Below are 144,179 nucleotides of genomic sequence, written 5' to 3'. Positions count from 1 at the left end.
GTACACTGGATTAAACACTTTTCTCACAATCTAACATTAGATCCTGTTTTAGGTCAATTAGGTTTAACAAAATTATTCATGATATTTTATGTGATAGACTTTTTTTTCCCCCAGATTCAGAACTGTACAAACGTCTTCTTAGATTGTTTTGGGAATCCTTCCAAAAGTTAGGTTTGCATGCTGCCTCGATCGCAGTTCCTCCTGTATAAGTTCAGCCTCACTGCATGATGCTGCCACCAATTTACTTCACTGTTGAGATGATGTTCAGAGGGTTGCAAGCTCCCCGTCCCAAAAATCCAACTGAGGCAATTATGGTCAGTTTAATTGTATCAGACCACAGATCATGTCTCCAGAAAAAAGGATCTTTCTCTCTGAATGTGATGACAAACTGTAATGTGATTTTTATTTTGGATTTGGAGTAATGGCTAATCCCTCTCTAAATGGTACAATGGTAAACAAACAGTCCATGTTGGTACATGTCAGAATCATCACATCTCTGCAGATAACAGATTCTCTCTTACAAGCTTTAGTTTGTCTATTCACACAGTCTTTTGCTTTTTTTCTGGGGTTGATAGACACAATTTGCAACAAAACATGGTAATTACTAGAACAGAGAACCCATCTACTTTCTGAATGGTGTGATGACTGGGCTTATCCAAGGTGTTATGTTTGTGTATAACTGAGCTGCCAAACATGGCATGTTTAGAAAGATTCTCTACGGAAATCAACAGGTCCACAATCATCTTGATTTTTTTTTAGAGCTTTCCATAGTTTCACAATGTTTGACATGTACCTTATAACACATCCACAGGTGAGGCCCTCTTTAACTCAAATTTGGTGAATTTATCAGAACCTTCCAAAACCACAACATCGTCATCTGAGTTTTCCCAAATAGTCTTCCTAAATGTTAGAAAAAAAGTCATACTATGATAATTATGCATTGTGTTTCAAGATCCCATTTCAACTCTGTTTGAGTTTGCCATATTTATATAGACCCTGTGTGGATAATAAATAATGTACAACTGCTAATTGTTCGCCCAATTGTTGTTGTTTTGACTCATTTTGGTTGGATATTGTATATTCTTTTTACCCTGGAACAAGAACAGTCCATAGATCGGTAAAAGACAGACGGCAGTGTGTATCAAGCCCACGATAAGTGTATGTAAACTTCTGAACACAGCTAGACATAAGATCTTAAAACTGAATGAAGAGGAAAAAAACAATCCATGAGATTTTCTCTTTGGAAATTGATCTTGAATTCCTCCACCAGGTTAACTCAAAACAGCGTTGACTCAGTCTCGTTCTCCTCCCTCTCTCTTTCACAGATGGATGCTCTGATAACCGCAGTGCCATCAGCGACTCACCTGTCTACCCCCGACCTCTAAATCCCATCACTCCAAGCCACACCACTCCTCACAGTCACACGCACGTAGGTTGTTGTCATCTCACCGTCTACCAGCACTACAAATCGCCTTTTGAGACTGAAGAGAATCCAAGAAAACTAAATTATGTGTATCATAGCGGACAGCGCTCCTCTTGTCTGTGAGACAGACCATCAGAGGGACGAATTTTATACATAAGGGACATTTTGGCCAGCAGGACCACTTGACCTTTAAACTGGAGACAGTAAATTCTTGCAACAGGAGGATTAACAGGCCCCCCACCACCGCTGCTCCTCGTGTTATTTAAAGATTCATTCTGTACTGCCCCCTATCAACACAAGCACTATATGTATTTTTCTTTTCTTACTATGGAGCTTTCTGTGATATTCAGAAGTCAAAGTGGAAAGCTTTGAAGCAAGATGACGCTACAACCAAGGTACTAAATGTTTGCCCATGTATTTTATTATTTTGGTCCTTTCTAAATGCATACCATATTTTTTGAATGATACAGATGACTCAAAATTGGAAAAAAAAGCACAAGAACAGTTCATGCAGTGCTAAATTGATTGTTTAACCTGAGCGGTCAAAGCTGCCCTTAATTATTTACATTTATTTAGCTGTTTTGACAAAAAGATTGTTTAATAAAATGGCTACGATAGAAATAATTAGCTTCAAATCAGGAAATTACCACCAGTTACTTTAGCTATTTATTCCTCCCCACATTTTATTAAATAGCAAATGATTAGCTAATAATGACTTAATTGTCAGTTTAAAATGAGCAAAAAACAGGCAAAGAGCTAACCTCTAATAATAATGGGAGATAAGTAATCTTTACCCATTTTTTCCCCTGTCTCATTTCTAACTATTAGATTTACTATATAATTAGCTGTTTGAAAATGTAATGGCCAAGTATCCTTTAATAATCATTTGGAATCTACATAATTTCTCTGGAAAATGCATCAGTAGCTAAATGCTAATTGTTCAGTTACGAGTTTTCACTTTTTTTCACCCATTTGAAAATAATCATTAACTTATCTTTACCAAATCAGTGGTTGTCTAACAAGACGTCAAGTTCGCACTTCAGTGGTCGTATACTGACTGTAAATTAATCATTATATGTTCAACCGCTATTACACCAAATTTGACCATGAATTCATCCGTAGCTAATTGCTAATGATTCAGTGGTAATTAGCATCAGTAGCTAATGCCTAGTGGTTAATTAGCCACTGATGCTAACTGCCTGAGGTTCATTAATGATTTGCCACAATTTTCTTACTTATTTCAAACAAAGACCAAAAGTATACTCCATTCTCTACTTCATCATTAAACAATTGACAAAAATCCTTCAATTGTCCAATACTAATAACAAATAAGGTATTTTTTTTTATCTTTCCTGCCTCTCCCATGTGAAAATGACCATTAATTAGCCTCTAACATATCAGTAGCTGAATGTCAACTTCACAGCTGGGTGTCAGTAAATTCACTAGTAATAACTTATTAATAGTGAGTGATTAAATTATTATTAAATAAAACAATTAACCCTAATATGAACCATTAATTAAACAAAAATAAGGAGCTAGTTGCTAATGTGTAACTAGCAATGTGCAGGCTTGTTCATTTCTCACTGATATTATTTGGTTCAGTTTCATTCTGGATAGATTTGCTAAAAAATATTAGCAATAAAGCCATAATTTGCTGGATAATATAACTGAGGCTTAATCATTACAAAATCTTTAGTTGTAAAATATATTTAGATTACAGCTAACAAACCAATAATTGCCAAGAAATTGGCTGATTAGGGCTTTGTCATTACGTTAATTTATTCTTTATTGGCCCGTGTAAATGTCCTAATAAGATTAAGATCTATTCAAATTACAGACCTACTCTACAAGGGAGCAAGGCTTAGAATAAAATCTATATCAATATAACAGTAATTGCTAAATATCTAAAACAAAAGAAACCCATCTAATGTTAAGAATAAACAAATGAACAGGTCTGGCTAACTAACAAACCTGACTAGTAACTCGTGAGTTCCCATGTGACAAAACAACATTTTAGATCCTGCTTGAAAAGTGGTTCCTCAACTGTCCACAAACTCTTCTAAATGACCTAGATTTTTGTTTGAACTTAAAGTGTTGTCCTTTGGCAATGTTGTCCGTTGTGTGTTCAGAACTGCCATCTATTCAGTTTGACTTGTATCCCGGTCAAACAAACCCAGTATTAGTTTACATTTCATTGGCGAGATGCACTGTACCAGTTTGTGAAATATGCTAAAGTCCTCTGGTGTTTGGAGACGAAACATGGAGCCAACTTTTTTATCGTTAAAGTCAGCTTTGTAAGACAAGATTAGAGCAGATAACGAATGGTTGCCTTGAAAAAATACTTATCCCAAGAAGGAGGACTTAAGAATGATTTAAAATACAGTATTCCTCTTAAAACGCAATTTTTAAACAACAAAGACCCTAAAAAAACTGATAATGCGAAAAAGTGCACTAACTTTGCAATCATGCATAGTTTTTCAGTTTATCCTGTAGCCAGCGTTTTAATTCACTCTTGACCTGAAAGGGGTCAACATATACTCTTAGCTCAGTCACACACAAAAAGCATGCAAGATCACGTCTAACAGGCTCCATAAATGTAACCATGTACAAGTTTGTTGTGAGGCAGCTGTAAGCAGAAGCTCCAGCTGAGATTACACTGCATGTAACTGTATCTGTGAGCAGCAAGTTGGGCGTTTAGGACTAGCCTCGTGTCAGCCTCAGTTTGGCAATCTTTGCAGTGTTCCTACTCTACTCTTTCTGCAAGAAACAAAAGGGTAAGAAATACAGTGTTAGAAATGTGTATTTTTTCCTTTGGATTGAAATCTAAAAAGTGATGTCAGAAGAATATGTTATTCTTTTGACTGGAACTGAATAATCAGCTAAAATCAGTTCTTATTCCCACAGTGTGAAAGATCCCGGCACATCAGATGTGTGCAAACGATGCACAGTTTCAGTTACTACAAAAGGTCACATTGACATTAAACGGTATAAAATTTCAGTTTGAAGTCTTTTCAAACAAATGACATTATTTGCACAAAGCGATTGGAGGAAAGTTGCGAGAAGTGAAACTTGCAGTGGTATCACAGATGCGCAGTCAGATGAATGAGGTCTCTAAACTAAGTTCCCGGAGTTTAATTGACTAGAATAATATAGGAATGTTAGGAAACTCATATATTTTTTACTGAATATGGTGACTCTTAAATGAGGCTATGTTTAGATACTATCCACTCATCCAGTGAAAGGTCCATTTCAGTGTATCAGCAGCAGGTTTATGGATTAGACCAGTGGGGTCCAAAGAGCTTCAAGACCCGGTGTCCTACATATTTAATTACCAGGCCTCTGGAGAGTTTGAAGACACATAGAGGAGGTCATTAGGCAATTAAATCAGCCGTGTAGAAACAAGGACACATTCAAAACCTGAGGGACACCGGTGCTGAAGAACTGGACAGAACAACTAAAAAAATATTATTGATTATTTTAATAACATTTTACTAGTAAATCGTTAAATTCTATGTGGATTTAAGATACAGGTAAGAAAAAAAAAATCTAGTGAAAAATAATCCCTATGTGGTGCTATAATCTACAGAGTGAAGGACAGGTTCTGGGGTCTACAGTGGAGGAGAAATACATTTGTATGCACTTTGCACTGACAAGTGAAGCAAAAAAAATAAATTAGTTATAACATAAGTCAAACTATTTATCAAACTGTTATCTAACTGCGACTTAAGTTTGCCAATATGTCAGCCCATTCAAAGTGAATTCAAGGCTAGACTATAAAAACATGAAGACAGAAGCTTGTCAAACATCTCTGTGTGAAATCTTTATGACAAAATGTTTTGTTAATGTCAGCTAATGTGTGGCCAATTTTTTTTTTTTTTTATTCTCTCTTCTTACTTAATTTCCAGCAGCAAATAGGTGATTCTGCATTCTGGTGCCACAAATTTAAACATCAAGTCTAACTTGTGTTTTTTCCTCTCTCTCTGTCTCTCTCTCTCTCTCCGACTAACCTAAATGTCTTGGTTCTGATTATGTCCTAAACACAGATCTTTATTATGGTTGCTCTCAACTTCTGATTGACACCTTTTAGACTCCCAGACTGTGACAAAATGCCAAGTTCTGTCTGTTTCTATGCTCTGTTGGCGGCATGAGGGGCATATCCTCTGTGCTTTAGGCGGAAATTGAAGATCTTGGAAGTCTAAATTTGGAAAACTGAATCCGTCTTTCCCGATAGCTGCAAGAGTCGTGATGAATCTCCAGCATTCTTTTTTGATGACAAATTACAGGCCTAGTTCAGAAGCCTGGAATATGCAATGCAACCCACTCCAAGCTGAAAAAAAGAAAACAAGTGGTCAGCTGACAAAAATAAAATAAAACGGTGTACGATGCCCTTATGTCTCAAAAACAACAGAGAAGTTGCCTTAAATCTTGCTTGTATAATCTCCACAGCTAGACAATGATCTTTGCTTGTAAAGACGACTCTCTCTCCTTTGTACAAAATGAAATAACTTTGTTATCTTGCTAGTGTCAATGTATAGATGATCAGCTTTTTTCTGTAACTTGTATGAATTGTCACATTTTTTGCTAAGAAGAAAACCCTCCTGTTTCTCAGTTCCCCCTGTTCCTAAACATGCAATATGTGCAACGTTATGATCTCGTGGTGGACTGTTTTTTTTTTTTTCTTGTGTGCATTTTACAGTATTATTTATTGTCAACATGTTTTTGAATTTTCAAATAATAGGAAAGGGATGGTTGGACAATAACCGGACCTTACATTTTTAAACTGGAGTCGATGCTGACAAAAGGAGGACTTTTTATTAAGACTTTGTACATAACATGTGGCCAAACTTGCTTTGGAGAAGAAAAAAAAAAAATCAAATTTTGTGTTGTAACAGTTATTGTTTAATTAAAGTGGATTACTCATGAAGAGAAATAAATAAGAGGCACACACACTTCTATTTCACTCATTCTCTGTGTCCATGAGTGCACATAATGATCAGTGATTCAATATTTAATTCCCTTATTTTTCTATAATGAAATAGGAGACATAGAAAGGATGGGCAACTGGTGAATTTAAGAGGTAAGGAAAAGTGGGACATTTATCCCATTTCTTTTTGTTTGTCCTTTCTCTAGCAATGGCGCCACCAAGAGGTAGCCACGGGGTTTAAATTGGTTAGCCCTTGCACTTATTACCCACCAACATCCCCAAGATATGTTTGTCATGTTCTGTTTGTTTTAATGTGCCAATTGTGTTTGTTGTGAATGTCTCACTGCCACCTTCCTGACGGAGACAGCGGAATAAAACGATCAATGGTATTTGGTTTCACCAGGCGACCCCAACAGTAAAACTGGTGGTCTCATCTGGCAAAAATTTCATTTATTATTATTATTATTATTATTATTATTATTATTATTATTATTATTATTATTATTATTATTATTATTATTTGTTTGTTTATTTATTTATTTACAGTATTAAGAGGTTTTGTGTGCATAATTTATTCTATTAAATTATAGTTTACAGAACAAGCAATGAATAAAATAAGGTACTCCTGTCAAGTCCAATCATGCTAGCAAGTGTTGAGTCATTGCTGGTTTTGTTGTGCAATTTAAATATTCATACCCAGTGACAAGCGATTGAAAATGCACCCAAAACTTGCAAAATTTACTTTTAGTTATATTGAATCTAAACAAATAAAGAAAATCGACACTAACATTTTCTGAATTCTGTAAATTAACTAAAAAGTCAGCAGAAATTATTGGTCAAAATCTAACATTTGATATTAAAGTGGCTCTGCGGTTGAAAAGCGTGAATCATGTGGTCTGTATCACCATCTAGTGGTGATTTCAAAGAACAAGCTTCAAACAAATAACAAATACACTATAAAGTTCACACGTAACTATTTGAAAAACATATTTCTTGTCTTTTTTTGTTTCAGAACATGAGTCAGGCACTGTGCAGAGTCTGTTCTGCGAAATGTTACGACCCTTAGAAAATGTAAGATCAGAAAATGCTGCACTGTGTAAAAATAATATAGTTGCATTCATGAGTTTATATCCACTGATTGTGGACCTAAATACCACTCAATACTGAGTTTTTACAAACCAATTTGAGCAGCTTGAGAATGCGTGTCTAACACTCAGCTGCCATTTTTTCTAAAAACAATAATCGACTGCACAAGTTTGAATTGTTTCTCTAATCTACACAGGGTCAAAGTTATACATACAGGCTCAAAATATACATGCACACCCAACAATATTTGGATAAATGCATGAGAGAAAGGGTTTTGTCGCCACACGTTTTAGTTTATTTTAATTCTGAAGAAATGTTATCTTCATTTGACTCAATTTTAAAATGATGAGAATAAAGTCGTCATATTTTAAGAATAAAGTGTAAACAAAGTAATATCTTTATAAGAACCTTTACAATAAAGTGTAGCCTTCCTCCTACTTTAAAATTAGGAATGTTGAACATTTTGTAAAGTTATCCTTTGGTATCAGTTTTACAAATACAAAATCTTTTTATCTCATCAGTATCACATCAACTCGCAACCCCACGAGGGGTCCCTCCCCCCACTTTGGGAACTCCTGCTCTAGATAAATCTGTTCAAAAGATTGGGACTGCAAACACAGCCTGTTCATTTATGACAACCAACAGCCAAGAGGTCCTTGTTCCAGCGTTATGTCAATGAGGGGAAAAAAAAGGAGAATACAGAAAAAATATTTTAATACAACTTTTCACTCTAAAATGTTTAATTTTTAGATTTTAGCTGAAACAAGTTTGCATGAAGGCAACAACCTTGAATATGCCATGAATTGGAAAGTACCTTGAGATGACATGTTTCATGAATTGGCTCTATATAAATAAAATTGAATTGAATTGAATTGAACTGACAGGACATGTACTTCAGAATAGTATGAAGAACAATACAGCAGAGCAGAAACAGGTCTACCTAAAGCCCTGTTATTTTATTTACTTATAAACAAAATGTATAAAGTGGCTTTCTGGGTGTTCTGTCCTGGTGTAACCACATCTTGCCCACATCTTGCCCTGGGTGACTGTTTTTTAAGTGTTTTTTCAGAAAGGACTTCACATACGTCAAACCCAGAATTTTATCTTCATCTGAAGATACATCCATCCATCCATATTCTAACACATCTATCCCTTGTGGGATCGCGAGGGGTGCTGGTGCCTATCTCCAGCTGTCAATGGGCGAGAGGCGAGGTACACCCTGGACAGGTCGGCAGTTTATCGCAGAGCAACACAGAGACAAACAGGACAAACAACCATTCACGCACACACTCACACCTAAGGAGAATTTAGAGAAGCCAATCAACCTAACAGTCATGTTTTTTGGACTGTGGGAGGAAGCCAGAGTACTCAGAGAGAACCTTTGAAGATACAATTTTTAAGAATATTTGTATGCTGGTCTACTTCAGCAGTGGACAGACCAAAAATAAACATTCGAAGCAGTGATGTTCTCTGAATGCACATTTTTCCCTCACTGAAAACCAAAAAGTTTTGATACATTCTGCAGGAATGGGACAAGATCCCTCTCCACCTGCTTCTTGTGGATTCATTTTATTGCAGTATATTGCCAGTACTTTATAGTTAATGTGAAACCCTTAGCATACAATCAGTTTGATAGTATTATTCAGCAGCTTTACATGTAACAAGAAAACCTGAAAACAACATGACATCATCCACACTCTGGGGCCAGACTTTCGAGGGGCTTACAGGGGCTGAAACCCATGGCCCCACTTTTTCAGGAGTCCCAAAGATTAAAAAAAGCATGTTTTACAAACTTTAATTAGCACTCATAGGTCCACATCAGGTGAAGTGTTTTAACAGTGTTGTGTTTTTGTGAATAAATAATAAACAATTTGAAAATTAAGAAGTTGTAATACATCATTTCAGGAATAACAGAGAAGTCTGCTTGGTAAAATTGTTAGCCAACTATGCATGTTCAGGCCGGCCTATTAATCCAAGCTCAAGGTCACACATTTCCAACAACTTGTGCTGCACAAAGTGCTTTCCAAACAAAACAAATATAATTTGCAGAAGTAAACATTGTGTAGGTGAGGTACAAAAACCGATTCTGACCCAGAGGCTAACATCCTTTTACATCCAGCCCTGTAAAGAGCCACTGGAAAAGAAACATTATGGAACTTCAGCAACTGGTCTTCCATTTTGAAAGATATCCAATGACTGGAGTTTGTAATCCAATGTTTCAGGCAAGTCCCTCTGGGAGGTAACCAGAAATTTACTGGAGGGTGAACTATCCTTGTAAACATGAAAACCCCCTATGATCCCTTAAAATAAGTTGGGTATGGTCACTAGAGACAAATATGTCTGGGCTTCCCTAATAGACATTTTAATCTGTCAAAATAACCTTAATAACTGGTTCAATAAAGGTGATTGCACAACAAATAAATGGATGGATGGATAGATGGATGGATGGATGGATGGATGGATGGATGGATGGATGGATGGATGGATGGATGGATGGATGGATGGATGAATGAATGGATAGATGGATGGATGGATGGATGGATTGTTTTACTTTATTGCTCTTCTATTGTAATTTAATGTTAAATTAAACTGTGTGTAACTAGTAACAAAGGGACAATCGCTAGAAAAAAAATATTGGAATATTACGTTTATCTAATGTCTTGCTGTCTGAGTTACAAAAATTTCCAATGCATATGGCTCTTTTTATGAAAAAACAGCTTCAGAAAAGAAAAGAATTCCCTTTTCTAGAGAAAACTTTAACATTATGAAACAAACCTTTACAGAAATAATGATAAAGAATCCCTGGATGTAAATTGTGTCTGTCATTTCTCCTCTTTCTGCCATACAGGATGGCTAAAAGAAGAGAAAATTGTTATGGTCAATTAAGACCTTTTTAGCATTTAATCTCCACATATTTGTGTTGTTGCTTGAAGCTTTGTAGTGAGAATTGATGTTGTAAACCTACTGTTCTCTTTAATCAGGAAAATCTGACAAGGCAAAGACAATTAATGTATGAAAAACTTGCCTGGATTGAGATAACCACTGAGTATTTTTGGTTCTTTGAGAGGTGAACCCATTAAGAGTTGATAGTCTGCAGCTGTAGTACCTGAAGATAGGTCTACTTAAGCCTCAGATGTTGGCCACACCTTCAGCTGTGGCAGGAACGATGGGAAGTGTTTGGATTCTGATCGTATGCACAGTGGCTTTTTGGCAGCAAGGTTTGTCTGGTTTTTTCACCCCACTTTCTTTGAAAGTTTGTTGTTAAAGTTTGAGCTTCAGGCTGTACAAATATGTTGCACTAATTTACGTGATTACGTTACGTAATTTACGAGTTTCAGCGGTCTGTGTGGTTTAGAAGGCTTGAGTGCTTGTCTATGGAAAACAAACATGGTTTTTCTGTCCCTAGGCTCTTGCTTGCCTGTTGCTCAAAATGGAGGCATACACTATGAGGAACAAAGGACAAGCAAATGTAAGGCATTGAAATACGGGGTTTTTGCAAGTAGCTACCTTCTAAGGGGAACATCTGACACAAATGTATTATATTTTTCTTTCAATTGCAGTATTGTCACAAAATGAAGTTCTAAAGACACCAAGTGCTTCGCTGCTGTTGTCTTCCGGGTTGACTAGCACTTCTAAAGGTAACTGTGTGCCCTAAAGCTTCTATTCTTGTATTTTGGTTGAGCCATGTAATGTAGTCTGCAATGTTAAGAATGTGTCACCATTGACTTTTTTCTTTAAGCTCAACTGGAAATCTATGAAGAGACTGAAGATGTGTCAAGTGACGCCGCCCACAATGTGTCAAGTGACGCCGCCCACAATGTGTCAAGTGACGCCGCCCACAATGTGTCAAGTGACGCCGCCCACAATGTGTCAAGTGACGCCGCCCACAATGTGTCAAGTGACGCCGCCCACAATGTGTCAAGTGACGCCGCCCACAATGTGTCAAGTGACGCCGCCCACAATGTGTCAAGTGACGCCGCCCACAATGTGTCAAGTGACGCCGCCCACAATGTGTCAAGTGACGGCCGCCCACAATGTGTCAAGTGACGCCGCCCACAATGTGTCAAGTGACCGCCCACATTGCAGTGCGCGCCACAATGTGTCAAGTGACGCCGCCCACAATGTGTCAAGTGACGCCGCCCACAATGTGTCAAGTGACGCCGCCCACAATGTGTCAAGTGACGCCGCCCACAATGTGTCAAGTGACGCCGCCCACAATGTGTCAAGTGACGCCGCCCACAATGTGTCAAGTGACGCCGCCACAATGTGTCAAGTGACGCCGCCCACAATGTGTCAAGTGACGCCGCCCACAATGTGTCAAGTGACGCCGCCCACCTGTTTCAAGTCTTCCACAATGTGTCAAGTGACGCCGCCCACAAGGTGTCAAGTGACGCCGCCCACAATGTGTCAAGTGACGCCGCCCACAATGTGTCAAGTGACGCCGCCCACAATGTGTCAAGTGACGCCGCCCACAATGTGTCAAGTGACGCCGCCCACAATGTGTCAAGTGACGCCGCCCACAATGTGTCAAGTGACGCCGCCCACAATGTGTCAAGTGACGCCGCCCACATGTGTCAAGTGACGCCGCCCACAATGTGTCAAGTGACGCCGCCCACAATGTGTCAAGTGACGCCGCCCACAATGTGTCAAGTGACGCCGCCCACAATGTGTCAAGTGACGCCGCCCACAATGTGTCAAGTGACGCCGCCCACAATGTGTCAAGTGACGCCGCCCACAATGTGTCAAGTGACGCCGCCCACAATGTGTCAGTGACGCCGCCCACAATGTGTCAAGTGACGCCGCCCACAATGTGTCAAGTGACGCCGCCCACAATGTGTCAAGTGACGCCGCCCACAATGTGTCAAGTGACGCCGCCCACAATGTGTCAAGTGACGCCGCCCACAATGTGTCAAGTGACGCCGCCCACAATGTGTCAAGTGACGCCGCCCACAATGTGTCAAGTGACGCCGCCAACAATGTGTCAAGTGACGCCGCCCACAATGTGTCAAGTGACGCCGCCCACAATGTGTCAAGTGACGCCGCCCACAATGTGTCAAGTGACTCCGCCCACAATGTGTCAAGTGACCGCCGCCCACAATGTGTCAAGTGACGCCGCCCACAATGTGTCAAGTTGACGCCGCCCACAATGTGTCAAGTGACGCCCGCCCACAATGTGTCAAGGTGGACGCCGCCCACAATGTTGTCAAGTGACGCCCCCATGTGGGTCAAGACCCACAAGTGTCAGTGGACGCCGCCCACAATGTGTCAAGTGACGCCGCCCACAATTTGTCAAGTGACGCCGCCCACAATGGTCAAGTGACGCCGCCACAATGTGTCAAGTGACGCCCGCCCACAATGTGTCAAGTGACGCCGCCCACAATGTGTCAAGTGACGCCGCCCACAATGTGTCAAGTGACGCCCCCACAATGTGTCAAGTGACGCCGCCCACAATGTGTCAAGTGACGCCGCCCACAATGTGTCAAGTGACGCCGCCCACAATGTGTCAAGTGACGCCGCCCACATGTGTCAAGTGACGCCCGCCCACAATGTGTCAAGTGACGCCGCCCACAATGTGTCAAGTGACGCCGCCCCACAATGTGTCAAGTGACGCCGCCCACAATGTGTCAAGTGACGCCGCCCACAATGTGTCAAGTGACGCCGCCCACAATGTGTCAAGTGACGCCGCCCACAATGTGTCAAGTGACGCCGCCCACAATGTGTCAAGTGACGCCGCCCACAATGTGTCAAGTGACGCCGCCCACAATGTGTCAAGTGACGCCGCCCACAATGTGTCAAGTGACGCCGCCCACAATGTGTCAAGTGACGCCGCCCCCAACCCCCAATGTGTCAAGTGACGCCGCCCACCATTGTGTCAAGTGCACGCCGCCCACAATGTGGTAAAGTGACGCCCGCCCACAATGTGTCAAGTGACGCCGCCCACAATGTGTCAAGTGACGGCCGCCCCACAATGTGTCAAGTGACGCCGCCCACAATGTGTCAAGTGACGCCGCCCACAATGGTGTCAAGTGACGCCGCCCACAAATGTGTCAAGTGACGCCAGGCCCACAAATTGTGTGTCAAGTGACGCCGCCCACAAGGTGTCAGTGACGCCGCCCACAATGTGTCAAGTGACGCCGCCCACAATGTGTCAAGTGACGCCGCCCACAATGTGTCAAGTGACGCCGCCCACCAATGTGTCAAGTGACGCCGCCACAATGTGTCAAGGTGACGCCGCCACAATGTGTCAAGTGACGCCGCCCACAATGTGTCAAGTGACGCCGCCCACAATTGTGTCAAGTGACGCCGCCCACAATGTGTCAAGTGACGCCGCCCACAATGTGTCAACGTGCCCCACAATGTGTCAAGTGACGCCGCCCACAATGTGTCAAGTGACGCCGCCCACAATGTGTCAAGTGACGCCGCCCACAATGTGTCAAGTGACGCCGCCCACAATGTGTCAAGTGACGCCGCCCACAATGTGTCAAGTGACGCCGCCCACAATGTGTCAAGTGACGCCGCCCACAATGTGTCAAGTGACGCCGCCCACAATGTGTCAAGTGACGCCGCCCACAATGTGTCAAGTGACGCCGCCCACAATGTGTCAAGTGACGCCGCCCACAATGTGTCAAGTGACGCCGCCCACAATGTGTCAAGTGACGCGCCCACAATGTGTCAAGTGACGCCGCCCACAATGTGTCAAGTGACGCCGCCCACAATGTGTCAAGTGACGCCGCCCACAATGTGTCAAGTGACGCCGCCCACAATGTGTCAAGTGACGCCGCCCACAATGTGTCAAGTGACGCCGCCCACAATGTGTCAAGTGACGCCGCCCACAATGTGTCAAGTGACGCCGCCCACAATGTGTCAAGTGACGCCGCCCACAATGTGTCAAGTGACGCCGCCCACAATGTGTCAAGTGACGCCGCCCACAATGTGTCAAGTGACGCCGCCCCACAATGTGTCAAGTGACGCCGCCCACAATGTGTCAAGTGACGCCGCCCACAATGTGTCAAGTGACGCCGCCCACAATGTGTCAAGTGACGCCGCCCACAATGTGTCAAGTGACGCCGCCCACAATGTGTCAAGTGACGCCGCCCACAATGTGTCAAGTGACGCCGCCCACAATGTGTCAAGTGACGCCGCCACAATGTGTCAAGGTGACGCCGCCCACAATGTGTCAAGTGACGCCGCCCACAATGTGTCAAGTGACGCCGCCCACAATGTGTCAAGTGACGCCGCCCACAATGTGTCAAGTGACGCCGCCCACAATGTGTCAAGTGACGCCGCCCACAATGTGTCAAGTGACGCCGCCCACAATGTGTCAAGTGACGCCGCCCACAATGTGTCAAGTGACGCCGCCCACAATGTGTCAAGTGACGCCGCCCACAATGTGTCAAGTGACGCCGCCCACAATGTGTCAAGTGACGCCGCCCCACAATGTGTCAAAGTGACGCCGCCCACAATGTGTCAAGTGACGCCGCCCACAATGTGTCAAGTGACGCCGCCCACAATGTGTCAAGTGACGCCGCCCACAATGTGTCAAGTGACGCCGCCCACAATGTGTCAAGTGACGCCGCCCACAATGTGTCAAGTGACGCCGCCCACAATGTGTCAAGTGACGCCGCCCACAATGTGTCAAGTGACGCCGCCCACAATGTGTCAAGTGACGCCGCCCACAATGTGTCAAAGTGACGCCGCCCACAATGTGTCAAGTGACGCCGCCCACAATGTGTCAAGTGACGCCGCCCACAATGTGTCAAGTGACGCCGCCCACAATGTGTCAAGTGACGCCGCCCACAATGTGTCAAGTGACGCCGCCCACAATGTGTCAAGTGACGCCGCCCACAATGTGTCAAGTGACGCCGCCCACAATGTGTCAAGTGACGCCGCCCACAATGTGTCAAGTGACGCCGCCCACAATGTGTCAAGTGACGCCGCCCACAATGTGTCAAGTGACGCCGCCCACAATGTGTCAAGTGACGCCGCCCACAATGTGTCAAGTGACGCCGCCCACAATGTGTCAAGTGACGCCGCCCACAATGTGTCAAGTGACGCCGCCCACAATGTGTCAAGTTCTTTTAAATAAAGATTTTATTGGTGCAAACACTATTTTTGATTTTTGAGAACTTTGTTTACACCTGTCAAGGCACATAACCTAGTTTGCCTCTTGGCAGTGGTTAGAAGGCCCAATGTATAGTCTCTTTTGAATGCTGGTGTTTTTACTCTAGTGGTAGCATGAGACCAAGTCTACAAGTGGCTAAGGTAGTACAGCTCATCCAGGATGGCACATCAGGGAGTTGTGGCAAGGTTTGCTTTCTCTGCCTTTTTGCAACAAGGAGCAGGTGCATTGACCTCCAGCAGGCTGCAAATGTTCCTGTCTCAATCAGAGACTCCATGAGGGTGGAACAAGGGCCCGACGTCCACAGGTGGAGGTTTCTGCTTATAGCCCAGTACCGTTCAAGATGTCTGGCATTTGCCAGAGAACACCAAAATTGGCAATTTCCCCACCGGCGCCCTGTGCTCTTCAGATGAAAGCAGGTTCATACTGAGCACATGTGGAGAACGTTCTGCTGCCTGCAACATCCTCCAGTGGGTCAGTAATGGTGTGGGGTGGCATTTCTTTGGGTGTTTGCCAGAGGTAGCCTGACTGCCATTAGGTACAGAGATGAGATCCTGAGACCTTATGCTGTTGTGGTTGGCCCTGGGTTCCTCCTAATGCAAGAGTGCTAAACCTCACATGGCTTTAGAGTGTCAGTAGTTCCTGTTGGATGAAGGCACTGATAAAATGGACTGGCCCATCTGTTTCCCCAGACCTGAATCCTATTGAGCACATCTGGGACGTCATGTGCGTTCCATCCACCTACGTCATGTTGCACCACAGACTGTCCAGGAGTTGCCGGATACATTAGTCCAGGTCTGGGAGATCCCTCAGGAGACCATCCACTACCTCATCAAGAGCATGCCCAGGCATTGTAGGGAGGTCATACACACTGAGACTCATTTAGACTTGTTTCAAGGACATCACGTCAAAGTTGGATCCGCTTGTGTTTTTCCACTTTGAGTGTGGCTCCAAATCAGACCTCATTTCAAATCAAATACCTTTGATTTGAAATTATTTTTTTTGGGTGATTTTGTCAGCACATTAAACTTGTAAAGAGCAAAGTATTTAATAAGAATATTTAATTCATTCAAGATGTGTTATTTTAGTGTTCCCTAATAGGGCCCCTAAATCAACTAAAGCCCAGGGACCCATATCCTCCAAAGTTCGGCCTATCCACACTATTGTAATTGTTTTTTTTTTGGCTTGCAGTTAAACTGGCAAGCTCATGCTGTAGTCCAGCAAGGAATTAATAGTCCTCCTCATAATAGTTCTTCCGTTATACTATAAAAATATAACATGTAAGTTGGGGACACAACATAAAGCCTTTGAGCCATTATTTTAATTTTATTTTATTTGCATCTTTTACTTGATTTCATATGCAGAGTTTGGAAAGGATGAAAAGGATGTTGCCATACAAAGCTATCAGTCAGGAAAGGAGTATAAAAAATACCCAACATTATGCACCTCAAACAATTGAAAGAGATCTTTACATATCCTGCATAAAAACATGGAAGTTGCAACCCTTGTTTCTCGATGTCTGCAGGTAAATTAACTTTTCTTGCTTTCGGTTAGTTAGAACCACTTTTTTGTGCTAAACACAAAAGTAAGGTAACATTTTATTTACACTTTTATTTATTACATCTATTTTAAGACTCACCTCAAACACACTGCTCTCTTGTGGCGTATCATGGTGAAATTATAATTAACTATCATACTGCTAGACATGATTTCAGGAGGATAATTCTGGACTTTCTCTTGTCTGGTTCATCCTTAACTGTATAGGAAGGCGAGGTGTTCCAGAAATGTGAAGATCCTGGCTAAAACTGGTAAGAGACTTTCATTATCATAGTAAATGTGGTGGCGACCAACATGGGCTGAAAGACCACTCAACAAAGAAGATGCCATTATGCTAAAAGCATAAAACGCCAGCTTGCAGTTTGGAAATGCACTTGGCAACAACATCTTGGAAACATGTCTTCTAGTGGTACAATGAAAGATGCAAGAGTTTGGGTGTACTGATCACTGTGTTGATGATAATGGGGCAAGCTTTAAAGTCTCAGATCATAATCCCAACTGTGAAATACAGGGGAGGAAACATTATTCTCAAGTAAATATTACAGAATAAATGTAACCAGTTACTTGTGCAAAATGCTTATAAGAAAGACTGGCCGAGCGACAGATTTACATGATCCCTATCAAGAGGGGCCACACGGGAGCGATGTGATACTACGCAGCGCTATGATACACAAAACACACATCTATGCAATGCTACGTGAAGCCACAGAGGCAATTCTAGCAACGCAAAAAAATTAGATTTTGGCAATTAAAGAGCCAGAGCAACATAATACCTGCAATGGATGTGAAGCAACAGTTGTTGGAGTTGAAAAAGCTGTAGTTTTGTGTCTTATTGTGCTGCGACAACCAATCAGAAACTAGATGTGCTTGTGATGTGGGGTGAAGGACTGTGGCGGAGACGAAGCAGGTTTCATTCAACATGGGAGAAAAAACTGTTAGCGGCGGTCTGCAGTCGGTCTGAGTTGTATGACTCAACCAATTATTACTATGGAGACAAGTCGAGAAAGGAGCAAGCCTGGAGAGAAGTGAATGAGGAGGCTGGAGTGGCAGGAAAGTGAAAACGTCACTAGATGGCGCCATTGTACTGCTTTATTTCTGGCTTGTGGCCCGCTGTGCAATTGCTCTTGCCTGCTGTGGGAACAGCCAACCATCATGTCAGGCGGGTGACAGCAAGCAAAATGCCAACATTGTGGCGCCAATGTGAATGCACCTTTACAACTGAAAATGTTAGGTGCAAAAAAAAGCATTATTTTTTTAGTGACACTTTTTACATTCTCTTTAATTTTATATTAAATAGGACCACATCTATCCTAAGGATTTAACACAAATACCGACTTGTGCATTAAAATCTGCTTTGAATTATTATTTTATTAAAGCAGCACTATGTGAGTTTTGACCCAAGTATCAACTTAATTTGAGATTATATTAAATTATTTTTCAGGTCAATATACAAATCTTGGCAGGTATGGATGCTCAATGCAGACTGCCCTTCTCAAAATCCCGCCTATGTAACTTGATAGGTGCGGATCCGGCTCTGATTGGGTCATGTGACCTAGAGCACTGCTTTACGGCAGTCTGAGCTCCCCTTAAATACGAGAGCTAATCTTACACGCTTCTACTTTCCTCATCCTTGAGTCAAAGTTTGTCATGATCATGGTTATTATTACAAAATACAGTAAATATAGTTCACAAACCTGCATGTCGGCTCTTTCACTCTGTTGAAGTTCCTGCAGCCTTTCAAAATCAAATGACTGAGCCTGTTGTCTGTCCTTTCCTTCTCTTCTACGGCTCCTGGAGCTCCCCCTCCCTCTCCCTCTCCTCGTGGCTCTGCCTCGTCCCATCCCTCTTTGTTCCAATGGGAGATTCTTTTAGTATAATCTAGAGCACAGGTGTCAAACTCAAGGCCCGTGGGCCGAATCTGGCCCGTCAAGGTAAATTATCCGGCCCCACAGGAGCCAAAACAAGAGGCATATCATGTCATAAAGTACAGGCATATATCCTTTATAAGTGTATAGTGGCTAAAACTGTGCCTCCTTTAGTGAATGTTTACTTTTTTTTAACTGTGTAGTAACAGCATCCTGCCACAAGATGTCAGTTTCCCCACAACACATTAAAACAACCCAGAAATGTCCAAAAGGACAAAAAGTGATGCAGAATGATGAGTTTAAAGTGTAACTCACCCCAATATCAACTTTTTTTGCAGATGAACTGTATAAACTGGGCCTAAGATGCTACTTTTATGTTACTGTGCATTTTTTATACTTCTATGTGAACTGGAATGAAATTATGAAATGAAAAGTATCGTCTATACACATGCAACCGGGCCTTTTAATGACTTCATGACGCCAAAGTGGCCCTATATAGAAATGAGTTTGACACCCCTGATCTGGAGGATGGAATGTGGCCTTCTCTTTACAAGTAACTCTATGACCTCTCTACTGGTCCAAAGTGGTTAGAAGTCTAGTGCCCCCTATAGGCTAAAAGTTACATGGTGCTACTTTAATTTAACACTTAGCTGAATAGACTTAGACATAGACTTAGACAACTTTATTTGCCATTTTGTATGCACAGCAGGGACGTGCAGAGACCGTTGGAGGGGCAGGTGCTCAAAGTTAAAAGTGGGCACATGGGGCACGGATTTAAAACACGATACAGAAACATACCTTGCTATACATCCGGCTGAAATGTACCAACCCATACTATAAAGAATGTAACATGGAATCAAGGGCGTAGGTTTGATTTGAACTTTGATTTGAACTTTAACCCTAGGGACACTTCATTGCTCTGACATCATTGGTCCTACGCAGTATGCATGATCCTATTTCTTTATGCTTGACTTGAGCGTCAGGGCGCGTTTCTTCTGTCTAAAGAGAAAAGCAGTATTTCTTACTACATTTATACAAATTTTATAAGCACGACACACACTAGATGCTTTTTGTTAATCTGGTGGCCTAGTGGTTAGAGCATTGATCTTGGGTCCCAGAGGTTCTGAGTTCAACTCCCACAGACTACCATTCTGGGTCCCTGAGCAAGACACTTAACCCCGATTGCTCCCCAGGCCCCGCACAGTGGCAGCCCACTGCTCACCAAGGGGATGGGTAAAGATGCAGAAGTGAATTTCTCCATTGTGAGATCAATAAAGTTCTATTATTATTATAAATTATAAAGCAGCGCCCGATCTGATGAACGTTGAATTGAGACTTTTTTCCCACTTTGAAAAAGTTTGCATTTGAACTTACCAGCAACAGAGACCTATCAATTTTTACCATCTGCAACATTCCAAACACATTTCTTACATCATATATCTGAAGAGTAGATAACAGCTTCTTCTTACCTACATCTTCTCAGACGATTAAATTATTTCCCTAACAATAGTGAGTTGTCGATGTTTAAATGTGCAGTAAATCTTAATACATAAGGAGCATGGAGGACCCAATACTGTACTTTGAGTAAGATTGGTGACACCAAAACTGAATAGTTTCATGAGTGGTTGTCCATTTCATCACTCAAATGAGAACCACATACTATTGGTATATACTAGTAAGACTAATAAAGAACAGCAGATAAAACTTTAAGATATGTTAAGGCCTATATTAAATTAATTTTACGACCATATCAACAGATTAAATACTTTTTACTTTTTTGGTGTACCAAATTACCCTTGTAATGAAGTAATATTTTATGGATTAAGTCCCTGATGATAAGAATGTCTAGCTCCGCCCCTGGTTTGCACTAATTTACTAATAGACAGTGTGGAAATCTTTGTACAATAAAAGCAATGTAAATGGTGTTCCTCGGTTGTATTTGTCGTAATTCTAATTCTAGAAGTAGAAATAGTGAAATAAATAGCACTATCATTTTGTGAAATCCTAATTACGCTATTATAAATTAGTAAAAGTCTAAACAAAATATAGCAGTTGTTTAGGCAGCATATAGTGTTGTTGTGTTGTATATCATATAAAAGAAATATCACCTGCTATTTATACCTGAACTGCATCAGAGGGTCAACAAAAAAATTAAACAATAATAGCAACGAAATATTGGTAAAAGGGAAACCCTCACCTTTTCTTTTTCAGGCAGCTGTGGCTAAGAATCAGAATTTTTAATAGTCTACAGTCTTTGCTTTTCCATCTTTCCAGCCAGCTTCAGAACTCCAGCCTGGCACAAAATATTTAGTTTTATAAAACAGATTAGGTTTCTGTTGATAAATGCATTATACTTCAGAATCAGATGCTATTTTGAGATGCTAACGTTGGTTACTTACATTTCTCAAGTTCCATAAATCAAAACTCTCTTGCCTGCTTCTTTACAGAACTGCACTCAGCAGCTTTCACCTATTTTACTGCAGATAATTAGTTTCTTAACTGGGACTAGTTCCGTAGCCTAGTATTAATTGTGGTAACCACAGTATTCCTGTATGACTCAAAACTGAAATCTCCGCTCCAAGCAAGCACGCACACGGACAGACTAGAAAACAGCCAATCAGAAAGAGGGAAGGCGGGATTTAAAGCAGTATAACCAATGACAGTGGAGTTAAACAGCACAGAGCACAGTCAAGTGTGCTGCAGATTTAAGGGGGCAGGACCACTGAGCTATATAATACACTGGAGTGCTGATTTTGCCGAAAAACTGAAGTCACTGGCCGCCATCTTGCTACTCCCTCTCACAGAATCCCACAGGATTTGGTTGCAACAACAAGCAGTTTTCTGGCTGAGTGAAAATATTTCACAGGTAATTCTACAGTCAGTGGATGTACTAACACTATCAACTACTAGGAAATTAGGTGCTGAAATATTTTACATGTTATTCATATTATATATATATATATATATATATATATATATATATATATATATATATAAGTATGTGTATATGTATATATGTATACACATATGTAAATATATGTTTTTGTACATTGTTATTTATATATTTATAAATGTTAAACATATTATTTAAATGAATAAAATGCAAAATATTTCAGCACATGACTTTCTCAGTACTTGATATTTTTAGAACATAACATAAAAGTATATGGCATTTGACATTTTAAAAGTCTTAAGCCCCCCTGAACATGAGAAAATCCTCGTTATTCGATGCTGTAGCGCACATATTCCCTAGTTACTGGGGGGAAATAAGGAGTACCAATATGGCGGCTGGTGGCTTCAAAGCGACTCGTTCTAACAGCAGGCGATTAGCACTCCAGTGTATTATATAGCTCAGTGGGCAGGACAGATTGGCCAGCGTGAGGCAGCGGAGCTGGGAGCTGCGAGAGGAAAAGTAGGGCAGAGTGAGGGTACGTTATGTGGATCATGTAACCAGCCACGGTATATCTAAATTATTATTCTTTTGGACATGCACCATGCACACACACACCAACAAACACGCACATATAAAAAAAAAAAAAAAAAATAGAAAAAAAAAAAAAAAAAAAAAGGGCACTTTGGGCACCAAGGGGCAAAGGGGCAGGTGCTCAAGCACCCTCCGCCCCCCCCCCTCTGCACGTCCCTGATGCACAGAACGAAATTTCGTTGCATACAGCTTGTAAATTGCAGTAAAATTAAATTACAGTATAAGGTGCAGCAGTGATTTAAAAGTAAACAATTTAAATCCAGACAATGCTGGAGAAGTCACAGTGTACAGGTGACTATTTTTAAAAACCATTTGTATCTGCAGAATTGATTGTGCAAAGGGCATTTGTGCCAGAATACAGCTTGTAAATTACAGTAGATTTAAAATACAGTAGAAGGTGCGGCAGTGATTTAAAAGTAAAACAATTGAAATGTAAACAATGCAGGAGAAAATATGAGAATATGTTTAAGACTGAACCAAATGTTGTTCTTATATTGCTACACAAAAAATAATTCTGTTTTTTGTTTTTCAATCAAGCCCAATATTATTTGCAAACTGGAAGACCATCTTTTAATAAGGCAAATGAGGAAAACCCTTTTTTTCTTTTAACTTTGGATTGACAAAGATTCAGATATTCCTTTCCAACAGAAAATCTACGGAAGAGGATTAGGGCCACTCAAAAAATAAATAAAAAAATCTACTCAATTCTGACTTTTTTCTCAGAATTCTGAGAAAAAAGTCAGAATTCTGACTTTAATCTGACCCTAATCCTCTTCCGTAAAATTATTTTAAATTACCATATTCTGTAGACTCATATTTTGACACTCAAGTACTATTAACTTCACAATTTCGCAAAAGTTTGGACACTCCTGGTTTAAAATCTCAAAGTAGTCCGTTCATGTTGGCGGACCGGGCAGAGGGGCTTATGGGAAATGGAGTCCTGGTGCGTAGATGTCAGGGGGAGGAGAGAGAGACAGCGAGAGAGAGACGCTTCAGCAGCTTCAGTTGATGTGAAGTGTACTCAGAAGGAGGGGTTCTCCCTACGGTAAAGACTCCAAACTTTCCTCCCCTGTGTGTGTCCATCCTTGTAGCCGTGTTCCAGTGGAGGAGAGGAGGGGGGAGAGGTGGGAGGAGGAGGATAAACGAGAAAATGCTTGAAGAATTTCAGACGGGGAAGTGTTGTTTGCCAGAGAACGGACATTACGGACGCTTTTCTTTTTTTTTTTTGGGTGACTTGTGACGGCGGCGCGGACGGTCTGCTACTCGGACGGAGTTGAATGGCGGAATTTTCTCCTGAAGTCGGGATTTCCAAACGGTCGAAACCCACAGAGGGGGGAAAGAAGCAGGGGGGAGGCGCTGAGAAAACGCCCTGCTGCCTGTTGCTATCTCCAAATTCAAACTTTCAAACGCGAGTAAAGGGGAAAATGCATCTCTCGCTTAACGGGAGGTGAAAAACTCAACACCGACGTCGCGGTGGGAAAATAAAATAAAAAATACTCGCAACTAGCTCACTGCCTTGGAGGCTAGTTTTTGGGAAGCCTTTTTTGGGAATATTTTCACCCTATTTTTTTTCTTCTTCATTTTTTTAGCCAGTATTCCAGTTGTTGGGAGCTATTTGGGTGGGCTGCTCCTCCAGGCCTCCGGCCAGGAAACAAAAGAGGGGCTCCCATGTAAACCCCACACAGTTCAGGGGGGGGAAAACTTCTTCATAATTCCCAGAGAAACTTTGTTTCAGTCAGCCATGTCGCTGGGCGCCGAGAAGAGGGCGGAAAACCGGCTGAAGAGGCTGGAGGACATGATCAGAGACCCCCGATCGGCCATAAACCTGGAAAGTTTGCTGGTAAGTCAAGTCAGTCCTGGATGGTTTATTAATGACGGCGTCGGTAAGGTTATACGCATGCACGCTTTTGGCACGGAGCTCCTCTGGAGAAACCGGACACCTTAACGTGATGTTCACCTTTAATAAAGGGGAAGGGCTGGACGTGGATGCACCTCAGACAGGCCTGATTAATAGTTAAGACGCGATGCAGACAGAGCAGTTCGGGGCTCTTTGAAGCGTGTCTGCAGATTAGGATTAACTGCAGGAGAATGGCCCTGCTGCTGCTGCTGCTGGATTGCTCGCTGGGACCAATATTTCCGGCCGAAACTCCCGCCTGCCCTGCACCCCTGTTATGGTCTTGCACATGAGGTCGTTAGCCTGCTTGCACACTGAAAAAAACAAAAAAAAAAAAAACACTTTTTTGTAGAACAGGATGTCTGTTTATGAACACCATCAGGATTGTGGTGGTGAAGATTCTCAGTCATCCAGGTCATGGTCATTCCAAAAAAAAAAAAAAAGTTAAAAAAAAACAAAGCAACTGGAGTTGTTTTCAGCAGAAAACTACGGAAAACAAGTCCAGTTGCTTTGTTTTTTTACTTTTTTGAAATGATGATCAGGATTGGCATTGACATAATTAATTTTTTTAAAGACAGAAATGTACAAATTAACATTGTCTTTGAGTTCTGGTGTGTTATTCTTTTTGGTGTGCATATTAAAGCACCTGTAGCAGCAGTAACTTGAATTAGCCGATTTCTGGCTCATTTTTTTCTCAATTGCTTTTCTTTCCTATGTTGCTTCTGTCGAGGTTTGTAGACATTTTTTTTTACTGCGTCGCTTTCTTAACGTCCCGCCACAGCATTGCAATTAGCTTTAGGTCTGGACTTTGATTGGGCCGGTGATGGCCACGTGGTCAAGCCCAGATCAACACCCCTCCACCGCCGTGCTGGATAGTTGTTTTGAAATATTTGTGATATTCTTTACTGTCCCCCAGTAGGAGACATTTGTTATGGGCAGCAATCGTACAGATATGTGCGCAATCAGGCCCAGTGATCAACATGATATGTGATACAATTATCAAAAGCCATTAACTATAGCTGCATTGTTAGTGTGGTGTAAACACAATAACATAGGGATTTTTTTTTTTGTTTGGGATCAAGATTGCTTGACACGATGCATAATGCATGCAATTCATAGGATGCATCAAAGCTTTGCTTGGTGCAGTGCATTATGGGCAAACATCTCTACTTTGGTCTCATCTGTCCAGACCACGCTGTTGGAGGAGTCTTCATTCAGAGGCGGCAATGCAAACTTCCAGTTTTGCTGCCATGTTGTTGTTTTTAGGTTTTATCCTTTCAGCGTCTCTGAACAGGCCCTACTTGTTCTGTCTTTTTTTCTCTTGTCCCGTCATGAACTTTTAACATTTAACCTGCTCGCTGAGGGCAAGCGGAGTCCGAGGCGGAGCTTTTTTTTTTTGCCGTTTCTCTCGGCACTGCACACTCTGACCTTGGGGTGAATTTGCTGGGACTTCCTCTCCTGGGAAGATTGGCAAGTGGCAAATGTGTTCCTCTTTTGTGAGCGGGTTTTTTTTTTTTCTCCCTCTGCAGAATGATGGACTTCAAATGGTTTGTAAATTGGCCCTGCAGCCCTTCCCAGATTATTAAGTAGCGGCATTTGTTTCTCCACGGCAGCGCCCTCAAACCTCCGTCGTCCGGGGGCCGGCGTTCTGCAACTTTTACGCGTTTTTCCCCGGTCTGCTGAGTGGAGTCACGTTCTGCAGAGCCCTGCTGATTAAAAGCTAATTATTTGATTAAAAGTTGCAGGACATGAGCCCTGAAGGATAGGAGTTTGAGAGCCCTGTTCTAATGGTGCGTTCCTATTGGGTCTGAACTCACGAGGGTCGCAGATAACGTCACCTCCGCCTTTTTGCCTTCCAAAAACGGACTGAAAATAAGTAAAGTGTTCTCAAAGTTTATGTTTTTGTCCTAGATTTGAGCAGGTAAATAAGATGATCTGCCAATGCAATGAGTATTTTGACCCCTAAAATAAGATAACTAGACATCCTGCACTTGAAATAAGATGGTGGAGATGAGTTGCTGCTATTTTAAGTGCGTAAGACTTATTCCATTGGCAGATCATCTTATTTACCTGCTCAAATCAAGGACAGATACACTCATTTTAAGAAAATGTTACTTATTTTTAGTTCAGTTTTTGCAGTGCAGTTTCCCTCCGTCTGACAGTAGGAAAAAAACACTTTAGCAGCACCTGGCTGCTGTTTTCCATCTTAAATCCTATGAAAGCAAGAAGGGGGCTTTTTTTTTTTTTTTTTTTTTTTTTTTTTTTTTTTTTAACCATTTTGGCTTCTTGTTTGATGAATAGTTTTTTGTTGTTGTTGTACATTTAAGGTTAGATTGAAATCTTTTTTGGCACGTAGTAATGAGCGGATGATTTGTTCTCTACAAGGAGATGCGCTGGAAGCCCAGCAGCAGCTTCATGCAGCATAAAGGCCAAAGTTTGATCTGAGACCATTTTCAAGTTCCTACATGTAAAGCTTTAGGCTTGAACGAGGGCGCGCTTTCTTTTTATTATGACTGGAAGCGCTTTGAAATGAAATATTATCAGGCCCTTAGATGTGCGTAAACATTAGTCAGATTTTTTACATTTTTAGTAATGGTAATTGAGAGAGATTGTCAGAGTGGGTACATGTGAAATAATAGTAAATCTTTATTTAACAAATATAAGGTTTAATTTAACGTTTACATGTTTTTGGCCATTACGGTGAGAGTTGAAACGAGGTATTATTTTCGTTTTCCATAGCCTGGACAGTACTGGTGTTTAAACCAATGCTTAATTTTCACTTTTCTGTTTTCCTTATTTGGAGGCATTCCTCTAAAAGCTCGTCTAATTTACCTACATCTACAGAACGGCCTTCCCCTTGAAAAATGCAGCAGTTTTTAAAGTTTAGTTTTTCAGACTATACTATAGTTATTTGCTCAGACTTGTGTGATTTGAGGTGGAAAAACATATTTTTTTCCCCCCAATTTATTCTGCATCTGCATGTGATTGTGTCTTTAGTGGCATAAGTCATTTTCCTGGAGTAGGTAACAGCGCAATAGCATTCTATGAAGTTTCCACCTCTGATACGGTTTGATGCCTGCATTTGTTTGGGAGACACAATATTTGAAGGAGTAGCCGGAGTATTGTGTGCCTGTACAGTGATGCCGCTAAAGGGGGGGAAAAGGGAAACTCGTAACTTAGAGATGGAACCGGCTCTGTCTGAAGACGTGCAGCTGGACCTGCTGATTTCATGCTTGCATACAGTTGTGGAAAAAAAAAAATTATTTCCATTACTCAAGTGTGTGTCTGTGTGTGTATATAATAACTTTAGGCTTAAATGGGAAAGGAAGATATTCCCAAAACATTTTCTTGTTCCAGTTGGTTATGGACCATTTTTTCCTGGGGTATTTAACATCCAACGTTTTGGTTGTGCTCCTGCATCTGCCCGGTTTCAAACTGCGACGTGAGTCTAAAAAATCTGAGGCAACGTTTTGTGAATCTGCGTCTTCTTAAGCCTGATAGTGGTGACCTCAGTTGTCAGATTTTCATTGCTTTTTAGTAAAAAAAAGAAGAAAAAAAAAATGGCTACAAAATTGTTGGAAAACACCCAGAAAAAAGCTTGCTATAGTTTATTATTTGATATTTTCTTTAGAAGACTGGTTTGACATTTTCACTGTATTTTAAATATTGCCTGAAAATACCACAATATTATGGTCTTAATGGCAAAACGTATAGTGTAATCTAATTGCTTTTATTTAAAACAGAGAAGCAGCGTTATCCTGCTGCTAAAATATTATATTGTTAATATATTTGGTTTATTATTGTTATATCTACAGCATGTGTGGCTCTGGATTTCATCCAGTGACTTAAACAAATATTCAGCAGCAGTTTAGATGTTGTCATTTACATATTTTTTTCTCTCGTTTACTTTTTATATTGTATAAATTATAACTAGCTGGTATCAAGTAGTTAATTAGAGGGCAGGCATACTGCTCATCATCGCCTGCCATCAGTAGTTCTAAAACACGGTTATCTAAATAAAAGCAATGTGTGACATCTTTTTTTTTTAGTTGACATGACCTATTTAATATGATTGGTAGCATGGCTGAACGATATGGAATATCTTGATATTTTTAGGCTGAATGCCGATATGCAATATTTATCTTTTCATAAAGTATTTATAAAGAGGCATATCTCATAGAATTATCCCAAATACTGTGCTACTCCATGCCCGATACTTTGTCGGTCTCATTAAAAATAATTCAAAACTGTGAAAGCCGTGACAGAAAACTATCGAAACCGCTTGACACCAGCAGCCGACCCATACCTATATTCACATGTTTGGTTTTAGTTCAGACACCCAACAAAGGTTTGTTTCTTATTATTATTTGCAGAAGTAATATCCATTTATTATATAAATGATCATTTCACCCTGAACGCTGATGCTCACATTTAAAGCCAGACCCTGATTGGTTCCCGCTGCTCTGCGGCTGCTTGATGCCACCTGCCCCGTCGACAGCTGTGTGGAAAAAAACTTTCTGCAGCACAACATGCTGCTTTACAAGTTAGTTTATGTTCGCATGAGATTTTACTGAAACCGGCAGAAAAAGACCTGTTAGTATGTGCTCGACTATCGAGGCGTTATATCCCTGTCCTGAGATTATCAGAGAAAGCAAGCTACCTGTTGAGTGAATTTAAAGTTGTGCGTGCAGCACCAGAGAGCCCTTTAGACTTAAATGCAAGAGGCGCGTGTTTAAGGTGAAGTCGGGTTAGAAGACAGGTTTGGTTCTGTCTCAATTCAGAGGCTGCATCCTTCGAAGGCTGCAGCTGTAGGCTGATTACGTCCCAGGTTACGACTCCTTCAAAGGCTGTTTCTGACAAATGTGTCCTTTTCCTCAGTTTGAAGGATGGGTCCGGCGTTTCCTCCACACTATCCCATGATTCACTGTCAAACGCTGCGAATAAAGTTGGATATGTTACGCTTTCTGTGACATAACTTTTAGGTGAGAAGTTAGCTATGTAAACCTGATATCTAAACAAAAATGTAATTAAACTTTGCTCAGAAGGTTATAGGCACGGCAAGGCAAATTTATTTGTATAGCACAATTCAGTACAGAGACAATGCAAAGTGCTTTACATGATTAAAATACAGGAAAATAAAACAGAATATAAGCAAGTAGGAATAAAATGTAGAAACAAAATAGAACATCAATAAACAGTTGGACTAAAAAAGTTGAACTAATGCTGTTTCAGTATAACAGTTTAACTAGAACAGTCAAAAACAGTCCTAAAGAAATGTGTTTTTAATCTTGATTTTTTTTAAAACTCAGGTTTTCCACACTTTTACAGTTTTCTGGAAGTTTGTTCCAGATAAGTGGAGCGTAGGAACTAAATGGGTTTATAGGGCTTGTTTTACTAGCAAGCTACACAGAAAGTGTTTGTCAATAATACATTTTATTTAGTGCTGTAATTCTAATTTCAACATAAAATTATTTGGAACACTTTGCTGATTTAATGAATGAGAATAAAATTAAAAATTGCTAAAGCAACATTTTAGTCAAAAGCCGTGTACAGTTTTTTACAGCGGGGTTAACTTTCAGGCTCCATCTGTTTGGCTTCACAGCTGCTTCCCGCTGCCTCGCTGCTAGGCAACAGGAGTTACGCTGAGGTAAAGACGGAGGACAGTCGGTGGAGGCTGGACCGTCCCAATTCACAAGCCGATCTCTGCTGGTGTTCTTTTTTTTTTTTTTTTTTGTGGCCGACGAAGGACCCGGCCCATATAGACCAGGTCCTTCGAAGGACGAGACTCACCCAGTGGGTGAGAGGCGGTCCGCCCCCTGGACGGGTCACCAGTCCATCGCAGGTCAACACGGAGATGCACAGGAAAAACATGCACATGCACACAGTCATCCATAAAACTACGTTTTGTCTATTTTTTATCTTAGTTTGCTTTTTATAGGAAACGATAAATTGACCAAGATGCAAAAAAAAAGTAAAAAAAACTTCTTAAGGGGGGGGAAATCACTTTTCCACTACACTATAGCATGAATTTTGAGAAGTATTTAATGTACAAAAGGAGCTGTTTCTTTACTAATAACACACGTGTAAACAAGTTTCCTCGTTTTAATGAATAACAGGTAATTTAGAGCTTTAGAGACGCACTCGTCTATCGAATAAAACCGTTTGTGTTAAAAGTTATGAAAAGATAAGCTTATATGTTTTTTTTTGTCCTTTAAAAACATGTTATGAAGAGAAATAAGTAGGGAAAATGGGAATTTGGGGAAAAATAAAAGGGATTTGTTTTCTAAAATCCTTTTTTTTTTGTTTGCTTTGTTTCTGAAAGAAAATTCAACTTTTGTTTGGCTTTTATAAAATAAAAAACATCCTCTAAACCCCTTTTTAATGAGTATATTCTCGCTGAGGATCCCCTCCCCTGAACACCCCATCGCCATTCCCTCGCTTTGACCTCTCCCCGTCAAGCGTCCACCAAAGACCTTGCTTGAGCTCTGATGGTGTTTACTTCCTGGACACGGAGGTGTTGAGAGAGACGTTGGAGGAGGAAGGATGCGTAGGAGAGAACCGCCTGCACTTTTCCATTTTTAGCCGCTCCCGCCGCCGTCGCTGGGATCAAGTCGTTTTACCGTCCGGGGCGGGATTCAGACTCACGGAGAGCTCAGCCGTGAAGACGTGCAGGTCGAATAAAAAAAACAAACAACAAAAAACAAACATACTTGAAGTGCCTTGATAATTGTTCATAACCTCAGCCCCCACCCTTTGCTATTGTAGCTTAGCAACAGCCTAAAAAAAGCAACTCACTGGAAGAAGCTGAACGGATGGGTTTTAGTTGGTCTTCTCAGTTACTGCTAAGCAAAACAAAGTCGGTAATCTGCTTCAGGTTTCTGCTTAAAAGTCGGCGTGTAGGAGGACGTGTTTAAGGCCTCGCCGAGCAGCCGACTCCCCCCGAAGGAGCCGGACAGAAACCCACGTCAAGATTCCTTACACGCAGCTTATGCTAAACGTTTCTGCTCTGACAGACTCTGTCATCGGCAGAGAGAATCATTTCTCTCAGGAGGAACCTGAAGTCTGCGCTCCCTTCCCTCTTTGCGTTATTTAGCCGTCGGTCGTATTACGAGGCCGTCTGCGCATCCCTGTACACGGGACACGGGACAGAGAGGGATATGTCAAAAAAAATAAAATAATCTTTATTGCAAGTTGTGTTGCTTTCCTGGCGTCCTAAAGGAAATGACCTCACTGAGTAAATAGTTGGCAGCTGAGCACGGGGCTCAAAGTCCCCTACGAGCGGCCGCACTTTCCCTCTCTCTTTCTCTCTCTCTCGCTTTTCCACGTTATCTCCTTTTGCGTTTTGCCTCTCCTCTCTCGTCTCGTTTGGTAAACACGCTGCAGGTAGTTCGGCTGTAGCTCCGGCTCAGTGCTGCAAGACCTCGTGTGTCCGGATAACTTAATGCACATGTGGATGATGGGGAGGCCTTGGAGGAGGAGGTAGTGGGATGTCCTGCCTTTCTGCCTCCTATCCTTTCCCTGCTGTTCCCTATGCTCAGCATCTCACCACCGCAGGGCTTCTCTCCCCCCAATTTTCCCTTTTTTTTTTTTTTTATACATCGCTTCCCCTCCATGCTTTGAACCCTTAAGTGCGCAGCTCTATCTTTTAGGGGAGGACGGGGTCGCCCCGGCTTGTTCTCAGAGAGTCGACCTTAAAATCTGCTTCATCTCTGGAGTGCAGTCGACTTACTCTCAAGTCTGAGCTTTAGAGTGCCTGCTGGAAAGAAACGCTGCCTTATAAGGCGCTGGGGGACGGTGGCCCCAGTCAGGTTTTTTTTTTTTTTTTTCTCTTTTCTTGAAAACAAACCAGTCTCTCTGCTACACACCTCCTTTGGTGAGATCCTCGGGCTTTTGCATGGTCTTTTTTTAGGTTTTGTTCCACTGCAACCAAAAGACACGGCATCGTGAAATCCCGTATTATTAGGCCACTTCTGCTACCTTGGGATTTTTCCCTGTTATTTCTATAAATATAAATGCATGAAAGATTTGCATCAAGATGGGAAGTGCAGCCATTTTCATTTTTTTTTTTTTTGTTGTTTTTCCGAGGAGGGTTGCGGTTTCTACTCATTCCTGGAGAATGTGGAATTTTCATCTAATATTTCCCACATTTGGTTAAGTCTGAAGAAAGTGAGAAGGGAGTAGTAAGTTTCAGATAGTTTTATGTGTAAATGTCATGGTCACCATCAATTAACCTTCTGAATCTTCTACCAGGTCAATCCTGGAGCTTAAATTCACCCATTATGAAAGTCATGGTTAAGCGTGCCTCGGATGGTTATATGGTTTTATACAAAGTGCAGCATAGAGATGTTGCAGTTGGACGTTAAAGTTGCACTTTTCCTATCTCCAGCAGACAGCTTGACTCTGTGCTGGTGAAGATTCTCAGTCATCCAGGTCATGGTCATTCCAAAAAAAGTAAAAAACTACGGAAAACAAGTCCAGTTGCTTTGTTTTTTTAACTTTTTTTGGAATGACAGCTTGACTCATTCATATGAACTTTATCCCAATTCTCCAAACTGAGTTGACCTCTGACCGCATGGGTTGAATGGTTCAGAAAATCAGTGCAGGGTTTCCCCTACCGTTATCCACGATGGGGACGCTCCGCCCCTCAAACGAGACTGCCCTCCCCCAAGATTATTAAATGTCTGCACATGTTCACAGATCATTTTATTAACTTTATTAGCCTTTCTAAATACCGCCAGATCAAACCAGTCAGCCACGGAGATGCGCGCCGAGTCAGGTGCATTGAAACGCAGCAAACACACACTCCCACCAGGAGAGAGAGAGCGCCGGGACATATGTATGCCTGCTTTAACAAAAGTACCTGTGATTTTTTTAAACACACCCAACTTCTGAGGATGGGAACACTAAAGGTTCTCACAGCGTCTGGAGTACTGAGTGACTACTGTGAGCCTTTCTACATCAGGAGAACCCGTTCGGTCGAGTCATCACGTAAACTGTCAGATCTGCCAGAATTCAAGAAATGTACGCTTAATTGACAGATGTGCCAAAGTCGGCATCCCCAACAGACTTTGTATCCCCTGCGTCGGTAGCTAGCATTCAGAAGGAAGAGCGAATCTAATTTGGGTCTCGCTTCCAACCATCTAGACGTGGAAGATCACTGTCGCCACTTCATCGTTTAGTTAGCAGATCAAAACAGAGGAGACATTTATTCTCATGTTGTATCGCACCACTGGTGACCTGTCCAGGGTGTACCCCGCCTCTCACCCATTGACAGCTAGAGATAGGCACCATCACCCCTCACGACCCCACAAGAGATAGACGTGTTAGATGATGGACGGATGGATGTATCGCACCAGATTATTTAACCATACCGAGAATATGAGGATGATTACGTCTGTGTAATCTCAATTCATATAAATATTAAAGCTCAGCATACCATTTTCTCTTCAAGGAAATGGCTCTATGGTCATTTCCAGATGTCTGATGAAAAATGTTGTTTGCTCTGATTGTCGCACATCTCCAGAAGTTCTGTCTGCTGAAAACAAAAATAGACCTACCTGACCCCGTCACTGGAAACAGTTGGCTGCTTTATGTAAAACACATTGTTTTTGCTAATTAGACGGCACGAATGGATCGTATGAAACAGATCCTAAGTGTAATAAAACACTGAGTAAAGTTATGTCCCAAATTATTCTTAACTCTGGCAGATCTAGATTTAAATTGTCATTCAGTCAAGAAGTAGGTAGGCAGAGAGGCAGGTACCTTTTTTTAAAAATATAACAATGTATAAGGATTCATGATGGTTAGTGAATGAAAAAGATAAAATAATTAAAGATAAGGTGTAGAAACAGAAACAGATATAAAGAGAGACAGAAAGATGGATGTGCAACAAAGCATTAGTTGGGATTAGGGTTGGGCGATAAATTGATTTTAGCAATTCATTCGAATTTGCAATTCTTAAAGATTTCATTTTTGCAAAATTGTGATTTTTTTTTTTTGGCCCTCTTTTATATTTTTTGGACTCTCTCGGAAACTTTGCATTATATCTGTCCCGAAAGGTGAAATTGTTTCGATGATACCATGCAATGTTCAAAGTGTGTTTTGGAAAACATATTGTCAAAATACTCTAAAAAGGAAACTGTTTTACCCTAAGACGAGGCACTTTAATTTATTCATTTACTTATTTTTTTTTTAACTTAATTTGAAACTGTATAAGTGAAGTGCGGCCTGTTTTTTAGATGTGCAAAACCACTAGCAGCAAATATTTGGTGTTCTCTTTTCAGTGTTTACTATGGCGAGGCCTGCCATTTGGATTTGGCATGTTTCAAAGCTTATAATTAGTTGTACTTTGAATTCAGGTCAAACTCTAGATGAGATGTTTTTAGAAGTTATAAAAATAATTTCAGAAGTTGGCTTACATGAGATGAAGGGTAAAAATTAAAATCGCTTACAGTATTATAGAGTTGCTCAATAGATATTCGGAGGATTACGGTACACTGTGTCGCTACCTGATCAGACCCCTGAGCTGTCTACAATACTGCCTGACTGTAATGTCTAATCTAGAAGTGCATTCATGTAAGGCAGCCTGTGCCCGGAGTACGCGCTAACAACAATAAACCTAGTAAGTTAATTCAATATAAAAGTTCTGTTTATTTGGCCTTATGTTAGAAACAGTGTAGTCCAACTACTATGTCCTCCCAACAGAGACGGAAAGCTCTCCCTCTCAGGAGAGAGCGGTGTACGTGAAGGGGCGCACTGCAAAAAGGGAACTAAAAGTAAGTAGAATTTTCTTAAGATTAGTATATTGTTCCTTGATTTGAGCAGCTAAAAAAAAGACAATTTGCCAATGAAAGTAGTATTTTTACCCCTAAAATGAGATTATTAGATATCCTGCACTTGAAATAAGATGGATTTTTCTTATTTTAAGTGCAAAAATCTTATTAGCAAATGGTCTTCTGCTCAAATCAAGGAAAAATACACTAATTTTAATAAAATGTTGCTTTTAATTCCCTTTTGCAATGCGGAGTGATATTACACACCTGGGAAGAATATTTAATGCACCTTATAATCCGGTGCGCCTTATGTTTGGGCATAGACATACATAGACACGTTAATTCACAGTGCGCCCAATAATCCATTGCGCCTTATGCTCCGAAAAATACGGTAATCGGATTTGGTAAAATGAAATTAGAGATTTTATTTTTAAGCCTGATCACCCAACCCTGGTTGGGATGCGGGCTAAAGCTGGTATTGTGGGATCTTATACAAAAAAAAATAGCTTTTGTTTCTTTTATTTATCCGGACAGCCAGTCAGGTCTGATCAAGCCAGTTTTGAAATTTGTTTTTGTCCATGTTATCAAAAGACCTTGGTTCAAATTGACTTTGTGTAAATAATCTACAGAAATATTTCTTAAAACAATATTTTCTGTTGACCTGTTGCATACTACAGCTGTTAAGCGCTAAATGTTAAAACGTCCCCCGCCATCAACGCTAACTGACTGCGTTGTTCCCTGCCGCTGGATTTCTCCATGAGAGTTCTCACCTTCTGGTTTGATACCATCTTGAAGAGTTTGATACCCGAGTCTTATTTTTAGTTTAAAAGGGGGGAGCGAAGAGAGCAGAGGAGAACAGAAGCCTCCCACACATTCACACCACTTTATCCATCTGGCCTCTGTTTTATCTCTCCATCACAACCCAATGGTGAAACACAACCTCCTACACACACTCATGCACTGATTCAGGGACTTTTGCATTCATTTTCACTAACAGACACATTATTCAGTTGATCTTAGCGACAACAAGCCGCATTGTGCAGCCAGCAGCAGCGTTAGAACAATACCGTGCATTACCGAACAGCTTGGGATTGTCAGTGAGTTCCTACGGCTTTCGTTTCCTTTAAGGAACCCAAACAAGAACGTTTGTGTGAACTCTGTCGAGCTCCGGCTTGCACCGTGGAATCAGGCAGCCGTAACTCACACAGTCTGCGGCAATACTAATATTTATGTGAAAATTAGCCACGTTCATGTCTGACGACGGAAAGCGAAACCAAGCACAGTTTAATCGCTGTAGTTATCTCAGAGGTTTCTTTTTATTTACAAAAAAAGTAAAAAAAATTCTGGCTTTAATACAGTCACAAAACAGCTTAAAGGATGTGACCTAAATGCTTTGACATTGTTAATATAACAGTAGATTAAACTGACAACTGTAATCACGTTATTTCCTGAAGTTGGAAAGATTCTGCAGAATATTTGATCTGAGTTGATTTAGATCATGATGGGGATGAATCTCTGCATGCAAAAGCTTTTACAGTGAAATAAAATCACAGAATGAAAATGAAGAATTCTTTTCTTTTTACTGAGACTAGTTAGGACTGCAGAATATCGTTGCCACCCAGTGTTTTTTTTTTAATACACGTTCAATAATAGTGTTTTGGACGCTAGCTTTGGAATAAAAATGTCCACAAAGAAGTCACTCCTGTCCAGAAAATAACCATCAGGGGCCGACTGAAGTTCTGCAAAAGAAGGATGGACAGCAGAAGAGTTGTTTAAAGTCATTTTATATGACAGATCCACTTTCTGATTGCTCGAGACATTTTGTAAATCGTTGCTCAGGAGAAAAATAAAAAGATGAGATGCTACTATGGTTCCAGCAGTTCTGCACCCTGATACGGTCCATGTGCAGGGTTGCTTCTCATGCGAAGGCGTGGGCTTCCTCCCAGTTTTTGGTCTCCCCCATGAAGAAAGAGTTGGATCAAGGTCAACGTCTCTCAACAATCCAGGATCACGCTGGTGACGGTCGCTGTATGTTTCAGTTCAGTGCAGCACCGCGTCCAAAGGCAAAAGTGATTTAAGTGTCCGGTGAGATCATCAGATCTAAACCGTATTGAGAATCCGGGGCCAGTTCTCAACACGCAGGTGGATAAACGGGAGCAAACTGTGATCAACTCCAAGCAGAGCAATGTCCAGTAGTCTACACAATAATTATTAATAATTAGGAAGATGGACCAACAGTGGAAATATTAACTCCCGTATTGTGCTATTTAATGCCTTTTTATCTTTACATGGCAAAAAGGGAACTAAAAATAAGTAAAATTTTCTTGACATTAGAGTATTTTTCCTTGATTTGAGCAGCTAAATAAGACTATTTGTTAATAGAATAAGATTTTTGCACTTAAAATAATAACAATTCATCTCCACCACCTTAATTCAAGTGCAGAATAGCTAATAACCTTATTTTAGGAGTAAGAATACTCATTCCATTGGCAAATAGTCTTATTTAGCTGCTCAAATCAAGGATAAATACACTGATTTCAAGAAAATTTTACTTACTTTTAGTTCCCTTTTTGCAGTGTAAATCATTCAGTTGTGGAGCTGCAGTGCTTTGGTCTGAATTCCTGGTTATTGTTGCTCTTTTCCCCCCTTTTCTGAGGCGGCAAATAAGGCGTTTGAGTCACAAAGCGTTCCTCTCCGCCCTGTTCGGCTATTTTTGTAGTATGCTTAGGGACGGTGTAATAAATTATGTGGGTTAATACACGACAACAACCAAAAATCTTCACTTATACACTTGTAGCTTCGCCATCCTTCATCGGCAATAAAAAAAAAAATGGCAGATTCGCGAAATTGGTAAGCTGGAAGTCCATGACCTTGTTTGGCAGTTCTGCTGCAAATACTGTGACGTAATTGTTCAAAAAATGAAATATAAAACTGAACAGATTGGGAAAATATGACCCACACTGCAAAAACGGATCTAAAAATAAGTTAAATATTCTTAAAATGAGTTGATTTGTCCTTGATTTGAACAGGTAAATAAATTTTTTTGCCAATGGAATGAGAGTATTTTGACCCCTAAAATAATATAATTAGACATCCAGCACTCGAAATAAGATGATGGAGATGAGTTGTTCCCATTTTAAGTGCAGAAATCTTATTCCATTGGCAAATCTTCTTATTTACCTACTCAAATCAAGGACATATACACTCATTTTAAGAACATTTTACTTATCTTAAGTTCTGCTTTTGCAGTGCAGACAGAATGTAAGGTTATGTAGGCAGTTCCTGGACAGGCTAAATGAAACGTTTCTGCCCTCCTAGAGGCTCCAAGGACACAACATGTATCTAAGGACTACAAAAGTACATTTTTGCATGATATGTCCCCGTTAAGTTTGCTGTATTTAAATGTAGCTATAAAAAAAAAATGTGTGCCTGAATCATGTGGATTGCTGCTGCATGCGTCTCCTCCTCTGGTCGTGGTATCACCCACACATTTCAGGTTGCATAATGTATCGTTAGCATAGATTACTCTGGTCAGTGGAAGCAGTTTTGGGCACGCTGCAGGAACTTTCACATTGTCGCCGTCTCTCTGGCACCTTTCTCGGTATGTTTCATAATAATAAGGCCCGGGTGCCAAAAAAAAGTGAAGGGCACAGGAGCATGGGACGGAAATCTGTCAGAGGCATGAATAAGACATGCTCTTGTTATTCCCCACGGGGGACGTTAACTGCGCTATTTGCGAGGCCCAGGATTCCTGCTCTCGTGTCCGTGCCGGAGAGTTTATTGGCCCTGCCTGGCACCGTGCCCTGGCTCTGCACCGTCTGCCGTTTATCTGCGGGACTATTTTTAAGATTGCTGGAATTTAATCAAAACATTAACTTTCTCTTCGATCCTTTTAAAGCCCAGAGCAGGGGTTCTGCTTGTTTTCCCCCCATCGTTGTTCCACATGCCTGATGAGACGAGTACAAGGGGACGCGAAGCGGCTGTCATCCAATGCTGACGGTGCATGGTTGGGATGTTTGATTTTTTTCTCTTTTAGCTTTAATAACGTTGCATTCCCGACATGCATTATCTGCATTATTCTCTACAGGGTGGTGGAGAGCGGAAGCAGGCAATGTCAACGTTAATATTAAGACCAGAACGTGCAGAAAAAGGAGCTCCTATTAGATTCCTGCCTGCCTCTTCTTTGTAGTTTTCTTTTTTTTGTTGTTGTTTTGGAGCTGCTAAGCAACAGGCCATAACCAGCTAGCTGGATGGACGGTATAACAAAAGATAAGCACCCATCTGAAAGATGCACACACTCTCGCTCTGATAAGATATATATACTCCTCTATTAGCTCGGGGGAGATACTAAGGCCGGGTTGTTAACATGCCTTCCGTGAGATTTGCGACTCTGTGCTGAAAGAGCTTGCTGCCTACGTTTTAATTACCCGTATCAACAGTAATTTGTTCGGGACCTTGTGCTGTGGATAAGTAGATGGCTTTCCTGAGCACAGACTGGGGTTTTTGTGCTTGGCATTTTATTGCAGGATACGGACTGAAAAAGGTGGCGGATCATATGGCTTTAATTAGGATTTGAGATTTGCGGCCCGAGTTACTTCTCACCTCTCTTTTTTTTTTTCTTTTTTTTTTTTTTTCCCCAGACGTTAAGCTTGGAGCATACAGACCCAGACAGACTTGTTGGTACTATTCCACGATAAAAGAAAACAAACGCGACGATCACCCCAAAAAAACCCAAAAAACTACACGTCCCTTCAGGAGCACCCAGCTTCGATCTGGGGGAATACAAAGCTGCTTCTGGCCTTGAAGAGATGTGTGTCGTCTCTCCGGTCTCTCCTCCTAGTGGGGACGTCTCTGGAAGACGTCTACAGGAAGAGTCCTGGTCAGAGGCTCGAACCCGCTCAGCTGACTCCTTCCAATGCAGAGGAGCTTCACCTTTACCGAGGCGTCTCCTAGATCACTGAGCCGTTCTCCTTTTCTCTAATGCTTAGCTCAGCGGTGGTTCATTTGCGCTGCTCCATCCAGGATCTCCCTCTTTTGGTAATAAAGGCGTCGTAGGCAAGGGTTGGAACTAGTGTTGCGCCGATGCCATTTTTTTGGCCCCGATACCTGGCTGTGCAGTATTGGCCGATACGGATACCATCTGTTTGAAACTGATGTGTGTATGTATATATGAAGAACTGCATACTACTTAGGGTAGTAGAACTTTTTATTGCCTACCTGGAATGGGTGACAATAGTTGAATAAACGTTTAGGTCTCAAAGGCCAAAATGGTGCAACATTTGTAAAATTATAACATGTGTAATAGTAGTGCAACAGTAAGATAGTAAGATTACATTAATAATTGAATAATCTCTTTTAAACCCTGAGTTTTGGCTCTCAAATGCCCAATTAGTGCAACTTTCATGAACTTATATAACATGTATAACACTAGTCGGGAGAGAGAAGGCTGCGTTCAAGTGACATACAAACATCAAAATGGTATCGGTGCCCTATTTGATGGTACTCGCCGATACCACCACTTTAGTGCTGGATTAGGGCCCCATCCCATACTGGTATCGGTATCGGTGCAACACTAGTTGGAACGTAGCCGTGCCTGTAAATCAAGAGCTTTGCTTTGTTAGAAACTTCTGTTCTCTTGGATCCAGCGTCATGTGAGCTCATCTTCTCACTGTACTGTAGGCTGACTCCAAAAAGCTCGCGCCCAACAACTTCTGGAGCGTTATGTGTTGTTTTGGCTTTCTGTTCCACTAATATAAACCTTTTCCTTAAGATGCACAAGCTTGAATTTGGTCGATTTTAACAAATCATTCATAATTTTACCAATCTTTTTTGTTTTTTTTCTTCTTACTCTGGTCTCCAGCTGATCAATGATCTGAGTGGGATAAATCCAGATGCTGTCAGGGAGATTTATTAAAGTTTAAGTTGTTGAATCGGCTCCACTCCTCCCCAGACGCTAGCCAGTTATTTAATATTTATAAATAGACACGTTTGACTCCGAAGCGATGAAATGTTCCCCCCGGAGCCTCGTAGGTGTTTTCCAGCAGCGCAGATCAGAGGCGGCCGTGTGCGGTCGCTTTCAAGTGTCCCCCGCAGCAGATTAATTACAACCACTGACATCTTTGTTAATCCTGAGATTTTACAGAAAACGGTTGTCTCCTCTTCTCCCTCTTCTTGGATTAAACTCATTTGTAATGCATTTTTTTTATTTTCTCACTTTACTGGAACGGCAAACAACACGGCATCTATCAGTGCAACGGTGCGTAGAGCTAGATGTTATGTTTTATGCAGAAAACATGAGCATCATTTATTTTCTTCCCGTGCAGCAAACTGATTTGGACCTGCTCTCTAGAGCTGCTGAAGTTAGGTCTCCAAACAAAGATGTTTACAATTTATATTTTCCACAATGAAACTGGTTTCTTAAAGAGCTCGCGTGCATGCCGAATCAAAACTGTTTATATAAGCCGGATCCTAAGTGCTTCAGTAGAAGGGAACTGGACTTCTCATGTTTCGCCTGTCGTCCAAAAGGCTTTTTTCAGTTCTGAACATGGTTGGAAGTAACAGGCTTATAAATTGCAGTCAGAACAATCACACTAATAGGACCGTTCAAGTCGATAATGGGGCAATTAGGACACATGAGTCACCGATCCCATCCATTATTCAGCTCGGCGTTTGTGCCGTCGTTGCTCGACGATCCAAACACGTCCAGCCCGCATCGACTTGTTTTGATCACGTGTCCCAAGGTGTAAATTGCTCAAAAACCGCCAGGAAGGACAAGCCGAAGCTGCAGATTTCATCTTTCTAACACCTGCCTCCCCCGGTGTGGCAGCTACAGGCGGCAGCTGCTGCCTTTGTTTTACTGTGAGCTGAATTAGTTAGAGAAGTTTGTAGCTTGTGGATTATGGGCTGTTAATGGCTCATAAAAATCTTACATTAGCTGATGGGCAGCTAGTGACAGAGAACTCGCATGTACTTAAAATAAAAGCCGCTTCAAAGAGCTTTCGTTTTTAACCCTCTGTGCTTTTTGGTGGTTGCAATATCCCTGCTTCACAGAGCATCCGAGAGGCTTGCTTCTGAAACTTGGTGTTTTAAACACAGCCGATTTTAAAATGCTAATTTTGTTTTAAAACGGTACATAGCGTAAAACTCCATCCCAATACTCAATCTCGTTTAATCATGGTAAAGCGGCCCACTGAGCGCTAAAAGTCCAGCGATTAAATATAAATTGCACATCATGCAAACGTAAAGGTTGATTGAAGTTGAAGTTTCTCATGAATGCAGAAGCAATCCACTTTTAAAACCGTTCTGTAAATAGTTCATTTTGTTCTAAACAGCAGAAGTCTGGGGTCTAAATAAACTTCCTTGTGCCCGATTCACCAAAAGAAAGGGAGGCTTGTTACTTCTGAGAGCTCAACTTACCCCCGCAGCTGTCCGGTCGGGCAAAAAGTTGCACAATCCTGGATAAATAACGACTAAAAGTGTCCTCAGGTGGAGGTTCATAAAATAAAACATAAAAAAAAACCCACAGGCTGATAGATTCATCTGTTATTTTTGCTTTTTATACGCTGCAAAAACTAAGAGTAAACTTGAGCGAAGCAACCCCAAAGAAGTGCTTTGAAGGAACATTTTGTACTTGACCTTCAGATCAGATTGTTGCCGAACTCAGAAAGATGAAGAGCATCAAAGGAAAGCCGGCGGTTCCCTCGCAAACAGGAAGAGGAGGACTTTTTTTCCGCTCTCGGTTTTGACGTTTTTCGACGCGCGCCGCATCCGAGCTGCTCATCACCGCTCAGCTGATGGAGGGGAAGTTGGCCCGTTCACCCCATGACCTAAGAAAAACCATTTTCTTAGGCAGGCATTTTCACAAGACGCCACTTTATCCGTGGCTAATTTCTGTTGGCAAACGGGTCCAGATCATACACCCATAATACAGTTTTTTTCCCTCCTTTTTCCTTTTTTTTAGCTGCAGCCGAATTGTGCCGCTTCAGAGGAAATGACTTGCAGGCAGAGATCAGCTTCATGACACAGTGAGATTATCTGAGGGCCCCGGGGTGGGGTGGATCGTTTCCTGTATTGCCCACGCTCATTGGGAGATCCTCGCGCATGCATGCATGTTTGTGCGCGCCGACTCTTGGTAACTTCCCTGTGGTGCGCGCGCGTGTGTGTGTGTTTTTGTCCTTAAATAGCAGTTTAGTGTGAGGTAAGTCCTTTAATGGGGAAGTGATGCTGAGATGAGGAAACTGAGAGCGCAGCTTGGCTCACCGCTGGCCAACTCCAGCCGAGCAGAGAGCGAAGGAGAGAGCAGGAAGAGTGAGATAAGACGGGGAGAGAAAGATGAGGAAACTGTATCAAAGGAAGTTAGAGTTAAAGAGGGTTTGTCCTACAAAGCCAAAGCATTTCCAGCACGGGGGCAGATTTTTGGTCCCGGTCGACTCGAAGCCTCAAACTGGGCCATTCAGGAAGGCACGGCTGCCAGGAGTTGATAGATGGCTTCCTTATTATTACACAATGTGGCGATTAGAGACTAACATCACTCTTGTTTAATAGCGTCCTCAGATTACCCCCGGCTTCAGCGGCAGCACGGTTGCAAACCTCACTCTTGCATGAAGTGGCTGCACTAAATTACAGAAGTGACAATGCCGTCAATCCCAGAGATTTTTACCTGGAGACTGAACATTTTTAAGCCCTGCCTGCGTAGACACGCATCTTTCTCCTGCTCCTTCTCTGTTTTTACTCTGAAAATTCAAACTACAGCTGCTCCAGTTTGTGGACTTACTTACTGATCTCTGGTTGTCCGGCTGATAATGAACCTAAAACTCATGGGTAAAGATTTCAAGGTGTCTTTAAAATGTTGTTCTTTCTTTTATTTCCATCTAGCTAAGGATTAGCTTCCTCTGTCCTTCCCCGATCCTGCGAACAGGACAACCAGCTTGTTGTTTTCTCTCTTTTTATATAAACTCTTTTAAAAAGGCTTTTTAAGGTGAGATGAGGGGATGGATCTTGATGAACTGACAATCATCACGTTAAAGCACTGAGGAAATCAGACTCTTGCTGAAGCTGCTTTTAGACAAGAACTCACCAAAACACCAAGCCTTAAAAAATGGGTGATTTTAAAAATTAGATTTTTAATTAAATCAATGGTGCAATGCCATTTGCCACCGCTGGTGTTGATTCTTTAAACTCCCTTTTTGCCCGTAGTACTCCACTTAGTCTCCAGCAGCGTTCCCCAGTGTTGGGGCCAACACAGAGGAAGCGTTTCTGTTTTGATTTGACCACTTGTTTTTAATCACTATCCTGCTGAAACGGCCAGTGAAAGCCCGTTTTCATTTTTCTGGGAGAAGCTATCAGAGTTTTAAACAAAATGTACTGCCATTTTAAATGTTTCAGGTAAAACATTTGAAACGTTTTGTTTGAAAAATAAGTATTTATCATTTCTAAGTTAAAACCGGTCAAGAGGACTGAGACATCTTGACGTTTTAGGCCTATAACGAGTAAGAACGCTGTTAAAAGTATCAGTTTTTCTAATCAAATAATCAAAGCTCTGTGCTGCGCTGAGGGGACTCATCTCACCCAGATTGGACTGTTTTTCATAAAAGCTTATGACCAGACAAACGTGCTCATCAATCGAAGACGGGCCGAAGCAGACAGACGGAGGAATTAGTCACCTCCTCTCCCTCAGCCTTCGGCGAGGCGTTTTTTCTCTCTGCGTGCAGCTTCTGTTTGGGTGTGAGGCGCTTCGTGGTAGAAGCTGCTCACTTTTATACAGACCATCACTGGAGCTGAACTGTTTTGGTTTTTGCTCAGAGACGAGAACACAGAGAGTAAACTCTGCTCGGGGACGGCGGTCGCCGACGGGTGGCCCGAGCCGTTGCTCAGGATGTGGTGCGCTGCAGGTGTTATGAAGGTTCCCACACATTTAGGATGAAAAGAGCCCAGAAGTGATTGGTCATGTTTCGCACTTCGCAGCATGACGTTACTTCATGTTTTCTGGTTTTTGTTATGTAACCACTCAGCTGCTCACGTCTCCATCGAGGCTGGTGAGTCACCGGCTATTTGGTTTAAAACTGTCAGGAGGAGGAAAAATGGAGAAGAAACTCACTGTTAACTGTTTCAAAATATGTTCTGCCTTCTTTCTTTTTTTTTTTTTTACTTGTTGCTATTAGCTGCTGTGCTGCCAGGCTGATTGTTGCCAATATGTTTTTTCAGGACTCCATAAACGCGCTGGTCTTGGATCTGGACTACCCGGCACTACGCAAGAACAAGAACATCGAAACGTTCTTGAACAGATGTGAGTATTTATTTATTTTCTTTTTACATTTCCTTGGTGTAAATCTCCAACTGAACGTTCTAATTTGAAGATTTGATCTAAACCCTCTGTAAACTTTCAATTCAGATGAGAACGTTATCGGGGAGCTTCGAAATCTTCAGATGAAGTCTGAAGACTTTGAAAAGGTTAAAATCATCGGTCGAGGGGCGTTCGGTGAAGTACAGTTGGTGAGTATTGATCCGCTGAACACCTGGACTACAATAATCACAACATAAATAAAAGTCAGGCTTTAACCAGGTGGTGTCTACCACAAGGCTCAGGCTTCAGGATCCAGTGTCATGTACGGGAGTATTCTCTTTTTCCTCTGTACCTATTCTTCTGCCCTGGTCTATGCGGGCAGGCACAGAACAATAGAAACGTTTAAATATAGTTCCCACACGTCTAAACGGAAGTGATCCCCGACCATAAACCGCCATGTTGGTAGGCAAACGCGGCGCGAGGCAACCACAACCATCATGGCTTCCAGGCAAACCAGAAGAAAGTACATAGATACTCTTGACCAATGTGCAAGAGAACGATACAGCCACAAAATCGCCGCTGTCGGGATTGACCCGTATGAGGTAGATGTGGATAAATGTCAGATGTCTCAGACAAACTGGCTCCGGTATCTTACTATGACGAGCTAATTGTTTAGTGAACACTTTGAATGGCTACACTATGGGGGAGCATCATGGCCTGAAATCTTTGGACGACTACAGTCGGTATTTAACGACTTTGTAGTAGACGTCCTGAACCGTTGATGTGAATCACAAAGGTTCTGGTGACTGACACAGTAAGTAATTACAGTAACATACACGTACATATTTGCAGATACAGGCTACATTAGCTAAGCTAATATGGCTAATGCTGCAGTACATATCACTGATATTTCTCTAAGTATAGTAGACTCATTGTGTCTATATAAGCTCGGGGCTAGAACCCAGCACATTGTTGTGAGGTGACATTGTGAACCACTAAACCATCATGATGCCAGTAGCACATTATCAACACTGATGACTAGAACATTCTGAAGCGTGCCGATGCAACTAAAGCTCAATTTTACAATGAACAGTAGGGGAGTACGCAGGCAGAGCCAGTGTTTAGTACAGCGTACCAAAGTTAATCACAGCAGAGACGTATTAAATCCTGAACAGATATATTTACTCCAGATAGTTACTGGAGTAAAAGTGTTGGCAGCAGATTCTTGTTTTCTATGATTGATCCTTGTGTCCTTGGTATTTTCTGATTTTTGGATGTAGTGAAAACTGAGCTTTACCGAACCGTCTGCCTGTATGAAACATCCCTTTACCCAACATTAACTAACCGTTGCAAGCTTTAAAAACATAAAATAAACTACACAGCTGTTTTTAAAAGCGATTCTACCTAACAACATGGCCCGGATATCTGACGTCGCATGAGAACTATGAGTAGAAATGTCCTGAAGCATCGCAGCAATCCGGTTAGAAAAAAAAGAGAATTTGATCGTTTCTCTGGATAGGTTCTTCTTTGTTGAAATGTTTCCTCTCTTCTCCAAGAGACTCCTTCAGTCTGTAGAGTTGTAGTTAAACTCAGCCATGTAAGCAGGGCCTTTGCATGGTGGATTAACAAGTTTAAGTGTAACAATCAAAACTGGTCACAACACAGAAGAGCAACATGATCTTTCTGCGGTCTACGCTCATCTGGAGGCCAGTGGTCACTGTTTCAGGGTTAAAGATGTTCTCATCCTGGACAGAAAGGAACGTTGGTTTGAGAGGAATAAAGGAACGGTGTCTGTGAAGAGAAACCAGTTGTTAAACAAGGATGTAGGCCTCCAGGTCCAGATAATAAGGAAAATCCATAAACTATGAACAAAAAGTATGAGATTCAAACCAATGATTAGGATTGATATAAAACCATGTTTTTGTCTAAATTAAGGTGATTTTGCAGTTATTTTTTTCCAGATCATATAGCCAGTAGCACTTACAACTAATCAAAAAATGTACAACCAATCCATGTGGTCGGTATCTGTGATCGACACTCATGGTGAGTGGTCGGTATCAGAATTGGCAGCATTAAACCTGATCTGGGGACCACTAATTAGAATATTAAATCAGACTAATAAAAAAATTTTATTGCAGAAATGTGGAAACCTAATCCTTGCACTGTAGAATATGTGCACCGTATACAGGACTGTCTCAGAAAATTAGAATATTGTGATAAAGTTCTTTATTTTCTGTAATGCTATTAAAAAACATGAAATGTCATACATTCTGGATTCATTACAAATCAACTGAAATATCGCAAGCTTTTTATTGTTTTTCGAGTTAATTAGACGATTCAAGTGGTTAGCTGAATAGCCTACTAGTATACTTTTTCACGATATTCTAATATTTTGAGATAGGATATTTGGGTTTCTTAAGATGTAAGCCATAATCAGCGATATTAAAACAATAAAAGGCTTGCGATATTTCAGTTGATTTGTAATGAATCCAGAATGTATGACATTTCATGTTTTTTAATTGCATTACAGAAAATAAAGAACTTTATCACAATATTCTAATTTTTCTGAGACAGTCCTGTAGTTACAGACCAGAAGCAGCGTGGATTTGGTGTCTTTTCACTCAGAGGAGTTCCCAAATGAAATTCTGAATTTACATTCAAAAGGACTTTGGACCACAGAGCAACACTGTTGGGGGGGGGGCATTCACAGCCCTTTGAACTTCAGTTTCTGTTTGAACGAGGTCTGTAGCCCAAAAACATGTTTTCTTTCCTTTAGACATGAAATACACTTACCAGTGTTCACAAACTGTGCTTTAAAGAACCTGCAGACATTACAGGAGGCTCCAACTTTTATGCCTTTGAAATAGATCTGATCTAAGTTGGTCCACCTGTTGGCATAACAGTGTCACAACACCACACTCCTTGCAAACATTGCTTTGTGATTTTTTTTTTTTTACCCACCAAGCCTCAAGACGTCTACTCAAACAGGTCAACTTGAATGTTTTGTCCTCAGAAATTTACAATTATTATGCAGACATTTATTTCAAATGTGCAGAATGCCTAGTTTGAGGTTCTTCTAATTGTGACGGTTCAGGTCCGACACAAACCCTCACGGAAAGTCTACGCCATGAAGCTGCTGAGCAAGTTTGAGATGATCAAGCGCTCTGACTCTGCGTTCTTCTGGGAAGAAAGAGACATCATGGCCTTCGCCAACAGTCCCTGGGTTGTACAGGTGCGAAATGTTCACAATATTGACTCCGTAACAAAGATTTTTTTTAAAGCTCATAGGAGTTTTTGTTTTTTCTGGATCTGTTTGACCCTTTTGCTGTTTAGTTGTGCTGTGCCTTCCAAGATGAGCACTACCTCTACATGGTGATGGAGTACATGCCGGGAGGGGACCTGGTCAACCTCACCAGCACCTACGACATGCCGGAGAAATGGGCCAAGTTCTACGCGGCGGAGGTGGTGATGGCTCTGGACTCCATCCACTCCATGGGCTTCATCCACCGTGACGTCAAACCAGACAACATGCTGCTGGACAGGCTGGGACACCTGAAGCTGGCCGACTTCGGCACCTGCATGAAGATGGACTCTGTGAGTCAGACGGCTGCTTACAAAGCATGACGCCTCCTTCACCGACGCCTTTCTGTTCCTCAAGCCACACGAGTCAGAGATCCAGAGATACTGTTTAAGATGACTTTGCAATAAAATCAAAAGCAGGTCTCATTTGGCAACACTGCAAAAACAAAACTAAAAATAAGTAAAATTTTCTTGAAAAGAGTGTATTTGTCCTTGATTTCAACAGGAAAATAAGATTATCTGCCAATGGAAAGAGTAATTTTACCCCTAAAATCAGATCATTAGATATAATGCACTTCAAATAAGTTGATGGAGATGAGTTCTTCCTATTTTAAGTGCAAAAATCTTATTCAATTGGCAGATTATCTTATCTACCTACTGAAATAAAATACAAATACACTAATTTCAAGAAAATTTTAACTTATTTTTAGTTTAGTTTAGTCTGTTTTTGCAGTGAAGTAAACAGGCAGAAATTGGATTAGTGTTTTTATTTATGACATGTTCAATTCTTAAATGGCAAAAATCAATGGATCGCAAATAGAAAAGCTGAAACACTTCATAGTCATCTTTAAGAAAACTAGACAATTTGAAAGCTTTATTAAAGCCGCGAGGACAGAGAAAGGAACCTAGTGATCACTGATGTGGTCAAAACACAGGACCTCTATCAACTAATGTCTTCAATTGCATCTAAATGAATTGGTAAATCATTCAATTCAATTATGTATTTCAATCATTTAAAGAGTGCTCCTATAGATTCAAAACAGTTTTATTTTTCAAGCATTGATTTCTCCCAATTTTGATGACTATGGCTAACAACTAGTTATAATCCAAAATACAGTTTCTGAAACAAACACTTATACAAATATTTTTCAGTGGAGAAATGTCAGTCTGCTGGTGATGATCATGTTCGTGTACTGGCCAGGGATTGGCATTTGTCGTTTATTGTTGTCCTGAAAAACTATTTTGATTTATGGTGACAATGATAAATTTCTATTAATAATGTCTGACGACGCCAAAAACAGACGGTATTGTAGGGATTGTTTGTTTTACTATTTTCTCCGCAATTCGATCCACGAAAACATCAATAAATTCCAAAATATTATTGAGTGCTTTTACTGTGTGTTGTTTAGAGATTAAAAAAAACTCACGTCTCATTACTTACCGTGCCTTGCAAAAATATTCACCCCCTTGGCTTTAAACTATGCCGTTTCAATGTTTTAACCTGTTATTTAAAATAATAAGTGAGAAATTTACTGCAAAATCAACCTAAATCATTCTCATTTGTCACCCGGGATGGAAGTAACGTTCCCTATAAACAATCGGTCCTCTCCGTCAACGGCGTCTTTATCGAGGTTTTCTCCTGTCAAACCTAGAGGTACGGTCCAGAACGACTTTGGTTCAGAGCGTAGTCCCTGTTTACTTCCTTGTTCGTCAGCCAATCATATTAGAGTTCCCAGGGTTCCCAAAGCATTTGGTATTTTACTTAAAAGATGAAAATCCGAAGGTGTCGACAAATATCTGTCAGCTGTCTGATTTAGTTCCCATTCCCAGTTCTGTTTACGCTAACAGTTGTTTTTGGATGCGTGTTGCAGACGGGGATGGTCCACTGCGACACAGCTGTCGGCACCCCAGACTACATCTCTCCAGAGGTGCTGAAGTCTCAGGGCGGAGATGGGTATTACGGGAGGGAATGCGACTGGTGGTCCGTAGGCGTCTTCATTTTCGAAATGCTTGTGGGTGAGTAATCCTTTTCGTCAACTCATTCATATTTTATAAAGGAAGTCTGTTTCATTATCAATCACTCTGTTTCAGGCGACACGCCGTTCTATGCCGACTCTTTGGTGGGAACTTACAGTAAGATCATGGACCACAAGAACTCCCTTAACTTTCCTGATGATGTGGAGATCTCCAAAGATGCCAAGAGTATAATCTGTGCCTTCCTGACTGACAGGTAGGGAACTATCCGTCCTCTGTGCTTCATGATGTAAAATACGTACCAAGATTTAACGTCATGTTTTTGATGTTTTTTTTTTTTGTTTTTTTAGGGACGTGCGGTTGGGCAGAAACGGAGTGGAGGAAATCAAGCGCCACCCATTCTTCAAGAACGACCAGTGGACGTTTGACACCATCAGGGATAGTAAATGTTACAAGCCTTGTTCTGCTGCACACAGAAGTCCAATGGATAAATGTACTTTTCCAACAGTTTCATGTATTTTTTCCTCTCCCTTCTCTCTGATCAGCTGTCGCCCCTGTGGTCCCGGAGCTGAGCAGCGACATAGACACCAGTAATTTTGACGAGATCGAAGATGACAAAGGCGACGTCGAAACATTCCCCACACCTAAGGCTTTCGTCGGAAATCAGCTGCCATTTGTTGGCTTCACCTACTTCAAAGAGGACCAGTAAATCCTCCTCGTTCTCTCCCCGTTGTCTCTAATTGTTTTAGAAACCTGCCTCCAGTTTTGACCGCATGTGATTCTGGTTCTTTTCTCCTCTCAGGTTATTAAGCTCTGCCAACAATTCCTCAGTGGCTAATGATACTTCCAAAGGAGAGGTAAATACGTGCAAACACTCGGTGACTTTAACTTTGATAAAAAGGGTTTGAAATCGTATGTTTTTTAACAGGCCTTAAAACGAAAAGACAAATTATTAGTAGGCTTTTAGTTTTTAACATGTCCAGAAGCGGCCTAAAAATATTTTGGGTGCAACACTGATAGCCTGTTTATGATGCTTGGGGCTCCATTACCTCGTCAGCAGAGCCACAGGCTGTTTGCATCCATGTCACGCTGCATTGATGCAGTATTTTATGCAAAAAGAGGCCCAACCTAGTTCTGCTTGTATTCACTGTACAGTACATGGTTATACTCTTAACTAGACAGATATTTATGTATTAAAAATCCTTTAAATGATCTGAATTAGTATTTTAATTTAATGAGCAATGCATTTTTGGGTTTTCACTTGTCATAAACATTAATTGTTCAAGTCAACTGAAATTCACATTATGCTCTAATTAATCTGTAGGATGGGAGTTAAACTTTTTAGATTGAATTACGTAAATAAATCAAAGTTTTCATATTTGAATCAGATATACCTGTATAACAATTTCTACAGTGGTTTTTAGATTCATTGAATAAAACATTTAAATCACAATGAATCTCAGTAGGGGATTTCTTTCTATTATCCCATAATTTATTTGCACTTAGTTAGAATTTCAGTGTTATTTGTTGGGTTTGTTAAGTAAAGCTTAAGCGGCTTTCAGTCTGAGATAATCTCAGTCCTCTCAGTCCTGAGAAACTGCAGCAAAGCAGTTGGTTTAAGATCGGACTCATTTAATCACTAAGTTTATTAAAAACAGCTGAAAGAAGGTGATCGCAATAAAATCTAGTTTTATTTTACCATTAAGAGCAGTTTAAAGTACAACTGACTTTTTTGTGGCACTTTAATTAAACAGAACTTGCTGCAAAACAATGATTAGACAAGAGTAATAAAATACATCATTAGACAATTAAGCCACTTGGTGAAAAATCCATGGAATCAAATTAGACTAAGTGGTAAAATTAAGTTGTAAGATGTGGTAATAAATTAAATAATATATTTATATAAAAACATAAAAGGTAAAATTGTTTAGAAGCTTTGAGTGGGTCTTTATATCGGAAGATGAGCAATTTCACAAAGCAGAAGTAGTGACTGCAGAGGAATGGTCACTTGTTTCTGTTAGATCTTGAACATTTAAAACCATTTGGTTATTGGACCTCCATGGTTAATAAAATACGTGAGGTAGAAGGGTGAGCAGATAACACGTGGTCAGACCTTTCAGAACCTTAAAACCATAAAAATCAATCCTGTAACCGACAGGAAGCCAGCCAACGAAGGCTAATGCTCATTTACCCCTTACTGAGGTTGAATTAATGGGTAATTAATGATGATCAAAACTTTATTTCAGTAACATTAGGTTTAAAATAATCAAATTACTTTTTTGCACTTTATTATTTGACAAGTTGATTGCACCCAAAAGGAAAAGCATAATAAACATTGTCATGTTATTGACATAGAAATAGCATCTGTTTATGTTGCAACCCTTAATCCAGCTTTTAGGTCATATATATAAATGGTAATGGCCAATGAAAGTTTTCTGGGACTGTCTAGTGACACCAAATAATTTTTATTAGTATCTCACATACAGGTATGTGCCTTCGAGTCATGTGCGGTGGTTACTTCCTCATATTTCAGACATCAGAGTTCACCATTACCGGCACAGATCTCAGTCACTGCTGGTTTTAGTGATTACCTGTCTATACCCACCTATACAGCCCTAAACAGCAGGCAGGCCACCGGTCCTCTAGGGATCAAAGTGCAGCCTTTATCTTGCATGTCCAAATGCATATATCCATTTGGTGCCATAAAAACATTACATGGACTTTTAAAAGGAACCATGACCAGCAAAAATAAACAGTTTGTTAGAAAGTTTTATTGGTTTCCCCCTGCATGTAGTGTGACGGCTTTGACATTTTATTAACGTAGCCTTTTACATGAGATTAATAACATGAGAATGGAAAATCCACTCCCATTTATGGAGTTAATCTTCTGTAATTATTTGCTGCGTATATAAGAGTATCACAGGACACAATTCCAGTCAAAGCGTTTAGCAAACTTCCCCATTTGTTAGATTTGTGATGGTAAGACGGAACAAGCTTTTTCTCTGGCTAGCCTCCCAAACAACCAGTTGGCATGTAAATAACGTCTAATGGTTGTTATGGAGGTTTGATGAGCCACAGATGCAACTCTTTGCTTCTGCTCTCCAACTGTGAGTTTTACAGGTCTTGCCTTCATCACCATTCGCTTCATCGTGTGTGATGATGAGACGAATTATGGGTCCTTGCCCAGCCGTGTTTGTCACGTTTCCTGGTTTTTCTCCAACTTTTATGAATTGCCAATTGTAAAAATGAGCAAGAAGCTATTTTCTTTTAGGCCTTTTCTGGTTTATAAACATCAAGATGCATCGGCCTAATTTTAATGGCATGTTCCCCCGTCTTTTTCAGTTTTGAAGACTAGCACAGAGCAAGGGTCTTCCCTGTTATATTTATAAACCGTTAACAACTGAGGTAAACAGGAGGTATTGGATTATTAATCAGAATATCCTACAAACTCATCATCTTTAAAGATAATAGTATAGTAAAGTATTTATAGCCTGTAAGAATACTACATGTACACTGCAAAAACGGATCTAAAAATAAGTAATATGTTCTTAAAATTTTTGTTTTTGTCCTAGATTTAAACAGGTAAATAATATTATCTGCCAATGGAATGAGTATTTTGACCCCTGAAATAAGATAATTAGACATCCTGCACTTGAAATAAGATGGAGATGAGTTGTTCCTATTTTAAGTGCAAAAGTCTTATTCCATTGGCAGATCTTCTTATTAACCTGCTCAAATCAAGGACAGATTTAAAAAAAATATTACTAATTTTTAGTTCCGTTTTTGCAGTGTATAGATTAAAAAGGCATCAGTTTCTTATTTGTTTGGTGGAATTGCTACGAGTAGCAGTAGTGTGACATTATGCTTTAACAATAATAAGTATTTTTACTTGTAAGTATGGAGGATCAGATTGCTGGTTGTATGGAGGAGGACAAGCTTTTCCTTTTTCTGTAGGTAAAACTATGGTACGGCTCGTCTGTAAATGTTGATAATAAATCAAGTTATGGCTAATATTTTTGCAGATATTTTCACTTTGATGATCTATTTGGGCATTAACTTTGTAACATGCCATACTCTCTTAAGTCTTTTTTAAATTAATTGGGTTAGAGACGTCCTTACGAGGTGTTCTTTTTTTTTGTCCCGGTTCGTGTCAGAGTAGTTTAAAATTAAGTATATGCTGGGTTCAATGTCAGTTTTAAATTCCCCAATCAGATGGTTTTAGTTTTGGTTTTGCTGAGATCCAGGACGCTTATCTGTTACCGTGTTTCCACGTCTCTGAGGTAGTTTAACGAGACTGGAATAGACTCATAGCTGTTTGATGAAATAGGATTATATATCTGTAGATCATCAGCAAATTTGCAAAAGGAGCTGTTGTGCTTTATTTGGAATAAACAGCAAAGAAGATGAGAAAAGGATTAGACCTAAGACTGAGTGTTGAGGTACTCCACAATTACACAGTGGTGGAATACCTCTCTAGATTAAAGCTGAAACGACAAACTTTATGGATTTAATGGCCTTTTAGTGCTAACACATTTGTCTAAATGTAAGTTTTTAGTTTTAAATGTAAAAAAACAAACACCTGGGTGACCTCATTGTTTATGAGTGAGTTTGGTTTTTGGGTTATGCTGAAAAAAAAATAACAGAACTGACTGAGGTCTGGACAGTAGGTCAAATCATCGTTGCAAACTCCTAAATGTGATCTGCCGCCAACACCTGCAGACGTCTGTTCCAGCCGTGTGCGCAAATGAAACTCCAAAAGCATCTTCCAGAAATTCCTCGAGGATCACGTGTGATCTTCTGTTTTTCAGTCGGCAGCGCTTCAGAAGAAACTTCACCATCTAGAGCTCCAGATGACTAAGGACAAACAAGTCAAAGATGATCTGGAGAACAAATGCAGGTGCAAGAGCAGTTAGTTATGTTGCCGCTGTGGTGTGCAAACCGCTCAAACATTTACTCACGTTTTATCCGCATTTCTCTGCAGGGCTGCAACCGTCCGTTTAGAAAAAATTACCAAAGAACTTGAGGAAGAGGTAGGTTCCTCATCTGGAGTCGCATATTTTGATAATGTTTTAGATTAGAATAGCAGCCATCCCTGCTTTCTGACTGACCTTCAGGTGAGCAGCAGGAAGGGCCTGGAGTCAAATCTGAGGCAGCTGGAGCGAGAGAAAGCCCTGCTGCAGCACAAGAGCCTGGAGAGCCACCGGAAGGCCGAGAACGAGGCCGACAGGAAGCGCTGCCTGGAGAATGAAGGTACTGCACACCCTGCAGATGCTGGGATCTTTCAGGAGTCTTATTAAAATCATTCACATGCCAACGATTGCAGCTATCAATCCTTAATTCTGCTCCTTATTACAGCCGATTTAAAAATATAACGACCGTTCTCAGCAATGGATGTTATGAGATGATGTGTGCAACACTGCCACCACCTGGTCACACTGTAAAACCTTCAGATTTTATCAGGCTGGCTCCCCAACATGGTTTTAATAAGAACAAGCATAAAGACTCCTTCTGTCTTCCTTGTCTTTTGGTTTGCATATTTAAAGTTTCTGCCTAGAGGACTGTAACTTCATTTGTCTGTGCTCGACCTGTTTTTGTGCAGTGAACAGCCTTCGAGACCAGCTGGATGACATGAAGAAAAGAAATCAGAATTCACATATTTCCAACGAGAAGAACATCCACCTGCAGAAACAGGTCCTTTCACTTCATTAGTTTGCTTTTCTTAATATTCTTTCAGTCTGACGAGCTGGAAAAAACACTTGGCATACTGTAAATTTTTATTGCATGTATTTAGATTTACAATTGGTTTGTTTGACATTTTTCCAAATAGAAACACATTTAATGCTTAAAACTGTATTTTCAAGAACTCAAAAGTAGCTTTTTGCTTCTATCTGCTGAGTTTTTAGGTTTCTTTTACAGCAAAGACAAAATGGCCAAATTCACACTGCAGGTTTTGATGTTCAATTCCGTTTTTTTGTTTTTGTTGAAATCTGATTTTTTGAGGTTGCCATTCATACTACTATTAAATGTGACCGCCATCAGACTTCTGTCTGAACTGTTCAAGACCGCAAAGCCACCGGCATGCGCAGATGACAGAAGGAGACGCCACAGAGCAGCGCACTGTTTACAGAAGTAATGGTGAATGTAATTGTTTCTAGAACTGTTCAGTAAAGTTTAGTTTAAAAAAAAAAAAAACTTAAAAAAAAAAAAAAAAAAAGGACACCGGCCGAGATCTCACCTTGTTATTATTAGCAAGCTGTTGAGCAATGAGAGCCGATGACATTAAGACCACACCATAGCAAGACCTACTAAGGTAAGCAGCACAGGTTATAACGATGGTCCTCTATGGAGCGCTAACAGCTGCTACTCTGTGTGGATGTGTAGTGAGAGCCAGGAGAGTGACGTGAAAAATAAAATGCGACAGTCAATTCAATTTTATTTTTATAGCGCCAATTCATGAAACATGTCATCTCAAGGCACTTTACAAAGTCAAATTCAATCAGATTATACAGACAGGTCAGAGATTTCCTGTCTAAGGAAACCCAGCAGATTGCATCAAGTCTTGACAAGCAGCATTCACTCCTGAAAGAGCGTAGAGCCACAGGAAGAGTCGTCTGCATTGTTCATGGCTTTGCTGCAATCCCTCATACTGAGCATGCATGAAGCGACAGTGGAAAGGAAAACTCCCCATTAACGGGAAGGAAAACCTCCGGCAGAACCGGGCTCAGTATGAACGGTCATCTGCCTCGACCGACTGGGGGTTACAGAAGACAGAGCAGAGACACAACAAGAGAGACAAAAAAGCACAGAAGCACACATTGATCTAGTAATCTGTTCTACATTAGATGGTAATAGCGGGTGATCTGTCTTCTCTGGATGATGTCACAGCTCACAGAACGCAGTCTGAGAGCGAAGTGCTCTGTTAGGAACATACGGGGTAATCAGAGCTCTGATAAATGATGGAGCTTGATTATTAAGGGCTTTTTATGTTAGAAGAAGAATTTTAAATTCTATTCTTAGTATTGACATGACCGTTCAGATAGCGGACGCTTTGAAAAAAAAATCCAATACGTATCCAAATTAGTACCATATAGAAGTGTCCCAAATCAGATTTTTTTGGGGGGTGAAAAGATTGTAATTGGGTTGCATTTCCCTGCAGTGTGAATGTAGCCGATGTTTAGGGTGTTGACATTTTAAATTGCTTAAGTTGAAAGCTCAATAGGATGAAAAGAGCAGCTTTGCTTATTTCAGTATTCCTGTTCCCTGCTCCCAGAAATTACATTTTCCTCAGTGATTAAAGATAAAACCAGACGATTTCTTGGTGCATCTCCACTATGTTTTGGAACATGCTAAATAGTATTTTCCTCTTATTTTCTGTGTTTGTGAGCTGCTCATACCGCCTGCAATCATTTCAAAACCTCTTTGAGCAATAAACACGACTGTAATATGTCCTCCAGACATTTTTTTAGATACTGGTGCATACATTAGCTGCTCTGACTGCGTTAGCATATTGCATAGAATGAATGGAAAGCAAATTGAGACATTGCAACGATTTATAGGAGCTCATGCTTGCATCCTGTAGTTTACACTTCGTTTAGCTCTGAACCTAGTCAACTTCAAAATGGATCCTTTTGCAGCTGGAGGAAGCCAACACGCTGCTGCGGGCCGAGTCCGAAGCGGCGACGCGGCTCCGCAAAGCTCAGACGGAGAACAGCAAGCAGCTGCAGCAGCTGGAGGCCAACGTGCGCGAGCTGCAGGACAAATGCTGCCTGCTGGAGCGCGGCAAGCTGAGCCTGGAGAAGGAGTGCATCAGCCTGCAGGCGGCGCTGGAATCAGAGCGGAGGGAGCACAGCCAGGGCTCAGAGACCATCAGTGACCTGATGGGTAGGTCAAATACATGCGTCAGTGGCCAAAATGCTGGTTGTAGACAATGCTTTAGTACTTTTTTCAAGATATCATGCCTTTGGTTACACAATGCATCAGCATTCATTCATTCTTTTCATGGTGTCTGTTCTTTTCTTTGAAATAGCACTCTGACAGTTTTTGTTGCCCGTTGCAGGACGCATTTCTGGACTGGAGGAGGAGGCTCGGCAGCAGAGACAGGCTCTGTCCAAAGCTGAGACTGAGAAGAGGCAGCTTCAGGAGAAATACACTGATCAGGAGAAGGTAAACACACAAAAAAAAAAAAAAAAATAGCCCAGCTGTTGGGAATAAGCCTGTTGGATCCATGAGCTACAGTATTCTCAAACTCTTATTGCTCTAGGTATTTGTACACTAGGGCTGAACAATTAATCGCATTTTCAATATAATCACGATTTATAAAAACACAATTTCCAAATCGCAGAGTCTGCAATTTTTGGCTATGTAACAATTAGGGAATTAGACACGTCCATTAGGTGTTGGTAAAATGTTTGAAGTGGGTTTGCCTCCACATGAAAGGGAAGACAGTTGCAGCAGTGAGATAATCTAATTTTATTACTTATTTTAGAGTTTATATAATCATACAAAGCATTAAGTACTGGTCAATCAGTTTAATACATAGACTTGCTTGTTGGTTGCACTTTATGTTCAACAAGGATTGATGTCCAAATCAATTAAAAGCTGTTCTCTTGAACAATATTCTGATTAATAGATACATTAAAAGTTCTTGTTTTAAATAGTCCTTGTTTACAAACATCTTTATTTAGACGCCATTTTTGTTGCTTGTGGTTAACGCAGAGAAAAGTCAAAATTGCAATTTTGGTTGAAATATATTGTAGGCAGAATGCAATAATTTCTGCTCTGAGTTTAGATGCTGTGGGTCTTTTAGCACCTAATCTGCACAGCGAGGAAACAAAATGATTTGTTGTTTGTATATGTTTAAAAAGACATGATAAATTAAACTGGGGAAAAAAATCGTATTAAATCGCAATTTTAAGAAAAAGAATCGCAATTAGATTATTTTCCAAAATCGTTCAGCCCTATTGTACACTACATCCGTTTTTGGTGCAGTCGCCGTGTCTCCCTGCTTTGTATATATCAAATAAACGTATTTTCCTGCTTTTTCTTTTGGGGCTTAGTGCCATCTTTCAAATCCGAACGCCTTCTCCCTGTTTTTCCCCGCAGGAGATGAGCAACAAAGAGATCGAGCTGACCTACAAGCTGAAGGTTCTGCAGCAGGAGCTGGAGCAGGAGGAGGCCTCTCACAAGGCCACCAGAGCTCTGCTGGCGGACAAGAGCAAGATTAAAGTGACCATCGAGGGCGCCAAGTCCGAGTCCACCAAGGGTGAGGGCCGTCTTACGCAAGCAGCCGGCTCTGGAAGCACTAAATCAAGTTGTTTTTCCCTGGAAACCCAAATCAGAACAAGCCAAGATATTTAGGAAAAGACAGATTTTTTAATTCAAAAATACTTGAACTTTATTTGACTTTAAATTTATTTATTAAACATATTTATTTATTCAATTTATCCAAGAAATTTGTCCAAGAAAAAGAGAGGAAGGGGAAGTATTGTGGAAAAGCTAAGGGATACTAAATAAAAGATCCAAATTGCTATTCTGTGAAAGAATCCACAATGATGGAGAAATAATAAAATGACGTATTAAGAAGCAAAGGCCGACAGAGGAGCTACAGATCAATGGAAAGCAGGATAATTGTCACAATCTTCAAGAGCACCTGCTTCTTTTAATGACATAAAAGCATTTTTTCAGCCAGACGACAAAAGACCCAATTCTGAAAAAACGCAGCTCAGCTTCAGACTGAATATCTGCTATAAAGCTCTGCTATATTTCATTTTCCTCCCCGCTGTGTGAGCTTTACCTTATCGGTTACCCAGTTAACTGGAATATGATTACAGCCACGATTTAGTTTCTGGAAAACTGAGAAGTGTTCCTGGGCGTTTCCCCGCAGAACTGGAGCGTAAGCTGGCAGAGGAGCGAGCGGCCAAGCTGCGGCTGGAGAACCGAATCCTGGAGCTGGAGAAACACGGCAGCATGATGGACTGCGACTACAAGCAGGCTTTACAGAAGCTGGACGAGCTGCGCAGGCACAAGGACCGACTCACCGAGGAAGTGAGTGTTTGGGTCAAAAATTAAAACCATTTGTGAAATGGTAATAAAAGGAGACATTTAAAGAGGAATCTGTTCCTCCATTATTTTATTTTTTTTCAGGTGAAGAACTTGACGCTGAAGATCGAGCAGGAGACCCAGAAGCGTAACCTGACTGTGAACGACCTGAAGGCCCAGAACCAGCAGCTGAACATCCTGAGAAGCTCTGAGAAGCAGCTGAAGCAGGAAACCAACCACCTGCTGGACATCAAGCGCAGTCTGGAGAAGCAGAACCAGGAGCTGCGCAAGTCAGTGCTGCTGCTGTTTCTCCTTTTTGTCTCCGAGTCGTCACAATCTTCTCATGACGGTGATTAAATTAGATTTTTTTTTTCCCCACCTGCAGAGAAAGACAAGACACAGACGGACAAATGAAGGAGTTACAGGACCAGCTGGAGGCTGAGCAGTATTTTTCTGTGAGTGTCTGGGCAAAGTATGCAGTAAATAATGCACCTTGTTTCTAATGGGAGTCCTTTAGTGTCTCTGGTGTTTAAAACATGTTAAACAGAACATGTTCAATTAGGGGAAGGATTTCTCGTAGAGCAGAATTCAATTAAAAGGATCCTGGTGCTAAACAGGATTCCTGTGCTGTCTGGTATTTGATTTACACATTTTCCTGCTCTGAATTTTTCTTTCTTTCTTTCTTTCTTTTTTGAGGGAGGGAGGGAGCGAGGGGGGGGTGGAGGGAGGGGGAGGGGGGAGGAGGGAGGGAGAAGAGAGAGAGAGGGTAGTCCTTCTTTCCTCTCTCTCTCTCTTTCTTTCTTGCTTCCTTCCTTCCTTTCTCTCTCTCTTTCCTTCCTTCCTTCCTTCCTTCCTTTCTCCCCTCTCGTCTCTCTCTCGTCCTCCCATCTTTTCCTTTCCCTTCCTTCCTTTCTCTCTCTTTCCTTCCTTCCTCCCTTCCTTCCTTTCTCTCTCTCTCTCTCTCTCTCTTTCCTTCCTTCCTTCTTTCCTCTCTCTCTCTCTCTCTCTCTCTCTCTCTCTCTCTCTTTCCTTACTTCATTTCTCTCTTTCTCTCTTTCCTTCCTTCCTTCCTTGCTTCCTCTCTCTCTCTTTCCTTCCTTCCTTCCTTCCTTTCTCTCTCTCTTTCCTTCCTTCCTTCCTTCCTTGCTTCCTCTCTCTCTTCCTTCCTTCATTCCTTTCTCTCTCTCTTTCCTTCCTCTCTCTCTCTCTTTCTTTCTTTCTTTCTTTCTTTCTTTCTTTCTTTCTTTCTTCCTTCCTTCTAGAAACCTGGGTTAAAAGATCAGAGAACTTTTAAAATTTGAATTTGGAAAAGTAGGAAATTACGACATGAAGATGTTGGGAGCCAATATACTGATAAAAAAATCAATTTGATCTAAATCATCCTCTTCCTGCTAACTTATCTAGCAGCTGCTCCAAAGATGCCGCAGTACAAACTGAAAACTATAACATCCGACATTGAGCTTTTTGAGTCAAGGTTTGTTTCTCTTGTCTGTCTGGTGTGTAACTTGTGATCGGTTCACGCCGTCAAGTTTGAACTTAAATTGGTGTTGCAGCAGCTGGGATTCATACAGGTGCTGGAGATGCTTCCAAAGGGCAGAAGGTTTTAGACGACGTCGGCTAGTATCAGATTTCTCTCCTTTGGTTTTGTCATCTTCGTCCTTCTAAAACGCACACTGGCCTCTTCGGTGTGCTGAGGTCTAGACTGTTTGACGGTCTCTGCTGTGCTTTTGTATGGACGCAGGGTTTTTTTGTGTTGAACTGTGTTGGTATAACGAACCAGTCGGTCGCTTTGTATGAAAGCATGTTGTACCAGAATAAATGTGTCCAGGCAATTTATTGCAAAGCATAAAAACTTGATCCCAGCATGCGGATCATTGGACTTTGATTAATTGTGTCATGAATGATGATAACATTTGCCTAAAAATTTAGACTTTAGTCTAGACTTTAGTCCACTTTGATTTCAATTGAAGAACTATATCATGAATAGAGATAAGACTAGAACTGAAAACATATTTTCTGGCCTTGCTGTTATGAGCAGATTCATTAGCTGTCAAAGAAAAACAAAAAAAAAGTTCATGTAAAAAAATTTAATAAAATAAAAACTCTGTGGCTTAAGACTGATGTTATTCAGCAGAAGAGAGCGCAAAAATATCTCCTCAGATTGTAAAAATGTCTCCTCCTTACCTAGAGCAGCGGTATGTAGATCTTACCTCAGATCTTGGATTCCCCCCAAAAGCTCAAAAGGAAAAAGAGCAAATTAGCTGCTATCTGTTCAGCCTCCCTACGAGAACCATTCAGTTTCCTCATAAATAGCTCAAATTTCAGATTTTCCTCTGATTCCACTTTAAACACCTCAGTGACGGTGAATAATGTCCACACCATGGAGTGATGTGTTGTTGCTACTATGAGCTTGTATTGCTCAGTTTGTGGCTTTTTCTGGCAGGAAAATTCAGTAAAACTTCAGCTTCAGCTTCAATGGTAACACCAGACTATTTTTTTGAAGCATCTTTGGTCTAATTTTAATAACTTGTAGGACCTGTAGTTATATTGTAGTTATATAGTAGTTATGTCCCAGGGAGATACTTCTTCTGTGTGTGGCAGAATAAGGTGGTGTGAATCGTGTTGTGTGATGTTTTCATCATGCCATGTTTTGGACACTACGTCTCTTTTCCAGACACTTTACAAGACTCAGGTTCGGGAATTAAAGGAGGAATGCGAGGAAAAAAATAAACTCTACAAGGAGGTGCAGCAGTCTCTGCAGGAGCTGCAGGAGGAGAGGTGAGGCTGCTTTTTTTTTCTTTTCTTTTTAAGAATCTAAAATAAAACTCCACCTTCAACCTCAATGTTTATGGATTTTTGGCTCCTTCAGAGTCGAGTTAAATTTTTCCTGACCTCTTTCAGGGACTCCTTGGCCGCCCAGCTGGAGATCACTCTGACAAAGGCTGACTCGGAGCAACTGGCGCGCTCCATCGCTGAGGAGCAGTACTCCGACCTGGAGAAGGAGAAAATAATGAAGGAGCTGGAGCTGAAGGAGATGATGGCTCGGCACCGGCAGGAGCTGGCTGAGAAGGACATCACCATCAGCTCGGTGGGTTACAGAAACATAACCGCCTGGTTTAAATAAAAAAAAAAAAAGGTTCTGAGTGTGTTTTCTGCTGTGTGCAGCTGGAGGAGGCCAACAGGACGCTGACCAGTGATGTTGCCAATCTGGCCAACGAGAAGGAGGAACTGAACAACAAACTGAAGGAAGCACTTGAAGGTTGATGAACGTAAAACTTTTATTTAAGAAACTATGTATAACGCGCATCGCTGTTTTAAATGTTTCTGTCCGGTCGTCCCTTCAGAGTCTGATAAGTCGAAGGATTGGGAGCAGCAGATCAACCAGATGAAGCAGTCGTTTGAGAAGCAGCTACAGTCCGAGCGCACGCTGAAAACTCAGGTGGGTGTTTACTCATCACATCCGCTCCTTCACTTCTCTTTGCCTCTGTGAGGGCCTGAACCCGTGTCCCCCCCCCCCCCTGCCACAGGCCGTCAATAAGCTGGCAGAGATCATGAACAGGAAGGAAGTTCGCGGTGGAGGCAGCCGGCGCGGTAACGACACAGACATGCGGCGAAAGGAGAAGGAGAACAGGAAGCTGCAGCTGGAGCTGAGGTCAGAGAAGGAGAAGCTCAACAGCACCATGATAAAGTACCAGAAGGAGATCAACGAGATGCAAGCAGTAGGTGCCACTGTCCTCGTCTCATCGCTGCTGTTGCAAGCAGGCCGATTAGCTTCACGCTTCGTTCTTGTGTGCAGCAACTGGCAGAAGAGAGTCAGATGCGCATCGAGCTGCAGATGGCTCTGGACAGCAAGGACAGCGACATCGAGCAGCTGAGGAATCTGCTGCAGACGCTCACCGTTCAGTCCATGGACTCCGCCAGCCTCAGCAGCGGGCCCGAGTTTGATACTGATGATGCTTATGCGGGTAAGAACGTGACCAAAGCTGAGCTATTAGCTGAGGCTTTCGATTAGGGCTGGGCGATAAATCGATTTAATCGATTAATTTGAATTTACAATTCTTTAAGATTTCATTTTTGGAAAATCTGGATTTTATTTTGCCAATACACTCATTGGGTTTCCATGAAGAGAACAGCATGTGATGCTGAATATATGTTTAGGCAAATATATTGTCAAAATATTGTTAAGTAGAAACTTTTTTTAACCATAATACGAGGTACTTCATTTACTTATTTACTTATTAATACCTCTAGCAGCAAATGTTTTGTTATATTTTCATTGTTTATAATGCCACGGCTGCCATCTTGTTTTTCAAGCATGTTTCACAGCTTGTTTTTAGTTGCACTTTGAATTCAGGTCAACTCCCTGATGAAATGCTTGACATAAAAAGCAAGGTTTTAAAATAATTTCTTTAATTTCTTTTTATGAAACAAAAAGGAGGAAAAAATCGATTAATCGGATTTGTTATGATAAAATCGGAGATTTATTTTTTAATCCATATCGCCCAGCCCTACTTTCGATTTACTGCTCCGTTTATGTCTCGACCCTCCGCGGTGGTGGTGGGATGCAAAATAACATCATCATCCTGGATGCTAGCAGCTGAAATCAGCTTCCTCTGCCGGGTGTCTGGGCTCTCTGCCTTAAGTGAGGATTTCTATTATCCTGGGGAAAACGTGGAGAGGAGCTGTTGCACCTCCTCAAAGAGAGACAGCTGAGGTCATTCTTCTGATTCGCCTCCTTTGCACCTCCCTTCAGAGTCTTTTCTTTCCACGTCCCGCTGAGAAAGAGGACCTGTGGGAGACCTAAAACTCATCTAAGGGGACTTTGCATCCCTTCTGGTCTGAAAACACCTTGTGGTCCCTGTAGGCAGCAGGAGTGCTGCAGTAGCGAGGGCTGTCTGGGTTTCCCTCCTGAAAGCTCTGGGAACTGATCCTGGATCAGTGGAAGGAGCTTGCAGTGATTCGTCAGGCTTCATAGATGTAAACAAAGCATACCCGCCCCCAGAATGCTTCAATGCTTTTAAATATAAAACAGCGGTCGGTGTCATTTGGATGTTTTGTTCATTTTAGAACTGATTCTTTTCCAAATTCTTTGTCAAAAAAGGCAAATTATATTAAACATGATAGAATTCATAGAAAAAAAAAGGGTAAAACATCCAAGGGGAGGGAGTACTTTTTAAATTAAAAAAAGTACTGTTCATCATCAGCATAATGAGGCAAATCCATGTGATGGAGCAAATGTTCCTAATTGAGGCTTACGGTAAATAACATGTTTCCTGTGAAGCTCCACAACAAATTTAAGTCCATTAGGAGGGTTCATTATTTTTATTTTTTTTTAGATAAAACTAGATTTTCTTTGGCCATGTAAATGCCTTAATAATTAATTTAGCCACAAACCACCAAAGCTTTCCACACAAACACTGAAAAGCAAAATTACGTGGGCAAGGAAGCATCTACTAAAGTTCTGTTGTTCAGAATTGGGAATAAAGATAGGAAGTTTGCACTAAAAGGATAACTTTTAGAAAAATAATGGGATGTTTTTTCTGCTGAATATTAACATGTTCATATTCTTTCTCTCAGAAATGAGGCTTGAGGGCTGGCTCTCTCTTCCCGTTAGAAACAACACCAAGAAGTTCGGATGGGAGAAGAAGGTCAGAATGAACCGTTTCTGCACTTTCATCAAACTACTTCCTGGTTTGTCGCTTACATGTGTCGTCCTTGCAGTACGTTGTCGTGAGCAGCAAGAAGATCCTCTTCTACAACAGCGAACATGACAGAGAGCAGTCCATTCCCTGCATGGTGCTCGATATAGAGTGAGTTTTACCGCCTTACCTGAAACGCCAGGACACACGTTGAGCCTCTCAGCAAGCAACAAACATTCATGTCCTCGTTTCAGCAAACTTTTCCACGTGAGGCCCGTCACTCAGACAGACGTGTACCGCGCCGAAGCCAAGGAGATCCCCAGAATCTTCCAGGTGCGTTTCTCACGCTGCATTCATGAGCGTTTCAAAGGGTGGAAGTGAGCAAGCGGCATCTGTCCTTCCTCTAGATCAGGGGTGTCAAACATACGGCCTGCGGGCCGGATTCGGCCCGCCGAACAATTTAGTCCGGCCCTGTGGCTAAATGCATTATCATTATATATTAAAAAAAAAATTCTTTTTTTTTTTTTTTTTTTTTTTTTTTCCAGTGTCCTGTCTGGCAATGTGGCAATAAGATGCCACAAACAGCTAATCAGATTTGACTTTCACAAGTGGACAAGATAAAAGGAAGAGAATGATAAAACAATTATTGAAAAAAACATGTACTTCGTTTAATTGAAAATATGCAGTTCCTATATTGTCCACGAGGGGCGCTGTGTTTTAATTAGCAGATTAAGCTTCAGGTGTGGAAAAATTCAAATCATTTCTTAATTTTTATCTGTTTGATGTATTTTGTCATGTAGGACAGTGTTTTTAAGTTCCAAAAAATGTGAATAAATGTTTTTCAACATTGTATAATCACTGTGATCAGTTCTTATGCATAATGCACAAGTAAATGTTTAACTGAGTAAAAGTATTGTTGAAATTGCACATACTTTTCTTAAAAACGCTGAGGTTATTCATAATATATTATGTAAAAGTGAAATTAACTTAATATAAAAATCAACAACAAGTCCACATTTATTAGTTCTATTTAATCTTGCAATGAGTTTACTCGTGTGGCCCTCTTTAGATCAGATTAAGCTGAATGCGGCCCCTAAACCAAAATGTGTTTGACACCCCTGCTCTAGATCCTTTACGCCAATGAAGGCGAGAGCAAGAAGGAGCCAGAGTTCCCCGTGGAGCCGCTCCCCATCGGGGAGAAGTCCAGCTACATCTGCCACAAAGGCCACGAGTTCATCCCCACGCTCTACCACTTCCCCACCAACTGCGAGGCGTGCACCAAGCCGCTGTGGAACATGTTCAAGCCGCCGCCTGCTCTGGAGTGCCGGCGCTGCCACATCAAGTGCCACAAGGACCACATGGACAAGAAGGAGGAGATCATCGCTCCCTGCAAAGGTACCGAGCGTGTCCTCGTAGTCCGACAAAAACAGCTGTTTGTGCCGAGGTTTACCCGAACGCGATGTTTCCTCTTCCGCCCTCAGTGAACTACGACGTGTCTACAGCCAAGAACCTGCTGCTGCTGGCCTCCTCCCAGGAGGAGCAGCAGAAGTGGGTGAGCCGGCTGGTCAAGAAGATTCCCAAGAAGCCGCCACCCGCGGAGCACTTTGGTCGCTGCTCGCCACGCACCTCCATGAGAGTTCAGTCCAGCCAGTCCATGAGGAGGCCGAGCCGACCGCTCCCCGCCAGCAAAAGCAGGTACCACAGAAAACCAAAAAGAGAGATATTGGGTTTATTTTAAAGGCAATTCTTTCTTTTTTTTTATTGCTTCCACGATAACTTACTGAAAAAACATTTAAAGCTTCTGTGCAACCTGCTCTGGATAGCTGCGACGGCGGCTGCTATTTCACTACATCCTCACACTCATCATCATCATCATCATCATCATCATCGTAAAAGTAAAACTGATGTCCCCCTTTCAGACTGGAGGAGTTTAGCCTTCAGGACTGGCTCTGGGTGTTGGATGATATTGATGAGGATTGTTCCTCCATACATTTCTGATGATGGTAACACACGTGTGTGTGTGTGTGTGTGTGTGTGTGTGTGTGTGTGTGTGTGTGTGTGTGTGTGTGTGTGTGTGTGTGTCGTGTTTGCTGTGGCGTGGCTGCATTTAAAGACCAGAGTTGCACCTTTCTGGTGGTTATGGATGATAACATGAAAATGGCTTTGATCTGCAAAACACCCGCAGTGTTTTAAGAACCCTGATGAGATGAGCAGCATTATTAGAGTCCAATCTCTAATCGGCCAGAATCCGCTCATGTGCGCTCATCTCTTTATTTCCCTCTTCATTTCTACTAATCTGGTTTAGAGAGTTGAGATTGTTTTGTGTCTGTTGAGCTTTTCTGTGCCGTTGACCAGTTTTATTTTACTGGCAGAAGGTGTTGTGGGAAATCCCCTTTTCTATTGCCACTCAAAAGCCTGATGCTTTTGAGACGCCTGGGGCTTTGCAAATCACGGTTAGCGTATCCATACACATTTACCCGACTAATTTCATTTACCTGCGCTTTACTTACCCGGGGACCGACCCAGTACTTCTCTGCTGTCTCGGGGCTCGTTGAGTGCAGTAAGAAAAACTGTCCACCTCAATAATAATAATTGAATTTTATTGATCTCACAATGGAGAAATTCACTTCTGCATCTTAACCCATCCCCTTGGGGAGCAGTGGGCTGCCACTGTGCGGCGCCTGGGGAGCAATTGGGGGTTAAGGGTCTTGCTCAGGGACCCAGAATGGCAGCTTATGGGAGTTGAACTCAGAACCTCTGGGACCGAAGCTCTGTGCTCTAACCACTAGGGTACCACTCAAGGGTGGAGTAAGGAGATTAATTTACAAACCTAGTAATTTTATAACCTTAATTTATCACAGAAAGTTGTTTTAACTAGGGCTGGGCGCTAAATCAATTTTATCAATTCATTTCGAATTTACAGTTTATGAAGATTTAACTTTTGGAAAATTTTGATTATTTTTTTCTTTTTTTTTCTTTTTTGCCAATGCATCCCTTGGGCCTCCATGTAACTATATATCAGTCCTGGAAAGGGAAATTGTTTTCGTAAAAACTTGCAATGTTGAATCTGTGTTTAGGAAAATGTGAAAATGTGAAAATAAGAAACTTTCTTTTACCCTAAGCAATGAGGCGCACCGCCACACCAAAATAAAAGCTGCCACACCTTCAGAATCAATAAAAATATGTTAAAACAATGTATAGCATATGCTATAGCATAGCTACTGTATATTAGCACCCTTATTCTACTCATAATCAGAGTTTAAAATTAATTTAAATATCATGAAGTGTTTCATACCCAGTGGACAACTTTGAATTGCAAAAGTGCGTGGCGTGCACACGCTGAAAAGGAAAGCACTTGGTCCAGAATAGAGTTTCATCAGAGATGGTGAACTAGAGATCCTGTTCCCAACCTGTTTTGATGGTACTAAGAGAACATGACAAATTAGAAATACAGTTCTAAAGTTTCCACAACGTACCTGTAGCAGAAACAAATCAAGAGGATTAACCGGAGGTATATAAGGAAATGTCATATTTGCACATGATGCCTGACCTGCAAATACCTGAAGAAATGTGTGGATGCGATTCCAACACTTTTTGTAAGTTGAAGAAAACTGAGTATAAATCAGCAAAGCACTTAACCCCTTTTTTCATGCCGTTCTCTAAAGCCAGCTGATGGAGAAAACAGGAGATTTTCAGCAATAGCGCTTAAAAGTGAAACGGCTTAAAAAAATGGCCTCTGACTGCATGGATAATATCGCTACTTTGATTTCTTTGATTCTCAAGATTTGTTCTTAAGTCAGGGGAGAGTACACCACAAGTGTGGTGTACACGAGAGAAAAAAAGTCCCTAATATTGGATACATAAAATGGCATGGGTCAGTGACACTAAAATGGAAAAAATCATCAAAATTAGGAGCATAAACATTAGCCAGCGTCACAGGCTTATTTACCCAACGCAATAATAAACCGTCAGGAATAATATCAGAGGCAAAGAAAGGCATATTTTGATTAATTAGAATAGCAGCACCCCTAGCTTTTGCACTAAATTAGAATGAAAAATCTGCCCAGACCAAGATCTCCTCATCCACCAGTGATCCTGATCTTTCAGGTGGGTTTCCTGCAAAAAGACCTGAGCTGCTTCAAAAATGCAAAGACCTTTTTACGTTTTACTGGATGGTTAAGCCCCTTTACATTCCAACTAATGAAAGTAAGATTACTGTCCATCCAATACTAATTGCACAGAGGAAGTGCCAAATATGACAATGAGTAAGCGTTGGGGGGGGGGGGGAGCTGAAGCAGCAACCATTTAGGCTCCATTACTCCAAAATGTCATTCAATAACATGGCTCCCTTGCTAAAGCTCTTGCAACAATAACACTTAACCCCTACATAGCTTAAAGGTCAAATGCAAACGATTGTTAATGCAAAGCATTAATGCATTCTCACTGAACATGCAGCACAAATTACAGAAACAAAAAAGGAACACTGAATTAAATGTTAAGCAGCAGCATGCAACAAGCGGTGCATAACCCTAACCCTGATGCGTTGTCCCTGGCCCAGAACAGTCAGTTGAATTGTGTCTAACTTTGCATCTAGGGTTGTAATAGAGGACTTGAAGTCAGCCACCAGATTTTCCCGAAGTTCTTCAAGTAAATCTGCTACATGTGTAGCCATCAATGTTCCTCTAGGTTCCCTCAGCCGTCTGGTCCTTTCTGCTGCCTTTGGTGGATTTCCACATATTTACCGAGCCTCAGAGCTTCCTTAAGTGTGAGAATGTTGTAAAAGAAGTAGAGGCGTGTTATAAAACGGCGTGTCAACAGTTAGCGAGAGCCCGGGACCTGCTGCCTACTCAATCGCTCATCACTGGAAGTCTCCTATTTTGCTTTTGATAAGGTGTGACTTATACTTTTTTTTTTTTTTTCCAAATTTGACTGGCTAGCATTTATTATTCATAAAGAAAATAATGTTTCACCTGCTGCATCCTCTGACTTGAACCATCTGCAATCAAATGGCTTAAAAACAAAGCTTGACGGCTCCAGCAGCATTTGGTACGACTGACGACTCCTCGGGTCTTGTTCTTCATCTAGAAACCACTGAGCACCTGGATGCCTTTGTGTACATGTCTGCTTTGTTGTCACTCAGCGATGGCGCCGGGTCTCACGCAGGGGGTGGAAACACACGGTTATGGCAAGCCGTTTTAACATAAATTCGGTTTTACCACCCTTACGTTCGAGATATCTCAAATTGTTTTATGACTAGACGTTTTAGCAATTTAAGATATCTCTAATTGTATTTTGACTAGTCGAAATGACATCGGATTTTCCATTGAGTTGTATGGAGACGTCAATTCAAGATATCTCGAATGAATTACTGACTATCTGAAATACCCATTTCAGATATCTACAATTAAATTACGACTAGTCAAAATTACAATTCAAGATATCTTAAATTGAGTTTTGACTAGTCATAATTCTAATTAAAGATATCTCAAATGCCACCATAATTCAAGATATCTTAAATGTATTTTTGGATAGGCGAAATGCAGTTTTGACTAGTAAAAAATAAATTTAAGATATCTTGAATTGTAATTTTGACTAGTCAAAATTCCTTTTAAGATATCTTGAATTGTAATTTTGACTAGTCAAAATTCCTTTTAAGATATCTCTAAATGAATTAGAGATATCTTGAATTATTCAGCTTTTCCATTTAAGATATCTTAAATTGACATTCTGACTAGTCAAAATGACGTTACTGATATCTTGAATTACGAAACGGCTTGCCATATGTCATCACACAGGAACCGGAGGCGTGCGCTTTTGTTTTCAGAGAAGCTAAAGGAGGGTGCTGTAATGCTTTGTGCCGTCTCGCATGTGAAAATCAAGAGCTAGCTGGCTTTACCATAATTCCCAAGAGGCAGATGCTTTACCACAGTATAAAAACTACATCTGGTTATTAACAGAACTGGTCCGGGCTGAGGAATATTCCTTATTTCCAGCTTGGACATGAGTCGACAGTAGCGCTTTCAGCTAGCCGTTTTTCAGTGCATTGTGTGCGTCGGCAGCAAGTAAATCCGAAATTCTTTGCAAATTTCTTAAGCATTCTTCAAGTATACTATTTTCGCCCTCTCTGCATATCCCATACTTAAAAAGCTCTTTCTATATTGTGGCATTTTCTTACAATTTTGTCGAAAACAGCCAGCGCCATTGAATGTTTGGGCAGCTTTGGGCAGTTTACAGCCAATAAGGGGCTTACACGCAATGTCTTATTTCAGATATCTTAAATTGTAATTCTGACTAGTCATAATTACGTTCGAGATATCTTAAATTACATCTACGGATGTGTGACGCTTTCAATGACGAATCCGGTGACGTAATTTGAGATATCTTGAAAGGAATTTTGACTAGTCAAAATGTAATTGAAGATATCTTGAATTATTATTCTTCCTAGTCAGAATGTAAATAAAGATATCTTAAATTACCATTCCGGATAGTCAAAATGTAGTTTTGTCTAGTCAAAATGCATTTTAAGATATCTGGAATGTTATTACGGATAGTCAGACGAAACCGAATTTATGTTAAAACGGCTTGCCATACACGGTTCAATCCACACTGCGTGCTCTGGAAATGTATTTTTCTTTTCCACTGGGTGTCTGAGACAGAAGCAGGAGCCTTTTGCAACCTTCCATCCTCTAATATGTGTAGAATCAGAGTATTAGGTAAAGAGTTTATTCCTTAAAGTAAATACTTTCATTGTGTTACGCTCAAGTTTCAGCCAAACATCAGAGGAACACAGATAGACGCTTACCTGCCCATTAAACGGTGGAGTAATCTTACATTTTTCCAGTTTGGAGTGATTTTTACAAAAAAAATTAAGAATTAAGTGCACAAATATGAATTTATTGTGGACGTAAGAATTTACACCTGGACTCAAATATATATATATATATATATATATATACATTCGTCCAAATGTTTTAGTAACGTTAAACTCCTGTACAGGCATCTCCAACGACTCTGTGCCAGGACTAGTCTGAATGAATTGTGCCAAGAAGAAGTACCGTATTTTCTGGACTATAAGTCGCACTGGAGTATAAGTCGCATTTTTGGGGGAAATTTATTTGATAATATCCAACATCAAGAACAGACATGTCGTCTTGAAAGGCAATTTTAAATAAAAATAGAACAACAGGTTGAATAATTGTACGGTTAGCTAACGCTACATGACACAACTGAGAACGTGCCTGGTATGTTAACATAACATATTAAAAGCTATTCAGATAACTATAGCATAAATAACATGCAAAGAAGTTAACCAAAGCGCCCATGTCAATCCAAATAACTAAAATCCAGTGAAATCTTCATCCTCGATGTCACTTTCAAATAACTCCATTAACTACGGAGATAGAAGCTGCGGCACTTCCGCTTCTGCGTCGCTTACGTCTGATTCAACACAGGCCTAGAGCGCCCTCTTGTGGTTTGGTGTGAAAATAACAGGTGTAATGATATACCAGTAAAAACGTGTAATAATTTCACACATAAGTCGCTCCAGAGTATAAGTCGCACCCCCGGCCAAACTATGAAAAAAAACTGCGACTTATAGTCCGGAAAATACGGTAATCGAGGTGGAACATGCAGAATTCGTGTTGTTTGGATTTAAAAAAAAATGCACAATAAGCTCAAACCCGTGCACTCAATTCTTCCCTTTAAAAGTAACAATAGTTGAAGCATGTGTATTTGTACGGCTCACCTTCCCACCTGTCTCTCTTTTCTTCTTTTTTTTTTTAGTTAACCCTGCTTGATGCATCTCCGAGGTGGTGCGGCCCGTTTCCTTCGAACGCTCCCATCTGCAGGCCAGGAACTCCACGTCAATTCGCCTCAATCCGTCTCCTGCTGCATCCGGCGAGGAGAAGCTCTCCACTCTCTCTGTGCCGCTCGGCTCCTTCCAGCCACCTCACAACTAACCGAGCCAGACTGGGCTCTATTCTGTGACCTGGATGGCTTGTTAACAAAGCCCGCCGTGCTTGTGGAGCAGCTCCTTCTGCTCCCACAGAAAACAGGAGAGCTCTTTGGAGAGGCTGGGTGGATGGATGGGGATTCACTTTAGCCCCAATGATTCTCACCAGGAAACCAGGAAGCAGCCTGATGGAGGGGAGCCTGCAGGGGAAAAAGCCCTGCACATCACCTTTGGAGGTTCTAGTGGCCAAAAAGAAGACGTTCTGCTTAAAAAACTGTGAACAGTTTGAAGGGTTTAAAGGGGAACATGACACTTAAAAAGGATTTTTTTTTTTTTTTTTACCCTCCCAAATGTATTTGTCCTCTCAACATGATGATTGTAGCTTTTTCGCTTTCCACAGCTCTGGTTTCAGGTGAGTCACAAGATCCGAATTAAGGTACAAGAAGCTGTTACTTCACAGAGAGTCGTCAAGTGAGGGAGGACAGGGTGTCTGAATACTTCTACTTCGGAGTAAATACTTCTCTGGGTGCCTGTTGTTATGATTTCTGTCACTGAAACACTTGTTTCGTCTGCAGTAGCGGTTGCAAGGTGAGCGGCGTCCCGCTCCGACGGCATTAAACGGAGGAATCCCTCACGTCACAAACCCGCACTGTCAGATGATGTTTACTTAAAAGCACCGTTCATGTTTATCTTTTTCTCTTTGTTCTGTTTGAATGTAGATCTGGTGTTCTACCAGAAGCGGCACCCAGGCATCGTATTACCAAAATATACTTGACTGAGGCTTTTATTTTGACATCAGCTGCTTCGAGTGAACTTGCATGCTTTCCACACGGCGTCACCCTGCCACAGGTTGTTTTTTGAAAGCGGCAGTGACGATGGAGGTATGCAAACGTCGTCCTGAGCAGCACTAAGTCCACTGACGGTTTTGTCCTGGTATTTTTTTTTTTTTTTTTTGTATTAAAAGTCATCGAACTTCCAAGTTCAAACATTTTGTCGTGTGTCTGCGGCTCATACAAGCACCTGGAGAGTGAACCGTGTGTTTTTTTTTTTTTTTTTGTGTAACGACAGCTCTCCTTTAACCAAGAAGCATGTTTTATACATATAAATATCCACAGTATATATTTTACATGCCGTACTGTGCACATTATATTATTTATACAGCCTTGTCCACTTTGTATTTAAGGGCCTTTACATCCAGATTGCATGTTTGCTACCAAACAGCTCTATAATGATGATAATGATATTAACCACTTATCAAAATAAAGAAATGGATGTGCCTTCTGGTTTCAGATGTTTATTAAATCTCAAAAATGCTTTATTTTTTTTTAAAGAATTCCAGTCAGATCACATTGTAAAAAGGTAGAATATTTTGGCTTCTTTAGGTACTATGTAAAAAAAAAAAGAATACTTCACATATATAGTATAAAAGTTATTAAAAATACAGTAGTTATCCTGAGTTGGAAGATCTTGGATATTATTAAACTGGCATGTCTTTTACAGACGATTCTAACTAACCATTAATCGGATTAGCTTTTGAAATTAAACGTGTAAATTCAGAAATATTAAAAAAAATTACAGGATAAAGCATAAGTGCTGGAATGTTTGTTCAAATCTATTGGAAAAAGAAAGTACACCCTCTTTTAATTCTTGGTACATATAAAAAATGGATCTGTGCTTTACCAGGTTGTAAAAGTATTCAAATCTATCACCAGATGTACAAATGGCTCCAGGGCAAATCGGCTGTTTCGCAGAACCGTTTCTGACCCCAGCACATAAACGTAAGTATAAAATGAGCTAAAAAATGAGCTAATATGAGCTAGTATAAAATGCTACTAATAAAAGAGGTTCCTAACTAGAGCCAGGCTCCATCACCACATCCACCAGTTTGATGTCTGGACTTTGCTTTGGTCATTGCAGCCCGTTGATTCTTTTCTTCTTCAGCCATTCTGCTGTAGATCGGCTGCTCTGTTTGGGATCATCGTCCCATTAATGACAGTTTGTGGCAAGCTTTGGTACTTTAGTGAACGATGAGTTCATAGTCGGCTCGGACACTACAAAATTAAATCCCATATCATCCCCCAGCTGGTATAAAGTGTCTGTGCTGATATGTTTTTTTTTTTTCCTTCACCAAAAAAAGATGCTGGGAAATATGACCAAACTGGTCATACTCGTTTGGTCATAATTAAGACATTTAAGATGCTGACAAAGACTAGTATTCATTTCATTGGTGCCTTCCTGTTATCTAATGAAGGTCTCGGTCTCTTGCAGATTGAAGAGTTTGCAGATGTCTTTCAACGTTTTGTGGGAAATGTTTTTCTTTCAAATCTCGCTTGGTACCTCACTGTGGGCGCCCAGTCCTCACACTGTTTTCAGAAAACCGGGAATAACCTGGTAACAAAACCTTTCCCATGAAGTTTCTTTTATCTCTGTACTTCCTCTGATGTCGTTTAAAAAAACCTTACTGATACTGAAAATAATTGACCCTTAATTAGTCTTTTGATTAAAATATAACTTAGTTTTTATGACAGAATAGTCATCTGTAGTCATTTTAGTTTTGTCAATAAACCCACTGATACTTTTGTTTTTTTTAAAGAAAATTATGAGATCTGAGGAATGCATTTTTAAGGTGCTGCATCCTTAATGAAAATAATTTTTTTATTAAAAATATTTATCCAGGGATGGAACTGAATTCAGTTTAGATGTTGCAGTAGACCAACAATAATGACCTTTTTTAAAATCTGAAATAACTATTTGGATTCGCCTTTTGAATACCTAAATTATGTGTTGCAGATGTAAAAGCAAAGATTACATTATTTGCTGTTTTCTTTCCATTCATCTTGCCTTTTCACATGCCAAAAGTTTATCTCATAGAATTTCATCTCCCTCAACTATTTTTGAGTTCTTATTAGTTGCCTAAAAATTATTTTGCATAACAGTTTGCCTTTCCGTATGAGATGTTTAGTTTTTGTCTTGTACCAAAAAAAAAGGTTGGCAGATGTAAACTGTAATTAAACCTTTTTGGTACCAAAAGGGACCGACGTTCACTTCTAGGAAGAGTGGCAGTCGATTTAAGGCTTGTGAATAATTTCTTTGTAGAATGGCAGGATAAAAATGGGTTTTGAAAATATATTTTTCCTTTTTAATACTATTGGGCAGCAATGACTGTTTCGCTAAAGCCTCTTTCTCATTGGTGCATCAGGGTCGTAGTCACAGCTTTTCATTTTTGGCCTCGTCTTTGTTTAATGAATACTGAAAGAGTGCAGCCGGAGATTTAAACCATTTTAGAAACTGGTAAAGTCCAGAACATTTTTTTTTTCTGAATTAAAAACCCTATAAGTGAAAGAGGGTGTACTCTCTTTTCATCAGGAATCTAACCGTTACCCTGAACATTGTTTGTGCCTAAGCTGATGCAGCGAGCTCTGCAGCAGAAACCATCCAGGTTGCTCCAGGACTCCATTAGTCATATTTCTTTGAGCTTCTGCCGCTTCTTCTTTGTTGGTAATAGACGACGGTGAGCAGCACCCACAGGTTGAGCAGAGTCATTGCCACAAACCGGACCAGAACTGCAGTAAAACAGGAGATGAATGAAAGTCAGGATTACACGTGATTCAAATAGATTTGCAATTATAAACTGGTTACTGGAAGCTCTAGTAAAAGCGTGCGCTGCATGTCCGATAAGGAGACGCACACTTTATTCTTTTGCCGACGCTTGCAGTTTCAGAAGCTGTTCGAACATCTTGCACAAACGTGACATTTTGCAGATATTGGCCACCCATTTAAATAATTTATTTTAGTGCAGTTTTATTACTCTTTAACACCTTGGCAGCATGTTTTGGTGTTGAGGGAGACACTTGCAAGGAACTACGGCCTTTTCCCCCAGATACTAGCACTGCGCTGCTCTTGAGTTCTGCTACAGCCAAATATAGGTTCATGTTTTGTGTAATATACACTATATGGATGATGTTTTACTCATCCATATCATGGATTTTAGCTTCATAGACTTCTCTAAAGACTTCTTTTGGTCAGATATCTTAAGACAATAAGTGAATATATCTGTCATCCTCTTCCAAGAAGACGGCATTGCTGAGCATCTTCTTAGGCCTCGTCTGTTCCTTTTGTATTTGCTTCCTTAGTTGATTATACAAATTTCTATACTCATACAAATGCATAATGGGTTTTGTCTTAATTTTTTTTGCCTGGAATGGGAGACAATGCTAAGCAAGGCAGGATGTTAATAGATTTTTAATTTAAAAAGTCTACACATTTGATGGAAATTTCCCAATATCTCATTTGGACATTTATAATGTCCAAATAGAAAAGCACAATATAAATCTACAAATGCTATTAAACAGACTGGTAAAAGAAAATAAAAATATTAAGTGAAATTCCCAATTAATAGCGATGCACTGTTCAGATCTTTCTGGACAATTTCTACTCTCCAGTGGTGGTAAATATTTGACCTTCTGATACTGATTTTGCAGTTTCATATATCTCTTTATGAGCTATGACATCAAGAAAAATAAATACAACATTCAGATTCCTAACTTTTTTTTTTTTTTTTACTTTTTTGTGTGACCTTTTTATTTTAGAGGAAGTGTGGGAGAACCGTTGCTCCAAAAATCATTAATTTTGCAGTTTAGCTTCCTGTATTAGCTATTAGCACGGCTATCATTACAAAAAATAGGTTTACAGAATGTGGAGCCATAGCTTGACTTTATAATTTCCTGAACGCTGACAATATTTCCAAATTCAGCAAGGTCAACAAAGATTAAAAGCTCAAATTCATAAAACAGCATGTTTGGTGTACTCTGTTCAGCCTTTCTGTTACTTGCTGAAAGGCTTGTTGACTCTCGCTGCTGGAATAATTTGCAGATGTTTTGCAACATGGTGTAGAAAGAAAAAAATAAATTAAAAATTCCTTTTTAAATAGTTACATTCATCTCTACTTTCTGTCTTGATTTAAAATATCTCACTGATACAGGACAATTACTAACATTTGAGTATTTCCTCCATAATAGCATCCAATAGCATGTTAACAATAGCATTGTTAGCAGAACCTGGTGATGCTTGCTATGAATACCAGGAAAAAGATCAGATGTTGTATTTTCCACTAACTGGTTGCGCTTCTCAGCCAACTTCGCGCTGCAGCTCTAGTAGTGGGTGTAGCTTTTATCTAAAGTGCTAAAGGACTAAAAAATTAGACGAGTTTAATCTATTGCAGGTAAGCTATTAATGTTTACGACTCTCCAACAAACCTCCAGAGAAAATCTAACCAACTTTAAGCTCAACGTAACATGATTATGTTCATCTTTTAAAGTATCTGTGTGACTTATTTAAATTTTTTTTATATATACAGCATAACCAAATATCTTTTTAGATAACAATTTTCAGAGAGAAAATGAATAAAAACTTTTTTTGTTAATATAAATCCATACCTAACAGCACTTTAACTTGGTGATGAACATTTAAGAAATGTCAGAAAATGTAAAAAAAATAAAAATAATAATCCTTCAAAAACACAGGCTCATGTGTGAAATCCAAGAGTTCAGGGACTAATGAACTGATTCTCATAATCCACTCTCGTCTCCATTAAACACCGAGGCATCCAGAACAGCCTTTTTATGAGATTCCCCTCTCTCAGAGCGCGCCACGTTCCACATCACTACAGCGATGGAAGACATTTAGAGCAGAAAATGAACGGTTCCTGCCGTGTGTCGTTCTGCGCCGACTTACCCTGCATGTCTCCGGTCGTCACTGTGGTGGTGTAAATCCGCGCTGGAACAAAGGGGAAGCTGAGTTAATGACATGCACATTATCCAACACGCTCGCTCATATTTAATTAATGAAGTGTTGAATTGCAGATTTACTAAAACGTGTAGCAAATTGAAGAGGGATTAGTATCCATATTCATGACCTGAAAGTGATTTAAGTGGAAGAATCAGTTGAAACTGATGAGCTATTTAAGATAATTACATTTATTGAGTTAGAAATTACGCAACTGTAATTTAAAAAGTGGAAATCGGATGTCGGTTCATTTATTGTATCTTGTAATTTTGTTGTTTGGGTTAACGGCTACTATTTTAGTTATTTTAACTCATTCCACCAGTTTATTATATCCCAATATAAATAGGAGACAGGGGGATTGTGCCCTCGGATCTTGTTTGCAATTTAGGCAGAGGTGTCTGTATTCAACTGGACAAAAAAAAGCTGCTGTATGCAAGTAGAGAAATGATGAGTGGAAGGGAACAGTGTGGGTAAAAATAAGGTACGCAAGCAACAGCGATAACCGCAAGTATACGAGGAAGTAACCTAAAGCTCATTTGGGAGTATGGGAGAGATTCACAAGGTGAGGACTGCTTCTAGAGCCATCACACTGGTTTATCCAGGAAATAAATACCCCATATTACTGGGAATGCACCTTTTAAATTTGAGCCCTCGCTTGGAAATAATCTTGGATCTGTAACAGATTTGAATTCTATATCAAAAGATTAAGGATTGTGTTATCCTCTTACATATTCCACCAGCAGAAGGCCCCACAGAATATTATAAATGTGGTTGATTAGTAGAAAGAGCTTGCATAGTCTTTGTCCTACACTTGTTTGAAACAGTCATACGATTATAGAAAGGTGTTCGGAAGAATTTCCAGAGACTTTGACCAAGTAAGGACTGCCCTAGTAAGGAAAATTCTTTGTGCTTACTGTAATGTGGGGTAAAAATATTGATTATTTTCCACTTTAATGCTTCCCTTTTACACTGTTATAGATGTGTAATTAAAAATATGATCAGTAATGTATTGGTCTCCCAACTAAGTCATATTATTGCTTAAATTTACACAATTCTTGGTTATTTTATTGACTCAAGAAACTTTGACAGCAAAAGTGAAACTGATTGGATCTTAGTGGCTGGTTTACAAATTTCTCAACAACCTGAAAGAGCTGAATGCCCCTTTAGCATATACTAAGCTATATTAATTTTCATACTGCAGGGAGTTTCAGAATATCTTACCACAACTTATTTAGAATCAACACGGAAACTAGCATTTCATCTGAAGATTGTAAGGAGAGTCAACAGTTCAGATTCAGATTCCATCTACTCATATCCTGAGATCCCAATCAGAAGTGGACTTGGAGTAACATTACAAATGTCACCTTAATTAGCCAGTGAATGATGGATTCTGTTTGCTTTAAACACTTTCTTTAGATGTCAGACTTTTTTTTTTTACATTCCCAAAATACTGTAATAGGGTAATTTCATTTTCCACTAATCGCTCCAATAAAGAAAGATTCAAAGTTTGACAATACCAATAAGTATCTCAACTTACAGCTAATTGTGGAATATTTTAAAGCCTTCTGAATATCTTAATGTTAAATTATTACAAAACAAAATGATTCATATAAGAAAGACTGACATGAACTAAAATGTGCTCAGACAGAACTTGTGCTTTTTTTATTTATAGTGCAGTCCTACTTAATATTGGTTAAAAGCTAATTTTGAGGAAGGCAGGCTTCTCTATACGCCAAAGCCGCTGCAAAAGAGGTTCCCTCAGACACTCACCTATACACGTGTAGGTACCCATGGCCCAGGTGAGGGCGCTAACTTGTCCAGCATCCTTGGAGCTCCACATGCACTGCAGCTGGGCGAGCTTACTGGCCGCACTAATAAACGTGCACAGGCTCTGAGGACATTGAAGGTCACATTACACTGTTATACCGTGACGGATTGAACACTGCAGGTGAGCTGGATTACAAACAGTAAAAAGTTACTTTCTGTGCTAACATCTCAAACTAAGTGGCAGGGCTGCTGCTGCTTCACCTATCTAAATGCAAAAATGCCTACAGACATGTTCATCCCATTAAGCAAGCGGGTCTGGATGTGTTTCAGCGAGAGAGAAATGAGCTCTGGGTGAGTTTCTTCTCAAGCCTCCACATCATTACTCCTGACTGATGACATGCCAACTCTTTACCGTGGGACAATGTGTGGCTTATTTGAAACTGATGCATTACCATGGCCAGATCTATGATCCACCTCTCCACAGTGAGGAGCCTCCAGCCTCCGACCAACCTGAGCACGCACCGTTAAGGCAAAGCACAAGACGCTGCCAGGGGATCATTGATTTCCTTCAGCACCAAATGAGCAGTTTCACAGCTATTACCGCCACAGAGGCAAAGGATACAGCAAGGCGTAGACGAGGCTCAGCCGCAGGCTGCCGTTGTAGTGAAGAATCAGGAGCAGAAGAATGACATCTGATGACACACAGAGCAGGTTATAAACATGCACCACTTCAGGCTGGGTTAGAACTTCATTTCAAGGCCCACTGACGTACAGCTGATTCAGGAGCTATTCAGACTTTTCTCCATTTTATATTTTTCAAAAGTTTGAGCTTCCTGCAAGTTTTCTCTAATCCGCACAGGTTCAGCATTTTAAATTCATGCTCAAACATTCATTCACATACACACCAGCAAAGATTTGAAACAAAAATGTTACCACATAGCATTTGTAGCTCTTAATTCTGAGTGGATTTCTGACCACTGTTCTTGGCACAATCGGTAGAGTTCATTTAATTTTTGCGCTTTACTGACACGGACCTGAATTTTAAACATATTCTGTAAATCTCTTATTGCAGTGCATTCAGGATCAGCTTTAACCAACCCGAAACCAGTTTGGATGCATTATGTCAGTTTTAACTAGTTGAAAAATTTGGAAGTAGGATTCCTCCCTCATCATTAATATATACTATATGCATTATTATTCTATGCACATAGATCAGGCCCACAGTATGATGCTGCCACCATGCTTTGACAGTTTGTAGTTTATTCTTTTTGAATCTTTCAAAAAATACATACTTACATTGTGGTCAATCTGTATCTGACCATTAAACCTTTCTACTGAAGGCATCTGTCTGGTCCATGTGGACAGCTGCAAATTTCAGTAGATGTGATTTAAAACTTCTTTCTTTGCACCCTCTTGGGTCATTGTGATTTACAACCCTGATCCCCCGACGGTTGTTCCTGGACACCCTGATCAGTTTCCTTTCATTTTAAGGATACAGTGGACACATCTGGCACATCTACAGTACCTACGTCACACTGGCAAAGAGGAACTACCAGCTACGTTCAATCATGATCATGAATCAGACGTTCATGAGTTAGTTATATTCAGCACCACCTTTGAAACACCTTGTGTGAATCAATGTCTATATTGTAGTGGGTCTCATCTCCAACGAGTCCCACTACAGGGATGAGGTCAGAAATGTCACACAGTGGTGCTCCAGGAACAACCTGATCCTGAAGGAGGAAATAATAGACCACAGGAGGTCCAGGAGGACTGAACACGCTCCTCTCTACATACAGGGGGAGGTGGTGGAGCGCGTGGACAGCATTACATTCCTGGGCATTCGCATCTCCAGCGACCTCTCCTGGACTCTGGTGAGGAAGGCCCAACAATGGCTCTTCTTCCTCAGGAAACTGAAAAGGTCTGGACTTTCCACTAAACTGCTAAAGAACTTCTATAGAGCTACCATAGAGAGCGTTTTATGTATCAGCATGACCGGATGGTATGGGAGCTGCACAGTCCAGGAGAGGAAGGACCTAGCACGGGTGGTGAGAACAGCGCAGGGGATTGTGGGATGCTGTGTGCAGCTTCTTCCCCAGAGCTGTGAGGGCAATCGCCCCCTGATGGGAGACTGCAGTTCAACACTTTAAAATCACCCCCACTGTTACAAGCCCACCATACGTTACAATCACCTTAATGTTACTGCCTACTTGCAAACTATAATCTCAGAATATCTAAATGCACATTTCTGTAAATGGTTAAAGGTCTCAATTAATTATGGCATTGATGCAAAGTTGAATTTGTGAGTTATTGTCGCTCACTTATGTACAGTAATTACTTCACTTTCTTTTGCTCAGATTTTATTTAATACACTAGATTTTCTGCTTGAGCTGGTAAGGTTTTATTACCATATATCTACATTTAAAAAATTGTCAGTTAACAAAAAATTCCCAGAAACTTAACCATGTTAATACTGTGACACTTTAGGTTTTTTAATATGGACAGTCATAATCATGATAAATAATAAAATAATGAGAATATTCAATACTCCTTTATTCAATAACTTACTTGTTATGCGATATTATTTGTTAACTAACCTTGAGCAATGAGGATTGGATATTCCAGGTATGTCGGGGGTGGGTAGTCGTAGTACATCTGGTAAGTTACAAAAATGATGAATCTAAAAAGAATAAAATGTCAGGTTATTAAATTTTATCAATTGAGATTTATTTTTTTAAACTGTCCAAACAGGAACCCCATCACCAGATCAACTGTTTACATGTACAGGTGCAAGATGTAGAGTATTTAGATGCATAATAATTTGGGTGGTTTGTGACAGAACTGGATTCAGACTGGAAGATGAATCTGAAAGGTTGAGTTGAGGAAAAAAAAAAACAACAGCAGTAACTTCCATTTAAAGCCCCTGCCCACATCAGGTACTTCCCTATAGCATCAATGACAAAAAATATGTTTAAAACACTGTTACTGGAAACATTTCTATATTTTAAAAGGACCATCAAAAAGTGATTTTCTTTCAAACCGCTCGTTAGACTGTATACAAACCTTCTTTTTTAAAGCATTACATTTTTTTTTTCCTGAGACGTTTTCTTTTTTCAGTGATGCAATCTTGATTTTACTGTTGATAGCTTGAAATACCCATATGTCGTGCACAATGATCCACATCCGTTGAACCTTTCTCACATTTTGTCATGTTACAGCTACAGACTTCAATGTATCTTATGTGGAATTACTGTGACAGACCAACACAGGGAAGGAAAATGGTGGTTTTGAATCAACTCTAATATATATGAAAAGTGTGGCATGCGTTTGTATTCAGCCTTGCTGAGTTGATAAGCCGCAATTACAGCTGAAAGTGTTTTGGGGAGTGTCTGTGCTAGAGCTGGGTAAATATAACATTGTTGCAGTATAACTGCAATATTCGTGTTGCAAACGACTGCTTAGCATGCTAAATATTTTTAATACTATATTCCAAGTGTGACACATTCAGATCTTTTGCATGGCAATGGTATATTCCAGCTGTTTGATGGAGTCTCATTGCAGTAGGTGCCCACAACCTGACACATAAAGGTACCTAAGATGCTGGAGAGAGCTAGAAGCACTGCAATGACAGATGACAAAGACTGAGGAAAAACACATTTTCATCACAATATTTAATATTATTGTCACATCATTTTCTAACATCTTGTACGCATAGTCTACAGGCTTTGCACTACTAGAGTAGGAATTTGTCACTGATTCTTTTGTGTGCTGCTGTAGATTCTCAGTCATCCAGGAAATGACAATCCTAAATTATACTAAGCAGAAAACAACCGGACGTCTTTTCTTGCGTCTTTGAAGACGTTTCACCTCTCATCCAAAACGGCCTCTTCATTTCTGCACATGGGTTGGATGTCACATGCTGCTCTAAGTTGCAGTCAGCGCAATCACACTAATTGGGCCATTAAAGTCCCAAATGGGGTAACTAGGACACAGGAGTCACTGGTTCTATTCTTAATTATTTGACCCAAACATTGAGCGCTGTCAGCTTGGATGGAGAGCATCTCTCACCTGCAGTTTTCAATTCTTGCCACAGTTTCTAAATTGGATTTACATCTGGACTGTGACTCAGACAAACACATTTATATACGTTGATCTAAAACCTTTCTAATGTAGCTCTGGCTGCATCTTTAGAGTTGTTGTCCTACTGGACAGTAAACTTTTACTCCACAGTCGTCCGGTCATGAATATAAAACAGCTCGCTACATTTTTATTTCAAAATGTTTGCAGCCTTTTAGGATCTTCGCAGTCGTATGCACAGGCTTAGTGTCCCAGCAGGATGCTGTGTATTTGTGCCTCTCCAGTGAGGGCAGGGCATACTGGTTTTTCTGCTTCACACGGTCTGATGTTTATCCCCTCAAATCCAACAGAGGGCAGATGTGAGATCCGTCAGCGCACTGATTCAAAAAAAACATCTACAATTCTGGCCTGTTTACCCATATGTAAATACGCTTCACTTTCATTTATATTCAACTTTCATTTGCTTTGAAACCATCTAGGCCTGGAAAAGAGAAAAAGTGTTATCCTTTCTGTGCACAAGTGCACGGTTATAGGAACAGGAAGACCTCAGATCAAAAGCTGCCACCTCCTGTCTGTCACCGTTCATCTTCCTCCGCCTGAAAAGCAGTCATGATAAGGGAGCGTCAGACCCCCCCACCCCCCAGCAGGGCACCTTACCCGGTGAGCTCCAGCAGCACACTGTTGAGGCTGATCCCTGATGGACTTTTGGCTCTCACCAGCGCGAAGATCTGCGGGAACTTCAGCACCATGCACACGAACAGCGTGCTGAAGTTGGCGACGTGCAGCAGCGTGTCGGACTGCATGCTGCCGAGAGCTGGACCTTCAGATCTCCCTTTAATCACTTTTATAGTTTATATAACTAATACTAGCCTCCAGATGCTGCTGTGACGCAAACGCTGTTAAGCCACTTGTACTCTGATAGGAAGTCCGGTGTAGATATTAAAAAAATAATAGTCGAAATTAATCTGTTACGCTGCCTAAGCTTTTGTAGCTGTGAGTCATCAAACCCTATGAATAAAGTAGACGTTATCAGAATATATTTCTCCACATATACACATGTATTGCCCAATAAAATAAAAATAAATTGCACGCATGCTTTTAGTTTGAAAAGAATGCATTTGACATCCTTTGATATCATGTAAACATGACAGTTTCCTGTCAGCCGGCGTCATTTCTTATTTCCGCATTCAAGCTCTGAAAGCTGATTGGCTCTGAGCCAACCACAGGATTTCAAATTATGAACGCGACTTAATTTTCAATTTTATAAAATAATTTGACAGCTAGATTCTACTGAATACGGTGTGTGTTTATGTGTCAGTAATTATTACAACGCAGCTAAGGTTGCTAATATTATGAAATCATGTTTTATATTCATCCTATTGATTTTATTCAGTAGTTAGTTTCAGTAACGCTTTTAAACAATTATTTCCCTGATCTGCACTGTTATTGTAAAATATGCAATAATGTGGAATACGCTGTTGACATTTGCAGACCTGTGCATCAGTCTTGAGTCTTTATTTTTTATTTATTTATTTAAGAAATCCACACATACACTGTTAGATAATTTCAAAGTGGTCTCAGTCAAAAAAACTTCCTGTTTTTTTATTTAAAAAATTACATTTACTCACTTGTGTTTGCATTGCTGTGCATCAGTCATCCTTTATTTCTGTTGTCCTTTTTCTGTTGTTTCAAGAAATCCATATGTTCCTTCATAACTATTTACGGCTAATTATTGTTTATATTCTAATAAAGTGTTTAATTGTGATTTGCACTAATTTGGTCTGATTTTTTTTTTCATTCAAATAAGTTATATTTTAAAGATGTCCTTAATGATCCTTAAGGATATCCTTAATGGGTTTCAAGATTTTGTTTACTTGCTTATCTACTTGTAATCGTGCCTGTGTAGGCAATGTTTTTTTTCTAGACATTTCTTTGTTTCCATTCTGCAAATTAATACTGAGGCATCTGATTTGAGTTTGATCCCATTCAATAATGAAGAGGAGACTTGAACTTTAAAACAAAACAGTTCGAACATAGACTCAACAAAGAGATTCCCACAGTGCTTTAGGATAAAAACCAGTGCCCATATTCTAAGAATCATAAGACTAAAAGTAGTTCTTGGTGACATTTTAAGAAAAAAATCGTAGAATTTTACCTTGGTAAGAAAAGTTATTCACATAGCATCTTAGGCCTTAAGAGAGCTCCTAAAGTGAAATAATGAAACCAGCAAGGTGAGTAAACATAAGCAAATCAAAACATAATTCAGATGTAAATAAGGTGCGTTCAAATATTTTGATGCTGTGTGACAATTCTTTAACTTTGCTAAATTTCCTTGGTTATAATTGGTTAATGTCTCTCCTTTGATTACTTGGAGCACTAGGAGTGTTTCTTCTCTTGTACTATCAACCAATCACAGCATCACAACTAGCAATGGTGTCAACCACTCCTCACCAAGATAAACATTTCTGTCGTCTTCTTACTCAGAGTCGCTCTCAGCAAATATCTGAATCAGTCTTAAGCTAAGACTGATTCAGCTTTGTAAGAGGACTGAGAATCTTTATGAATATGGGCACAGATGTCTTTTTTGGATAATCCCTTTGAGTTTGGGAGTAATAATCTAATTATCTGAAATTGATAGTAAACTAGTGAACAAAAAAAGAAGCACCAAAAACTAAAGAAAAACTTTGAAAGGCTTTTAAAAAAGTCTGAACAACCAGATAAGTCAATATTTTAGCAGTGTACGTTTTTAACAACTCATTATCTCTATGGGCCAAAGCAAACAAAATCACAGTTTTTTCTAATATGAGGACAAACATTTTTCTTTTAAATTCAAACAAAAGCCACACAAAGCTGCTCTTTTCCTAAAACAATCCCATTGGAAATATCACAAGTAAAATATCAAAGGCATTCAGGAAGTACAAGCTCACCCACGAGAATAGGATTTGCATGCAATAAATTCACCAACAGCGTCGTTTTAACTTTTTTACATATATAACCACAAACAGCAGTGCATGTTTTGTCATAGGCCAGCAAAAATCTGTACATCACCTTAGTGGAAAGCAAATACACATGGCTTAACATTTTTTTCACTACAGCACCATGAAAAGTGACGTGTGAATTTTGCATTCAGCCTCTAATACAGTGATACCTCCATATAAAAGTCAGTCCAGTCAATTCAGTGCAAGACGTGTGTAATTTATCCCAGCTGTTCTGTAAAGGTCTCATAGTCTGGTTGGAGAACAACAGGGAGTAGGCAGCACCATGTAGAACATCCCAAACTTCAGCATCATAGTGGGAATGTTTTTTCAGAAAGGGAAGATGGATGGATAGCAATCTTTGTAGGAAACCTGTTACCAGCCGAGCAAAAGCATTGGCCCCTAGATGAGCACAATTCAGAGAGACATGCCCTAATAGATTTGCAGCTGTGATTGGACTGAAAGAAAAGCTGTGTGTAGATTGATGTCGCTCTTAGGGGATTTGTATTCATAAAAAAAAAACTTTCAAAATCCTAATTTATTTTCCTTATTCTTCACAATTATGGATTGATTTATCACATAAAATTTCAATAAACTGTTTAATTTAGTGGTTGCAATGTGCAGAAATGTGCAAACACAGGGGTTTACAGACTTGGATTTCGTCTTATTCGCTTGTTTTCTTGGATTCCCTGTCGAACGTGTAGTCCTTCAGCAGCGAGTAGACGGGGTGAGACAACCTTTCACTCCTCCGAGTTAGCTCAGGTATCTGTGTAACCGCTCCACAGAGCTCAAATGACATGAACCTGATCTGTTTGTGTCCTATTTAATGAGTCTGGAGTGGCTTTCCTTTTTAAAATTCCTGATCCAGGTCTCCCTCTCCATGCATGAAGTAAATTATCTCAAAAGCTAAAAAGAAATTAACAGGACACAAAATAATTCTTGACTTCTTACTAGCTTTCTCTTTAATTAAACCCAATGCAGCCCCCTGCTTTGGAGACTTGTCCCGGCTTTGACTTGGCTGCATCTCCAGATCAGCCAATTTTCCTGCGTCTGTTGCTTCCGGGCCAGAGAATCAGCCTGTCCCGTCTGACCATCTCCCTCCCCAGAGGCGTGAACTGTCTTGCGCCGTACATCTGATTAGAGGTGTTGGGGAAGAAGTCAGAGAAGACCGAGACGATGGGTAAAGGCTTCTCGTCCCTTGGCCCACCCTGCAAACATCCATGGGGGGGACAAGGGAAGGCAAATTATGCATTGATTGAAAACTGCCACTTATTGTGATGATCATTTATATGCATTTAGTAAAATATCCTCAAATCCTGGTTTTGAAATAAAAGTTTTGAAAATTGCATATGTTTTTTTTTTTTTTTGCCCTCTTACCTGCAGTTTATCAGATTTCAGGAGTAAACCCCAGGTCTCCTCCCTGCGGACCACAGCTTGTTGGTTAAAGGGGTTTTGGTTCCCTTTCAAAATGTAATATTTTTCCCTCACACACACACACACACACACACACACACACACACACACACACACACACACACACACACACACACACACACACACACACACTTTCTCAGCTCACCATTGCAGGGTTTGCTTCCTCTCTTTGGACACCAGATCTTTCCACAGTTCGTCCTGTTTTACGGCATTTTTCCAGTACGCTGCCGTGTCTTCAGGGCCGCAGGAGGACATCTGTGACGGCGACACGGCGGCTATTCAGGCTCGCTAGCTCCGGGTAAAAAGCACCGAAACGGACACAAAATCACGGCCCGTTATGTTTATCCTAACCATGGAAACGGATCTAACGAGCGTCTGACGTCATACGCGCCTGACGTCCTCCTTCTTTATTTGTTTAACTACTACTACTAATAAATAATATTAACTGCATGCAGAATGTTAAAAAGACATTTTTGATCTGTAAAACTGGAAATCTGTTTGCGACTGTGCGCTGGATTTGGACCTGATAAATCACAATGAAGCTGGTGCCGTGGCTCAACAAGTCACCAGTGGACGTGGAAATGTCACATCGGACCGCAAGCAAGTTGGATTCTTGTTCCACGGCTTTCTTCTTTCAAACTCTTGATTTCCGGAAGAAAAAAAATTAGTAGCCTACGCTTTCATCTGAAAAGACGACTTTTGCCCACGGAGCAGTCTGGCGGTTCATAGTTGTAAACCATAATCATCACAATTAAACATAAATGCCGTTCAAAGTGCTTTGCTCTGTATGTAATCTATTTCACTTTTTAGATTAAATAACCTTTTTTTTATGTCATTATGCATTTGTATTTTTTTCTCTCTTAGCCTTCAATTAATTTTATTGCAGAATTTATTGCTTTTATTTCAGCAGCGGAAGTCAACGATTGGAGCTTTTACTCTGAAGGGCCAAATGCCAAAACAGGAACAGCCAGGGCTGATGGGGACTCTAATCCTCCCGCAGTAGCTCTCTGGTCATTTTTACTGATGAACTGACACCGACCGCCAAACCCAGGTAAGGTCAGCGTTTGTATCCGAGTTTATCCGCCATGTTCATAACATTTGAATTAGTCCCTGCTCGACAGGAGCCATTATTGTTCAGAAGACGACCATTCCTGGCTCGCTTTTTGTTGTTCTTAGCTAACAGAAGAGTGCGCAACTTGGACTTTTAACAACTTTTCCTCGCATATTTTCAATGAAAGCATCTGCGTGCCGTGACCAGGTGTTCTCCGGAACACCGTTAGCGTGGAGGCGCGGTGTGTCCCGGTAGCGGTCGAGCCGCCAGCCGGCTGCGGACGCAAAGCTAACAGGCTTAGCCGGACAGGAGGCAAACTTGAGGAGCAGTGGGTTCCTCGGCGTTTAGAGCCGCAGATAAAGGTCACTCTTGAGGAGGCTGGCCTGTTCAGGTCCTGATGCTGTGTCGGCTGACGTCACGTTTATTGAGCAGATGTTATAAAACGCCAGAAGAAAAGCCTACAGAGCCTCAGTGTCTGATAACGGGCTGTCTCAGGTGTTACGACATTAATCTGGATCAGCGGGATGTCCACAGGTGTTCTCCGCCGTCCCAGCTGATTGGACCTGCTCAGACAGGAAGGGGCCAGGTGTGGGCGTGTTTAAATGAGAGCTTTTCCAGTCAAAGGGCTTTTTACATTAGAGCCACATTCACCCAATGGCACCGACATGCATACGCAGATTGGTGTAGGGATGTGATTTGCCGAGGGAAGCTGGGAATCGAACCCGCAACCTTCCGATTGCACTACCACTACTCGTCCTGCAACTTTTAGATGGGTCCCTGTTCCTTCACACCCAATGAAACGACTGGCTCGTTACCAGGCCTCTGCAGAGCTCAGTAGGTGGTTGATGGAGGTATGTTGGAGCGAGCTTTAAAGTTACAGAAACAGTTTCTTCCTGGGTCTTAGGTCAGTGTCAGGAATCGACTTGTCTCCACCTTTTTAACCAAGACAACAGCAAGAGAATAGAGATCCACTATAAGTCTTGTTCATCTTTAAGTACAGCTTGCAGATGCCACGCTGTTTGTTGCACGAACAGCGTGGAAACGTCTAACCTTACTAATGTTGATGGGCTGAATTCAGAGGTCAAGAAGGCAATACGCTGAGAGCAACGCAAACTAAACTATTGGGATCTTCCAAAAGCCGTGTAATCAAATTTCTCATATTGTTTTAAAGCGTTGCAGTGTTGGTGTTTTAAATCCTGATTTTGAAGAAAGGCATTACTCTGGTTTGTAGCAAAAATAGATATTTTAGTAATCCTAACTGACCTAAATCAGGAAAACTCTAGTCTGCATTAATGTCAAGGCATTATTTTTTATAGTGTATGTAAATATCAAAAAATTATAATGTAGAAAATATAATTTTCTTTAGTGCTGTATCAAGTGGGGGTTGATCTAAAGCAGGGGTTGGTGACCTTCATCGTCCAAAGAGCCATTTCCCTCAGTCCAGCTAAGTAAGTCATTTAGTCACATATGTGACATGACCTTTAACAATTAGACAGCTTTTGATTTTTTTGTTAATATCTATAGAAAATCTGGGGTCATTTAATAAAAAAAACCCATTTTACTTCTATTTTTAGCTTTTTTTCCCCCAGTGTCCTGTCTGGCAATGTGGCAATAAGAATTGATATCTTAATGCCAAATAGAGCTCGACAGATTTTATTTTCACAAGTGGAGCAAACAGCTTTCGCCATAGTGCTCCGCTTGATTTATGCATGTAAATAGCTTTATTGTGATTCCTGCGGGGAGAATTTCAGATTATGTGGACATTACAATGGGAAAGTAGGAGAGTAAAGGAAGAACAAGAAGAGGAAAAAAAGAAAGAGAAGAGGTGAAAGAAAGAAGAGATAAAAGGGAAAGAATGATAAAACTTATTCAATCTGCTTCATCACCTGGAAAGAGAGATGCAAAAAGAACAGCACAACCAACAGACATAAAGCAACAGATACAATAGAGTAACACCTTAATACCATTGCAAAATCATATGTTTTATTATTTAAACTGACATGTATAATGTGATACCAGAGAAAATAAAGTAAAAAACATAAATAAATTACGGGCTTTCTGTATAGAAGTGAACACTTAGTATTTTTTTAGCTTTCAAAATAAAGAAAAGGGGATTGTAAAAAGACAATAAGATATATTTTCTTCTATGGGATTTTATGCTTGTGGAAAATGATGTAAAAAAAAACAAACAACATTCTCAACTTAATGATAAGAAAATAGATTTAAAAGTATATTACTGGTACTTTTAGAGTCTGTTGTGGCAACTGTGTAATTATTCAATGCATATTAATTTTTTTAAAAACATAACAAGGTTCTTTATCCTTTTAACCAAAGTTATGAGCCACTATAGAATATCCAAAGAGCCACTTGCTGCTCCAGAGCTGCAGTTAGAAGACCCCCGATCTAAAGAGTTGCCCATAACCGATAATTAGCTGTAGTTATCTTTTTTCTTTTTTTTAGTTCATTTGGCCGACACGTTCTTTACCTTCTGTCCCTTCTTTTGAATAATTCAGCCACTTTCTTGGGGCACATCTCCAGCTAACTGCCTGAAGCAGCAGCTTAGCTAGTTCTCTCTTGGGGCAGATGCATGTCTTGAAAATGTGGGACATGATGTAAATTCCTTAAATTGTAAACAGAAAAAACTACGATTGTTCATACCGGTGCTACAAGGCTGTAACATACTTGTAAATGCTTTAAAGGTAATAGTTTATTTGAGTTAATAGAAAACACAAGACATCAAGGACCTGTGCTTTGATGGATATAAAGTCGATCATATGTGGGATTTGAAACATTTCTCTCTGACAAATAACCAGCATTCATTTTTGGTCAAAATTTGAGGAAATCCGGAAGAAAACAACCGTTTTGTGTTTATACCGGTCACATGGTGGAAGTGTGTTACTGCCGCTCTCACCGCTGGAGCCGAACCAATGTCCAGCGTTTAGTTTGGCCAGCATTGATTTAAAAACAATGACTAATTGAGTCTGGGGGGAAAAATTCATCTATTGTACTTGATAAAATTGTGCATTTTCTTTAAGATGAATTCTCTCTGATGCTTTCTTGTTGGATCTTCCCTTAAAAAACTGTCAGTTTCATTACAAGGGAGGATAATTAATGATAAACACAAATAAAATCGACATTATAGTGTCCTTTTTAACAGTCCTTGAAAAAGTGAAAACATGTTCAAAAATATTAGAATAAAAACAACAAAATTCTAATCAGTATTGCATAGAATACAATTTATGAGGAGGGTATACTTGTTGCAACTTAAATAAATAATATTGTTACATCTCAGAAGAGCTAGAGGACAAACCTAAATTTAAAATTTAGGGGAATCTAACATTTATTGCAGTCCCTTTCTGTTAGGTGTTTATACCTGACTCCCTCTGCCTTTCAATGTCATGTGGTTGAACAGATTTAATCAGAAAAATACGAGAGTGCATGCGTTTGGATCAGACGTGTGACTACTTTCTCAGAAACAACCTTGGTTTCTGCTCTGGTTCTGTCCGCGCCTCGGCCCACTCTTTGTGAGATTGTAAGCCTTCATCAGCGGTTCTGTCTGCTCGGGGAGGTAACTGTGAAGCTGGGAGGCCGTTGATTGCGTCTTATGTCTCGGTGACTCCTCTGACTGATTGCTAAGCAATACCAATAAAGCTGATCTTGTTGGACACCCTGGGTTTTGTTTCAGAATAACCTGTAAACCAAAAACATTTCATTTTGCAGCTGAATCATCAGTACGTTGATCATCAGGCTTTGATTTGGATCAGATTCTCTTCCTTGTTCTGGTTCTGTGTCCCGCTTAGCCAGACTCGGCGTTGCCAGTTTGGCTCTGAGAAGCTTCATTTGGTGCTGATCCACCCCAGGAGGGGGATTTAAGAAAGTGTGTCACATTGCATTAGATATCTGCTGACATATTTTTTTTAAGTCTGTTCTTCATTGTGAAACGAGTCCAAAACACTCAGTAAGACGTCCTTCTGTCTGCAAGCAGAAGTGTGCATTCATTTTAACACTTTAAACAAATGATGAATGAATATTTGGCTTTTTCAAAAGTTTACTGAGTTCTAAACTAGCTGAGGAAGATTCTGTCCATATTTATGTAGTCCCAATATACAAAAAATTATCTCAATGTACTTTATAAGACAAAAACATCCCCTTTATAAACTGATAAAATCAAATTAATCCAGTCATACAAGACACATTCCCATTTCATTATGCACGTTTCTGGTTAATCCTAATTATAATACAATGTGGTAAAACTCTCCTTGTAATGCCAGTCTAAACGTTTTCTATATACGGAAGAGTTCCTGACTTTGCGGCAAACGCTCCTAGAGATCAAGCATGTGGCAACAGTGGAAAGGAATGACCCCCGTTAAACAGGAAGAAGTGAGTTTGAGAAGACAAAGTGTACACCCTGTGATAATTATTCCCTTTGACATTTAGTTGCAGGGTTACCCCCCACCAGCCTAAGCGTTGTTTGTTTTAAATACAATAAAAAAACATACAACAGTAACAGTGACAGCAAATAGTAGGGTTGTCTGAATAATCAATGCCTCGATGTCTGAGAACTACATAAAAAGCTCAATGTAAGGTGAATGTATCTGCCACGGTTCAGTAGTAAAACTCCTGGACAACATAAGCTAATGCTAGCTGTTATTAGCTTGACGGACCCAGGCAGCCCAATTAGCCAGTTTCTGGCATAAACCCTGACTCGTGTTCATAAGGTATTACTCTTGCAAAGGACTGCCTGGATGCAATATTTGGTAGAATATTATATTTCAAGCGTCATCCATATATATATATATATATATATATATATATATATATATATATATATATATATATATATATATATATATATATATATATATATATATATATATCAATGGTTTATTTTGCCTGTTAGGACTCTGCCCTTCTCACACCTCATGTTTACTTTTAGTAGCTGAGATAATGAAGCTCACAGTGTGATGGGGACGCTGCGTCATGTCAGAGAAGCACAAGAGTCAGAAATGTGTTTTAATTGTACTCCACATTATTTTTCTAGCAAAGTACCACAATGACATATTTTGCTGGTGCTGTGCAGCCCTAATTATAAACAGCATTTTCTGATAGGCACACAGTCTGATTCATTTAGCTCAATCTGTCATGATGAAGGCCCTTTCAACCGTCCCAGCCTGAAGAGTGAAAGGTAGGCGTCTGTGGATAAAAAGTCTGATTCTTGAGGTTTCCTAACGCAGCCCAGTAGTTAGCCACTTAGTGTGTTCAGTTGGGGTTTAAAGCTCGGTCATCTACGTGTAAAAACACCCGAATCACATGCTTAAAAATACCACTTGACGGGTATATTTAACTCTGCACTGCAACAATGGATCTAAAAATAAGTAAAATGTTCTTAAAGTTAGTGTATTTATCCTTGATTTGAGTAGGTAAATTAGATGACTTGCCAATGGAATGAGTATTTTGACCCCTAAAATAATATAATTAGACATCCTGCACTTGAAATAAGACGATGGAGATGAATTGTTCCCATTTTAAGTGCAAAAATCTCATTCCATTGGCAAATAGTGTTATTTACCGGCTCAAATCAAGAACAAATACACTAATTTTAAGAACATTTTACTTATTTCTAGTTCTGTTTTTGCAGTGTCTTATCTAGTAAGTTAAAGATGCTAGGCAAGTTGTTAAAAATTATTTAAAACCCCATTAAGGTCTAATGTTGAAATCATAGTAAATCTAACTTAGAAACTGGCATTAACCCTGATTTTTTTTTTTTTTAAAAAGTTGAAGTATTTTTTACCCCAGGTTGGTACTAAACACCTGTTATTGCTGTGATCATGTTCTGAAGGCAAGGAGATACAAACACAAGAGTTGATTTCAACATAGAGAAAATGTAATAAAAGGGATCGAAAAACCTAAAAAATAAAGACAAGTCTGTCTATCACAGAGTAAATAAGGATGGACTCATTTTCTCTATAGCTTCTCTATACCTTTTAATATTCATCAGTAATTTTATAACATTGGTGGCTACTTTAAAAAATAAAATGCCCCATATTTTAGATTTCTGTTGACAATATCCTGTCGTTTTGAAAATTTGTGAATATTCTTTATGTGGATTTACTTAGTTTTCGTGTATGACGTGAAAAATAGTACTGTGGAGAAAAAGGCTTCAGCAGCCTGCGTCCTGGATGTAAGCGGGAATTGGAAAGGCCTTTTATTGGGACGGACAGCCGTAACCATGTCCGTGCCCTCTGCACGGTGTTTACTTGCACTGTCGCCCTACGGTCACATTCTCTGCATTGTGGATCTCATGTCTGGCAAATCAGATGAGTTGGCAGCGAGGTCAGGAGTGCACATGTGAGAGTGAAACTCCATCTTGGGAGATCAGAGGTGAGACCACCGTGGCTCTAAAGTGTGCAGACTGTAAACGGCAGCTGGACCTGGTAGTCAGAGGATCAACGGGGTGTAAAAGGAAAGAGTGAGTTTGTTATTCGAGATCGAAGTGCCAGAAGTTTATTTTTGGAAGGCTTTTGGTTGGATGTTCTGCTCATCTATTGGACCTAGCCTGTGTCTCTTGATTTTTTTATTTTTTTTTAGCTTAGATCAACTGAGGGGCTTTCATGGAGATCACCAAGAAGGGGGATAATGGAGAAGAAAACAGTAAGTGTCGGGCTGTGTGTGGATCTGTGCTTGTAGTTGATTTGTAGCGGAGTTTCTGTTTCCAGCCCTCTGTGTTTCTCCTTCAGCCCCCTGTGTTTAAAAGGTTAGGCTAGCAGTTAAAAAAAAAAAAAAAGTGTGCTTTGTTTAAAAACCTAAGTGGAACAAGTAGAATGTGCTAAAGGTGGTTTTACTGAGAGAAAAGACCTACTTGTGTTCTCAGAATAGACTTTCTAATATTGTTCCAGCCGCGGGCCCTGAAGGGGAGATGACAAAGGAGGATATTTCAGAGCCTGCTGAAGGAGACGATGTCCTGGGCCGCTACACAAGAAATGCTTCCCATCAGCGGACGGTTATCCACCAGGTGGCCTCTGCACCCATGCCTAGTGACTGCGGTGAGGAGCTACACACGCACGTGGTCACACTCAGTACTTTCTGGGAAAAGATAAATGACTTGATGGGTGGAACGTAGAGGTGCTGACTCGAGTCGCATCTTAGGAGTGAATGGCTTCAGGATAGAAACAGTACTGTTAAATTATCAGAAAGAAATCAACAACAAACAACAAGCCACTTGGAGCTTATTAAAAATATTCATGGTTATTGTTACAGTGGGTCTTTAGTGTTAAAATGTGACATTTATCTGGTACATTTCAACTAAAAAAAGGTTATTTTTCCAGGTTGATTAAATATGAAAGTCTCTGAACTAATACTTTGTTGAGATTTGTTTGATTCAGTTTCAGCACTTTATATTTATTTACTTTTTTGGTCGGAGTCTATTAGGACTTTTGGACTCAAAATATACATGTATGCCCTCCTAAAGCTATTTTCTGTTGATTTCAGTATATGCTTGCACTTACAGTGATGCAGTAAAAAAAGGCATCTGGGTCTTTAACTTGAACTTGACTTTGTAAAGTGCCTTGAGATGACATGTTTCATGATTTGGCGCTATATAAATAAAATTGAATTGAATTGAATTTAAGTAAACACATGAAGGTTTTGGATCAAACTGGCTGGTATTTGGATCGTGTCATGATTTCATGTACCTTGACAAAAACCCCAGTTTAATCTAAGTAAAAGTAATAATAGTAATAGCTTGTGCTGCACCTGGAGAGCACATGGAAAATATGTGAGGATATGAATACTTTTGGAAGACTATGTGCAAACATTTTATAATGTCTGCAACTACACTCTGCCTGAAAATACACACTTCAGACTTTATACAGTTATTACTCATCTAGCTATATAATGATGCCTCTGGTAGATAATAAAGGGAATCCTCAAGGACATTTATAGCTAACGTGTAAAGTGTTACTTGCTACCTACATGTTTATACTTGTTGGTATCGGGCAGCTTTTGTGACTGATTGGAGCGCTGAGCATTAACACTAGAAATGTGTTAAAATGTACATTAGGAACAAATGTGTTTTCCATCTCTCTCTGCGGCGTTGTGAAACACTGATTACTGTTGAGTCATTTTTGTTGTCTCTCTCTCTCCCTCCCAGAGTTTTCCTTCTTTGACCCGTCTGAGCCGCAGTGCAGAGAAATTCTTCAGGATCCTAACACCACCATACCTGAGCTGTTTGCTGTCCTTAGGCAATGGGTACCCCAGGTTCAGAAAAACATCGACGTCATTGGCCTCGAGGTGACTGTTGCTCTTTAATGCAACATTTCTCAGTTGCTGCTTTAACACCACAGTGGCTGCTAGAGCCAACATCAAAATGAGAACTCATGAAGAGGCTAGTTCAGCCAGAGCTAGTTCTTTACCGGTTCTCTAAACTGGTTTTGGTTGTCCACAAGCCAGCTCAGTGTTATGCCATAGCAGCACTTAAATCATCTTTCTTTTGTATTCTGAATTTCTGGAGAAAACAGTTCAGCCAGATCATTTAACCGCACAAACTTAGGGGCTGCTTAATGCTAAAAATATAGAGCCATAGAGATCGGCATCTATTATGTTTTACTTGATCAGAAAAATAATTTAACTCTCATAACAATGGTGATATACAGCGTTACCAATAAACTAGACGTATTTTCACTGTCAAAGTTTTTCTAATTTTAAACTGTTAACACATTGTTGAAATCAATTGTTTAGTCATTTTTACATGCATAACTATTCAACTTAAAGTTAGTGGTGTATGGAAGAAGCCTGTTAGATAATGGATCAAGTATTTATTTTTTGACCAGTATTTTAAGCTTTGATGCATTGATGGATTAATAACTAGATTTATTTTAAATGCTTTTTATCATCACTTTAATCGCCAGCACAAAAAAAGCTGGATGTTGTCAGTCAACTGGCTGATAGGATACTACTCTTTTTCCCTTGCTAATTGGGATGTTTAGAAATATTTTTGATCATAAAACACACTTTTAATTGTTAGAAACTAAAAGAACCCCTCCTCCTTGTTTTTTTTTTTTTTCAGGTATATCTGTTTTTAAAACTGCGGTTTGCTAGCTACTAACATCTGTCCATTAAGCAGCCAACTGCCTGTTACCTGAGCAGATGGCCTGATCATTTAAAGGCTGGTGGCTAAGATAGGTTTGCTGTTCTTGTTGGTCTACATGGGATAATACTAATTACTACTAGTCTAATTGGGATAATACTTCATAAGCACGTACTTTGTTGTGGTTTTTTTTTTACCTTTGTATAACACTTTGGTCAACTCTACCATTGTTTTTAGATGTGATGTATAGATAAACTTGAACTGCCTAAACACTTAAACACTAAATTTAGCAGCTATGTTTCTATATTTTTTGCAAAAGCTTATTAAAAATCAAGATAATAAATGCCAAAGGAAACATTGTTATTGTAATAATGAATAATAGATTTTATCAGCAGTAAGAATAGTTGTTTTTTGTTTTAACTTAATTTTAGCATTGATGCCGTAATGCTGTGAAACCACGGTGGCTACTCAAGCTTTTCATTTCTTGTCAATCTTATACTGGCCCGTGCATCCATAGATTACAAAAGCCACGCTTATAACTTTTGACAATTCTGATTGGCTAATCAAAAATTAAGTACCCTTCCTGGAAAATCAAAGGCCAGAGGATTTTTCTTTTGAGAAAGATTAAAAGGAAAACTAGTTGTTGGGTTTTAAACATGATGTTTCAGACATTTTGATCAGTTGTTGGTCTCCATAAATTAATCTTTAGCTTCAGATGAGACCTTTTTTTTTTTTTTTTTTGCTCTGGGTGAGCTAAAAGTTGATGCTGAGATGGCACCAGTTTTCACTAAAGCTGGTGAGATGAAAACACCCCATTGATAAACAGAGTGGTGCTTCATCAGCAATAGTAGTAATACCTTTTCTATGAGAACTTACTGAAAATACCTGCATTGCAGTACATTTTGTGGAGAAACTTTCCTCTTGAGGGTGTAAGTAAGCTATTTTTCTTGAATACCTTCTTTTTACTCTTGACAAATGAATTCCTCTTTTAATGTCCCTGTTGGTGTCTAAATATAAGAACGAGTGCCATTCCTGCCGTGACACAAACCTCTTTGCGGCTCGCTGCGCATCCTTTCTTTGCACAGATCCTGAAGAGAGGTTGTGGTGTGAACGATCGAGATGGTTTGACAGATATGAGCCTCCTGCACTACTGTTGTAAGGCCGGGGCCCCTGGAATTGGTTAGTACTTACTTTCCCATTTGACTACTCTCACTGCTTGTTGAAATCTCTCCAGTTTAAGAAGTGCTCTGTTTTTTTTAATCAACAAATTATTCACAAGAAAAATCCATTAAATTTAGTGTTGGTTCTTTTTCCCAGGAGATGCAGAAACGGCAGCTGGCTTTGCCCGGCAGCTCCTGGCCTTGGGTGCTGACCCCAACCTTCGCTCACGCTGGACTAACATGAGGGCGCTGCATTACGCCGCCTACTTCGACGTGCCCCAGCTCATCGGTGTGGTGCTACAGGCCTCTCAGCCTGGAGGTAAGGCCAGAGAACTGCTGCCATAGAAGAGGGGAGGGTGCACGGCCGGCTTTTCTATTTTAAGCACCAACTGCCACAGGGATTAAAACCCTAGCAGTTTATCTTGTTGTTGTGGTAAAACACTCTGGGTTGTAATTTTATTAGTTGCATCCACAGTTAAATGGAGGCAGCAGATATTGAAGTTTGTTGTGTATATTGAGGGTTTTATTTGGCAGTTTGATTAAATAATTAATCAACAGACGTTTGTCACAGTCTATATAGGGGATAAAGTAAACATGGAAGAAGTTTCTCTGGCCAGATGAGACCATAATTGAAGTGCTATTTATGTTTGGTGGAAAACTAACTTTCCAGATTCCAGTGAAAATTAAAAAAGGGATGGATACCTTTCACATCTGAACCGATACGGTACCGATACCCAACACCTGGGAATTGGTACCGGTACTCAACGGTACCTATTTTCATTACTTTAGTGTGTTTATGTGGTAATAAATGTAAATTAGTTTAAAAATAAAATCTTTCAATTTAACATATTCATTTCTCAATGTATGAACTTGTTTGTATCTACAAATTAACCTAATGAAATCATTTATGAATTTTATTAAATTTCTTGAATCCGCAGCACATAAAACATTTATTTTACCGAAACAACAATTACCAGAGGCACACGCAGTGAATAAGTGACTGAAGCTGTGTGTGAATCAAATTCAGGGAATTACTTTAGTGCAACAGTTTCAGAGAGGAAAAAAAAAACTGCATTAAAAACATATTTTATCCCACTTTGTAATCCATTTTGGTGACTTCCATTCACGGGAAGTCACCAATAACACAGCAGAAAGTTGCTAGATTTGTTGCTAGTCACTTTTTTGAAAAAAGGGCGCCGGGTTGGTTCTGAAAAGTTGCTCAATATAGCGACAAATTGGCTAAATTGGCAGCAGTGACCCAGTGATTCCTCTTAAAGAGTAACATCACCAAAGCATGCTGCTAACTTCATGTTTTACCAAGTGATTAGTGTTTTCATTTAGGGTTGAGTACCAAATTCGGTACTCCTAGAGGTACTAACCAAATTCCATCAGTACAACCGAGTAACTATTCACGTAAAATCAAACGTTGCCATGTTTCGGTACCTAAATGCATCATTGTGACACTGAGGGAGTGGAAGAGTGGGCGACTTTCCATGCCGGACATGAACACAGCATTGCACGCACAAAAGTCTAATGACGTCAGTAGCCACTGGCCCAGTCAAAAAAGCATGCATGGCTGATAGAAAGCACTCGAAAGTATGGCTCTACTTTCCAAAATACGATGCAGATTACACTCGCTGCAATATTTGTGAGGCGAAGTGCAAAGGCCAGCGGCGGAAATACCAATCTGAGACCTGTCCAGCTACCCTGAACAGGGCAAAGCTGGAATAAAACCTGTTGTTCACTCTGAAATACTTGACTTAAACATACAGTTGCAATGGCAATGAAAAGACGGGGAGTGAGGTGCAAACAAATACGCAGGCCACGATTAACAGATTTATAAATGAGGGACTTTAAAAGGAAAATGGTTGCACTTGATTTTATTTAGGGTGCTCAATACATACATGGCCCACACTTTTCACATTTCCTTTGCAAAAAAAACATGTATACATTTCCTTTAACTTAACAATTGTGCCCTATCTTCTGTTGGTTTGTCACAGAAAACTTTAACTACGTTGACGTTTGTAATTGTAATGCAAGAAAGTAAAAAAAAAGGGCTATGAAGAAGTGTAATGGCGAAAGCGATTACATTTTTATTTGTATAGCGCCAATTCACAACACATGTCATCTCAACGCACTTTACAAAGTCAAATTCAATCAAATAATCTAGATTGGTCAAAAGGTTTGCTGTCTAAGGAAACCCAGCAGATACCATCGACTCTTGACAAGCAGCATTAACTCCTCATGAAAGAGCGTAGCGCCACAGGACAGTTGTCTACATTTTTGATGGCTTTGCAGCAATCCCTCATACTGAGCATGCGTGAAGCGACAGTGGAAAGGAAAACTCCCCTTTAACAGGGAGGAAAACCTCCAGCAGAGCCAGGCTCAGTGTGAACAGTCATCTGCCACAAAGACAGAGCAGATATCCAAAAAAGAACAGAAGCACACACTGATCCAGGAATCCTCTCTGTTATATGGTAATAGCGGGTGATCTGTCTCCCCTGGATGATGTCACAGCTAATAGATCGCCTGACCAGGTGTACCTACTATGAAGAGACAAATGACAGAGAACAAAAACTTGAAATGACTACATTGGAGAACAGTAGGAGAACTCAGCAGAGTGAGAGAAATAGACCCTGATGTCCTCCAGTAGCCTAAGCCTGTAGCAGCATAACTATAGAGGTAGCTCAGGGTAACCTAAACCACTCTAACTATAAGCTTTGTCAAAAAGGAAAGTTTTAAGCCTAGTCTTAAAAGTAGACAGGGTGTCTGCCTCACGGACCAAAACTGGGAGTTGGTTCCACAGGAGAGGAGCCTGATAGCTAAAGGATCTGCCTCCCATTCTACTTTTAGAGACTCTAGGAACCACCAGCAGACCTGCAGTCTGAGAGCGAAGTGCTCTGTTAGGAACATACGGGGTAATCAGAGCTCTGATACATGATGGAGCTTGATTATTAACGGCTTTATACGTTAAATCTATTCTTGATTTAACAGGAAGCCAATAAAGGGAAGCTAAAATAGGTAAGCACACCTCTGTGAAGTCTATACTTGAAATTAAACTCTGCTTTTTTCTGCAGATGTTGACGCTACATGCAGTGACTTTGACTTTGGCACAGCCCTTCACATTGCTGCCTCCAACTTGTGCACATCAGCTGTCAGATGTCTGCTGGAGTTTGGAGCTAATCCAGCTTTCAGGGTAAGGTTTTTATATTTCTGTATAAGCACACAAGACTGGACTTATAAGTTCATGAGGTAGTTCAGCACACCGTTGCAATTGCTTATTTTTATTTAAGTGAAAGATATTCAGATTTTCTTTTAATTCAAAAAGTGAATTGATTCTTTCCAATTCAACTGAAAATAAAGACTGAGGAAAAAGAACATCTGAACAGATTTTGAAATGTCTGCTTTACTAATTTGTACGTGAACAGACAATGAAAAGGTTTTGTGTATAGGGTACTTAATGTGTGAGCGCTGTAAGTGAAGTACGTTACCTTTTATGTTGAAAAAGCTGCGTTGTTGCAGAAACAATTGCTACATTCAAGATGGTGCAGCAGATGGACCCCTTGGTACTATGCTTTCTCTCCCTCGTGTGTTTTTTATGTCAATCCAACTTGTGGGCAAAAACTGAACACCTAAGCTTGTAGATGTAGACTTAGACTTAGACAACTTTGTCATTCTGTATGCACAGAGTGCGCACAGAACGAAATTTCGTTTGCATACAGCTTGGAAAATCACGGTAGGACTGTTAAAAAGTGGACTGATGAGTCCAAATAGGGCTATCACATTTGCATTGACTACTCAGATGGGAGTTTTGAAGCTGAACTAACTTGAATGAGCTTGATAAAACTGACCGCTTCAGATTTTGTGATGACAGAAGATAAGAGATAAGTTAACCATCAGTTGCTAGTCTAACAACCCAGCATCAGTTTGGAGGAGCCTGAGTGGCATTGGGAGCTACTTCCACCCCCCCTTCTGCATTAAACACTCTATCATCACCCTGCTCCCCAAGAAATGCACCACCACAGGACTAATTGACTACAAACCAGACATCCCAGTCAACCCAGGCATCCTCCATCAGAAGCTTAACCAGGCCTAGGGAGCATTTTCTCCCACACTGGAACAATCAGCACTGGTGCTCCTCAAGGGTTTGTTCTCTCCCCACTTTTTTTCTCGTTATACACCAATGACACCTCAACTGAACCGTATGTGAAACTCCTGAAGTTTGCAGATGCTGGCACTGCCGTTGATCTGATCCAGGAGTCCAGTGAGTCCTCATAGAGACTGGAAGTGGATTGGCTGGACCACAGATAAGGTCGGATCCCCTTGAAGGCTAACCTGCTGAGGACCGTGAAGATGACTGTGGACTTCCAGAAAACACTCTCACCGCCTCCTCTCATAACCCTTAACAACGCTGTCTGCTGTGAATCGCTTCCGGTTCCAAGGAACCATTCTTTTCCTGGACCCAAGATGGTCCTCTCACACAGACTCTGTTCGAAGAAGGCCCAGCAGAAACTGTACTTCCTGTGGCAACTCAAAAATGTCATGTTCTACTCAGCCATTATTCAGTCCGTCACGTGTTCATCCATTAATGTTTGGTTTGGGACAGGTTTAGACTGTAACCCACATTTGGGTCTGCAGAGAGGATCATTGGAGAGCCGACTATCCAACTACCCCAGAATTGTACAGGTCTAGCATAAAAAAAAGGCCAACTAACATCTTCGCAGACCCCACACATCCTGGACACAAACCTATACCTTCAGGTCGGCACTACAACTGCTAGCTCCTTTTCAAAAACCAGGCATCCATAAATGAGCTCCACAGCTACTTCCTACAGCCTTAACTTTGGCCAACAGGTGAGAAGCTGAAGGTGTAATGCTGTTTTTAAAAGACTGCCTCTTCATTCTCTGCCACCCTGATGCATTCCCAGGTTCATGTTCTGAAGGAAACAATACAGTGACCGAGGAGTGCAAAAAAGAAAAGAAGATGGAAATAAATGGGCTCAGGGTCATCATGTTTAAGAGTTGGACAAAAAAAATTAGACTTAAGGGCATTGCTGGAAATGGAGTTGTGAGGTAATGAGCATGAACGAATGAAAAAGGCAGAGAAAAATTAGATATCAATTTCCCATCTGTCAAAAAAGAATACAAAAAATACCGACATTAAAATACAAAATGAGAATAAACGCACAGAGATAAACTCCAACAGCTAAAGTTTTAAATACAAATATCTATTTAAGTTTGATTAATTCATTAGTTGTTGAATGTGTTTTCTCTTTATTTTGTTGTTTGTAATGGCCCCTTACATTGTTAAAATTTTATTAGGCCAGTACTTTTATTTATCAAGCTATTTACTTTTTAATTATGGCAGAATTGGTCCGCTATACTGGTGTGGCCTCATTTAACTTTCATCAAAAAGGCTGAGCTGCACGCTGAACATGCAGTAAACAGACACTGAACAGGGTGTTGAAAATAAATATCTCTTAATGAACTCTCCTTCTTGATAAAAAAAAGATTAATATGTTATATTTAGGAATACAAACAAATCTACCACCTCGGCTCAAACACCCTGTCTCACTTCAGTGTCATTGGACCATCTTTAAATGTTCCAGTAGACTTTAATGGATCATAGATTTTAGATACATTTTGTATTTTCTCCATAGTAGAACTTTACATGTTGGTTGTGCCTTTTAATAAAATAAAAACCCACTTGGTTTTTATGTGGTTTTAGCACTAGCTTCCACTGGAGGTCACCAAAGGGCTGTACACATTTATACAATAATGTGCTTGCTCAGGTGAATCCACAAGTACTCTCTGTTTATTATCCAGTTTATCCTGGCCTGTGAATGCAAAGCTTGGTCATGCTTACATTTGGATATTTAGATCAGTGCTGGTCAGACTGAATTTTAATTTATTTTTTAAAACTGGTATCATGAATGTTTGCTTCTACATCTTGCCTGAAACATTAAACTTTAACTGTCAGTAAGATCATTTTTCATGACAAATACAAGCGTCTCCTGACTTTGCTGCTTAGATTTTTTTTTTAATAATTTACCACAACTTATTTTATCTTGACTACAGCATGGAAGTCTTTTTTTTTTCTCTTTTTGGGAGTTTGATGGTGCACAATATTATCACATTTTAAGGAGGATTAGGACTGAACTTGTATTTAGCTGTTTGAGCATGTTCATTTATTCATATTACAGTCTCTAACCTAAGCTTAGAATATTTAAAAATTTTTTTTTTAAGGGTTATCCAAGAAGGTCTCTTGTCTGGCCCTGCAGAGATTCTTCAGAGCAGACATTGAATTACAGCAGAGAAAAGGTTTTGATTAAAATATTTTTTTTATTGTTGCTTTTGATCGTTTTTCTGAATGGAAAACCCATATTTATCTTTTGTCTGCTCACTGGTATATCTTAGATGTTCTGTATGAAAATTGATGAGATAAAATCACTTCTAAGTGCTCATCTCAGTGAATTAGTGCCATTTAAGTTGGTCTACTTTAGTAATTCAGTTCAAAAGGTAAAACTTATATTGTATTCACACGGTGATATTTCAAAGAGTAATAAGCGAACTGTCATTATTTTAGATGGAACTAAAAAACCGTGATGTGAAGAACTAAAGGTATCTTTTTAGATGGAATATATCACACATCTCTGTGTTTTCCGTCTCTTGATTACATAGCTGTCCGTCAGCGTGTGCATGTACGTACATATGAACAGCTGCCACCCAGGGCTGCTCCTCCCTGCCCATATCAATTTTTATGCAAATTTGGAGGTTTGAATAATTATTTTTACTATTAATATTATTGAAATATCAATTACCTTACCGTCTTACCACAGACTGTTTGAGGAAATTGTGATAGTACGGCATGTTGAGTGCAGTTTTGGTATTATTACAAATATCACTATTACAATCATGAGGAGGATCAAACTTTTTTTTACATATCAGGACACATATCAGGTACCCATCACCAAAGCCAGTTCCAAATTTTTAGAAAAAGATCCATCATTGTACAGAGAAGAAAATTATTCAAGTGGGATGAAAGTTGAAGACAGCTGCCAAATTTAGACTTAAATTGCTTTATGGCAAAAAGAGGCTTTAGTCTTCAATCCTCCCAAAACGGTCATAGTTGTTCATAGGGATGGGCAATATGCAGCTAAAAGTCTACCATCATATTTTTTTTACCTTGGAGTTTTTGGGGGTGGAATAGATTGTTGGGGATTTCACAAAGACAAATACTGACATTTCTCTGTGCAGTCACTGCTTTGACTGAAGCTGCCAACATGGACAATAATACTCCCATTCAGATGTTGTTTAACATACAGGGAGGAGGGATCTTCTCACTTCGCATAGTGAACAATTCACCCCCCACCCTTGTTCATTTTCTTGTGAGAAATCACTTAATTCCTTTATTTCATCTTCTTTTCCTAGTTTAAAATGTTTAAACTAGTGGAGTATCCCCTGATCAGAATTGTATATGTCCGTTTTGTTTCTCTGAGCTTTTCACCATCAGACCCTGGTTTGAATTTACTGGGACGTTTCTCTAGAATGGGGTCCAAATAGTTTTAAAATGACACAACCCTGCAAAGATTAATGGGCATCAACAGCTGCTTCTTTAAGATCAGCTGTTGTCATAAATGTCGTCCTGCCTTAGCACTCAACATTTATAGAGTTGATCACACTGATCAGGTAATCTACTCCGTTTGATTAGCAGCAACTTGCTGTGATTTCCCCTCTAAATCATGGAAACAGCAAGAGAGGATTTAGTTTTTCACACGACTTTTCCATTTTAGCCTCTAAAGAAAATTTTAGGAAAGGTGAAAATTATTTTAGAATTTCTTAAGCCGTTATTTAAATTAGATCGTAAAATATGAAACTGTAGAGGTGACAGTTTTTTTTAAATTAAATTTTTTTTATTACTACTACCATTACATTTCTATTACAGAATATCTTAACAGTTCAGCCTTCACATTAAACCAAGGTAGATAGTTCTTCAAATTTTGTATTGACATACTTGCTCATCCTATTACATTTTTGCTGGGTTGCCTTTATATACAGGTGAACTCTGTAAGTCCTGCACCAAAGTAATTACTTTGTTTACCTGTTCCCAACAATAAATGACATAACAGCTGTGGATCACCCAAGATCCCCTAAATAATTTCCGTTTCTTACATAAAGCAATAGACTTTAAAATAAAATCTGTTTGTATATAAATTCTAGTGGATTGAAACTTCAAACCCCTTTCAGTAAATGCCCTCTTTCTGGCTGTAAATAACTCTCCAGCATGCTTGTTGACAACCCCTGAACATTATAATTTAACAGTTTTAGACACAGTGGGGCTGCTGTGTGGGAGAGAGCGCCATTTGCCGCCTGTTGATGTCAGAGTGAGGGAAACGGTTTAAAGAACGTCCTGCTACGAGGCGTTGCCTGGGATTAAATGTGATTATGAACTGTGGTTAACACAACTGGACATGTGGGTTAGCTAAACCATTGTCCAATAAAGAAACTATTGAATGAGTAATAGCATAAATTACATTTAATTTATTTCGCTACAATGTCTCGCCTGCCTCCCACAAGGCACGAGGGACGTACAGCAGCTTTTTGTTTGAACAATAACATAGGCGACCTATTTTCCATGGCCATTATAAAGCACATAAAATAACCAAATAAAACAATCCTGCTGAGGTTTCTCATCTGTCAGTCCTCTGCAACAACCTCCCTTTGCAGTACCAGCTCATAAATTTAGCTGCTGACTCAAAGATGTCTATCTTCTGTCATTGAGCCACCTGGGTAAACCTTCACGTTGCCTTCTGCTGATCAGCCTCTTTTTAAACACACTGATGGGGATTTCATTCTGGGAGTTGAACTATAATTAAAAAAATCTAAGACCGAAATAAGTGATCTCTTTTGAAAGGGATAAACAAGATGTGATGTAAAAGCTTTGTTAGGGAGCCTGATGATGTTCAATAGGAGCTGGCTAGCTGTCACTGCCCAATTGTTCTTAAGCTTGATCTGTTGTTGCTCTGATTCTGAGTCTTGTGCTGTTGACTAAAAGTAAAAGCATGAAAAAGTCTATATTTTACTGTTTAATACTCTAGAAACTGCTAGTGAAATAACTTGATATAACATATCTAGGAGTGCGTAAAGATGTAATGTATAATTTGAATATGCACAAATTCAAAACCCAAGCTACATCCAAACATTTTATGTTAATGGCCGTTGCATTGCTGTCACTTCCACACTAGCTTGAGCTAATTACGCTATACTGAAATAAACTTAATCTATTTTAGTATACTTTGTTTCACAGTTGCATTTTTTTAAATGATATAACATCATGATTATTTAGTCTTATATATTTATCAATCTCTATCAGTCTGACACGACTAATTTCACCTTTCATGGGGAGAATTAAAGTTCAATTATTTCCTAGTGTGATGGTTTATTTTCCATAACATATTAGAAAGTGGCATATAAACTTTTGTGAAATTTTCCAATAACTACTAATAGAGTCAAAGTTTAATTCTGTTATTCAAACTAATATATATTTGCAGATTAGAAATGAAAGGATAAACGAGGAAAGAACAGTCTTCCTCTGAGAATAAAAGGGTGTTTAAATTGATGGTCAGTTGTCTTCTTCAACAGATTAGGTGACAAGCATTATATGGATTTCATCATACTTTGCTTAAACTTTGTATAAAAAGCTTCCCGCTTTATCTGATGTCTTATTTTTACAATATCTTCATAAAAACCCTCATATTAAAAGGAGCCACATCCATATTAATAATTTTTGTAATCATAGCATCATTAATAGAGAACTTGACACCGAAAGTGGACCACAAACACCAATAATAATCTAGACTCTAACACTGCTATGCTGTTTGTATTGATAAAGATTCACTCACCGAGGCTTGAACTACTTTGTGAATAATTCAGTCACTTTCTAACAACTTGCTGGCACTCAGTGGTCAGTTGAGTCTTTAAACCAATAAATAAAATGGCATTTGTTTCTGCATAGCAAACCTACCCTGTCCCGATGCAGAACAATTACATTTCCTCACCACTAATTCCAACACATGCACTCTTCAGAGTTAAATTTAATATAGAAAACATGGTGAGACTGGAAACAGGGCGACTGCAGCTCAACTCCAAAATAACATTTGCTCTCTGCATGCACAGTTTGGTCCAGGTTCATGTCACCCTTCAGCTTCTCTTAGCTTTGTGAGTTTGAAATCCATTGATTGATTGATTGAAAATGTAAGTTACTATCAGGAATCTATGCGTAGTCCACTGTAGGCAAATGTGGTTATAACTATTGAATAATATCCATCAGCTCAAGGTAGCTCAAGAGTTTATTTTGGGTTTTATCAGGAGTTATAATCTTTTATATTATGCAACTTGCACAAGTGGAGATCAGAATCAATGATATGGAATATAATAAAATCATAAAATGAAATGCAAATAAATTGTAATCATTGAAATGCCAAATTCTGACATATTTTCAATCTCAAAATTTATCAGAATACTGAGCTACCAGGAGAAATTAACTTATGTGCTATGATCCAAGGTCATGGACACAAAATTGTTTAAGGATTTCAAAATAAAAGTAGGTTTGGAGAAAATGGAAGTGGCAAATCAAACGTTCTCTTTACAGATTTTTTTTTTTCCATCAATATAAACCCTAACATAATTTGTTACTTTTTTGTATTTATTATTATTTTAAGAGTTTGCCAATCTAGTCCAAATTCTAACATCAGTGGAAAATAAAATAGATCCCTGCATAAACGTTTGATACTCTCCTAATAATCACAGTCATGGGAGAACTTTGCTTTTTCAACAGATATGATCTAAAAATGAATCAGTTCAATAATTGAAATACTACTTTTCAATTTAAACATGATTTACAAATGAAAATTTGTATACACTTATCTATTAAGTACTTGGTTTAACTGTATTAAGTAATAAAAGATTGGAAATTGTGTATTGGATTTAAAAGATGAGTCTAAAATTAAAATCAACACTGAAAAAGGCCCATTGTTTATTTGTACGTGCCTGTTTTTTAGCTCCAGTCTTGTTTTTTTTTAATCAAACAGTTCATTAAAAATAAAACCTCAAAATTAATTAGGTTTTATTAAAACTAAACCAAACTGAATCTAAACACAGCCTTCAGTTATCTACAGCTGATGTCATGCATTTATTTCACAAAGTGTTTAGTTTTATAGCATATTGCAGCTTCTTTGAATAACATTAAGTCCAGTTCTTAAAGAACGAATCACTTTTTTTCCCCCTTCCAGAACGATAAAGGGCAGTGTCCAGCTGATGTTGTACCTGACCCTCTGGATATGCCCCTGGAGATGGCAGATGCAGCCGGCGTGGCCAAAGAGCTCCGGACTCAGCTGAGACAGGCTTTACCCAGACCCAGCTCCCCTCTGCCCCTCACACTGCAAGGCCAGGTCATCCCTGCTCTCTCTGATAACGCCAGGAAACAGCTCGCCTCCATGGGAATCCGACTCGGGGATCGTGTGGTGATAGCCGGACAGAAGGTGCGTTTACTGTTGCTGTCAAAGGAAAAGAGACATAATCTTTTTTTTTTTTTTTTTTTTTGTCTGATGCAGCGTTTTTAGTCTTGTTTAAAGCTGAGTCAAGCTGTGTCTAGATAAAATAAATCCCTCTATTTTTTGTGTTGGACTTAATCTCAGTGCTACAGTGAAGAAAACGATCACAGGTTTCTGATTATGATTCAGAGATTTGCAAAAAAAAAGACACCAAAAACAAACTTTTGACTTGTTTCCCAGCAGCAGTCTAATGCAGGAGCATCTTTGCTAATTTAGCAATGTTAGAAACCTAGAACCAAACCTCAAAGTGAGACGTTCACTACTGCACACCTCTATTACAGGCTGCATCTGTGGGTGAAAAGCCTGTACTCATTATGCATCTTCTTTGCCTGTCAGTAATCATCTTTTACACCTTTCTTTGATCTGCACCACCAACGGTGTCAACTAGACTGTGACTGTTGTTCATACTTCTCACTTTGAGCTCATTACACGTGTTCATTGCTTCAAAGTGGCACACTTGTTATCGCCATAAACCAGCACACCAATAAGCATTACTGCAAAGTCTCCTGACAAGTCACACTGTAATTGCAGGTTACGTTTCAGGAATATCCTCAATAACGGGCCATTTATGGTCTCGGCTGTCATTTTTGCTCCGATGTCACAACAGTAAACTGTTTATTGTTGCATTTCTTTAATGAGCAACAGGCATCGGAAAATTTCTTTCTCAAGAAATGTCTTTATCATTGCTGATCAGCGATCATCAGCGTAATCCTTTTGACATGAAGTGCTCAGAAAGCAAGAAGGGTTCAGCTCTGTGGGAGGAAAATGCATTTTCCAACTAGGCTGGTGACATAGTTGTGTTTCTGCTCCAAAATTCAGTTTGACTTGATTTGATTTGTAAAGCATTTGTATTAACTTGCTCGTTGGATGATTTGGATCATAAGTAATCACTCATTTTGGGTGGATTGTGGATTAAAATTTTCAATACTGTACAAATATAAGTGTCATGATTAGTTCTGTTTGATTGGGCCAAATCCCTGACTCACGCTCGGAGATAATTTCACAAAACCTGTTTTAAGAAGAATCAAGTGTTTTACTTATAAATATACAATCTGAAGTCGTGGTTTGAGTTCTGCTTACAATTATGACAGGCATGAATGTCACATTAATTTTCAGCTTCAAATTAAATCACAATCTTTCCTTCCCAGTATATTATTACAACTGCAGTGATTTTCTTTTTTTTAGTTGGGTGCAAAAAGATTTCTTTAATCCTCACAGGATCAAAAGTTCAACAGACAGACGCAGGTATATACATGTACCTAAATGTTTTTAATGATAACTTGACATGACCAAGGTCCATTATCTTCATGTGATGCAGAAAACAGCTCTGATGCAGCAGCGTCAGGGATTTCCTGTGTTACTGTTAAAAAGTAATCACCAAATCTGAAATGCCCCCAGATCTCAGAAACTGGATTTACTGCTTCTTCTACACTGTACTCAGGAGTTTATTAAAATTTAAATGAGACCTTATATAAAGATTTTCAGTTTTATTTAAAACAGGAGAGGCTGTGGGAGGTCTGCATTAGTCAGAGTTCAGTGATTCAAAGGAAAAGTTACTTTTCGTAAGGACAGGCAAAGATTGGATCATGTGAGTCTGTTGGCTTGACGGTGTTAGAGGTTGTTAAATTTGTCGGTTGTGGTGCTTAACTGGAACAATTCAGATTTACCTTGCAAATCAAAGTAATGTTGCAAATAAGGGCCCAAAATATGTAGCACTAAACCAAACTTTGTGCTCTGGTGAAATACAATGCATGTGAACCTCATTATTGTGCAGTTTGGCAACATCTGATTACAGATAAATGTTAAAAATCTGTTTGCCTGTGTGTGATTTGGAAATTAGGAATGCAAATGTTTGGCACAATCTTTGTGCCAGCGACTGATTGGACAGTGACCAGTTAAAAGCATTGCATTTATAGTCCCACACAGAGTGCCTATAGGAAGCACGTTTTAAGTTGTAGGATAAATAAAGAAGCTGTAGAAAGACTGTGAACTAAAAACGTTTCCATATGAGACTGGATTGATGTGGTGGAACTGACCTGTTTTGTTTTTTAACCTAAACAAATAACTTCATTATCTGTGTTGTTTGTTGTGAACACAGACTGAATGAAAACCAATTACCAATTTCTTTAATTACTTGTGTTTTCATATAATTATGGTAATTAAAAGCTTAAACATTGCCCAAATAGACTTCTAGACCTATCTGTTCAGTGTTGCTAATTATAACTCTTATCTTCCTTTTACTGCATAGACTCTCTTCCTGTCAGATGTAGGGACTGAAGACGCACCGATCAGAGTTTTGTGGTCGATTTCAGAGCTGACCTGCCCGCATATGGGCTAAATCTGGATTCTCTTGACCTTGACAGAGTTGACATTTCACACTTTCTTTAGAAACTTGCATCAGAAATGAGGATTGCGAGCCGTAAACATCACTGTGTGTATTCCCCTGGGAATAAATCTTAACTCTGAGATCTAATTTTAATTGGCAACCTGCAGTTTTGACCCTCTTTGTCATGTTTTGTATGTGTGCCATATTTAATGGCTTTTTTTTTTTTTTTTTTTTTGTATGTGTGCGCAGATCGGGACGTTACGATTCTGCGGCAGCACCGAGTTCTCCGGGGGCCTCTGGGCCGGAGTGGAGCTAGATAAGCCGGAGGGGAAGAATGATGGCTCCGTAGCAGGGGTTCAGTATTTCACCTGTCGACTCAAACACGGTGGGACACGTCATGCTGCAGAGCTTAATGATCAAACGCATTGATTCACCCACTCTTTAAACTGAGTCATGACTCCTGTTTTGTTCTGTGCCCCCCCCCCCCCTTCCAATAGGAATTTTTGCTCCCCTGTCCAAGATAAGTAAACCCTTGGAAAAACATAAATCGAGCTCTACAAAGACTCCTCTCCGCCCCCCTCGTCGCATTGACGTCTCCCGCGTTACCTCCAAGATTAACACAGGTAAAAAAAATAAAAATTAGAGCTGCTCATGAAATGTATTTGTTATATATGGTTCTGCTCACAGGATTAAGCTGTACTCTGGCCCTGTCAGGTTCACTGAACAGTGCAACAAGGGGATGCATGAAAGCTTTTAGGAAAATGTGCTTCCCTTAGGAGTTATGCCACTATGTGCATTAACAAAAAGACATGTCATAACACCGACCAGGGAATACTGGTAGCTTGAAAAGCCACGAAGGAATGAAAAATTCCTGAATATTTGTAAATGTGGGTGAAAAAGATCTAGTCAGAAGGAGGCAGATGATTTTTCATGTCAGACAATTTCTCGTACCACTCCTTGGAGACGGCCATGGATACAATGTTAAAGGAAAAAAAGGCAGCTATTTCAGAGTAACAAGAGTGCGCCTGTGAATGGCTTCCTAACATTGTGACGCCAATCAAGAGAGTTCAGATTATAAACGTACTCTCATCAGAGAAAACAAATGATGTTAAAAGGCGTCGCTTGTACCATGATCAAGCTGTGTAAAATTTAATTCAGGTTATAAGCCAGTCTCCGTTTCAGTATCAATCTCAAGGATGAATTTTTTTTAACTTTGCATTTAGCAAACTTTATCATATAACGCGAATCAAGATGGGAGTTCTGTATATTTCTCAGGATTGCATTTTTATTTAGAATCAACATTAAGAAAAATCAACACTGAAGCCATTATAAAAATGCATGGGAGCAATAGCGGAGTAATCAAGAACCAGACGCAGTATCACAGTAAATAATTGGTTGTGATATGATTTAAGTAGTAGAAACCTACAATTAAAGTAAAAGTCTACTACTGCTACACTACCACTAATTACAAATTATTGAGAGCTCTAGGGTGGTAAAACACAGGTTGTACTGCTTAATAGTAATTATAATCTCCAAAGGTTATTCTAAGAAGAAAAAAAAAGAATGAATTGTAAGTCTTGGGAAGCTATGACCGTACAGCTTTCAGCACCAGAATGACCACTAATGAATGAATTCAGCGGCTTTACTGTGGTCCAAAATCACCTATTGACTCATCACTGTGAGCTTTTCTGTGGTTTCAGCTGGAAGCTCATTCACTGCCAGGCTGTTGGTGCTGGCAGGTTGGCTGGAGGATTTTTGTGGTCCCTCAATTTGGATTTGAGTTTGGTTGGATATTAAATAAAATGCCCTAAAAGGAAATTATAAAGTGATGGTGAACACACATTTGAGGTGGATGAGGAAAATTGAAAATGTTGCACAGCTTGACACAAAAAAAAGATGCATTGCGTAATATATGAAGCATATTGAATCTGGAAAAGATGACATTTTTCTTCTGATCCGATCAGGCAAGGCTTCCCTCTAGTTCTTACTGAACCCAGTAAGAACCTAACACGGCTGCTGGATCATTGAAATAAGAATTATTGTTTGATGAATATTGTAATTTTGACTGTAACATGTTTACTTAACTTTTAAAGTTGATTGAGGTTGGAGGAAAATTCCTTGATCCCTTGCTCTTGAATCTTCCCTTTTAAAGTAACTGTTAAAGTATTTATTCAAATGTGGAATATATGAAAAATAAACACAATTTCAAATTGGAACATATAAAACTGGCTGCTTGACTCTTGTGAGCACGATATTTTGAACTGACCTGGAGGAAAACTGTTGTTGTAGTTGAAAGCTAAAATCTGAGAGGTTTGTTTGCTAGGGATGTAAAATCACCAACTTTATCACGATACAATGTTATATATTTTTTTTAATGACGAAACAATATCACAAAATCTGTTACTATTTCCGATCGATATGATACAATATCATCTGTCCATCTAACAATATTATTTAAATTGATATCAGTTCACAAAAAACAAAACAAAACAAAAAAAACAAATGGAGGGAAAAAACTAATTTTCAGCCCAAACTGTGCACAAAAAATAACTGTTTTAAAAGCTTTTGCTTGGTTTGGCCAAATATGATTTGACCATTTTATTTCTAAGCTCTCGCACAGGTATCAGGAATTTAAATCAAAAACAACATTCGTCTAATCTATACTAAGAAAAATAATGGATTATCTGCTCGCTATAGTCTCATGCCTGAATGTCAAATTAAAGTCATATCTTAAAAATGCCGTTATGATTGATATTTTCATCTTGCATTGCATAGAATTTGATCTTAATCTTTAAGTCGAAATATCGATGTATTGTTCCACCCCTATTGTTTGCACTACGCACAACTGATTGGTATAACTAAAGTAACTAAAATCAACCAAAGATTTGCCTCGCGGCTCATTGCTGCTCATGATCAGGAATTGTTGCAAAGTTTACCAACTTGATGCAATCAAACGCCCACTGGTGAGAAGCCACAGTTTCACTGGCTTTTCTTTATACATTTCTGGATCTAAATTAGACCCATCCGTCTTTAAAAGTGCCTTGAGATGACCTTTGGTGTGAATTGGTGCTTTATAGATGAATTATATTGATTGCCAGTTTTATTCCAACATGTTGAGGATTTGGGTCTCCTGTCACAGTCCCCCCTGTGAGGCGGGAGAAAAGCCATCAACTGGAAGTGTTTAGGTCACATATAGATGTGATTTTTATGCTCATTTTTTTCCTTGTTGAATGTAGATCCTATTTTATCTTTCCTACCCTGAATGAACTGTGTTACTGCGTGCCAGGATTTATTGCATCTCAGCTTTGATATTAATCTTTCGTGAAAGTGGGTTCTGAACCGCTGCCAAAGGACAATGCATACATTAGACTGATGACGGGACCCTGCTCTCTCAGTCCTTGAATGCTCGTTTCCACCAACTTCTGACAAATGGCTTCCTTTGTTAATTTCCATCAGAAACCGTGTCTTATGTTTTTGTTATTCCTGCCTCTTCTCCGGTTTACAGCTGTATTGTGGTGTTGTAATTGTCAGGGTTCTGAAGGCCGATTGATTGGGATGTGACTGGAATACCGGACCTCAGAGAGGCCTTTGCAGTTCAGTGATTGATAGTCCAATTAAGCAGAGTTTAATAACTAGGGCATAGACAGGCTGAGTGGCCTGGCAGCCATTAATCACAAGGTGTGTGAGTGAGTGTTTACGAACGCTGTACAATACATCTGAGGGCAAACGTGTCTGCTCCGTTGTGCATCTTGAACTAGGCTAATTTATGACCACACACTTCTCAGGGCTGTTGTCAGCCCAAAACTTTCAGAGCCACCTGCATTTTACTATCCCACTCCATCACAGCTTGGAGGCAGCTTGCTCGTGTTTATCGACGGATCGGTTCGGTCATTGCGAAACTGTCTGTTCTCCTTAACCAAGCGAGTCAGACCCAGGAGAATGCCAGCCTGGCCCCTGTTGTGTCTCTGTGGGTCCGGCCTCAGAGGGCAGAGGTGGCACTGGCGGCATCACAAAGGAGCTCCGCCTTGACTTGTAAAGCCTCCCTCTGCCACCTGAAGTGAACGTCAGGGGCGTGGAGGAGGATGGATGGCACCTAGAGCGCTCTGCAAGCTAAAGGTCAAGTGACAAGAAATGTTTGCTATTCTAAGTTGGAACTCAGTCAAGTGAAGAGGAGAGCGTTTCCAGCTGCCTCCAAAGTAAAAACAAAAAAACAAACACCTCTCTGATTTTTAGGATCTTCTTGTGTACAAAACTTGAGCGTAATGTGTCTCATGAATCCTGATTAGGGAGATTCTTTTCCCTACATTTATTTCACGGATGTTTGCTCAATGATGGCCAATAGGAAAAAAAAGTTTTTGTCATTTAAATGGTAGATTTCATTTACTACTACAAGCCGGATAAAAGCCCAGACGTTGTAAAGTTTCATTGTTTAAGGAAGTTTAAAGAAGGCACATTTTCTGCTTCAGGTGAGATTAGTTTTAGTTGTTTACCTTGTGAGGTTCTTTTCAAAAGGGGTTGCATTTGCTGCCATTTCACTTTTTATTTGAATGTAATTCCTTGTCTCAGCATATTTATTAGTCTTTCTAAGACATAGAGTGAAATTATTCCCTTATTTTGTTCTTATGTTCCAGGATTTTTTTTAATCTAATGTTTTTAAGGTATTTATCAGCTCTGCCTCTAAGCGCTACACTTTTACAGCGTAAATACAGTTCACATAGTCAATAAAGGTAGAAATGAAGGGAATCATGCTTGTTTAATGAACGTAAAATCGTGCTATTTTTATTTTTAATGTTCAGAACGTTGAAACAAGTTGACAGTAGAAAATGTAAGAAATTTACTGGACCCTTATCAGTTATCTAATTGTCGAATGTCACATATTAATATATTATACAAATTGTCTAATCTATCTAGCAGACTTCTCAATGTCATTAAAAGAGTAAAAAGTATTTGCTAAAAAGGCTACTCAAGTACTGAGTGGTTGTTTAAACAAATTCATGAACACAAACAAAATTTATGAAAATTATGTAATAGACGGACAAAAACACAAAATGATGTGCAATTTGAAATAATCTTTAAAAAAATGGAAAAAAACAAAATACAAAATTCCGACAGAAGAAACACTCATTTCCAACAATTTATCGTAATGTAGTTTGTGAAACTTATACTTCCAGTAGATTATGTATACATAATAATAAACAGTGCAAAGTACTTCCTGAGACACAATATATATTTTGTTCACCGTGTTGTCACTTAACCCCCAAAGGCACAGCAGGCTCAGCGGATGGAAAATTACATAAAAGGTATATAGCCACTAGGGCTGGGCGATGTGGCTTAAAAATAAAATCTCAGATTTTACTTTACCAAATCCGATTATTCGATTTCGTTTTTCCTCCTTTTCTTTTCATAAAAAGAAATGAAAGAAATTAATTTAAAAACTTGCTTTTAAGATCAGGCTTCACATCACTTGTGTAACTTCAAACTAAGTTTTAAAAAATATAGTAAATGAGTAAATTAAAGTGCCTCGCCTTAAGGCTAAAAAAAAAGGTGTCCTTTTACACTATTTTGACAATATATTTTCCTAAACATATATTCAGCATTGCGTGCTGATCTCTTCACGGAAGCCCAATGATTAATTTGGAAAAATAAAATCCCGATTTTCCAAAAATAGCCACATTATATGCTTAAAAAAGACCAAAAACCGTTTGATCATGATAAAATAAGGTTATACAAAGCCTCCATCCTGATAATGTTTTGATGGTCCTTTTTGTGGATAAATATAGCCCCCGCACTAGGCACGATTAGAAGATATAAACAGATGTGGCGCCATCTAGCGACAGTATTGCATATCTATCATAATGCTGGTTTTCTTAATCAATAAATCTAAATTAAATAATGCTGTACCGACCCTGACCCTCTGCAATGCCCCGCAGTAAAGCGGCAGCTCGGCGTGATCTAAAACTGTTATTAATTAAATACACCGATCTAAAAGTAACTGTAAGAGCCTCATATCAGAACATTTACTCACGTCAGTCAACTCTGCAGTCACATCTGAGTAATTGGCAGGTTTAGCGTCCGTTTTAGTGATCACCATGGTTCATACTGTATTCCCAACGACATTCTAGTCTTTTCTTTCTTGGAATCATAGATTATTATTTTTTTCCCACTAGATCCTGGAACATTCTTCATTGTTTTGTTTTGCTAATAGGCGTTAGCTGTTTCCTGGTTTTATGTATGTACAGCGCATGTGCAGTACATACTTCCGTTAAAATCATAAATAAACACAAAAGGCTGTATCTACTAACAAATTGAGCAAAAACAAAGTATAAAACACCATAACAACTATTACGTCAGCAGGAGATATTTCATAGAAACAACCAGAGTGAGCTACTGACGTATCAATAAATGGAAAAACTAAACGTGGCTATGCACCTTTAAAATAATAAGTCTCAACTTAACACAGACTGTATGTCTGTCTGTGTCTGTGTGCATTTTTGGTTAAAACATTCCTGCTCTTCATCCAGTGAAGTGCCAAGAGGAAGGTAGAGTATCCAGGAATTGTTCCCAGGTAAGATAATTACTGGAGGTAGTGAGTCATTCATATTGTGCCTTTTTAATTGGAGCAAAACTGCACAAGTTTTAACTGCAATATGGAGGAGAGCACAAACCTCCCATTTTATCCTTTCTGCACTGGTTGTCCATTCATTTCAGAGTTTATTTATCAGTATTTTAGCCTTTGATTGGTCTTGCCCCTCCCAGCCTCTCTGAGCTCCTGCCCCTGCACTGCCCTTCTCAGCCCCTTAGATCAGCTGACCAGCTGTTGCTGGAGGTGCCGAGGTCACGGCTGAAGCTCTGGGGAGATCAGGCTGCAACTCCCAAAATATGGAACGTTTTGCCGCTACAAATTAGACACTTTTAAATCTGCTCTATCCATCTCTTTTTGGCTGTTAACCCGTATTAATTGATTTTAGTTTCTTCCTGTCTTGTATGGTCTCATAGCTAATTTAACTTGGGTTTCATTTCATTTGTTTTAAATGTTCTTTCATTTTAGTCATTCTTTTTATTCATTACTTTTGTAAGTGCCTGCTGTTTTTAAAAGTGCTTTATAAATGAAGTTGCCATAGTTCAATTAATTAAATTGTTCAAGTTAGAGTAAAAGGTATGGTACAGTAAAACTAGTCCTAGAAGTAGAAATTTACAAAACGTTACTCAAGTAAAGATAACAGAGTAAATAGTTATTAGAACATGGGGGTTTCTATATGGATGTACTAAAAACAAATATTTCCTTATGAGGACTACACTGACCAAGGTCTTTAGAGCCTAAGATTTGACCTTGGGGATACTAACTGCACTATAACCATTCTCACATTCATAAAAAGCTACAATTTTTTCTCTAATATCATTGCTGAATTTTTTCCCACTTGGTACCATAATAACATGCACCTGTAAGCCCCAGAGCAGCAAACTACCAAAAAATCAGCTTTCAGGGATGTAGTCACGCTGATGATCAGCTAGTCAAGGGCATTTAATCAGCAGCTCCTATCTGCTATGTTCCTTATGTTCAACAAGGATTGATGTCCAACTCGACAAGCCATTCTCTTGAATAATTATATTTTAAATAATAAACAGTTACATTTCTTATTTTATGTAGTCCTTGTTTACAAACATCTTTATCTACAGGCCATTTTTGTTGCTTGTGATTAATGCAGAGAAAAGTCAAAATTAAATCGCAATTATGGTTGAAATATATCACAATTCAGATTTTTGGCAAAATTGTACAGCCCTAATTATCATGCAATACAGAAAATACTGACCTATTTTATCTTGTCTAGAGTGTGTAGTAATGTGTATTTCTATTTTTCTGCGACTTTTTCCATTTCTTCTAAACAAATTTATTATTTAGAGAATTTCTATCAATAATATAAAAGTTTATCTGTACTATAGTCTTTGCACATTTCTCCACTCTTCACGATTATTTAATATTTTTCCTATTTATGTATCCTCAACAAAATTACACTATTTGAGCCGCACCTGTAGCCTGTCAGGCCACTGAAACAAATCAATTTAAAGTTTCTTATCTAGTTATTAATAACTGTATGATTGTTAAAGAACTGTATTTGCTCATATCCTTGGATCAGCCAATCAGCTCTCTCTGTTTCCATCATCTTCCCTGCTTAAGATACTTTTAGTAGTTGAGAGGGGGACAAAAGTCCTCCTCACAACTACTAAGTTTTTTTCATTTTAGGGGTTCTTCTTAAGGCCTATAGTGCTTTGTGACTTTTAAACTTTATCTTACAGAGGTGAAACTTTAAGAAAGATCTTAGAATTTGGGAAATTGTATGATTTCAAAAAATTGAGAGCTGCATCTATTCTTAGGATTCTTTGTGAATGCGGTCCCTGGTCTATTTCACAGTCTGGCACATTAAACCCTAGAAATGAAATTGTGTTGTAATGTCTTTCTATCAGCACTGTATGTGTCATTAAGAGCTCATTGTGTGTCTGTGTGGAAAGGGTTATCTTCCTCGCTTAAACAAACACCTGACAGTGAAAAACGTCCACCAGGTCCCAGTCAAAAGACAGAGGACGGCACCTCAGTCAGTCAGACAGGTACTGTGGTGTGTGCCGACTCCTGAGTGCGGTTTTTCAATCTGGTTTAGAGATTGTGGTTTGGGAACGTGTCTGCATTATTAGTGCCGTGTTTTTACTAAAAGTGTGGAAACTAAACAACCCAGTTAACAATTAATCTTGATAAATACTAATACATGAATCCAGCATAAAAAGGTCTGTCTTTAGGGAGCTCTGTGATTATAACGAAGATAATTTAGAAGCTGAAAAGCTGTCGCAAATTGTTATGAAACAGAGCCACAAAACACAGTCTCTTTAGAGGTTTCTTTTCCATTACTGTCTGTTTTTCAATTTGTTTGGAGCTGAATCTTCCTCTTAAAGCACTTTGGCACAGACCAAATCAATTACCCTCCAAGCAGAGGCCATTTAATGAACTTAAGGCCTAGGAAGGTCTTTGGAAGGTAAAAGCCTAATGAGGTCCCGCGTCCAAATGGCCTCTAAAGAGGGAATTGGAGCCCTCTGCTCAATTTTATCCCCCATGTTGGAGGAGAGCATTAACTTGTTCGCCTTTAGTTGGTTTCTAGCAATCGCTCACACCAAACAAAGAGGAAAAAGCTCTCCTGATTTGTGCTGCGGAGGTTTCTGGAAATATCCAGCCTTTAAATGTCTGGGTTGCTATGCTCTGTCACAAATAAATTACGGACCCTTGTTATATCGTAGTTTGACTCAGACCTGGGGGAAAGATGGTGGATTCATTGTAGCAGGGAACAGGGACATTTGGTGCTTAGTGTTTCTTTGTGTCCTTAAATTCTTGTCCTACCTCCCCTCATTTTTTTTCTCCTCCTTCCTTGTGTTCTTTCTTTAGTAATTCATATCCTTCCTTTCTTTTCCTACCTAGTGTCCTGTCACCGTTTATTCCTCGCCATCCTGCCTTCCTTCTTTCTGTCCTCCCTTTTCTTCTTCTTGTCACTTGTTCTTTTCTCCGTGTCTTGTTTCCTTGCTTGTCTGTCCTTCATTCGTTTTTATCCTGGGGAAATCTGGAATTTTACATGAAGAATGTGTAGAAACCCTGACTTTAGTTTTTATTAGTGATTTCTGGCATGCTGTCCCGTTTGGTGTTCTAACAGAAATGTTTGGTCTTTTGATGCTTGCCTGTTCTTTCCCTAAACTTTGTGTATAATTGTCTGTGCAGGTATTCTTTCCCGCTCCCTCTCGTCTTCATCGTCTTCGCTGGACTCTCGTCATCCACCTGGAGGCCGACCTCATCCGCTAGTAAGGCAGCGGCTCCCCGCCAGGCATCTCAAAGAGAACATCTCCCCGGGTCCCAGGAAGACGCCGCCACCTGCACTGCTCTCCTCATTCCGCTCCTCAGCTCTTCCCCCTGCAGGTATAAAACATCGACCTAATGAAGGAGTCCTGGACGTCCTGCATCTGCTTGCATCACAGAGATGAACCGTCTTCTGCTGTGTGTTTGCAGGTTTCAGAAGTAGAACCCCATCAGGCAGCAGCTCTTTGTACGACGGCTCCGAGGTGCAGCAGGGGGAGAGGGTGCTGGTGGCGGGGCAGAGAACCGGTGTTGTTCAGTTCTGTGGGAAAACCAGCTTCGCTCCTGGTTGGTAAAATTTATATATATTTTATTTTTTTTCCCCCCCTAGAGATGAGCCGTTCTGAATTTTATGTTTGTTTTTGAGAAACCCTAACCTGCCAATACAGCGGGAGCAGAAATGTGAAGATATCATGACATTTCTGAGTGAGACAGACATGGCTGTAAAACAGGAGTTTAGTAATTATTAAAAACAAGAAAAGGGGTTAAAGGTTTATGCTTTAAATTGTCTTTAGTATTTAGTCTTTCTGCAAATCTGACAATGGCTGGGTTTGGAAATGTAAGCAGATATTTGGGAAGGTCAGAGTTGACAGATACTCTGTTTGCCTTTCTGTTATCTGTTGAAGGTCTTGCTCTCTTGCAGCCTGAATGGACCACAGTCTCAACCTGTTGTAGAAATTAGTTTCCTTACTTTGGTTTCATTTTTAACACCTCACTGACGCTAGAAATGGGTATATTTGAGTCCTCCTCACTTGGCAACATTAATTTCTAGACAATACGCACAGCAAACATTAACTTTCATAACATTTACCATGAAGTTATGAATTTACCTCAATCATCCTACCAGGGATTTATTTAGAATATTGTTGCATGAATTATTTGTTTTTATAATTGGGAACATCACAACTTTTTGAGAAATGTTGAGAACAATGTATTGGTTTCCTTCTGCTTCAAAGGTTACGCACTACTTTGTGTTGGTCAATCACATAAGTTTCCAATAATATTATATTTGTGTTTAGTGATATGTGAAAGTTCAAGAAAAAGGAATTACCTTTTCAATATTTTTTTTAACTTCTCTTTCAGTGCAAAAATCAAAAAGCTTCCTTTCTCTAATTGCTTTTTTTTTTTTTTTTTTGGCCTCTAGACCTTCTTAGGTCAGACTTTTAAATTGTACCTGTCATTCTCATCATGGGTGTTATTTAGATCTCAAAGAATTGAAGCTAAACTTATTTATTTAAATAAATAAATAACAACTTTTAATTTTAAGTCTAAGTGTGTTACATTTAGGGAACAAGCAGATCTAAATTGGTCCTTATTCTTTTTTTTAAATGGTAAAATGACTCCTTTAACACAATGCTGAATCAGAAGCCAACCTCTGTTTGTTTAATGATTTGTAACGTGTACCAATAATAGAGCTTAAGAGTAATAAAAGTAAATATTTTGTGCTTAACTCTCCCAATATGTTACCAAATGTCTGGATAAATCAGAAAATCTGTAATCTTATGGAGCTTTGAAATACATCTGTAGGAACTGTGGTCTTCACTGGATTCTGCTTGGTAAAAGCTTTCAGGAATTAATTTTCTTTGAATTTAGGGCAAGAAAGCGCAGTTGGAGGAAGAGGAAGTATCAGGCACTAGTCTCTTATTAAAAATATATTAAAACGACTCAGAATCAAGACTTCAGATGCTGTCCAGCCGATGGGAGAGATTTAATTGGCACATGAAAAGTCTTGCATATGCCAGCAGAAATACACAATTCCTCAAAGAATGACATGCAAAACACGGATGTTTATATATTTGGGGGTTTCTAAACAGTCGTTTACGTCTCGATAAATCATTCTTGACATTTTGACGCCACATCTGTCGCTTACAAATACGTTGCCCAGAAATCATAACTTATATTCATTGTCTAGCGACCCAAGTTATAGCACTGTCAGCTTTTGTAGGACCTTGGCGGTGACGTTTGAGCTTCTCAACACTCAACCAGAGGAAAGGTCTGTGTGCCATTTTAACAGAACTATAACTCTTTTATAAGCTCTGACAAAAAGACCACTTCTCATTCACAAAACACAAGTTCCTGTAAAGTATTTCACACGTAGAGCAAAAGTTAAATGCACCTTCTTTCTGAATTTTGCTTCACACTCACACAGCGAGAAACTACTTCATTGGAAATCCTCTGGTTTAAATGGATTAATTCCTAAAAAATTCACATTATACAAAAAAAAAAACTGCTTCAAACCAAACCAGCACCCAACACAAACACAAAAGTTAAGACTCATTAGACTCATTAATATTTAGGCAGCAGTTCTCCTCCGGCATCAGTCATGTATAAATAAATGCTAATGCACCACAACACGATTTCAGTCTTATGTCCCTCTTTGATACCCTTAGATAAGCATCGTTTCATTTTAACTTCAGTGAAAACAAACACTACTCCTCTTTTTGAACTCCTTTGACTGTGTGCATTTTAAAATGATATCTGCAAAGCTTTGCTCTGAACTTTCCTTCAGTTTTCAGTTCAGCCACATAAATCTTATTTAGGCATAAGCAGGTACAGACATTCACCTTTAAGGGGAGCTTGTTTATAAAATGGCATCATGGTTTTACCACCACGCATGTTAAAATTATTATAGAAAGGTTGCTTTGCAGTTCTGACACATACAATTCATGTTACTATGGTCCAGGTAATGATGAGAATGGGCATAAAATGGTTTAGGATGACTCACTTTAATAGAAGGCTTTCCCAATTAGCCCTACATGTTTAAAAAAAAAAAAAGACTTGATTGTGCTAATGACACATCCATGACATTTCACCAGTCTGTAAAAATCTGGAATTATCTGAAATTAATACATTCTCCAGTTTTGCATAAGAAAAAATAACATTTATGTCACTTCCTCTTGCATCCATCCACTCTTCTGTCAAGCTGTTTTCTAGTTTTGCAGCTACAATATCTAAAGCCAAAATGTAGATTATGTGCCATAATTTAAAAGTGAGCTTTTCTATTTGTACTAATAAAATAGGATTAAAATGCACTGAGTATTCTGCAAGTCTGAGTTTAGAAAAGTGTCTTTTAATAGCTTTGTTTTATTTGCAAATAGCTGGTTTTGGTGCATTCATAATGTTTTACAAGCATCTTTGGTGGCTTTGGTTCAGGTAACTGAGGATTTCTCCTTGCAGTGTTTCTTTTTCTTCAAGGTATCACCTCTAACTTCTGCTCTGAATTTCATTCCCCCGCAGGAGTCTGGTTGGGCATTGAACTGGACAAGCCAAGTGGCAAAAATGACGGCTCAGTGGGAGGAGTGAGATACTTCAGCTGTCCTCCAAAACACGGAGTCTTTGCTCCTCCCTCTCGTGTTCAAAGGTGAGAACCCAGGCTTATTATTGCAGCCTGGATCTTCACAGACAGCCAACAACTATAATGTTTCCTGGTCATTTGCAGAGAAAAATCAAATTATTTAACATTCTGAACAGATTCAACAATAAATCCCCAAGGCTGCTTGTGATTGCCCTCATATATACGTCTGATGATGACACTAATGAGTTCCTTTGACAGTGTCATTTGTGTGACTGCTGACACATTTGATTTCGCCCTCTGTGCGGTAAACGGTTCTCTGTTCTGGTGATTAACTGGAGTCAGAGTTGTCAAACGTGAAAGCCTAGGGCCTTTGCTCAGCAAAACTTTTCAATTTAATGTGACACCTTGTAATGAGCCAGATGCTGTAACGTCTGCTTTTAAAATAAGACGGCTAATGTCTGAATTAAGATGTTTTCACACAACTGGTTGTCAGCAAAACTGCATGTTAAAATGTGATATGCGTGATGCATCCGTTTTTAGATGGTAAGTCCGAGGATGATTAAACTGCAGGTTAGTTGTAGTGCTTTTAGGTTATGTTGGAGTACAACAGCAAGGCAGTCTGGAAAAGTGTAGAATAGATTTAATTGTTATCCATATCTGGGAAAGAGCATAGAAATGTGCATCCTTCTGTTCATCTGCTCAACATCCATCAGGGCATCCATCCGTGTCGTCTCCACCAGCCAGACCCTCTTCCTGTCTCCTGTGTAAGAGACAGTCGGCAAAAGCTTTCTACGTGTTCATTTGCGGCTGATGAATGTCTGAATATAAAGTGAAATCCAGTGAGTACAAGATTCAAACATTTCCTTTGTCTGCAGTGTTTTTGACCTCCTTCCTGCTCCAGAGGTTGGAATCAACACGTTTGTCTTTGATTGGCTCTGATCCATAATCAATAGGAAAATAAGGAGCAATATGATAGTTTTTTGTGCATTTAATTAATACAAAATATAAGACTTTTAAACATTTTCACCCTATAAACACACCAATCAAGAGCATGTACTCTAATAAAATTTAGATGACTGTTAAAGCCGCTGCTTTTCTGCACGGAAAGGATAGTTTTGGGCATCTGATCAGGATGTCCCCTTGGCACCTCTCTTTGGGGGGGTTTCTGGGTATGTCCCCCTGAGAGGAGACCCCGGGGAAGACCCAGGAATCACTGGAGGGACTTTGTATACCATCTGGCCTGGGATCCCCCCAGAATGAGCTGGAGGATGTGGCTGAGGAGAGGGATGTCTGGGTTTCTCTCCTGGACCTAATGTCCCCATCACCTGATCTCAGATAAGCGGAGGATAATAGATGGATAGATAAAGTTGAGGGTTAGGGACACAATCTTTTATGCAAACATGATCAGGATAAGCTCCCAAGTGGCAATTTGTTTTGCAGAGAACAAATTCAAAGAACATTACTCTACTTGACAATAAAACCCTCTAACACTCAGGATACAAACGTAACCTCCTACAGCTTCTGTTGTGCCTGTTATCTCAAATTATAGAGAATATCATTTTCTATCTGATTCTAACCACTACTTCTGTGAAGAAACCTGCGCCACGGTTTTTCTTTTTCCGTGTAATAGTCCTTGAAAACCCTTATCGGTTCGTCTTTCGCGAGGAACATATGCTTTGAAGCCCAAATAGAAATAATCACCTAACTTGCCGTCGGATTCAAAATTGCTATCTCCGTCAGGATACCTAGAACACATGTTATGTTTTTATGGACAGCAATCAGAAATCTGTTGGAAAATGTGGGACAAACTAGATAAGTGTATGTTGTACTGTCTTGGATTATTTTGCTATGTTCACATCTGGAAATGAAGCCGTCCAGGTCTGTCCTTTTTAAACCTGCCTTTCTTCTACTAGTAACTTGTTTTGTCTAATTATCAGGAATTAAGGTGCATGTCTAACACCAAAATTAGAAAAGTTAAAGATTCTAGGATCAGCTTTTTGCTCCTAATTGAAACACGCTGCAGGTCTTTTGGCTGAGAACATGTCAGACATTAGTGTTTCAACATCCTTCTGCTCGGGTTTTCACATCTGACCAGCTTTTTTCTGGTGGAAATAGCTGTTTTGGTTTATTTCTTTTGTTTTTTTAGTTTGGATTCAGATGTGTTGCCCTAATAGTAAGGAGGTTCCAGGGTGGCTGTTTATTAAAATAATCTGATCCTGGGGAAATTGTCTTAGACGGTATTATTCAGTGAGTCACTGAGTTATTGGATGGCACATTAGCAGCACACTGCCTCAAGTGTATAATGGTCATAACTGAATAAAAGCCATTAAAAGGCCGTTGACATCTATAACAATGTGTGCGTTTGTGAAAGGGTTTATCTGAGCTGATGGACTGTTGCACTTTAATTTTTTGGGGGATAATTTGTCTCTGTTCATGTTTTTCTCTCCGGGTTTTCCTGCTGCTTTTCTATTTTCCCCCCCACCACTGTTGGTGTCTTTCTTTAGATAAAAGCTGCTTTTTGGAAAGTCAGCTCTTGTTTTTCTTTTTCTCCTTTATTTCGTAATTAATCTCAGGCGTGCGTCCTTTCCAGCTGTCTTCCAGCTGTCTAATGAAGGATTTCACATTCTTCTCCAGAAGCTTGCTTCTTCTCCTCGTTCCTTCTGCTGTCAGCAGCTATCGCGACCTATTAGGAAAACAAACGCTCTTAGCTTTTGTTTTTGTACTCTTCTTTCTGTTCTTGTTTCTTAGTCTTGTTTCTAGTGTCTGAGCTCGGAGTTTGTAATATTTGTCAGATTTTCACTGTTAATATTCATAGTATTGGAGGGAAGGTTCAGAAAACGATAGTTCTCCATTAAAACTATTGAATATTGTCTATATTGATAACTAAATTATTATTCTGCACAATGGCTTGCATTTTTCTTTAATACCTCAGGGAGGAGACTAACACTTCATTCCTTTTTCCTCCCAGGATCCACGGTTCAGTCGACTGCCTTTCAGAGCTCACCAGCTCACGCCTCAGTCACCCCGTCAGCGGTAAGGATTACACTCAATTATTTGAAAAGTAGAGCTGCAGTCAGAGGTTTCATGCACTCATCATGGACTGTCATTAATTTTAGCATTCATTAAACCAGCTTTTCCTTGAAGATTATACAACATGTACCTGCAGTTTTTTTTTTTTTTCTCAAACAAACCGAGAACAGAAGTTTGAATTTACTGTCTACAAGCTCAATTATAAACATACAACCTACTAATACTTATTTAAATGTCATGTAGCAAGTTACCTCAATCACATGTTTTTGTAGCCATTGACAAGCTTTTAGTATAATATTAGCTGGATATTTTCCTACTTGTTTGCCAGCTCAGTTAAATTGGTTAATTTCCTGGCTCTGATGAAGCCTTCTTTTAAGGATCATTCACAAATTTTCCCGGAAAACGAGGTCGGGTCCATTCCAGGAATACTATTTCAGTCCAATTCATCCATTTAAGTCAGTTCTTATGTGTGTTTCTCAGAACACTTTTCTTTTTAGAAAACCTGACTCAGTTAAAGTTTAAAAATGCACTAATGCTCCTGACAGAAGAACAGCCCCCATGCATGATGCTGCCACCACCGTGGTCGACAGGTGGGGGAGAATTGTTGGGTTACAAAGCCTCACCTCAGCTCCTGTTGCCTCATCGTTATTTTCCCGAAGGGGCGAAGGGCAGCCCCAAGTTTCAGTCGAGTTTAAAGGTGTTGGTCTTGGTGCGGGGACTCCTTTCTTTGCCGGCACTTTCTCAGTCCATGCACGGTTCACTGTGTGTAAGCAGCTTTCCAGCTTTAACTTTGAGAGGCTTTTCTGGCTTGTTCCCGATCATCTTCATTGCCATTTATCTTGGGGTGACGGGTTAGCACTTTATTCAGAACTAGGTTGAAGCATAACATGGACTTAATGCCCCAGTGTGTACCATCTTCACACTGGTGCGCCGTCAAGTGCTGCGCTAAATGAATTACAAACGACCTCGTTGTGAAGCGCGTAATAACTACAGAATATAAGCATGAGCATGTCAACATGTCCTCCATGTATTAGCTACTGCTAATGGCTACGATCATCGTGTGAAATGCTTTTTTTGCAGTTACCAAGGCCAATATACATTTCTCCCTATATTTGCACTGAGTTCCTTAGACTTTCCCATTATTGCTAATTACAATAGGTAATGTCAAATAACTCCTTTTTGTGATGGACAATAAAATTACCAGCTGCAGTAAAATCATATCCACCTAACGAGAGGGTGTCATGCCTATATTCTGTCTTGCTACCACATTTAGGAACCGTCACCACCATTTATTGAAGGATGTAGGTGAATGAATGTATTATAGTCTGCATGTATGGTTTTAATTGATCAGACTAGAGAAAATGCACAATACATATTTTTTTTTTCTTTTTTAGAGATGTAGTTGTTGGTTGTATGCTTGCCTAATTTCACCCTGGAATAGAAAACCAAAACCAAAGAATAACTAAACAAAAGAGCAAATTTCATGGCATCCATGTCCAGGATGTGTGGATTGAAACTTTAGACCAGAGCTATGTTTTCATTTCTCACTCGTTGACCCTGACTGACCCTGATTGCCCTCCAGGGACAATTCGTCGCAGTTTCAGCACTTCATCAGCCATCGCCACTCCGAAGGAAGGGAGCAGGAGGAGCCCGGTAACCAGGTGAGAATCTTCTCATAACAGTTTTCACATCTTTCTTCCCTGAGCTTTTCAGCTTCATCCTAAATCCCCCTCCTCTTCAGAGCCCGAATCACTACATTTTTAAATGCCGACTTCATGCTTCTGCTAAGGAGAATAAGTCGAGGATCAAACCCAAGTTCATATAAATCACCGGATGTTTCCTTTCCTCAACACATATTTTCTCATAAATCTGTCTTGCTGTCTTTTTCCCTGTACTTTCACAAACATCCATAAAGAAGTCGCTCCACCCCTCACCGACGCCGCTGGAGCAACCTGAGCGGTAGCAGTGGAGGACTTCCTGGAAGCACGGCTGGATCCAGTCCTTCCTCCTGCTCAGAGGCCCAGGCGCGCCTTCACGTGGGCATGCAGGTCTTCCTGAGCAGCGCCAACGAGATGGCCTTCATCCGCTTCTTGGGAACGGCGGACTTTGCCCCGGGGCTCTGGCTCGGTCTGGAGCTCCGAAGCCCGAAGGGCAAGAACGACGGCTCTGTGGGCGGCCGCCGCTACTTCACGTGTCGGCCCGGCTACGGCGTGCTAGTCCGTCCCAGCCGGGTCACCTATCGCGGCATCAACGGTTCCCACTTGGTGAATGAAAAAAGCTGAAGACTACTGGAAACTGAGGATGGGTGGCAATACGATGCTGTCTAAAACTTTTGCATTTCTAACTTTTGCATTCTAGTTCTCTGCACCGCGGAGCTTTGCGCTAAAGAAATAACAGCTTATTAGTCTTTAAAAGTCTGTAGGAGGCAAAGAGCACTTTATTAAGAAGAATCTGTTTTGCATAAAACTCAGCAATACTAATCTGATTGCACTGACAAGCTTTGCCTTCATGGAATTGGATCAGATTGACTGTATGGGTGTTTGCAAAATGCCTTTGAAAACAAAGAGCTAATTTTGATCACATCAGCTGGGATTTTATCAAATAATTATGATCTAATTAAAGGTGTCCATGTGTTTATGTGAGTGCATGTTTGTCAGGAGCACTTGGGAACAGGAAATTATGATTGGTTATAAACAGACATAATGGATGTCATATCCGGCTTATTATTGGTTAATATGATTAAAAGATAAGTTGATCTTCTCCATCCATCAGGATCCAACCACATCAACAGTTGTTAACGCTATAGACTGGTATTTTCCTACAGATAAATGATGCTCTGTTTGGTGGCATTGCCAATACTTAACCTAGTTATGGACGGTCGGTAATGTTTAAAATTAACTTTTTATTTAATATCTCTGCTGTGTATTCTGGGTTTATACTCCGATGTGCTGATATTGTGGCCAGCAGAGTAAACTACAAACTGAAAGGAGGAAGTTGTGGCAGATGAAACCTGGATGTTAGGCTGTCAGACATACTTTAGTTCTGTCAGTGTTTCCCTACCTTGGTTCTTGATGCTCTCTAACCTTCATGCTTTAGATGTTTCCCTGCACCAAAATACCTGATTCAAAGGAATCAATTGCCCTAAATAATTCCCATCAGATTTTAGCCCAAGCTTGCTAATTATCCACCAGCCTGCAGAACCCTCAACAATTATTAACAGCCCTGGTAAACATGTCAATAGCTTTCAAATAAAAGTAACTTTCATAGAGTCCCTGATGCAGCAATGCCTAAAAGAAATGTGCCGACTGATGATTACAGTCGAGGAGCCTTGACCTTGTCGGATTGTTTCTCTTCCAAAGGTTCAGGAAATCTTGTTAATGCAGGACGTCAGGGTTTATCTTTATAGAATAAAACAAAGAACATATATATTTTGGTGTGGGCTTTGTTCCCCTGCTTAATAAATGCACCCAAATTAATATGTATTTTAATGCTTCTTACACATCTTTTTATCCATGGTGCCAATAAGTGTGCTTTAGACATGGAAAGATCTAATATATGCAGGGCTGTTTGTCTTGAGGACCAGGTTTGTGAAACATGGTTGTAGAAAGAAATTCGGTGAGCGAAATGCCGTCCTGGTTGAAATCTGTTCGCTTAATCCAAATCTCTCTACATCGTGCTACAATGCCGAATTCGGAGCAGATCCTCACTTTTGCAGGCATGCTGCACTCCCGGCTCATAGGAAGAAAATATGCTGGTTAGCAGATTTCTATCAAAATCTTTATATGTAACATGCTGTATCCATAACTGATGGTAACCTTTCTTCCTTTATATATTTGATAACTAAGTTTATTTGATAACAAAACCCTTAAGCCCTAAATATAGGAAATAATGCTTAAAAGGGTATTAAATGTACACGCAGTAATAAGCTAATATGGAGAGCAAAGGATAAGTTAGTTTGAGGGATTAACCATAGCTCCACACATCTGTGCAGTGTTCTGGGATAGAAATGTTATTGAGATAATGATTGGTTATAAAGCTTAAATATTGTAGAATTTTGTCCAGATTCTAACCTGCTGAGCCGTTTTCACCCATTATAAACAAAATGTGTTACACCATTACTACAGCTCATATCATGCAAGATGCAAAAAGAGCATTGTGTCCACCATTATATTCCATAAAACGGCACTTAAGAGACGTATGTGAAAACAGCACTCAATGGGCCATAGTAGTACAAGATGCCTGATTAAAACAGCTTGACACTAGAACCGTACAATCATCAACAGGTTTCAAGGATATAAGCTGCCGTCTGATTAGAGCGTCTGAGCAGCTCGGCTGAGAGCGATTTGTGCATGTGGAAAACAAGGCTCCTGTTCAGTAAAACACTCATGGTCCGTCCAATTAGAGCGAGCCGGCCACAGCGGCAGCAGCAGAATCTCCAGTGGCCTTCCCTCATTGATCTGTTTTGGTCAGGCCCCATGTGATTGAAAAGCTGAAGCCAAGGTTGACTGAAATGTCTGCAACAGATGAATGGAGGGAGGAAAAAAAAAACAATAACAGTCCTAAAGTTGAAACATTTCCTTCTACAGTCACAGTAGCTTCTCCTTTACATTAAAGCCATCTTTCATGTATTTTTTTTCCACTTTTTATTATTGTTCAACTATATAGGCACTTGGAAATTTCTGCACTAATGTAAAGTCTTGAGTGGATGTGTGACCGAAGGGGTTCAGTCTTATAAACCTACATGTTCAAACTCTTCCTTAAAGAAATAAAAGGTGTTTTATTATCTTTCTCTCTGCCTTTTGCTCCTTTTTTGTTTTATTTTTTTTTGCACCACAGAAATCACGCTTTTATGTTCACTTATTGTTCAATTCCAGGAGGTTTCACCTCTGTCAGTGCTGGAAAAGAAATCCTGCCACGGAAGCGGCGTTATTCACCCCTCGTAAGCCTGCGTTCACAAATCCAGCGGCGAATAGGAGTGACATGCCTTATTATGCCGTGATTGTGGAGCAAATTGATGTTTGATTGCTCGCTGTAAATTGTTTTCTATGCTTATTGTTGTTTATTTCTTAGTCCCAAACAGGAGAGAGGGCTCAGCTGAGGCAGTTGTTTGCTCCAAACAACTCGGATGAATTTGTAGGCGAGTGAAAAAACGAAGTCAGTGTCATGATTTAATACATTGTAGAGTAATTTATGCAGCAAAACATTGAAGGGTGAATTTCTGAATTTGGCTGTGTAGAACTTGTGGCCCACAAAATTACTTGCAAAAATTTTGTTTCTGAAATGTTGCTTCTAACGTACATGGAGAGTAACAGAAATGTGCCCAGGCCAGGACTCCGGCAGTACTGTGAAAACGACTTTATGAACAGCCCAGTATATTTCAGCTCGTGGCCTTCAGCGGGTTCCTTTGGTTAGTTTGTTAGTAAAGTTTTCTCTGTTGAAGCTTCACCTGCTCAGAACATTTGTTTTTGCTCAGCTCTCTTAAAGCAGTGTTGTGTAACTTTTAGCCACTAGGGGGCGCTATATCTGAAACTTCCAGGGTCAGTGCCCCTGAAGGCCACTGCCAACACTGCACAGTCGCAAAATTAAACAGTCTCCCTCAGTGTTTTGGAATCTGATAGCAGACCACTTTGTACCAGCAGAGTGAGAAGTCGTGGAGTTACATGTAAAGACAAGGCCACATTGCCGCCTCTAGATTAAATCCTACATCAGAGAAGCAAAAATAGCTGATCCAGTGAGTGTCACAATGGGTCATGTGACCTAGAATACGCTCATGTAAATTACCACTAAATATCCTCTTCGTTACTAAACACTCGGTCTCCTGTTTGTGTGGTTACAAGCTGCCCTTGAAATTGTGCAGCCCAACTTTATTTTATGCTGTGGCGAGTCAGTTCTGAAAACAAAAGGTGCAACATGTTCATGCTGGGTGCCACTATTACTTTTAGCATAAGTGCCTTAGAAAAGGACTTTTAGATATAAAACCAAACAGGAGGCAGGAAACCTGTAGCCAATGAGAAATGCAGCGAGGGTTCTGGCAGCAAATCACATTTTGAATTGAAAAAGCTTCCTGGATGGGAAGCGAAACATCTTCAGCTTCAGAGTAGAAGTCCAGTTTTATTTCTTTGACCTCTTTTGGATTGGTCATGACCTGGATGACTGAGAATCGTCACCAACAAACTGTGTTTTCTACTTATATGCGTTGTTGGGTGTAGTACGCTTGGCGTAGGACTGCACGCTGCCCCCTAGAGTCTAGGAGAATAGTGCTACTTCGGTGGAAAAGCTTCACGCAGCATAAATGCTACAGACGTGTCTGCAGTGCTCTGCTTGTATGTGCGTCTAGCATAAATCAGGATTTTGGGTGGAGTTACACTTTGAAGGTGATGATGAAATCTTTCCAAATAAATCCAGATGAAAACCTAAGAAGAAAAAGCACAAGCTGAGCCAGCTGGCCGACAGTAACCAGCAACTAGTGGGGGGGGGGAAGTATGATGGACAGTTTTTGAAACCTGATACCATGACTGTGCCAGGCCTAATGGAGACCAGAATCCCATCCAGATTTTGGAATTCAGACACGAGGTTGCAGATATGGTAGGCAGGAATTTCCAGCTGATGGATAGTTTACTGGTGTCTGATGGAGGTAATGCTCACATTCTGCTGATTCATGTCTTTTCTGAGCAATTTAACCCTGAGACGCTGAATTAGACACTGAGAAATGTTAACATGAAACTGAAACCATTGTGCATGAAGAAAGCTCCTTTAATTTGAAAATATGTTTTTAATCTGACTTTTATTGAGCAGAAAACTCATGCCTCTCTTCAGACTTTATCTTGCCATTCGTCCGTGAGGAAAGTTGGATCAGCTCCAGCCTTGATGTTGAACTGAGGGGCTTTTTTTTGTCCATATTTACACCTTGCTTCATCCTGAAGCACCAGGGCTGTTTGTCTCATCTGACCAAAGCGCGCAGCTCCAGTTATTATCATTGATTGAACTTGACTTTGTAAAGTGCCTTGAGATGACATGTTTCATGATTTGGCGCTATATAAATAAAATTGAATTGAAATGAATTGAATTGTCTTTGGGCAAGACACTTCACCCGCATTACCTGCTGCCAGTAGTCAGAGAGTCCGGTGACGCCGGTGCATGGCAGCCCCTCCTCCGTCAGTCTGCCCCAGGGTAGCTGTTGCCACAACGTAGCTCACCACCGTCTGGGTGTGGATGGGTGAATGACTGACTGTGGTGTAAAACACTTTGGGGTTATTGGACTTGATAAAACTAAGCTGAGTGGTCAGTATGACTGGAAAAGCACTATATAAGTTCAATCCACATTTACCATAAAGCGCAGTATGAACGTCGGTGTTCACTGAAGCGGACGCTAAACCTGCCGAGGCTCAGATGTGACCGCAGAGTTGATTGATGTGAGTAAATGTTCTAATATGAGGCTCTTAAAGTTTTTGTAGATCAACGTATCTAATTAATAATGGTTGGTCTTCAATCACGCTGAGCTGCTGCATTACTGCGAGACATTGCAGAGGGTGAGACTCGGTCCGGCATTATTTACAAGTGATTTATTAATTAAGCTAACCGGCATTATGATAGTTCTGCAATACTGCCGGTAGATTAAGGTGACCAGATTTCGCTAAAGAAAACTGTGGAAATCTCTGATGTTGTTTATTGGGGGGGGATGATGATGATGACGACGACGACGCAGAATCTCTAGGAGTTGGTTTGTTCTGCATGACCTGCAAGCCGTAGAGGAGGGGAAGCTGCATTTGGTTGGTCACCCTGCGGTAGATGGCGTCATGTCTGTTTATATCTTCTCATCGCTCCCGATGCTGGCTTCTATTTAGCCTCAAAAAAAGATCATCAAAAAACAATCAAGATGGCAGCAAACAGGCTTAAATCGGAGGCAACTGGACTTTGGTTACAACAAAGGTCTTTTTTTTTGTAAGCATATAACGTGGCTAAATGCCTTTCAGGTTTCGGTAGTGTTAAGCAAACCCTGGTAGGAAAATAGTGTTTCCTGGTATGCCTCTAAAGCAGCCAATAGGCCTGTTGATATTGTTGTTATGCCAAGATGCCAAGAGGTGTTGCTGCAGATTTCTTCAGTTTCAGTCTCTGTAAAAATGTTTAATTATGGGTCTGACCGATGTGCCCTTGTCCTGTTTTGGGCCTCTAAGTTTATTCACCTCAGGAAATTATAGATTAAAGCCCCCAGATACCAAAATCAGTTTTTTTTTAAAAGTATAAGTTTAAAAATACTTCATTATATTTGATTAATAGAATTTCTTTAGGGGTCACAGCAAGCGTGGCAGCAAGGATTTTATTTTAAAAAAGCTGTTATTTCACAATCTTTTTTTCTAATTGTAAAAAGAGAACTAAAAGTAAAATGTTCTTGAAATGAATGTATTTGTCCTTGATTTGAGCAGGTAAATAAGATTATTTGCCAATGAAATAAGATTTTTTGCACTTAAGATGGAGATGAATGTTTTTTTCCAAGTGCAGTATATCTAATTGTCTTATTTTATGGGTCAAAATAGTCATTCCATTAGCAGATAATCTTATTTATCTGCTTCTATCAAGGACAAATACACCCATTTCAAGAAAATTTTACTTTTAGTTCCAATTTTACAGTGCTACTTCTTGAAAAATATCCTCAAATCAATTTTTCTGAATTTGTACAGTGAGATTTGCTCTTGAAAAATGTATTTATGTTGAGGCTTTTTAAACATCCTTACCAGGGTGAAGACACAGTTGCCTTTTTCCTAAAAACTGTCACCTTTCTGCTCAGAGTCAAGGTTTTGGACTCTTAAGAACTATTTCAGTTAAATGTTTCTATAACTGAAACGTTTTAGTTCCTGGTAGGTGGCTGAATTAAGGTCTTACAACATCAGAATTTGGTGAAATCAATCATTTTGGCTGGAGGGAGTCACTAAACGGATCCCCAACGAATGACAAATGATCTGAGTGAGCCCACACTTTTTGGTGTGACGGAGAGAAACTGGAGCTTAGTGGAGGAATTTAGTTTGTTGTTTCTAGATAAATGCAAACCAGCAGCTGCACAGCCCTTTGTTCATGTTTACAATACGGGGATAATCCTGTTGGGTCTCCATTCACCTCCTCTGGGTTTATGTACTATAATGACCAGCTCACTGTATGTAATCCTGTTTATTACATATCTAAATTACCAAGATGAGCTGCTGTATTTCCCTTTGCTTATTAACTAAATCGGCTGTTACTCTAGCTTTCTTCTGCACCACTTTCTAATCTAACCTGGAGATCAGAGCAGAATTTTCTGACCAGATAATGAGAAGAATGTGTTTCACCTTTATCAATGCTGCTCCTCCTCTACAGCAGGACTGCAGTGCTTTGCATGTTTATTGCAGAAATGCTGCTCGAGGCTGCAGCTCAGGAGAGCAGCAGCTCTGTCTGAACTGTTTCTATGGGATGATCAAACCGAGTTTTTAAACTTGGTGCAGAGCTTTCCGGATGTTTTTCCTGTTAAGGATTGCTTGTTTCAAAGTTCTTGATTGACTGTGATAGATGTTCTAGAAGCAAGTGAAAATGGCCCCAGATTGTAGCCTTAAACCCTCTTTTTTTTTTTTTTTTTTTTTTCAGCTCACCCTTTTGTAACGAAGGTCAGAATGACTGTCAGTAAAACCAGTCTGCCATCTTTATTAGCAATGATTTCTCCTGGGCGTCTGGAGAGACTTGCACTCTCCTTGGCCTTCTCTCATTTTTAGCTCTGCTGTGCTCTAAAAGACGTCTGGGCTGCTCCTGCAGCTCAGTAAGAAGAAATTGTCATATTAAGTTAAATGCATGCCACTGCAAAAGACAACTAAAGATGAGCAATGATGATTTAACCACTTACAGCTAGCTACAAATTGCAGAGCGACAGTGTGGGCAGAGGTGAGGATGCCATTCACAGGGTTATTGATGGGTTATTATGTTGGAGAAAAATACAGTGTTGTTAAATAAAAACAGAGACATGGCTCTTGAATAATATCGTTTGTAACCAAGACAAAATTGTATGTACTTAAGGTCTAAATTAAACCTTGGTGGGATTTTGATGTACAGTTGGGGGGGTGTAGAGTTGAAGGGAAAGTAGCAACCAAGAGGTTCTAATTAACTGCACTTAATTAACTGATTATCATCAGTGTGACAGTGTAAAAGCAGGAGTTTGCTAAGGAAAAAAAAGGGAAATCCTCTAAACATTATGGCAGCCTGACTTGGCACAGCATAATTAGAAAAACAAACACTGTTGAGTACGGTGGAGGAGGAATTATGACGTGGGCGTGTTTGCAGCAACATATCATGGACACATCATTTAGTAAACCATGAACTCTTCTATTTACCATGTATAAGTCATCAACAGGACAAGGATCCCAAACAGATAAAATCGAATCAGCAGCAGAATGGCTAAAAAAGAAAGAAAATCGAGTTGTTTTAACTGTCCAGTCAAAGTACCGGTCTCACCCTGGTGGTAACGCTGTTACTTTAAGAGAGATGTCCAGAAATAAATGTCAACCTGGTTTCTGTTTGACCCATCCGAGAGGTCCGTGCAGCCATGTTCCATAATGTTGGCTACCACGCCCCTCCGCTTGTCCAAAGGTTTCTGCTTCTCACACCTAGGGAAATTCTAGAGTCTAGGAGAATAGTGGAGCATAGATGCTGCAGATGTTGTGTCTGCACATCTCATCTCTGTGCGGCATGTACGTACGTGCATAAAGCAACCTTAAGGAAACCACCACCCTTCGTGTTTTACGTGTTTCTGCTGCAACCTGCCTAATTCAGATGATCACATTCCATGTGCAAACACATGCTGCAGTCTGTTAATCACCCATTCATCTCAGTCAGGTGTGTGACAGTGGGTAAACGCCTAAAACATGCCGGGTTAGCGGGTCCTGAGGACCAGGGTTTTAGAGAAAGTGCCCAGAATCATCATCTATGAGTCAGTGGCTTGTCGCACAGGCCACTGACTCATAGAAGTGCTGCAGACCTTCATACTTCCACACGATGTACAACGTGCTATTTTGGTGTTTTAAAGTGAAGCCAAAGTGGCACAAAACCTACGCCAGATGTGAAGTGGCAGATGCTGGGAGTTGAAAAATCTGAAATTTTGTGGGTTTTTTTTTTTGCACTGCAACAACCAATCAGGACCTGGATGTGGCTGTGACGTGGAGTGAAGGACTTCAGCGTAGACCAAGCTGTTTTCATTAAATGTCGAAGACGAGCTTATAATAGCGGTCTGCGGTCAGCATGAGTTGTACGACTCAACTAATTATTACTACAAAGACAAGTCCAGATTGGACCAAGCCTGGAGAAAAGTGAGTGAGGAGGCTGGAGTGGCAGGTAAGTGAAAGCATGACTAGACGGCGCCATTGTATTGCTGTATTTCTGGCTTGTCGGCCGCTGTGCAATTGCTGCCACCTGTTGTGTGAGCGGCCTGAGATAATGTCAGGCTAGCAAAAGTGGCGACATTGTGCTGCTATTCACGTTCAATGTGAACACAACTTAATAGGTGTGTTTCTGGCAGCTAAACAGAAATATACAGAGGGTTAGAGACGTAGAAGATGGTATGTTCACCCGTTGCAAGACAAAAGCGGCGGTAACGTTTAAAGAGTTCTCCGAGCATCCTGTGTCTGGCGACCTTCACTTTCATTGTGACAGTCGAACGCTCTGGTTACTGCTGTCGCTCTTCCTGTGATGTCTATTTAAAACATGCAAGCTCGGCGAACAAAAATTACATTTAAATTCAACCTAGAAAGGTTCAACTGAAACAAAAGCAGCAGACAAATTTAGTCGTTATATAGTAATTTATTAATTTTGGTGAATTGGTTTTTTGAAGGGCAATGTACAGCTTTTACCAGAGCCATGGTACAATACTTTATAATTCTACAACATTTACATGTGCAGTTGGGTTTTTATACATCGAACGACAGGTGAGCCGTGGAAAGAGGAACACAGAGTGAACGTGGTTTAAACACCGGCACTGGAGACGAAGCAAAATTAACTCATCAGCCAATAGAAAACTTTAAATATACTCAGTGTCAGGACAGCTCATGGACTGACCACTTCCCAAATACCATGAAAGCAAAAGCATCAAAAAAATAGTCTTTCACCTCAATATCGATAACCAATCAGAACAGAGAAAAGCAGACAGACTCGTTAACAATGAGAGCAAACCTGCCGCTTCATCCACATTTATATTCCACAACAGCCATCCCGGGATAGGAAGAGGGAGAAAATATACAAATTTGAGATGGAAATCAAAGTACGAGATCAATCCAGCAACAACAATGGGTTCTGTATGTAGAGGAAAAAGAAATATTTAACAGAGTAAAAGGAAACCGTCTTCAGGGGATGTGACTGCAAAGTTTGCCTTCAATCCTTTAA

The 144,179-nt window shown here is 40.0% G+C and overlaps 5 protein-coding genes and 1 long non-coding RNA gene across 13 annotated transcripts in view; 4 read left to right on the top strand and 2 right to left on the bottom strand.

Annotated features, from left to right (window-relative positions):
• Positions 1-6,378, top strand: part of sobpa (sine oculis binding protein homolog (Drosophila) a) — an 88,788-nt gene extending 82,410 nt beyond the window's left edge. For all 4 annotated transcript variants that reach the window (XM_012861550.3, XM_021315936.2, XM_021315935.2 and 1 more), the window contains one exon: positions 1,326-6,378. The gene's annotated coding sequence lies outside the window, so the exon portion shown is untranslated. The remainder of the gene's footprint in view (positions 1-1,325) is intronic.
• Positions 6,379-10,528: 4,150 nt separating this feature from the next.
• Positions 10,529-11,246, top strand: LOC110368473. The gene is made up of 4 exons (XR_002428101.2): positions 10,529-10,651; positions 10,840-10,902; positions 10,994-11,071; positions 11,173-11,246. It is a non-coding gene; the product is annotated as an uncharacterized LOC110368473 (long non-coding RNA).
• A 12,726-nt stretch (positions 11,247-23,972) lies between these two features.
• rock2a (rho-associated, coiled-coil containing protein kinase 2a) lies at positions 23,973-75,585 on the top strand. Its single transcript, XM_036132850.1, has 32 exons — positions 23,973-24,298; positions 45,328-45,409; positions 45,515-45,615; positions 48,501-48,638; positions 48,740-49,000; positions 50,578-50,722; positions 50,798-50,936; positions 51,031-51,122; positions 51,226-51,385; positions 51,483-51,537; positions 55,489-55,577; positions 55,662-55,710; positions 55,795-55,930; positions 56,280-56,371; positions 58,315-58,561; positions 58,737-58,843; positions 59,783-59,942; positions 60,564-60,724; positions 60,824-61,008; positions 61,104-61,173; positions 63,393-63,496; positions 63,620-63,806; positions 63,884-63,977; positions 64,063-64,157; positions 64,246-64,437; positions 64,515-64,683; positions 66,296-66,366; positions 66,440-66,528; positions 66,612-66,690; positions 67,485-67,752; positions 67,839-68,052; positions 74,140-75,585. The coding sequence occupies exons 1-32, from the start codon at positions 24,200-24,202 to the stop codon at positions 74,141-74,143; spliced, it is 4,134 nt and encodes a 1,377-aa protein (XP_035988743.1). The 5' UTR covers positions 23,973-24,199; the 3' UTR covers positions 74,144-75,585.
• An 825-nt stretch (positions 75,586-76,410) lies between these two features.
• Positions 76,411-86,859, bottom strand: slc66a3 (solute carrier family 66 member 3). Its single transcript, XM_012861548.3, has 7 exons — positions 86,594-86,859; positions 84,457-84,539; positions 82,482-82,551; positions 82,312-82,369; positions 81,863-81,983; positions 80,042-80,083; positions 76,411-77,871 (listed from the first exon to the last, which is right to left on the bottom strand). Exons 1-7 carry the CDS (start codon positions 86,737-86,739, stop codon positions 77,765-77,767), a joined length of 627 nt encoding a protein of 208 aa, XP_012717002.2. The 5' UTR covers positions 86,740-86,859; the 3' UTR covers positions 76,411-77,764.
• Positions 86,860-89,562: 2,703 nt separating this feature from the next.
• Positions 89,563-90,755, bottom strand: cunh2orf50 (chromosome unknown C2orf50 homolog). The gene is made up of 3 exons (XM_036132849.1): positions 90,491-90,755; positions 90,289-90,331; positions 89,563-90,119 (listed from the first exon to the last, which is right to left on the bottom strand). Exons 1-3 carry the CDS (start codon positions 90,598-90,600, stop codon positions 89,943-89,945), a joined length of 330 nt encoding a protein of 109 aa, XP_035988742.1. The 5' UTR covers positions 90,601-90,755; the 3' UTR covers positions 89,563-89,942.
• Positions 90,756-91,263: 508 nt separating this feature from the next.
• On the top strand, positions 91,264-136,578 carry LOC105925585 (CAP-Gly domain-containing linker protein 4). 5 transcript variants are annotated; one of them, XM_036132846.1, is made up of 17 exons: positions 91,276-91,396; positions 97,985-98,047; positions 98,293-98,439; positions 99,546-99,685; positions 101,567-101,660; positions 101,799-101,960; positions 104,719-104,837; positions 112,932-113,180; positions 115,828-115,963; positions 116,076-116,201; positions 124,138-124,182; positions 125,333-125,527; positions 125,618-125,752; positions 128,702-128,825; positions 131,728-131,792; positions 133,372-133,450; positions 133,705-136,578. In XM_036132846.1, exons 2-17 carry the CDS (start codon positions 98,008-98,010, stop codon positions 134,069-134,071), a joined length of 2,223 nt encoding a protein of 740 aa, XP_035988739.1. In that variant the 5' UTR covers positions 91,276-91,396; positions 97,985-98,007; the 3' UTR covers positions 134,072-136,578. The 5 variants fall into 5 exon arrangements, with proteins under 5 accessions (XP_035988740.1, XP_035988739.1, XP_035988737.1 ...); XM_036132844.1 differs by having other exon boundaries at positions 124,087-124,182; XM_036132845.1 differs by lacking the exon at positions 91,276-91,396 and adding an exon at positions 97,729-97,865 and having other exon boundaries at positions 124,087-124,182.
• The last annotated feature ends 7,601 nt before the right edge of the window (positions 136,579-144,179 follow it).

This window comes from Fundulus heteroclitus, unplaced genomic scaffold, assembly GCF_011125445.2.
Source record: "Fundulus heteroclitus isolate FHET01 unplaced genomic scaffold, MU-UCD_Fhet_4.1 scaffold_55, whole genome shotgun sequence".
Taxonomy (NCBI): Eukaryota; Metazoa; Chordata; class Actinopteri; order Cyprinodontiformes; family Fundulidae; genus Fundulus; species Fundulus heteroclitus.
This window is presented reverse-complemented; position numbering and strand designations above follow the sequence as displayed.

What these genes read in the sequence shown, in the direction of transcription:
- slc66a3 (XM_012861548.3), bottom strand. Translation starts at nt 86,739, where the DNA reads ATGCAGTCCGACACGCTGCTGCACGTCGCCAACTTCAGCACGCTGTTC. An exon ending in GTGCTGCTGGAGCTCACCGG is followed by an intron (nt 84,540 to 86,593) that starts GTAAGGTGCCCT and finishes TATTCTTTTTAG; the next exon opens with ATTCATCATTTTTGTAACTT. An exon ending in GGGTACCTACACGTGTATAG is followed by an intron (nt 80,084 to 81,862) that starts GTGAGTGTCTGA and finishes CCTTTGTTCCAG; the next exon opens with CGCGGATTTACACCACCACA.
- rock2a (XM_036132850.1), top strand. Translation starts at nt 24,200, where the DNA reads ATGTCGCTGGGCGCCGAGAAGAGGGCGGAAAACCGGCTGAAGAGGCTG. An exon ending in CCTGCATGAAGATGGACTCT is followed by an intron (nt 49,001 to 50,577) that starts GTGAGTCAGACG and finishes TGCGTGTTGCAG; the next exon opens with ACGGGGATGGTCCACTGCGA. An exon ending in AGATCAACGAGATGCAAGCA is followed by an intron (nt 64,438 to 64,514) that starts GTAGGTGCCACT and finishes TCTTGTGTGCAG; the next exon opens with CAACTGGCAGAAGAGAGTCA.
- LOC105925585 (XM_036132844.1), top strand. Translation starts at nt 98,008, where the DNA reads ATGGAGATCACCAAGAAGGGGGATAATGGAGAAGAAAACA. An exon ending in ACCCATGCCTAGTGACTGCG is followed by an intron (nt 98,440 to 99,545) that starts GTGAGGAGCTAC and finishes TCTCCCTCCCAG; the next exon opens with AGTTTTCCTTCTTTGACCCG. An exon ending in GAAAACCAGCTTCGCTCCTG is followed by an intron (nt 125,753 to 128,701) that starts GTTGGTAAAATT and finishes ATTCCCCCGCAG; the next exon opens with GAGTCTGGTTGGGCATTGAA.
- cunh2orf50 (XM_036132849.1), bottom strand. Translation starts at nt 90,600, where the DNA reads ATGTCCTCCTGCGGCCCTGAAGACACGGCAGCGTACTGGAAAAATGCC. An exon ending in AGGAAGCAAACCCTGCAATG is followed by an intron (nt 90,332 to 90,490) that starts GTGAGCTGAGAA and finishes TGTGGTCCGCAG; the next exon opens with GGAGGAGACCTGGGGTTTAC. An exon ending in TGAAATCTGATAAACTGCAG is followed by an intron (nt 90,120 to 90,288) that starts GTAAGAGGGCAA and finishes GGATGTTTGCAG; the next exon opens with GGTGGGCCAAGGGACGAGAA.